At 40.8% G+C, this 144,179-nt stretch overlaps 2 protein-coding genes across 7 annotated transcripts; both read right to left on the bottom strand.

Annotated features, from left to right (window-relative positions):
* Positions 1-43,864: 43,864 nt before the first annotated feature.
* On the bottom strand, positions 43,865-68,106 carry TCAIM (T cell activation inhibitor, mitochondrial). 6 transcript variants are annotated; one of them, XM_067291451.1, is made up of 13 exons: positions 68,029-68,106; positions 65,097-65,173; positions 61,798-61,933; positions 61,075-61,228; positions 59,614-59,860; positions 57,945-58,067; positions 55,898-55,984; positions 55,696-55,793; positions 53,426-53,517; positions 52,225-52,457; positions 51,551-51,682; positions 47,509-47,771; positions 43,865-46,186 (listed from the first exon to the last, which is right to left on the bottom strand). In XM_067291451.1, exons 2-12 carry the CDS (start codon positions 65,123-65,125, stop codon positions 47,546-47,548), a joined length of 1,557 nt encoding a protein of 518 aa, XP_067147552.1. In that variant the 5' UTR covers positions 65,126-65,173; positions 68,029-68,106; the 3' UTR covers positions 43,865-46,186; positions 47,509-47,545. The 6 variants fall into 6 exon arrangements, with proteins under 6 accessions (XP_067147552.1, XP_067147550.1, XP_067147551.1 ...); XM_067291449.1 differs by lacking the exon at positions 43,865-46,186 and having other exon boundaries at positions 46,455-47,771; XM_067291450.1 differs by lacking the exons at positions 43,865-46,186; positions 68,029-68,106 and adding an exon at positions 67,728-67,804 and having other exon boundaries at positions 46,455-47,771.
* A 6,737-nt stretch (positions 68,107-74,843) lies between these two features.
* Positions 74,844-117,419, bottom strand: TOPAZ1 (testis and ovary specific TOPAZ 1). The gene is made up of 21 exons (XM_013950701.2): positions 116,642-117,419; positions 116,066-116,467; positions 111,967-114,442; positions 107,976-108,043; positions 105,324-105,454; positions 103,150-103,211; positions 100,704-100,816; positions 98,907-98,992; positions 98,098-98,235; positions 91,514-91,577; positions 90,231-90,382; positions 89,921-90,013; positions 89,524-89,639; positions 87,894-87,960; positions 84,698-84,872; positions 83,480-83,580; positions 79,839-80,004; positions 78,826-78,990; positions 77,539-77,742; positions 76,741-76,924; positions 74,844-75,057 (listed from the first exon to the last, which is right to left on the bottom strand). The coding sequence occupies exons 1-21, from the start codon at positions 117,417-117,419 to the stop codon at positions 74,844-74,846; spliced, it is 5,955 nt and encodes a 1,984-aa protein (XP_013806155.2).
* Positions 117,420-144,179: the final 26,760 nt, after the last annotated feature.

Here is a 144,179-nt window from a genome sequence, read left to right as displayed (position 1 = left end):
AGGTTTTCTTGTTTTTTAGCTCAGTGTTAGCAACTTATTCATGACACTCAGAGGAATATCCATCTTTTCTTTGGCTTTCAGCACGGTTAGACTACATGGACAACTGCACCAGTTAAGTCCAGCCACTTCAGCTCTGATTTGTGCCTCCCCCCCCCCCCTTTTCTCATTTTTCCTCTTGCAAGCACAAACTTCTAAATTTGCCTCAGATTCCAAATTTGCCATGCCTGCTCTTGCATACTGACTTTCGCTCAACCATATATCTGTCATTGGATCCATTAGTAAGTACAGTAGTAAGTTAAACTTTCTGCATGTGTTGCTGAGCTTTCTGTTGCTCCTATATGGTATGTTGGATCTGGAGCAGGGTGGAGGGCTAGGGAGCAAAGAAGCAGTAAGTGTTGTCCCTATGGTATAAATCATCAGGAACTAGCTTGCACAGCATATTAATTCAAGCTCTTGACACTGCCTCCTCCACCCATCCATCTCCCCTACAGCAGGGTCACCTTGAGTTTAAAGATGTGCTTGTTAGGATGTGATGGGATCCAGAGGGGAACAGAGGTAGCCTCCCCCTATACACATGTACAGCAAAATCTGTAGAGCTTGTTGGTGTGTATGTAACTTTGTAGCCTTATACCCCTAGAGGGCTGGCTTTGGGAAGCAGGGGTCTTGCACTCTAACAGCTGAAATTGTTTTTAAGGCCAGAGACAGGTTTAGGGATTGGTCTTCCACTCTTCATTCCCAGAGAGAAGCAAAACCCTACCCTCTTTCCCAGCTGCACAGAGCTCTACAGGCTGTTGATGCAGAGGTGTCATTTTTGGATGTGCAAAGGTGGCTTTTTTTTTTTTTTTCTGATGTGTTTTGGATTTTGGATGCGTAAAGGTTTTTTGTCTATAACTATAGAGTCTCCCAGGGCACCTCTTGTGCTTTAGTCTCCTTCTAGCTCTCCTACCACTTGGTATACACCTGAGAGGTAACTAAGTGATATTTTTTTTTTCCATGCATCATGACTCATTCTTATTCCTTTCAGAAATACTGGCTGAAAATTGTCCCGTTCTAACCATTTAGTGTTATTTCGCATAACAAGGACTTTTAACACCTTTACTCCTCAATAGCTCTAAAACTTCAGTTTCCTCTTCCAGACTTCTCAAATCTCTTCTGCATTCATCATCTGTTCAATCAAATCTCCCATTAGACTAAGTACCTGTGTTGGCTTTACTCTCTGATGAGAGTGCAACTATTGCCTTCCAGGATAGGCTCAAGGCCAGAAGATGCAAATGTCTTTTCTTCTCACCCTGACTCTTCCCTAACCCTGTCACAGCTCTCAAACCTGATGCCTACCCTTAAGCATGGTCTAAATCCAGGTTTTGGGACACAGGGAAGTGACTTCACTGACTGGATGTTGGACTTCATAAAACATGTAAAAACTGATGCTGGAGAAGTGTTAAAGGCTCTCAGACTCACCTTCAAAGAAATGTCCCATTAGATCACTTCTCCCTTCAGGAAAAGGCTTGGCAGAGTAAGTATGTCTTGTAAACATGCTCCACAGGTCAAGAAATGCAAGCTCTGAGCAGCTGGAGGTGGAAAGCAGGTGCCAGCATTATGGGCTAATAATTGCAAATGTTTTGTTATTAGTCTCCTGTTTCATGACATTGCTGCTCCTCTTATACCTCAGTTAGCATTTATCCTCTCCACACTGTTAACTCAGCTGTAACTCAAAAGTCATCCTTACCTTCATTCTTGTTCACATCCGCAAGATCCTTTTACTCAGTTGGGGGAGTGCTTTTAACTGCTAGAGGTGGTATATGCTAACGCTTAAGGGAGAATAACTTGTCAGCTGCTAACGCTTCCCCACAGCTGTGTAAACTCAGGGAGCGGGCAGCTGTTCCCCTCCAGATCTGGCTGCAGGAGCTGGAAGCCCTGGCACCCTCAGCTATTCATTACCAACCCCCAGTTCAGCCCCTAAAATGGGACGTGTGAGTGTCCCCTAATGCGCTGCGGCACGGCAATGGCTGACCTTGGGCGGGAAAGGATGAGGCGCTTGTATAGTCTGTCCAGAGGGACACTAATATCTTCAAGCCCTTCAGCTGTTTGTGAGGAGACATCATCTATATCTTAAGGCTGCGTTCATGCGCTGCGTTCATGCGCTGCCCAGCCCCTCATGCCTCCTTGTGACTGCCCTGTGGACCAAGTCAGACTGCTTCTCTCCCAGAGCTGTGCAACATTACTCCATGAGCGTTGGCAAACCGCAGCCTGGAGACAGTGGGACGTGCCTTCAGATGATTTTGTGTCACGTGTGAGTGAGTGTAGCACTAATCCTGACCTGCATTCAGGTGCTACTGTCTACCGCGGCTGCTCTGACCAAGGCAGGTTGGTTCCAGAGGTGTGACTTCAGTGCTGAGAGAGAAAACCAATGGTATTTCTGCAATGGCCTCAGGAGGAAACACTTTGAACTAATCTGGACCTGAAATGTGCAGGGTTTTATACATTGAAACAAATGCCGGCAGTGACGGTACATGCAGTGGTAATATGCTCCTTTATGAGAGTGAACAAACAAACAAGCAGGCATGCAGGGCGAGAACTGAAGCTTCTGGTTCACTTGAGTATTTATTATAGTTATAATTGCCTTTCCTGTAGGCAAAGCTGTAAGACGGACTCAGAGGAAGCTTTTGCTACCTTGTGCCATGGAGTTGCTCCAGACTCAGGTTACAGGATGAGGCATTTGTGCGCTTGCCAGAGATGCGAGAGGTCAGAGTCTCAGATCCCGGCTCCTCTGCGAGGTCTCTGGGAGCATGCCGTGACCCATGAAGGGGCCTTTCCCCTCCTCGCTGCTCCGTGAGGGAGCCGAGAAGCTCTTGCTTGGGCAGCTTCCCCCGGCAGTGGGAGCGGCCGGAGGTCCCTGGCGCTACGTGGGGGCTGTCATCTCTCCTACGTGGGACCCCGGCAGCACCCATGCAGCCCTTTGTAAAAGTGCACTTACAAAGGCAGCCAATTACTCATGTCACAACACAAAGCCCCTCTCACGCACCGCTGGGAAAACACACGGCTGCATCCCCCTGGGTTAGAGCCTCCTCCCAGAAAATGTGCCTCAAGGAACCTCACGTTTCTTGGAAGCTATTAAATGTCCCTTTGCAGCACGCCTCGCTTCTGCGCGCAGAAGTGCCATGCGCCTGTTGGTATCAATCCTTTCCAATACACCTCTGCCACAGGAGCTATAAACAGGCTGGGGAACAAGACAAAGGGAAGCTCTCTTAAAATGGAGGATACCATGGATGCTGTTTGCAAGAGCGAGAACTTTAAAGGGAAGGCAATGAGTCAGGGAAATTTTAAAACTGTCGGCCCCAGATGCCCAGATTTGCCTGACATTGTAGGTCTCAAGCAGGGGAACCCTGCGCCACTGAATATCTTACTAAAGCAGAGCGTCGTCTCTCCTTTCAAATGAAAAACACATACATTCACTATGATGGATGGCTACTGGGAAGAGAAGTTTGTGCGTCTCCTGCTTGCTAGCCCCAGAGCTGCGGCAGTGCGCCGAGCCTGACAGCCCCTTTTGTGAACTGCTGCTTCGCAGTACAGATGCGCATTTTTTTAAATAAAAGCATCTATGGGGGTGGTGCGGGGCTCGGCAGCGCAAACCCTACCCTTCCTCAGGGTTTCAGAGCTACCACCCTTTGGATGCGGCTGCAAACCAGTCGAGTAAAAATAAGGAAGGAGGGAGCGAGCCTCAGGAAGCCAAATCCAATGGCGGGAGCTGCATCGCAGGAAGCTCTCCCAAGATGGTGGGGTGTGGGCAGGTGAAGAAGATCAGAGGCGTAGGAAATCGGGGAAACAGATGTGGCTGTGCCAGGCTGAGGGGAGGGAGCTGCCGAGATGCGGGGACGGCATTCCCATGCCTTCCCATCTGGCGGTGAAGGAAATTATGTAAAGTGGAGGGGCGAGGGGCCCCCTTGCTTTCTCCTGCAATTCTTTTCTCCCCGCACTTCCCATGATGCAATTAAAGAGCGGCTGCTGACATCATCATGCATGCACGCTGAATGCAGCCATTGTGTCTAGCCTGCGGGGCTCGGCTATATATAGATTAGTTGCCAATCTCTGCTATGTATCAGCAGGGAAGACACCCAAGGAATTAAGTGAGCAGTTGCACTGTAGGACTCCTGGCTTTTGTCCCACAGCCTTGAGACATGACAGACTATGTGGTGGAACTAGAAATAATCAAAGGTAAGTGATTTGGATATCGGACCAGGGAACTTCTGAAGGATTGATTTGCTGCAGGTTTTTTCTAGTGGTAGGAAAGCAGCCTTCTAGGCTATGGTGCAAAAAGCAGAGACAATTTGACCTGCACATGCTGCTAGCTTCTTTCAGGTAAAAATAAATGGTTAGTCAGTAATCTCCCCTAGCCAGTCTGTATGCCAGGCTACATTATGTAGGATCTATTTCTCCTTGGCCTCAGGTAGATGGAGAAAAAACAGCTGTCTGGGGATTGTGTTTTGGCAGGAGGTGACAGGAGGTGGCTGAGCCAATCTAACAGCTCAGCATTTCAGAAAGGGGCAAGTCCCACTCCTTCCTCCAGCTCCAGCTCCTGCCCTTTGCTGCTCATTGCCAGACACCCCAGCAGCTGTCAGCAGGGCCTGATGAGTGCTCGCACGAAGGAGACGGTGGGACCAGGGAGCCAGGAGAGCAGGAGAGAGTTGGGGTCCTTGGAGTCAGGCAAACTCTCTCCTGTTTGGCAGATTGGCTCAGACAATTTGAGGGACTAAACTGGGCAGCACTGTTAGTTTTTTTTCCTTCTTATTGACTTCACTCAAGGCCAAATTCCAACTTGGCTGTGGCCACTAGCAGCTTTCTCAACCGTTTCATAAAGCCCATACCAAGGTGATGAGAGCACGTGCTGCCTCATCCCCAGGCATTGGCTTTCCTGGCCTTATGCTGCTCTCAGGCAGGTCACAGCTGCTCTGTTCCTAACGGGTGTTCAGGTCTTCACTCGGTAAATGGTACTTTTTGTTGCTCTGGCTTCTGTTTGGCATTTAAGAATGAGCCAGGTGAAAGTGTTTATCTCCTGTAGCCCCTGGAGGAATGGCTGTTGCATTTATAACAGACAGGGCAAAGGCTACCAGGAGAGTTTTGAAAATATCCATGAATGGAGGTTCCCCAGCCTCTCCGTGTCCCTGTTCCCATGCCTGACCCCCCCCTCTCACAGCGAAGAATTTTTTCCTTAGGTCCACGTAGGATTTCCCTTCCTGCAACTTGTGGCTGCTGCCTATTGGCCTTCCAATCTTCTCCAGGCTAAATAAACCCAGTTCCCTTAGCCTCTCTTCATACATCATGCTCCAGTCCTCTAACCATCTTAGTGATCCTCTGCTGGACTTGCTCCAGTCTGTCCCTATCTTCCTTGTCCTGGGAGCCCAGCACTGGACAGAGTACTCCAGGTGTGTCCACAGTACTCGACCTGCTTGCTATGCTCTTGCTAATCCAAACCAGCATGGAGTTAGCCTTCGTCCCAGCTGACTCACGTTCAGCTGGTTGCTCAGCATGACCCCAGGTCCTTTTTTGCATAGCTGCTGCCTAGTTAATTGGTCCCCTGCTGTTGCAAGGAGCTATGCCAGGCAGGATGCAGGACTTTGCCTGTGTCCCTGTTGAACTCCATGAGGTCTCCTCCTCATCCCATCTGGTCCCATGGATTGGTGTATGTCCAGCTATGCCATGTGGTCCCTAGCTTGACCCTCCTCCAGGGTGGGGAGTGCCTCTCTCCCCTAGCCTGTGGCACTGGGCTCAGTGAGCTGGGCACCCTGAGAGCAGGCATGGCCAGCAAGAAGGCAGTGGATGAGCCTTTTCCAAGTCTGTTGTCAGCAGGTCACTCCTCAGGTGCCAGCTGGCAGGAAGCTGTGTGCCAGAGCACATCACAGCTCAGAAAGATGGCACCACGTCCCCATACACAATCCAGGAAATGAGATGTCTTTTAAATACAAAGCAACTGTGTTACAGTTCTTGCCTGTTCAGGTGAAGTCTGCCTTTCTCTCAGATGATAGTTGCAGCTGCTGCTGTGGAGTGAAAACATCTCGGTTTATACGGACTGTGAGTGCTCACACAGCAAGTCAAGATGGCACCAGGTAATTCGTCACTGGGGTGTCCTGCAGCACCCAGCCTGCTCTTGCTGCATGCATCTGATGCTGGGGGCAGCAGAACCGTCCCCAGCGTAATTACACACTATTCAGCATGTTTCTAAGTCAGGATTTGGGAGACACTGACGTCCTTCACCAGCAGTGGTGTGAGTGCCTATGTATTGCATTTTCCGACAGGTCCGGGTGTGCTTTTCACTTATTCAAGCAGAGAACAGAAACAATATCATGGTTTTATGTCTCACCAGCCAAATCCAAACAGGGTAGTACCTGGAAAGATGCTAATGGCACACCTCAAGTCAGGTATCGATCAGCAGATCAAACACAAACCTAGTTGAAGTTGATGTGTGTATAAAGCAGCCTTCAAATAAAAAAAAAAAGGAGCAAGTGAATATCCCTGTGCAATGTGATAGCTACTACTGGACAAGCCGCCACTCACAGCATCACAACTAATGTCGTGCAGCTCAGAAAACGACAACCCGGCAGGCTCCAAATACTGCTTATAGGGGACAACACAGGACAGGGAGAATTAATGACTGCAATTAAAATTGCAGAACTTTGCAGGGAACTCTCCAAGATCAATCCATGGTGTTATAATCTATTTTTCAAACACCCACATTTGAGACTAACTAGACCAACTACTTACGGATGCTCCTCAAGCAGAAGGAAAAGACTTGTTATCCTACACCATTGCTAGAGTTAGCAGCCTGACGTGTTTCAGTTTCTATTGTACTGGATATTCTTTTTTTCTTGCACATATGTTGCAGAGTGAGTGAGAGAGACAATTTTGGATGAGAATCTAGTCTAATCTAAGCTTTTCTAGCATGGCTACCTTTGTCACTAAAAACAAAGGTGGTGACAGAGCAGATGGAGAATAGTGTGGTATTTATGGAGATACCAGGGAGTGTTTTGTATTTCCTGGATACAAATAATGTTTCTACTTCTATTACTTCTATTACTTGGTAATAGATGTACTGGAACCAATCTCCTTCCAGTCATTGTCTTGTTAAATCACAGATATGGCAAACCTTAATTTTTTGAACTGGTTTTGTATCAAGACTTGATATTACTTGACACAGCACCCTAAAAGCTTCCATCTACCCGGGGAATTACATTTTGTTTTTAAGATGGAAATGTTTTAAACTTCCTGGAATATTAAATACCTTCCAAAGATACTTTGAATATTGGTCAAAAGCATGGCTGGGGGATGATTAACTATGTGACTGTCGAAACAGAAGTCCCAGGACACTGATCACCTCCAGGAAACTGGGCATCTCAGGAAAATTAAAATACCTGGTCCTGACCTAGTACCTAGTAGCCGAGAGTTCAGGCAATATCTGCCTTGCCCCGACTGCCTTTAGGTACCTTGCTGTGATGACCCTGGCATGAAGCTGCTCTGAATTGAATTCACCTATTTGTCTTTTTATATGAAGTTTTATTGAACTTCTGTTTTCTCACTGTGCAGATCCAAATGGTGGGTGAAAAACTAGCAACAGTAGCTTCTCAGTAGCTAAACCGAAGAGCATTCCCTTTTAGCAAAGCCTGAAGTGCTGATTCTCTGCTGACCTGATAGGCTGAGGGTGTCTCCGAAAAACCATAAATAATTATCTGATCCCAACGACAGCAATCTGCAAAGCTATGAAGCCATCTCTGCTTTATGGGCTTCTGATAAAAGCGCATTGCGTAATACCTCAGGCTTTTGGGTATAGAAACTGTAGCTGGTACGTAAGGCTGAATACATACCTTATCCACCTTGAGGCCAAAATAGCCTGACCTTTGGATGATCTTCGGAAGATGATGAATAATGTATTGCGTCTCCCAGAAGGCTGAGTTCTGCCCATGCAATAACTGACAGTTTTCCTGACATCAACCGGGTGTGTGAACTTGTATCTTTTGGAAAAAGGCTCTGAGACTATTGAGGGAAAAAACCTGCAGGGAGGGGGAAGGGCCACTTAACAAGGAAGTCAAAAACTGTTGTAATTATAAAACAGGCCCGAGTCTTGGGACAGCCTTGCCATTTTGCAGTGTCTGCAGTGCTGGGATTCTCCTGAGCACAGTAAAATCTATCAAAGAAGAAACATCAGCAAGACTGGAGAGAGACAGCAGGAACCGAGGGCTACAAGAGCACTTCTGTGAAGTTAATTAGCATTACATTTGTGTTTGTGGGGGAGCAGATGTGTGAGCAAGAGCATACATTTATGAGATCACTCGGAAACTCCTGAAGAAGCTCTCCCTTTCCGTTGGCAAATGGCAGACGGAGCCCGCACTGGCAAATATACTCGCTGTTGTGAATTTAAGTGTCACCCGTTAACAGAAAATACAACGTTACAGGACAAAGTCCCAGTCCTTTGCTTCAAAGAAAGCTCCAGGCTGAAGCAGCCTGGCTGCCTACCATCTCCAGCTGTTTCCCGTGGGGGTCAGGCCTGGCACCCAGGGTGTCCTCAGGACTCTTACCCCAGACTGCAGCCTGGACGTCACGGTGGGGGTAACTGACTGTGCACCGGCACCAGCCCCAGGCTCTCAGCTACCCTGGGGGCATCTGCAACGTGTTTGGTAGCTGGGCGGCTGGCAGCGCCATCCGGCTTCTTCTCCGTGGGCATCGGCTGTGGTCGGAGCAGCGCGTGCCCGTGCCACAACCCCAGTGCGCAGTTCAACATTCACTTCTTAAATTACAATATGTGTTTATACGTGACAAATGTCTTAGCTGAAGGGCCTTTTGGGGAGCAGCAATGCTGTGGGGAAGCATGTGTTCTGCCAGTATAACTTTGCTGAAGCCAGTGCAACATCTTCTCCTGAAAAAGCCTGAGCGCAGGGGACTGTATCACTTAGCAGGATGGAACAACTTGCAGATAAGAGCACGATCGTATTTTAAATTGTAATAATAATAAAATCAGTGCTTCTCTATAACTTATTACATATTCCTTATGCCTAACATGACAGCCCTTGTGTTCCTTAAGTGCTTTGCTCAATTACAATCTTAAGTACTCGTGTGGTTTTAAGCACCTGGTGGGCTTGGCGTGGCTGACTTGGCTGGGGTGCTGTTGGTGGGTACGTGGTGCCAGGATTACGTTCCAGATCATCCCAGAGTCCAACCAAGTACAACCGCTGCTTTTGACTCAACTGTGTTTGGTCTCTCAGAGGTTTTATCTTCTGACACAGGTCTCTGAAGTAAGCATTGCTCCCAGGACTTCTCTGTGCCTTTAGCCGATAACATCCGTCCTGTTGAGACTTGCTGCGTGGGCTGCGGGGCAGGAGCGGCCCTTGGACTCACTGGCTGCCCGAGGCTGCCGCTGTCTTTTAGTGCCGCAGCTTGGACAGCGAGACGGGCTCCCCAGGACGGAGGGACCCGCGCTGCTCTGCAAGGAGGCCAGATCGGAGGAAAGCGGTGTTAGCGAGCTGGGCAGCCGGGGCCTCGTGGTGGAGGTCACCGCTCAGCGCGCGGGAGAGGGACCCACCGTCCTGGGTGTTTACGGGAGGAGATGGCTGACGGTGGCACGCTTCGGGGAGGGGAGGTTAGACACGAAACTGCTCTCAACCGTGCTTGAGCCAGCATCTCCTCTCACCAGGGAAGACGACAAATTGTTTGTTAAATTATTTAAGATATTACTGACTGGTTATGAATTATTCAGGGGGTTATTATTTACCACTGGGATGGCAACGTAGCATAGGAAATCCCAAGCCTTTCAAGGAAGCCGAGGCCAGCCATGGCTCACAGACACCCTGGTGGCTCGGCAGTGACTGAGGTGGTGGGCTCTGGCATGGTGCGAGCAAGGCGCGTTTTGAGAAAGCCTCCTGCTGCTCTGTCCAGCTCTGCGTTTATTTACTCTTTGCCTGATGGAAGGGCTAAGGACCCCTTCGTGCCAGGCGCCATATAAACTTATCACAAAGACCATCCCCATCCCAACAATTTGCTACCTATTACTATGATTTTCTTATTAAACTATTTTTAGGTAGGAGAGGATGCAGCTAAAGCAAGAATATGCTAGTTCTCATCAGCAAATGCATATGTTTGCTTTATGTTTTTGCTCTGTTGAAGATGTTTGAAGTTTTTTATCCTGGCCCTTTACCTGCCCCTTTCCAGCCTCCACCCTGTTTTGGGGTTTTTAGCTTTCTGTTTTAATTTTCCCATTCCTTGAAACTGTAATCATGTGCTGATCATTCGAACTTTTGTTCAATGCATACTTATCCTTTGTGGTCACCATTCAAGAAAAGGAGATTACTGATCAAAGAATGAGTATATAACCTTATCTTCCAATGTTACTTTGAGAAAGACAAAGCAAGGAGATAGAAGTGGCTCTTTTTGACATGCAGCTCTGCTTAACAATACCTTCACATCAGCTTCGAGACAGTAACGATTGAGCATGTGGTTAAAATAAGACTCTTTGAAACAAAAATTCTGCTAATGAGTCCTGACTACATAACATGGCTGCTAAATAATGAAAAGAGGTTCACAATTGCATTTTTGGATAAGCAACATGAATTTGATTTCCAGATGTACATTCATCGTGGCATCCAGCATCCATAAAATAGTCAATGATCACTGGGAGTCTCTGAAAGTGTTTGTGAATACAGTCAGCTTAATGTGTTTGTCCCTGAAATGCACTGTTTCTTATTTAGGATCCTGCTTTCATTTTTTCCCCCTTGCAAACATTTCAGTCATTCAGCCCAAGAACTGATTAAAGCACCCAATAAACACAGTACAGATGTCAAAGTGAAAAATTCACAAGCTATTCATAACAAGCCATCTGCTGAAAATAATTTGTCTAAACTATTTGGTGAAAATTTACAAAGTTACAAAATTACAAATGCTCAGAGATATTTGGGAAGATTCTAATTACCAAAAATCAATAGAAAGCCTAATTATATGTTTTGAATACAACTAAAATCGATACAGATAGTTCCTGGATTTTGGATAATAAATGCTCTTCAGCCTGCCTGGCTAAGTACTAGCTGCTCAGTATTAAAGCACATAAACCTGTTTCAGGTTCATGATGACCATACAAGAATGAGCAGTTTGGGGGTAGTCCATGGTCTGATTTATAGTCCCAGGGCAATAAATGGCAAAACTCCCCCTTGGGGTCTATATTTGAACTATATGCTAAATCCAGCTTTCCAGCTTCTCAAACTGAGTCCAAAACATTGCAGCCACTTGCTGCAAAGTTCTGATCTCCCACAAACTCAATCTGGCGGATCATTTTTCTTCAAAAGCTTTAAAAGAGGTTAATTTTGCACAGGTAGGCTCCATGCTGGATTTGTGTCTGTGACGCTAACTCTGTGCCAGTTCAGGCTAATTTCAACCATTGTGACTATACACCCACACCTGATCCAGATCAAATGCATAGTGCCAGGCGATGTCTTCAAGGAAAGGAGCACAGGGCCCGTGCTGGTGAGTGCTGGCTGCAGGGACATTGCTGCTGTGCACACGTGGGATGGGGCTCCCTTTGCGGGGGGAATCCGTGTAGCACAAGAAGAAATGCTGCCTCTGAAGTCTGCATGGAGAGGTGCTTAGTGGGGCTTTCGCTCTGGCATTAATGGGCCTGAGGTCAAACAGGTAGGTAGGTAGATACCTAATGAATTTTTCAGTAGCTGGTAAATTTGAAGCCTGTGTTTACTTAGTCAGGCCCATGTCTTGTTCATTCTTTTCTCTGGAAACTCTCAGTGTAAATGTACTATATAATCTGAAACTTCTACATGTATAGCTGAACGTCACCAATGACTAACACGTGAAACTCTGCTTGACACTTGTAGTGTGAATTCCTTTCCCATATTTCAGTGGATTCTAATACTGAAGTCCCAATTATGTATTTTTAAATAGAGATGAGCTAATACATTGCCCAAATGCTCCTGCCACTATCCTGTGTTTGCTAATAGTTGCCAAAGTCTGTTGTTTGTCAGCTTAAAAATAAACAACCACAGTAATATGGAAAGATGTTGTTATTCTGATGCTATGCAATTCAGTGTTTTACATTTTAAAGTTCATTCCATCCAATAAAAACATGAAAAAATGCAATAGCTACAGTTACCAGAGGAACAAAGTGAACTGAGTTTATGAAAGTATGCTATAAAATGATGCTGCCAAATTAAAAGTTTCAAAACCTGCATTAGTTGCCTTCACCTTCTCTTCTCCCTTTTTAAAATATAATCTAATACTTAGATCCACAAAGATACTTGAGTATCCAACTCCTATTGCAATCAGTGGAAGTAAAGCACCTAAATGCTATAAACAGAGCTTGGGCTAAGGGCTTTCAGCTTTGCCTTGTGCATAATTCTGGCAGGCCTTAGGCACATGGTTTGACTGTGACTCCTGATCAGCATTTCCCAGTGTCATAGCCTACATTTTTGATGGTGAAAAGATGTGAAAACCTGGACCACTGCAACAGATCCCTGGGCAGAGTCATGTACTTTCTCCAAGTCTCCCTTCCCATGGCTGAAGGGTTGAGGTAACATGTACCCCGTGGTGGTGGTGAAGGTCAGTGACTGCAGGGTGCTCAGATGTTTGTAAAAGGCAGAAGATGGACAGATGTGCAAATTGTTCCTCCTGCACGCAGAAAGTACGAGGTGTGAAGCTGATGGTGCTCTCATGGGTGCTGGCAGCGTCTGCCGTGGAGCAGCTGAATCTCTGCACAGCTGGAAGTCAAATGTGAATATCTACTTGCTCCGCAAATGCTAATCCGTGTATCCTAATGTGGTGAAGGGCTGTTTTTACACCATTTTGTAGATATGTCGCTAAGGCATTCAAGGGTTCGTAACTGACCCCCAGTCCCACCAGATGCCAGCGAAAAGGGTGGACCAGCAGAAGTCGCCTCGGCTGATATTTGCCTCCTCCCACAGTCCATACCATGCGCTGGTCCCTTTGGACAGTAACCGCATGTACAAATCTCTCTGTAAGGGAAACGTCGCCCCGCGGCCCTGCTTTGGCACCATGTGCCATGTGGCGGATGAGTGCCCTGGGGAGCTGTGTGGCCAAAATCATGTCCCCTCGTTTAGCTGTTTCCCCGGCTCCATGGGGAGAATTGACCATGTGGAGGCAAAGCGTTCGCAGACCCACAGAGAAAATTACATCGGGGTTAACTCTTAATGCAGGAACCTCCAGCATGTTCACTCGCGCAGTCCTCGAAGCCTGGAAAGCCAGGAAGGAGCTCCCGTCTGTCTGTCCGTCACGCCAATGCCGCTCAGCTGCGCAGCTGCTTTCTGGCACGCTCTTCGCTGCCGCGTGGTTCTCAGTTTTGGCAACGCCCAGGGGGACGTGTTTGTGTGAGAGTGAGGTCCCCGGCCTGGCTTGCCGAAAAGGCAGCGGGGACGCAGGGCAGCCTCTGCCCGGCAGAGAGGGGCTGCCTAGCATGGCAGTCCCCAAAACCTGCTTTTGGGTTTTTTTCCTTCTCAGCAGCTCCTTCGGGGTCAGCTGGGTTTAGGTAGGACAAGAGTGGCACCCAGTGGCTGGTTACTTCATCACACGGCCATTTCCTTCGTGCTTCTCCGGGCTGGGCGATGACAGGGGCGAGCGCTGCAGAGGCTTGGCCCCAGGCTGGGCCCACTTCTGCAGGGCCAGACCCTGCTCTGCTGTGGGCTGGGGGTGCGTTGGTTCGCTGGGGACTCTTGCTGGCCAGAGATACTCAAACTTGCTGGCAAACAGCCTGCGGTGAGGCCCCAGGAGGGTCAGTGGCACGAGCTTGGGAAGTACTTGCAAGCCGATTTTTTTAGAGTGATGGTGGTCCCTCACGCCAAGAGGTGGAGAAGGCACTAGGAAGCCAGAGGGAAGGTCTGGGCTCACTACTGCTGTGTTGGAGTGGGGGAAGAGCGCATCACACTTTTGGACCTTTCTTTTGTCACTACAAATATGGAAAAGCAGGATTTCTCTGCATTGCTTTATTCTGAGAGAGTCCTTGTAAGCCTGGGACAGCAGCTCTCTGGGGCTTGACCGTGAGAGAAACCAGCAAGAGAGAGGAGGAGGAGAGAGCTGCGAAGAAAGGCTGTACGGCTGAACACCGACTCCAGCACTTCAGAGGAGCATTTTGGAAGAGCCTTTTGGTGGAGCTGCCGATCCTGTCAGAGCATCCAGGTTGAGACTACTGCATCTGAGAACGGATTTTTGGCAAGGAATCATTTAATCCATCGCCTTATAGTCCTGAAGACCCTGTTAATGATGCCTAGCAAGCCATGGGCTGCACATTCCCGTAAATCGACCCCGAAGCCCACAGCAAGTGTTGGTGGTATCTGCTGGGCGAGCGCCTGAGACAGGAAAAGCAGCCCTGGGAGCCCACGGACTGCCCGGCCTCGCAAGGCGAGCCAAAACTGGAGAGTGGGAGCCAACCTGTCGCTCAGGATCCTCCTGCCAGTCTGATCCTGAAGACAAATCCAAAAGAAACAACGTCAGGCTTTGCATTTGTTACCCTGGCTGAACTAGGGCAAGAGGATCCCTAGCTTGTATTTAGAGCATTGAGCATTGCTGTCTTTGCAAGAAAAGAAAAGATAAGTTAGATGAGTATGATCCGACTGTGTTTTTGAAAACACGATAAATAAACAGTGTTCAAATGACTGTGTTTCAAAAGAAGTGGAGCTTGGTGGAAAAAGATTTTAAAAAGCCCCTATATTTATTATTGTTTCTAATCTTTTTAGCATGATTACAGACCAGCCAGACAATCTACTTTTCTTTGTGGTGTAAAATAATCCTCCTAAATGAATAAAATATGGGATACATTAGGACTCAGCTTAAAAATTAAAAAAAGAGAAAAGAAAAAAGAAAAGAAAGAGAGAATACAGTCAAGTTCCCTTCTCAACTCTCGTTGCCATCTGAGAATTCATGGTTGGGATCCTATGAAAGAACAACCCCTGGTGGGACAAGAATTAAAATTAGAGGAAGAAAAAAATACAAAAAGTGACCCATGAAACCTAGCACAGAAACATGGAGAGCCATCAGAGGAAATGAAGTTAAGGATATGTTTGGAGGGAGTTTGTTTTCTCAAAGCCTTCCATTTCACTGCAGCTGATTTAAAATGAGGGTTGTGTTTCAGCAAAACCAGTTGTAGGAGTGTGGAGGAGAGTCCGCAGTCTTGGTTGCTGCCAGCACGCTTTGCACGTAGCTGTTTCGGGGACCAGACCCGGAGTGAAAGTTGCCCTGTGGCTCCCACGGGCCGACTGAGGCTGCCCGGGAGCAGGCAGGTGATGGAAAGGTGTCCCTGCAGCCTTGGTGCACAAAAATGTGCAGGTTTATTGCTCCCCGCCCGGTGGGTTTCCCCACTTACAGAAGTACTCAGCAGTGGTGCTGCCCAGGGCTTATGAATGCAGCGATTTCATTTATTCTGAACCAAACCCCACCCCGATTTCATGTGCTTGAGGAGCTACTGCCATGACATTAAAAGCCCTTTCCAATGGTAATAACATGAAGAGCCATCTTGCCACTCGGCTCAGCTTCCCTCCCGCCCCGCCCCCCCCCACCCCAGATCCACTGTCTCACAAATGTGCCCGTTCACTTATTTTATTGACTTCTTGCCTTCTTTGTAAAGACAGCAAAGCAGCAAAGAGCCTGACTTTTTATGGGGAAGTTTCTTATTCAGCTCCCTTATTGTCATGAAAACTCATCTCTGCAGGTCACCTGAGAGAGTTTTCACAGAGCACAGCTGTCCCCGAGGCCGTGTGCTAAAAGAGTAGTGTTAAACACACCAATTCCCTCAAAGAGATTGGGCATGGATGCAGGAGCAGGAAAGGGATTTGCTCTAAGAGCCATGGGCTCCTAGGGCAAAACGCCAGGAAGGGTGCGTGCGTGGGGAGGACTGCTATACGCCTTGAATGCAGCTGAGGTTTCTGTGTTGTGGCTAAAGTTATTTCTACCTTGTGCCCAAGTGTTTGTTAAGCAACATCCCAGCTGTGCTGTGTCACCTGCCTCTCCGAGAGACACCGAGTGACAGGGGTGGGAAGGAAATTGAGCCAGGCTCAAAAAATGTGTTTTGGCAGCTTCAGGGAAAATTTCCCTACTGTTGCAAGCGTAACTGGCCATGCACTTAATTCCTCCAAGCTGGCTGTCTTCCAAACACAGGGAAGTCTCAAACCACTAATAGCAGCACTTAGCACTTCTCATCTCCAAGTGCTTATTATCGAAGCGGGCCACCTCTGGGCGGCTGTCCACCTCGGGGCACCGCTCTGGATACCCATCCTAGACCTGCTCTCCTCAGGGCAACCCCATTCCGGCCAGTTAAGCCCCTCTCACTCCCTGTGCACCCCCTTTTAGCTTCTTCTTAACCATGAAATGCTTCTCTTCCCCATCAAGAAACTGCAGGAGGCCATAGCAAAAACAAGCAACCCCGGGAGATTTCTGTAGGTCTCTGCTGGGTGAGGAGCCAGCCCAGATCTCCCTGCACCTTCCACTGCCTGGAGGTCCATCCTGCAGCCATGGGCATCCTGCTGGCTGGATGTGTCTTCTTGCCCTCCCAAGGCAGAGATCTCCTCAACTGGAGCGACATCAAGCAGCGATGCCAGGCCCCCGGGACACCAAATGCTGCTGGTGCTTTGCCGTTGCCAGTGCATGCTGTCTCTGCCCTCACAGGTCCACATGCGTGGGAGGGTGTCCCACAACAACAAGGACAGCAAGGTCTGCACCTGAAGAGCTTAGTTAGAAATGGCTACTGTAGAGCAGAAGGATGAGCCAGGGAGGATCTCCCAGAAAGGATGAACAACACTACATTGGTCTCAGCATTTCATTTGATTTTTCTTAAACAATGGCATTGCCACAGCTGCAGGCTCACAGTTAACCTGAAGCCCACAGGAGGCTCCACTGCTATCACCAGGTGAAGCCGAGCAAAGGCTCAGGCTCCTCAGTGCTACGCAGGATTAAACGCTGTTGCTCAGGTACGCCAGGTGCTGGCACGGCAAGGGGGCAGAGGAGGCTGGGACTTGGACGGGAGCCCTGGAGAGACAGTCCTGCCACCGCCATGCCACCAGGGCTGGATGAAGGCAGTGGTGGCACCTGCTGCCCCACATTTCTCTGTAAAGGGCAGGACCAAGCAGACTCTGCTCCTAGGGTACGTGATGCTGAATTTGCTAAATGGGGAGCCCAGTGCTGGAGGTTGCTAACACCATTAAGCAAACATATTTCAAGAGACGGTTTAAATAATAGATAAATTATGGGGAACTTTCTGCTTAACAAGGAACTTTACACTTGAAATACTGTGTGTCTGAAAAATAGCATTGTGTAAGGGGAAAAACCAAATTACACTGTCAAAAGCCAAGCTGAATAAATGCTGCAGTGGGGAAGTTTCAAGTTCATTAGCTCCTTACGAAACAATATTTATCTCAAATAAAGTAGAAAAATCTCTCCAGCAAAGGGGCACAATCCTGCCATGCTGGTGGAGGGGGTGCAGAGCCCACTTCTCTGGTGCTGCACCGCAGACGCCTGGGTGCTGAGCGTTATATCTGCCTCAGGGACACCACATCTAGCGGCACGTCACGGCTGAGGACACTTTATTGCGTTCTGTCAACACCCGAGCACTGAGTTAGGAAGTAATATGTACTTCTAGTGATGTGATCCCTCAGATGACATTTTAAAATCAAGCTTCTGTCTGCAGGGAGGGATGAAAGATCCCATGACACCGTTTTTATTTCAAGAAGAATAAAGGCGTTCATCTCCACAACATTGGCTGGATTCACTGCGTTATCCCAATAGGACATCTTCACATAAACGGTTGTATTAAGCTGCAGTCTGGAATAGCAGTCAGGGGTAGGAAGCTAGCTGTATCAGGCCAGCAACTCATGAACTAATTTAACTTCTTGACTAAAACTATCTGTGTTTTATTACTCTGAAACAGGGTAACCAGCAGTTTGTAGTACAGCTTCCAAATAACAGTTCCATTTTACCTCGGACTCCAGAGTTCTTTTTACTTGAATGTTCATGGCTGGTATTTGTGTTTTTAAATCCAGTCGTGGCTAGGAGGGTGAGAAGAAAATCAAATGCAAGCTCTAACCCATATTTTCAAGGAGTCTGGCCAAGCTGTGAAGGTCAAATTTCAGTTTAGAGCTTTAAAATGCAATTTTAGTTCTAAAAGGAGAAAGATTACACCAAGTCAGCCAAAAGACAAATGGCAATAACATTTAATACCAGTGGAGACAGCTGATTTTATTTAAGCCTTTTCTCTCAAGAGAGAGACAGCAGCCCTTATAAAGGCCACATCTCTGCAACGGTTGAGCTTCTCATGACCATTATTAGTCATTATCCTCCCAATAGCCATGAGAGCGTCAGAAACATTATCCCCATTTCACAGATGGGGAACTGTGGCCCAGGACTTTGTATGCGATCTCGCCAAGGACACTCAGCAACTCTGCACTCGAGCCAGGTATCAAAGCTTATGAGAGTCACGCTAAAACTCTGCTCGCGGCTCCTTGCCCTTCACAAGGGTCTTCTAGGCTGAAATGCCAACGCCTGCCCCTTGGACTGATCAAAGCCCCTGACTACATCTTCATGCACTAGGGAAGACTGGCCCAGCTGCCTTGTGCTAGGACAGAAGAACTAGAAAGCATGTTTGGGCTGCCTGGTTTCATTCTCCAAGCAGCAGAAAATAAAAATAGGAAAAAAAAGAAAAAAAGAAATCAATGCAAAAGGTAGAAAACAAAGTTGATGAAATATATAGATATATATACTAACCACAATCTATGGTGTACTTAAACAACATAGCAAGGATTTTAAAAATCCAGTCTTGATCCTAATATTTTAAAAAGTAAGCATTACCTGTGAATATACAGTTGGATGAGTCAATCATTTTGTGTTATTTGTAGTCCTTTGATTTGTTTAAGCACTTTGAAAGTTGCTTTAGCCTCAGTAGGTCTAACAACCCAAGAAGACAGGGAAATGCAAAGCACTTTATTATTATTATAACTTTTCTCCTTTGTAGGTTTGTATCAGTTTGATTTTTTTTCCCGATCAATTCATATTGGTTTGATTTTTTTTCCAATCAATTCATATTAGTGGTATTTTTGATCTGGGTATGTGTGTCCCCACATTACTGGGATCTAAAGCTAGAAAACAGTGACCCACAAATCATTTCTACTTTGTAATCACTCATTTAAAATTGACTTTGAGCTTCTTTATCTCATTGTTTCATGGTCTCAACAGTTTCCCTTGCCATTGGCAGAAACCAGGGAAAGAATCTCCGGATTAACTGCTGAAAATACGCCCCGCTCCAGGTCCCGCGTGGGACAGGACTTACCTGCCTCCTTCCATGGGTGTTTCTCCTGACCCCTAGCATAGGGGCTGTGCCCCCTATAACCACTTCTGCCTCCTCCCAAGCAAAGCTAGCGGAGGGAAACAGATTTAGAGTCTCCCACCTGGCACGAAGGAGGGATATTTATTCAAAATATCGCCCTTCTTTTTGCCCAGAAGGCTGTATCCCTCCCTTCATCTGGGGTGGCTCCCGAGGAGACGAAATCCAGCCCGGCGGGGCCCGTCACACACAAGCGGTACCTCGCCAGGGACGACGACGGCCGATCCCCGCAGCTGTTGGAGCCAACTGGGAGCGCAGCCGCCGGCCCCCGTGCGCCCGCCCCGCGTCTCAGGTGTCCGCAGGAAGTGGAGAATTAGCGAGGACTTTAATGTGGGATTAGGCTGCCCTGACTTCGCCCTTTCTCTCCTGCCACCAGCTCCGCAAGCTGAAGCGAGCAGGCGGTCGCCGGTGTGGCTTACAGCCCCCGGCCCCGCGGGGCAGCCGCCTCCTGCCCTTGACCCGCGGACGGGGCGCGGGAGCAGGCGGCCGACGCGGAGGGGCGCCCGCGGCGTCCTGAGGGCACTGCGACCGTTCCCAAGGATGGGGCCGAAACGGAGCATTTTTTGCAAAGTGGTCACCCCCCGCTTGTGCGGGAGAGCACTGACAGGCTGCCCGAAGACCATTTTATACAAAACCAGTCCACCAAATAGCGGGTACAACCCCCATGCTGACAGCAGCAAGAGTCACTTGGTCTCCCTACCTGCCTGTATATCACTGAAGGGGGGAACTTAAAAAAAAAAAAAGTACATCATGGCCCAACCTCTGCTCCTGCCAAAGCTGAAGCTTCCCGGGGTTTCCTGGGGATCGCAGCACCCCTCCGGCACCACTGGCCAAGGTCCAGTGTAACCAGACTTTCACACCACAGAGGAAGATGTGCCGTTCACCCTGTGGTCAATGTTGCAACCATTAATGTAACCACTAGGAAACTAGAGTTAGTGCGACTTCTCGAGTGGTAATTCGTAGGCTTCCTGGCTGGATTCAGGTGGCTGGCAGGCTGCCCTTTTGTAGCAGGCACATGGAAAACCCCGTAGAAGATCTGGCTACTGTGATAATGCCATCTTGCTGAAAAAGCCCATTTAGCGGCTAAATAAGTCATGGATTTGAGACAAAAAAAAAAAAAATCTCATTCATGCATCACAAAAATAAGAATTAGAACAGATCTCATATGATTTCCCCCCCCTGCAGCTTACAGATTTGCTGAAACACAAGACCACCTTATAGTTATGCAGTTTCTCAACTATCTTTAAAGATCTGCAACTTGCTGTTGCTAGGGAGAGGTTTGGAATGAGGAGACACATCAGATCTGTCCCACCACGGCCATTTTTCTTCCCTCCCCTGGTTCACTTTGAACAGCTCAGGAAGGCAGATGTCTGCCATCTTCCTTGGAAGATATTCTGCACTTTCTGAGAATGCCCAGACAATAAGTTTTCCTGATAATTCAGCAGCATACACCAAAGTGTAATTAAAAGTGTTAGGTCTGTGTTGCTGGATTGAACACATCTTGGAGGCATCAGTTTGCTGCATTGTGAATTACAAACATGTCCGTGTCAAAAAGACACAGCATGACTGACCCTGCTCTTGCTGGCAATTTTAGCAAAATTTGCAAGTCCTGATGAATCCTATCTGGAAAGAGCAGATTCCTCCACTGCTTATAGGGTCTCAGGTAACTAGTGCTGTTCTGTAGGTGCCCAACGTTAGGGGAGATAATTCCACTTCTGCAGACTGGAAGAGAGTCCCTCATATCTAAGTGAAATGGCAAAGCAGCAGAAACAAGAGCTGCAGATTTCAGAGGTATCACTTCTCCATCAAGTGTTGGAAAGAGTCACTCTGATACAAAGTGTTTATTTCTCTTTGGTTTCTCCCTTCCTCTTAAACACAGTTCACTGTGTAACCTTTGCCCAATTCCTCTGTTCCAACGAGAGGAACAAACTGTCACCAAGCCACATTTAATTTGCTAAGCAAGGGTGTGTGTACATGAGAAGGCTGAATTGCCTTCAGGAGGGTACGGAGACATGGGCAGACTGGGTATGCAGGTATCGCTGTTTCATCACTGCCCATAGACATGCTTCAAACACCCCTCCGGGAGAAAAGCAATCTAGCCAGGGACTGGGAATAACCAAACTTCATCTTTACTATAGGTAAAGCCACACACACAGAGGCATCAGCACTCACCTAAGTGGAGTGATTACAAAACCAGGAGGAATTCAGCTGGCATATGTTCTTAGTGCAGACGCAACCTAGGAAGACAAGCCTCTGGCCCCAGGGCATTGCTTTTAATCTGCTGTTCTACAATTGCAAACAGTTCAGTAGGAAAATGGCACCCCGGCTGATAGCTCCTGACCCAAGCCCCAGCTTGAAGTGTTGGAGGTAGTAAGAGTCTGAAAATCACGGTTACGACAGACCAACTACTTAACTCCATCTGCCACAGCAACTGCCACACTGTGCAGCACCACTCAGCTGCTGAAATATGAAGTTTCTCAAGGACAGCTGATGCAAAACTAATAGTTTGGGAAGCTGCTGGAGCTTAAGGAGTTTGTGCCAAAATGCCATGAGGAATCAGTGTTTTTCACAACAATCCAGTCTTTCCAAGTGCACCCGATTCTCCTTTAGCCAGTGCAATTTATCCCTTAAACTGCACCATCAGCTTTTTCAGTCTTATCTAAACCAGGCTTCTCCTGGAAAGTTTTCATTTCCAGCACTCACGTGGTTTCACTGGAAGAATAAGGGGAGGTAGGAAAACCTCTTGGTAGAGGCCCTGGGCTGAGCGACAGGATACGCTGAGTCAATTTGTCGCTCAGGCCACAGACCCTCTCTGTGTGCAATTGTGCTACTCAGAGCACAAATTTGAAGCAGATGGGCCAGAGGCATGGGGAACTTCTGCTGGATTTGTCAGCAGCCCTGACACAGGGTTTATATCAGCGTGTGCCACAGACCTCTGCTTTGTACACTCGAATCCACCACACCACACTGCCATTTTCTTATTCCCTTGCCATATGCTGTGCAAGGCTATTGCTGCTGCCTGTAGGTAGCCTCAAGGGTCTGCACAAGGCCAGCCAATGCTGTGGAAAAACCTTGAGAAAAACATCCAGCATTCGGCTCACCCATATGGCTCTTTGTCTGCCAGGAAGATCACACCAAGCGCCACAAGGTTAGGTCTGGACTCCTCACATCGGCTCAGTATCTGCAGCCAAGCTAGGCAAGATGCTCCATTCAGTAGGACATAGAGCGAGGTTTTAATTTCATAAGCAAACAGACTATTGGGAAAAGTCCTTAGTAACTTTTAGGAGAAGTCACGATTTATGCTTGTATCCATTCACAGCTTAAGACCAGACACTTGATAATCCCATGACTCCTGGTGCCAACCCAGCCCCATGGGCTTGGCAGTCATGCAGCCAACAAGACACCGCCTTGCTGATGGCCCTGGCACTGGTCTGAAGGAGAGTTTGTGATAACTCCCCGCTCGCTCCATAGGAGTCACAAAAACATCATTTCCCACTAAGCAGTGTCATGGGGCTGCTATCACAGGACATGCTAAGCCAGCAAACCATCATGACACTGGGAATGAGCAAGTTTGTTCAAGGATGCATGAAAAATTGGTCTGGGCACCTGAGACATGGGTCCTGCAGCCCTGAGGTCTCGCCCTTCCTGACAAGGAGATTCGGCTCAGCACAACCATGATCCTCAGATGCAGCAGCCCGCATTTCCCAGCACTTCTTACCGCTGCCTCTGGGTGCATGGAGTGCTTAGGGGCGCATGTGGTCTGTCACTGAATGGTTTTATTTCTGATTTGCCAGAAGTTGAAATAAAAAAAAATGCATTAACATTTATAGTTCTAGCAGGCATTGATCAGGATGGATGAAGAATCAACAGGTCCCCTTTCACAAAGCTCAGGTCAATGGGGCATGGACGCATGAAACCTGCAGTCTCATAACTTTGCCCCACATTTCCTCCTTTAGGTGAAATAGGATGTTTTGGAGAAGATGGTCAAGCAAAACTTGTCTCCATCTTCCAGTTATCCCACTGAGGACTAAAGAGAGCAAGAAAGGGGGTGAACAGGAATATATAAATTATTTTACTAGCATTGTGCAACAGGCTACCTACTTACAGGCTTCAGAAGGTAGAAACCTAATAGTATCATGAACAACCTTTCAGAAATAATCACAAGAACTGGAAGAACAGCACAGCATTTCTGACATTGCAGGAAAAGTAAAAATGGCCATCCTTTCACTCCAAACAAGTGTTTTCCCCCTTAACCAGGTAATTATACACTGACACACTTTCGACAGGCTCTTTGCTTTAGGAGCCAGTTATCCTCAGAGCCAGGGCTGTGCTGATATGACTCCTGCTAGCCTGAAATCAGGAGAGCCAAGAGCGGCAGGCTGGATGCATGCACACACATATGCACACACACAAGCACCAAATTTAAGGACATGCTGAGTAAGGGCCTTCAAAGAAAGGCTAAGGGAAAAACATCTCCAATGCACTTATCACCCACCAACCCCCCAATGTCCCCAGCCCATACACAGCCACGAAAGGCCTGGGTGCTCCCTGTGGGATTTTACCAGCCCCAAAGGAGGAGCTCCCTGCACCATACATCCCCCCCGGGCTCAGGCGCCCTCACCCAGCACTGCCTCCCTCCAGGGCCCCAGGCACCAGCAAGGATTTTACAGTTACTGCTGACAGCTGGTCCCTGTGGCCCTATAGAACTTCACCCCAAGCATTTTCCCCTCCAGCCCCTTGCAGGCATCACACCACCACCACCAGCTCCCCCATATACAGGCTCAGGGAGAGGAAGCATAGGGAAATCAATGCTTAATTGAGGCTACCTGGGACTTAATTACATCCTGATGTCCTTTGCTGAATCAGGCATCTCACAAGTCCCCACTCACCCCCAGGCCTGGACAAATGTTAAATCAGCCCTAGTCTGCTATTTTGATGAGTGCTACAGAAGTGCCGATGACAAAAAATACAGCTCAGGAAAAGGCTCCCTTTTTTGTAGTCTGTTGATCTGTTGCATCTTTTCGGGCAAACGCCTTACTAAACGTGGAGGAGGGCCCCTGCCCCAGAGGTTTGCCATGATTTTGGACGTGGGGCAGGAGGAGCTGCTGCCTGGGGAGGTGTCACAGATTTGAAGGCACCCATGGCCCAGAAGCATGTCGCGCTTGATGAGCCCGGTCTCAGGGCACCACAGCAGGCTGTCTGCTGCACTGACACAGCCTCCCTCTGAAAACTGTCTGTCCATGCTCACAGCAAATCCCAGCGGAGCCAGGGAAGCTTTCTCGTGCAAGGGCTCGGCTGTAATTTTTAAGACTCCTCTTTGACTCATTTGCTACGCTAGTGTCTTTAAAGCAGCCTGAGGAAACTCCCACCTCGGATGGTGGATCCTGGTTTCAGGGATGAAGCAAATATGCAGCAAAGTGACATGCACTGAGTTTTCCACGTGTCATTATAGAAGAAGGCACATGCCCACGATAGATTTTAAATGTATGGAAGCAGAAAAACGCAGAACTAAGGCTTTTAGACAGTCAACATTTTAAGCAGAGAATACTCCTGTTTAGTAGATATTTCCTCTTGTGTAAAAAAAAAGGGGGTATTATTTGGAATACACTCTCTTTCAGAAGGACTTGGTAGTATTAACATTTTGGATTTTAAACAAATACCAACTACATATTATTTTTTAAAAAGTGTTCAGCTGAAAAGCAGAACAAGCCAATCCTATGCTCCTCAGCCACAAATTCAGTTCGAGCTTCCCAGCTTCTTTGTTGCTTTTCATTCTTGCTTTTCCACCTCCTCCTCTTATAGGCAATACCATTTACATTTACTCCTTTTCATTATAAACATCATATGCAGAACTCCGTTCAGCTTTAGCATAAATGGTGGAAGAAGAAGGGGGCAACTCTGTGGAATTAGGTTGAATTCGGAATGCAGTTTCTGTGATGCAGCTCACACTGCACCTCTTCGGATACAGCCTGAGGATGCCGTGACGAGCGGCCGCAGCAGTAGAGAGGCCGGCTATGCTGAGCACAGTGTCAGGCCTCTGCAGCGCACACGAAGCACACTGCGTGCATGTCCCTTGGGGCAGGCACACGCGTTAATTGGTGTTAACATGTTGGTTATTTATTTATTTCTCACATTTCCTCTCCTTTCCCCTAGAAGGTGCCAGTGCTACCAAGAAACACGAGCTTTTCTACAGGTGTGAGTATGGCTTGGTGTCCAGGTCTTAAAATACAGACGGTGCGATGTAATCTCCAGACTGAGCAAAGTAAGTTTTTTTCCCCTTTCAGCAGACTCTGCCTTTACACCCAGCACCGTTTCCCTCCTGGTGGTATGGGGCTGCCGTTTCTGCATGTTTTTCCCCAGAAGAGGAGGGCTGTGGTGGGCCACTGCGGCTGGGCTCTGGCTATTGCGCTATCGCAGCCACTGTAACCTTTCTTGGTAACTCTCCTGGCAGCTCTCGCTGGTCTGCAGTGAAAGCCAGAAGCAGAGGGCTGCCTTTCCGTGGGCATGAGAGCGGGGACGAGGCCTCCGGGGGAAAAGGCGGCTCCGTGGGGACCTCAGCCACGGCCGGACCCAGCAGAAGGGGGAAATCAGTGGGAGCCCTTGGCCCACGGCTGGTGCACTCACTGCGGGCAGGAGCAGGCTCCTTGTGGTCCGGGAGGACGGCCCTTCCTCTACGATGGCCACCCTCTCTACATGCCTCAGTTATTTTGGGCAAGAATGGGTGGACTGGTATGGAGATGTCCATCTTTGAAATCCTCTGCTGCATTTTATAAGCTATGGTCCCAGTTTGCAGGACGCAAGAGGAGGTTTTCAGCACCAGCAAGCAAGAGTGAAGCACTGGGTATGTGGAGGCTGGAGCTTTCTAGGATAAAAGCAGGAGACTAGGACAAAGCAGCGAGGGACAGCAAAGCACTGAAGACAGAGCATTACACTGATGGCTGTATCAAGCAGTCAGAACTTGGGCCTCCAAAATATTTAGGTTTATTTAATATGTCATGTTTTGCCCTTAGAACATATGTATATATTCACAAGCAGCAATTAATGCAATTAAAATGCATTTTATTTTCAGTAGAAAAGCAGAGGGCCATCTTTGCCTTCCAATTTTGGGAGGAGAGTAGGACATTTCATCTGGCTAGAAATGTAAAAAAAAAGAGCCCAAGCACACAAAAAGAAACCATTCCCATATAATATCTGACTCCAGAGGCTGGCTTTTTAAGACACAAGACCAGGTATTAATGAGATGACATGGGAGAAACATGAAAAGTCAGAGGAAGCAGCACAAGAACAGTCAGATCACAGAATCACAGAAGGGTTGAGGTTGAAAGGGACCTCTGGAGATCATCTAGTCCAACCCCCCTGCTCAAGCAGGGTCACCTAGAGCATGTTGCACAGGATCGTGTCCAGGTGGGTTTTGAATATCTCCAGAGATGGAGGGAGAGTAAAGAGAAGAGCTGGATTTACAGATGCATCAAACTCGCTAAACTTGTGGTGTGATTTTGGAAACTCTACCATCCAATTTGCATTATTGGAGACACAGCCATGGCAGAGAGCTTCTCTCCTATGTTTTCTTTGGCTCCAGTGGATTTTCCACATCTTTGAGATCGATTCCCATACTTCCCAAATTACATTGCTGGGGTCTTTGTATCACCAAACATTATCGCAGCTTCAGCAGTGGTGTGGGAGCTTCACCGATCCCTATCGGCGAGCACTGGGGGTCTTCAGTCTCCAGGCAGCGGTCGGGATGCGGCGGAGGTTTTATCTGATCCTCAGCCCTGCACTGAACTGCTGGTGCCCGAGGAATTTTCTTGTCACACTATTATGTTCTCCTACTGCAGCAAAATCAAATCAATGAGTGAGATGCTTTCAAAAGGAAACATGAAGATCTGCAAATGGAAAACACAGAGCACGTTTTTGTTGTCACGCCAGCCCGCCGCAAACTGATTAATGGTGAAATATGCTATCTTCTCTTGCCGCTTTTACGAGCCACAGACTGCGGGAGGCTGGAGTCTATTCCGGGGCCGTATAACCGTATCCTCGCCCTGCTCCTGTCACCGTCTCTGGCCATCTGAGACTGGCTGCGGGTGGAGGCAGAGAATGGGTCTGAGCGGCTTTTTGGTTGGACCCAGCTGGCTGATTTTATGCTCTTCACAGTGCCACTTCAAAAAGAAACCCAAGGCAAAGCATGAATTATATAATTCATGCCTGCACAGAGCACATATAAGGAAAAAAAAAATCCCAAAATTTTAAAAGTTATCTGAGCAGGGAAAAAAAGGAGGAGGATGGAAGCATTTTTCAACAGCTGGGAAAAATGAAATTGTAATTCCAAAGACACTGTATCCTCTACACCCCCAGCTCTGGGTCTTGAGTTCCCCGCGTGAAGCACGCTGCTTTATCGCCTTGTGATTTGCACAGGACAAGATGGAGCAGCGTGGCTGCAGGGGCCCGCTCAGCCGTCTGGCACTGAGGGCTCACGGGCCACCCGTGGAAACCAAACCCCTGTGGGCTTGCGACAGAAAATCGCCTTGCGCCTCCCCGTCTGGCACAAAGAACAAAAAACTCCAGTGCCCCGAAACCAAGCCGGCTCTGGGGAGAGCCAGAGCAAGCGGGGTCAGCCCTGAAAGGCGCCCGACCGCCTTGGCGGGGACGGGCGGACGGACAGATGGACGGATGCTCATTGCTAAAGGCTGGGGATGGAGAGGCTGTGCAGACCTTGGCAGCTTTCTCTGCAGCGAGGAAGGAGTCGGTCGCGGGTGGCAGGAAGACAGACGGGGAGAGGGGAAGTAAAAAGAAACAAAACCCCCGGCGAGAGACTGGCTGCTCACGGCCAAGACCGAGGGCGCGCGGCCGAGCCACTCCTGGAGCGGAAACGGCTGCTGGAGGCCCAGCAAAGGAAAGCCAAGCCGGGGAGAAAAGCAGCCACAGAATACGTCTAAGGTCATGACACTCGACCTCTTCATTTCTTGTCCTCTTTGAAACCTGACTATGTCTATTTTTAGGCCGTGCTTGGGGAAGAAGCGGGGCCAGGGGCGGCTTGACCTTGCACAACAGTACGACTCCTGTTTTCCATCCCCTTGCATATACCGCCCTGGGTACTTAGCAGAGAGCAGCTTGCAAGGCGACTTGATCAGGACGGCGCGGGGGAAAGGCCCAAAGGTCCGGCTGGAAATGAGCGTGGTAACTCCTGGGCCTTCGTTCCCCATTTAGATAATTCTGTGTAAACCTTCGCTTAATGCTGGACTACGTGGAAGGTACCAAAGCAGAGGAGTGGCTTGGGGATGTCAGAGGTGGCACAGAGAAATGATCAATTTAAAGAACGATTATTTCAAAATAATCTAAGCTGTGTTTTCCTTCAATTTAGGACGGACAAAATCATGCTTGTAGAAACAATGAAAAGGGACTGAAATAATCATAGGCAGTGATGACAAAGCTGGCTCCCAAATCTGGCCTGATATCGCCTCCCATGTGCATAGGTCTGTTTTCTTTTACCATTTCAGTTTAGCTGAGCAATAGAAGAAGCAAAAGGAAAAAAGCTAGCATCCAGGCTGACTCTTTTGATGAGCAAACTCTGTTTTTCTTACACTCCAGCAACCCAACTGTCAAGAGAGCCGGGGGGGGGGGGGGAAGAGCAGAGCTACAGCAAGACGTTTCGGTGCTGGGGGTGTTCTTTCCCCCCGGCTCCCTCCCCGGCTCCCCCGCTCGGCCTCCAGCCCCTCGCAGGGCGGCGCGTTCTCCCCCACGACGGCAGCAGCTGGTGCTGGCAAGACTTGGGCATGTTCTGCTTTACCCAGGGAGTTTTGTGTCCTGCCTTTCCCACAGCTCTGGGAAGAAGAAAGCTGGGAGTTGTGTCGGCAGGAATTTGGCATGTGGGGTCTCCAGTCCTTTGGGCTGTTTTGCAAATCGGCATTTCGACAAAACACTCGAAAGCACTTCAGTTTCTCTGGCTGGGAGAGGAACGAATCAGTTCTCCCAGGAAATCAATCTCCTGTGACCATCAGCACAGAAGTTTTCAGGGCCTGGATGGGGAATGCAGGATCAAGTCCTAAAGGGACCCTTGAAAACCAAGAAAGAGTTGTTTGACTTTGCTGACATGACAGAATCTCTCTCTCTCTTTTGTCTCACTCTCTTCCTGTTTTAAAGCAGAGGTTATTCTGTCCATCCAAGACCGACTTGATTCTTACACTCACATAGTAACACCTCACAAACACATTCATCAAAAAAAAAAAAAAAAAAAATTGAGGCTCTGTATCCTAATACAATATATACACATTATTTCATTTACTTCTAAAACACACACACACACACACACACACACACACACACACACACAGAGCTTTCTGCTTCACTTAAAAAAAAAGAAAAAAAAAACCCAAGGACCAGAGTACGGTCAACCAATTCTCTTGGCTGCTTAGCAACAGGCAATTGAGAATGCCTATCAATTCTCAGTTTATAATAACCAGAGGCAGACCTAGATTTTTGTTTTCCCTTGAGCTTATGTCTTCCCTTCCCTCTATAATAAGTACCAGAAATCTATGGCCAGCGTGTGTCAGAAATCCCCCAGTGGAATATCTTTCAGCACACTTGCTGGGCTGCTTCTCCAGGAGGACAGAGCTTCAGCTCTCAACCATGTTTTCCTTTGTTAAAAGGTTTTAGAGATTCATTCTGAATTAGACCACACCTCTAAATAGATTTACCTTTAAAATAAATTAAAAAAAATAAAAATAGGCATTTTCTATTATGTATTTAAAAAAAGCCCTAGGAGTTCATCAGGACAGACAGACTAAATGCAAACCTCAATCATCAGCATATGCAGATAACCCAGATATTTCTCTCTTCGAATGCACCACAGAAAAATGACAGAATATAATTTATTTTACTGGCAAATGGAGCCACAGTGGTCCCTAAACACCAAGTCCTGAACTGCGACTTAGCACACTGAAGCCCACCAGCCTGATCCAACATGGTCCTAAGGGGAAAGCCCCAGTGAAGGTGCATACAAACATTACAAACGCCTTGCTCTGCCGGGGTTACTGAAGGGGAACGACCATGTGTTTGGACCATGGGAACAGTCCTGCTGCATCTGCCCTGCTCAAATTTGATGAAAGCAACACATCGGGATGATGGTAATGTGGGATATTCACACTGTCCCACACCACGTGCCTGCAGAGCAGAGGCCGCCCTTCCAGCACGGCCCTTTCAGAGGACGTGTCTTCACCGGCGACATGTGGGCGCCTCCGCACCAAACAGCCCTGTCTCCCCTGCGCTCCCTGTAGGACCACTGAAAGGCGTTAAAAGTGCCCAAAGGGAAAAGGAGGAAAATGCTGGTTCTGGCAAAATGAAGAGTTGCACCTTGCTATGCCAGCTGGTCCTGGCAGGCCCCTAGAAGGTGCGAGCTGAAAGATAAAAACATATAAAGAAGTCAAAAACCTACAAAAGGGAAGAAGGAGCCAACTTGTCCAAAGCTGTCTGCAGAAAGGATGCCAGAAAGTGATAGTGGAGAGAATATACTAAACTGGGCTTTCTCAGAGAGTGATAAGTATTAAGGAAAAGCCAGGTCTCTGCAATCAGCTTCACTGCTTGCTGCGACACATTTTCTTTGAAATCCTTTTGTCCTCCACCAATAATACCGCATTTTAGCGATGCTGTTTCATGAATACCACTGCTGTTACTTGGTAGGAGAAAGTGAATTGTAAGACCTGGAGAGACTGCAAACCTACAGAGACAAAGTGTGCATGAACACAGGGGACGGTAATGGCCAGGGCTGTCCAGTGGGAAACAGCACTTCCCCTCGCCGGCACTGCTGGCCCGTGCCTGAGGGGGAGAGACCAGCAGCTGCATGTACCAGACAAACTGGCTCAAGGAGCAGAGTGTGAGGAGAAACTACGCTGTGGTTTCGGTCAGGCCAGCTGGGGTGAGCAGCCTGTGTGGGCTTTGGTTAGGAGAGCTGGTGCTGGGCAGTAAAGACAGCACTGGGAAAAAGACACACGTTGCTCCTGTTCCTGTCTCTGCAGCTGACCCGCTGTGTGGCCTTGATGAGTTGCCTCACCTCCAATGCCTATGTGCTGCCCCTGCACATGGGACAGACTTTCTGGGTAAATTGTTTATAATATGCCTGGGGCCAGGATTAGCTAATAGCAGAGCTGAGAACAGACTGTGGCCCTCTTGATGTCCATCCATGAAATACTAGTCCCTCTACCTGGGCAAGGAGCCCTTTCGCCAAAGCTTCAGGTAGTTTCAGGCTGGCAGGGATTGTATGATCTTCTCAGGTGTGATGCCCTGTATTGGGATGACAGCACTTCTCTTGGTTATCCCTGTATCAAACCCAAATATTTCAGATAAAAAGCATTTCCAGGAGACTGACGTGTGTTTTTTACAAGCAGCAAGCAGGAGAAACCTGGCCACCGCTGTGTGCTCCAGGTGAGCCTAGCACTGATTCACAACTATCCCATTCACACAGAGCACAGTGCAAGCCAGCTGCCCAGGGCACGGCCATGGCTGGGCTGCCTCCAGATGTCATTTGTGGAGGGCAAGCCCCTCCCAGTTGGGTTGGCATCCCCATTCAGGCCAGGCATGCCATCTGTGGGGCCCTGCCTTGGCCTGGGGCCATTTCTTGTTCCTAGAGCCAGGAGAGGAAGGGGGAGCTCCCCAAGCATCCCCAAAGCAAGGATCTGGCTCTGCAAGCCCAAGGAGAAGGGAGCTGCTAGGCTTGGCTCGTGGTGTTTGCTGGCTTGTCCCTTGCTGCAAAAGGTCTAAAGTCCCCAAGCGCACGGTGCCTGCCTTCACCCTGAGCTCAACTGCCATGCCCCAGGGGATGTGGTGTGCAGGGCAGGGAAGGACCATGTCTCCCTGGGCTCTGCTCATCTCCTTCTGTGGGCAGCGAGCTACGGCAGTGCTGTGCTTTCTGCCCATGGAGGCCCTCGCCACGCTTCCAGGCAGCCTCCAGCTCTGCTGGCTGGGCTCCCCAATGAGGACGAGCATTTTCCAGGTGTGCTGAGTGTGACAGAGCCCTCTCCTGGCCCCGGTTCTAGGCGATGGGTTACACGCCAGCCAGCCCTCACCCCACTGAGAGATACCTGCTCATTGCAGATCCCACGCTCCCCTGGCCCAGGTGGCCAGCCACCCTCAGGAGCAGCAGATGTAACATCACGCATGTTCTGCCACTGTGAAGGGCTGAGCTGAGCAGTAGATTGATTGAAAGTTGCAAGATTGCTCAGTAATTTGGCCATAAGAAGCAACTGCCTCTGATGAGGCTATCAGAACCATTTCTTTCTAATTCATTTTTCCTGGGCAATCTTAGCCAAAAAACACTGGAAGTTAGAACCTGAGCCCCAGCCTTGAGGAGTTTCCAGCAGTGACAATTCACCCTTTGTTGGAGCTGACTTCAAATGAGTTTTTGAATTTTATTGCATGCTTATGTTGGAGTCTGTTGTTCTTTTGGCATCATGAAAATAGTAAGTGCTGCTACACAGAACAGCTCCAGAGACATTAACAGGTCTGCATCTGCCCCAAACTGAGCTGAACTTGGCCCTGAATCTTTACTAACATGTAGAAATGAAAAGACCAAATAATAAAATAAAAGTCTTGCAATTCAAACCTTAAGTCAATGCTTATGGAGATGGTTAAAACCTGTAACATATCCAGTGTGCTGGCCTAGAAATCTTGTTTTTCATCCTCAACCAAGGCCTGCAATGTGTCCAGCCCCAAGCTTTGGTGTGCCAGGATGCAGCATCCAGGGCAGGTAAAATAACCTCAGCTCTGGTCTTTAAGCAAGCGTGCCAGAATGAGTCTCTCTCTCACATGAGGCAGTATCATAACTCGATCTGGACCAAAGTAACTTTTTGGCTAGATAAAGACAGCTCTGCTGGGTAAGAGGCAACAAAAATAAGAGATTATAGAGAAGTTTGCTGTCAGAGCAGAAAACGACACTGCTAGGCTGAGGTCGAGCAGCCTCCATCTGGTCCCTTGGGGTCCCCAGAAAAATCTCTTTCCTTCCATGCCCTCCAGGGCTTGGCTGCGTATCTGCTCCCTGCTTCTCTCAGGGCTTTCCCAGGCTCTTTCTCTCCCCCAGCTACGTATGTGCAGTAACCCACAGCAAATGAACAATATACAAATAAATTGCAGATGACCAAGTACTGTCCTTCACAGCCAAGCTGTTTGAAGTGGATCTGCAAATAAGTTGCTGCCGGGATGACTGAAATGCTTTCCTCTTGCTTTCTGATGTCTCCAGAAGTCCTGTAGACAGACTGATAATTATCTGGCCTCTACAGTAAACCAAAGGATCAAGCACTGTTTACTCCCCAGAACTCATGAGCTGAATGGTGGTCAGAAACAGCTGGCAATGCCTTTGCTTTCCTGATATTTTTGTATGGATCAATGGGTACTTCAAATGCTGGGTTATGCTTTCCCTTGAGGTGGTGGAGATGAGAGATGAGGGAGACTGGGAAATCCAATAATACGCATGAATTTCCTCCCACAAGGACTGGACTTAAGGATCATTAAAACCTTCCCCTTGCAGAGAGAATGGAGGTGACCCTGGGGAAAGACCACAGTCTCAAGCCACATGTAGCTGTGGGCTCTGGTGCAGCCTGTGTATTCACAGCCCTTCCCTCCAGCTTGGCGCCAGTTCTGCAACCGGAGCTGGCCAAAATCTTTTGAGCTGCCATATCCCATAAGACCATCACTGATTGTTGGCTTGCAGAAAATTTAGCAGAGGAAATTCTGTACACCCGAGTGAAGGTCCAGCTACTTAAAAAGTGAAAGGCCTGGAACTTACATATTAAAAATAAATCATAAACATGGTAAACACAATGATCAGCCCATGTGTTCACTTAACCCAAAAGTTTTGCTGCCCCCCCACAATGATTGGTAATCATCTTTCCTCAGCTTGAATGAAAGGGATATACTGCATGCATTACCCAGTTGCATGACTTTATAAGGTATGATTAGCAAATACATATACACACATACATGCATGCATGGAATATAAAGGCATATCTGGAAAATGTGTGTGTGAAAAAGCTGTACTTCAGATGTCCCCCTTGGTCAAAAAATGACATTTTTGTCTCAAAATGAGTTAATGAATTAATCACACATAAGGCAAGTACAAGAACAATCATTAGTAGGATACTTACTATCTGGGCAGGTGGTAAGTACCCCTGCCCGAAAGGTAGGAGCATTTCCAAATCTGAAGAGGACAGAGTATGGTCCATTAGCAGCAAGATTAAAAACTCCTTCCCAGTTTAAAAAGATGTACATGGGAGAGGGAGACTGAGCCAGAAATCATCCAGCCAGACAGCAGAAAGGGCACTGAAGCCCTGAGGGTCCTGGGGAGTGTGTAATGATGCCCTATGACTCTCCATGCGAGAGAGAATTCTACGAGCTCTTCTAGTTACCAGGTCTTTCAATTTAAAAATTGGAGCATAGCAAGGTGTTTGTGATACTGGGCATAAGTTTTAGGGGTTTGCCCCTACTGCTGCTTTCCCTCAGTGAGCTTTGGGCCACAAGCACAATTTACTTGTACATGATTCTTTGGAGAGAACTGTGATATAAACCTAATGAGGAGCTGTTCTCTCTTGCAGAGAGCGAGCTTCTGGTTTTGTTCCCTTTGGTTAAAAGGCTTGTGCTTTGTTACCTTGTTGATGTCTATTGATCTGCAGATGCTATAAAGGACACTGATAAAAGAAAATCTACATAAATAAATTAAACGTTAAATGTATCACCCTCCACACTACCCTCTAGTGGCTTGATACATATCCCAGCTAGTTGGGGCCAGAAGAGCTTCTGTACTATGCTATTGATCTGTCCCTCCTATTTTCTCTCTGATGAAGACAGCAGTTGATCTACTCCCCTCAGGCCTGCAATAAAATGTCACTAGTCAATCACCTTTCAAGTCATACATATGCCACTGGGAAAGAAGCAAGCGTTGGCAAGTACCAGTAGAGCTGTAGTTAATCTGGTTTTGGATGTATTAGCTCTCTGCTAATCAGCAAACAAATACCCAGAGCAGACATAAAGGGAAATGGCTCAGTTGAGTGTTCTGGTATTGCAGCAGGCTGAGCTGCTCTTTTATGAAAGTAGCATATCACTGGGAATATGAATGGAAAATACTTTTGTCTAATAGAAATACTGCAGGAAAATCGCATTTTTTGCACTAAATGCCAGTGAAGAAAATACAGGGTTAAGTGGTAGCAGGTATTTCTCATATCAATAATCTGCCTTTGTAGAGGGAGTTCACATCACCAGTGTGAAGTCTGGGATCCGATATTCTCTTTCGAACCTTGTTAAATGAAGGGAAAATTCACACAAATTGTGTTGAAAGTTCAGCAATAACTGTGTTGAAAATTGTGCCTATGCCCTTAGTTGGGGCTGTAAAATTACAGGAGAAAGAGAAAGCTTCAGAATAAGGTTACAAAAAAACCCTATCCATTTTTCACGAAATTCATGCATTATACCTGTTCATAGCAGGAATTAAAAATCTAATTAAAAAAATATCCAGGACATTTGATGCACTATTGTTTGAACAGTATTACAAACACTAAACTGTAACTAATGCAATGCTTTAGGAATGGGGAAGTCTTATAAAAGGTATCAGCAGAGTCCAGCTGTGTTTTACAGGTGTAAGTCAGAAACAGCTTCACTGAAGCCAAACAAGGGCTTGCCCACACAAAAGTTACAGCATTATAAGAAGTGTACATTTAAACTGTTGTGATAATTCCGGTGTAATTCTCCATTGGGAACTCAGTTCTGCAACAGTTAACATACTTTTTTTTTAGTTTAGTTATGGCTAAGAATATATGGTTAAAGAAATAAAATAGAACAAACAAACAACAAAAAAAAGAAAATGAAATACTGACTGGAGCAAGTATCCACGCAAGAAATTACTCAAACTTAACTATTCTGAATTTAACTATGGCTCTCAAACGGGTGACATTTTTACAGACACACAATCCTTATGCATTTCTGCATATCTATATCTGGTGCACAAGATAGAATGTGGACCCTTTTACAAAGTGAGGCTGCAGCACAGGCAACTCCATAATTAAGCACATTCTTTGAGGAAAACAGCTTTGCTTTTTAAAGAATCAGAAACAACAACAACAAAGTCCAAACCAGAATAATAATGAAGATATAAGAAATGTAACTGGGAGCGCAAAGAGCTGAGAAGATGGCTCTACTGTACATGAAAACTATCCATAATGATACTGTGTAATCTGCGTGTTAAACTATTTATTATGCTCACACACACAATGATATATTAGAATTCTTGTTTGCAAAATGTTCATTCAAAATTAAATGATGCTTTACCCTCACCACCAGGATTTTTCTTGTACCAAGTCACGTTTGTAATAAACTTTATTAAATGCGATAAAATATTACACAGTTCAAACAGGGAAACCCAACAGGGAAATCATGTCCATTTCTGTTAAACTAAGTAGCAGAGCTTTGTTGCTGGCGTTAGGAGAACAGCTTTGAGCTTTGCTGGAGATGTGTTCTAGAAAATCCCCATAGCTCTTAATGAATAATTGAAGACAATATATAACCGAGATGCTTGTTTGCTACCTCCAGAGTTGGATCCTAGAGGACTATTAAATTAATTTTTAATAACATATGCTATGGTTAAAGTTATGGGACACAAAATTTGACTCCAAATACACTCATCATAAAAAAAATCCCAAGGTTATAACCTAGGTAGCAGAAGGTTTACAATGACTAATAAAGCAGAAAGGGAAGAATTAGGAGAGCTTACAGTTACTCCAATTTGCTTTTCACATATCATTTGTTCATGCCTCCTTACCTAAAGACATATTCCATAACTTTAACAGTGCATCATGATGATAACACTTATTCTCCAGTGCAGCTCTCTTAACTCACGTGGTCACTTGTATTTCAGAAGCTAGAAATGTGCAGGCCTTTCAGGTTTGCAGGGTACATGTAATATCCCAGCCATTTTAGTTATCTGTCATACATGCTGGGTGAGGAGGTAATTTCTGCTATTGCCTCAGGGTGATGCTGAAAATGTTTCAAAAATTCATTATCCAAGAAGAATTCAGTATAGTAAGTTGTCTGCAAAATAAATTTATATGGAACAAAATAATCATTATGAATTCTAGCCCATTTTAGGTTATGGCTAACTGCACCTAGGCTTCCATTAATTGTTGTATAATAGTATTTCACCTTATATTAAATCTATCCTCAAGAAAGGCTGGCTTGTCATTGGAATAAACAAACATAATAAAACAAGGCAACAATGAAGAACCACAAAACCAGCATAAAATTTAGAACAAAAAAGCACAGAGAAGTGATCCTGTGCCATGAATAACTCAGTAAGCATCAAATTTCTCTAGAACACTGCTAAGATGAGAAAAATGCTAGGATGTATTTAAATACAAGTACAGCAGAATACATTTTGTAATGCTATGACAGAGTTTTCTGACATTTTGAGCTTGAGATTTTAAGATATGCAGTGGTAGCCTGCATTCAGAGAAGTTATTTCATCAGAAGCAGAAAGCAGTTTTGAAAACCCTATTTTGTAATTTTCTTGACAACCTATCTTTGCCAAGAAAGAACAGGAAAGGAGGATCTGGGGAACTACAGGCTGGTCAGCCTCACCTCAATCCCTGGGAAGGTGATGGAGAAACTAATCCTGCATACTATTTCCAAACACATGAAGGACAAGATGGTGACTGGGAGTAGTCAGCACGGATTTACAAAGGTGAAATCGCGTCTGACCAACCTGATAAACTTCTATGATGAGATGACTGGCTTGGTGGACGGGGGGAGAGCAGTGGATGTTGTTCACCTTGACTTTACTAAGGCTTTGGACACTGTCTCCCATAACATCATCATAGACAACCTGATGAAGGATGGGCTGGACAGGTAGTCAGTAAGGCAGATTGAAAACCAGCTAACTGCTGGGCTCAGAGGGTTGTGATCAGTGGCACAAAGTCCAGCTGGAGGCAAGTCACTAGTGAGGTCTCCCAGGAGTTGATACTAGCTCTGATATTATTTAACATCTTCATTAATGACCTGGATTATGGGACCAAATGCACCTTCAGCAAATTCGCAGATGATACAAAACTGACAGGACTGGCTGATACACCAGAGGGTTGCACTGCTATTCAGAGGGACCTCAAGAGGCTGGAGAAATAGGCAGTGAGGAACCTCACGAGGTTCAACAAAGGGAAGTGCAGGGTCCTGCACTTGGGAAGGAATAATCCCATGCACCAGTACATGCTGGGGGCTGACTAGCTGGAGAGCAGCTTTGCAGAGAAGGACCTGGGGGTCCTGGTAGACAAGTTGAACATGGGCTAGCAATGTACGCTCATGGCAAAGAAGGCCAACAGCATCCCGGGTTGCATTAGGAAAAGCATTGCCAGAAGATAGAGGGAGGTAATCCTCCTCCTCTACTCCGCACTGAGAGGCCACAGCTGGAGTACTGGATCCAGTTCTGGGCTTGCCAGTACAAGACAGACATGAATTTATTGGAGTGAGTCCAGTGAAGGGCCACAAAGATCATTAAGGGACTGGAGCATCTCTCATATGAGATGAAGCTGAGAGGTGAGACTGTTTAGCCTGGAGAAGGGAAGGTTCAGGGAGGATTTTATCAGTGTTTATAAATACCTGATGGGAAGGTGTGAAGAGGACAGGGCCAGACTCTTCTCAGTGGTGCCCAGTAACAGGATGAGAAGCACTGGGCACAAACTGAAACAGGAAGGTCCGTCTGAACACAAGAAAACACTTTTTCACTGTGAGGGTGACTGAGCACTGTACCAGGTTGCCCAGAAAGGTTGTGGAGTCTCCTTCTCTGGAGATATTCAAAACCCAGTTGGACATGGTCTTGGACAACCTGCTCTAGCTGACCCTGCTTGAGAAGGAGGGTTGGATGAGGTGATCTACAGAGCTCCCTTCCAACCCCAACTATTCTGTTATTCTGCGCTACCATAGCAGCGAAGGGTCCATGTTCACTTCAGATGGAGAAGCCTTTGCCCAACAGAACTAGTACTTAAGAATGCAAATGGAAGAGAAGGAAGAAGGAATACAGAGACATGCTCAACATCTAATCCATTTCACTCTTCTTGAACACTGTTCTGTTCTTGCTGGACACAGACATTTAAAATAAACTGGTCTATTAATAGTAGCTACCAAGAACTATTTGATGAGGGAGAAATTCAGGACACAAGTACCTAGTCAGAATAGTGGTCATTGTCTTTGAAAGGAATTTTTAGTGCCAAACAGCTATGCAGACATACTAAGCTCATTATACAGCCTATTGCTTTATTTGGATAAGACAGTATCCTTCAAAAGCGATTTTTGAAATTGAAATCAAGACATAATTAAATTTCAGGGCTTTTAAGAGAGAACTGTGAGCAGAGAAGGTCTGCTAGGATTTGCTGAAGACATCTGAAGATATCTACAAAGGCAATAAAGTCTCCAGGGTTTTCAAAGGGCTAGACATGCAATTCATATAACATATAGTGTTTGGCCCCATGGCCAATCAAGGATAAGATGAATGGATATTACCAAGCAAGCAGAAGGAACTCCTAGGGTGAGTTATTAGCAACATCAAAAGCACTAACTTGACTGATAAAGTACAGAGAAACTTTAACAGAAGTCAAAGACCTCTAAAATGTAGAAAGTCAGGGTAGAGAATAAAGAGTAGTAGTATCTTACTAAATTATATGAGAGATCTAAGCTGGAACCTGCTATCAAAATCCGCCATTCTTTCCTGGTCATGACAAATTGCATTAGGATGGAGGTGGGCAAAAAAAATAAGTGCCAAGCTGCAGCAACCCTAAACCTTGCTGTTCCCTTTTCTCATTTTTAGACTGGAGCATAAAGTGGAGATGAAATGTGGCTCTTGCCAGGAGGTTAGAGCAATGGTTTCCATACCCAGCAAAGATGGAATGAAACATTCAATACAGAGTTTAGACATAATTATATTAGTCACAAAGGCAGAGAGACTCTTGCTGTATCACAGCTATTAGAACATAGACAGAAAAAGAAAATTTCACATTATGAATAACTATTTCCAAGTTTTTCTTTTTCAAAGCAGATATTTTTAAAGTGGATGAATAATGGATTTACAAAGAAATTTGTATGTAACTGTCTCAGTATATGCAAAATTAAAATCTGAACAACAAAATCACAAGCAAGAATGCACCAGCATTTTTGTGACAGAGAAAAAAATTGTTCAGTTTATAAGTAAAACTGCTAAAATAGCTAATCTTTTTTGGTTATCAATTATATGCATTATTGCTAACTAATATTTTAATAGTTGTGTTCCATCCCAGAGATGTAGCATGTTTATGCTATGTGTATATGTGTGTGTGTATATATATATATGTAAATGTATATATATGGAAACACACAGATGACAGCTTGACTCAATTATCATTAGATATAATATGCAATAAATTCATCCTCATATTTATTATTGATGCTCCTCACAACTTTTCTAGTTCCCATTTATTTTCACGCCATATCTTTCTCACCTTTTTTATGTACCTGCATTTTTAATTTGAAGAATGCCACATACCAACACTCTCAGTAGAAGCTTATGTTTTACAAAGTCTCCCAGACAGATTTGTATTAGCTCTAATCTGAACTGAATTATAGGCTGATGAATTTACACAATGTGTTGGTATGATTTATTGGAGATGCATCAGGTCTCATTCAAAAGTGAAGAAAATCAGGAACTACCAGCCATAACAAAAAACAAACTTAATGTATTAGCTGTCATTTCCCATACACAAGCCTTTGAATATTAACGTGTATTAAATACAGGCTAGCAACAGGGTACCCTGTATTTGCTGACTGAGATCTCTCTTGACAAATATTTTATTTCTTTAAGTCCTGATCTAGGCCAGGAGGGGTTCAGACCTGCAGGGCCTTTTGGCCCACACACTTTTCACTATCTCATAACTGAGATAGGGGATCTCGGGCTTCTGCACAGATTTCTGGCTAGAACTACATTGCATGTTCATCTTGATTTACAGCACAACTTGTTTTCCCTCCAAAGTCTCTTTGTCATATTGGCACAGCAAAGATCTGAGCAGTAAAGAACCATCTGCAACCATACAGGCTTTTAAATTCCGATTCATTAATTTGATTTTATTGTGGTAGCACAGAGTCTAAGATACCCAGATCTTATGTACGGCCTCACTATTCCAGGCATCATATCAGACCAAGACAAGATTCCCTGTCGCTAAAAGCTTTCTAAACTGGTTAGTTACATTTAGATTAAAGCTTTGTGACCTTTGGAGAAAGGTCTCACAAGCTCAAAGAATAAACAGAGAGGAATGTGCATCTGATCACGTAACACACTAACTGTCCTGTGTTTAAGTATCATGTGGTTAGAAGTATTGCCCATTTTGATGGCCACATCATCCAGGAATCTTTCCTTGTTTGAAATCTGCAAAACCGCACCAGAGAATTGTCTCCACAACTCTATGGGCTGTTATTCTCTCAACACTGCTAACAAACCAGATACCAGTTTCAGAAAGGCCATTCCTTCCTTACTTTTTATGAGCAAGGTTCTTCAGACCACCCCACCAGGGAGGCCACCACTATCGAATCTCCTCCCCTGGGGTTGTGTAGGCAGTCCTGATGAAGGAAGCATTAACTCACCCTTAGAAGCTCTGCTTCCCTGAGCCAATGTCGCCTTCGCAGATCTCTAGTAGCAGGGTGAGGTCTAACTCATGCAGATTCCATACAATGCCACCTTGGCTTAAAATCAGTGAGAGAAATCAAATTAAAACTAGCTGTAGTACTCCCCGTAAGTACTTCCTAGTAATTTTAGTAAGCGTGGGACTGAAGGATTTGCAGATACTCTTAAAACATTAAATATTTTTTTGAGCATTCTGTGATTGTGTAGAAGTTACAGCTAGATAGACTGTTTGAAATCAAACACAAGACTGAAAACAAGAGTTACCCATGCCCTTGGAACATAACACAAACATGATTCAAAAACTCAGCATACATCCATGACCCAGTGACTTAATGAACTTGAAACATCACATTAAAAAAAAACCAAAAACCCACCCAGAATGAGAGGTTCCCAGGAGTATGACAAACTGATGGGTATAATTATGCGTGGGTTGGACAAAGTACGATCAAGAAAATGCCTTGATCTTGAACTGTAGCTGCCAGATCACAGAGCAGTCTTGAGGGAAGACATCGGGTTCTCATCCAATTGCTGCTATTAGTAAATGGTCTCAGAATATCCTATTACAGACAGAGAGTACACACAGCTACTACAGGCATTAGCTGACTGCCCAACTATGCCGCTACAACATATAAAATCAAATGACAAAGCAGATGATTAAAGAGAAATAATCAAAAAGAAATTAAAGTTGACCAACTGTGATCTTAAGCTAAATCAAATTGCCCTTTGTTCTCCTGAGCAGCTACGTAGGGATGTTGGGACTAAATTAACAAGAAAATTATAACTGTGCTTTTTTTTTTTTTTTTAATCTAACCTTGATGTTAATCATAATTTCATGTTGTTTTTGCAGCCACTACCTTTGGCACATACTTAGACCACTATCATGGTTCCAAGATCTTACTCGTTTCTCCAGTTAAAATACAAAAGAGGTTTATAAGGGGGTTAGCATCTCAATTTAAAGCACATTTGGAAGGTTGTAGTTAGCACTGTCTACAGAATAGACTGAGCCAATTTAAACCGGTTTTCTTTTAGTAAACATTTTAGGAAAAGCAAGTGTTACAAAAATCTGCATATAGCATAGACTCAAAAAATTCTGACTTGCTAAAAATATGGAGTCACACAATAGCCAAAAGCTATGGAAACAGAAGATCACTACAAGGACACTTTCAGAATGTAAAAGCAAGCAAGAAAATATATTTCAGCTCTACTAAATAAAATATCTTCTGAAGCTTTTTTGCTTGAAACACATTGCTGAGATCGTAATCAATCAGTCTGGCTACTTAGACATACAGTACCCCATCTGAAAATTTAGCAAAAATGAAGTACTAAATTATTCAATACTTAAGCAATCATGTAAAGAATATGTAGCTGTAAAGGATAAACTGCACAACAAGAACATTTTTCTTTTACTTCAGTATATAGTATAGTTTTAACAAGACCTTCCAGGTAAAAAGCTAAACATTTTTTTCCATGTGCAAAATTGAGATCCCAGCTTTTAATCTCAACATTTTAAAGTCAAATTCTCCTAGTATTTATATGCAACAGTATTTATATCCATGACCTATATCTCTGGGTTTTTTTTAATTAACTTTTTACTATATTCACAGCCATGCTTTCTCCTTCTCAGCTGAGTTGCACTGCATTTTTTTACTGGTCTGTTCTGTTACAACCCATACACTTATTATTACCCAAGCTTATAAAGAAAAACATTAGAAAAGTCTCATCTTTGGGGACATATACTACCCACACATAGCATATGCATATGCCCAAGGAATCACAGAGATAATGTGTTCACAGACAAATGCTGTACTTTCAGAAGGGGAAGTTTAAATTAATAAGCTCTAAAATTTCATCTTTTCATCAAAAAGTTTATTTTAACTATAATGTACACAAACTAGATGAAAACCATTTATTTTCTCCAAGAAAAGTTCTGATGAATTTTGGATGTTTTAAGTAAACAAGATCCAATCTTTTGGAATGTTTTCTAAGTCTTTCCCAAGATTTGTAATCAACATTTTGAATATCTTACAGAACATGAGTACAAACCTATTAGTCCCTGAGGCTGCATCACAACAGTTAAAAAGCCAAAAGAACAATGACAAGACAGGCATTATTTCACAAAATTTCACACTATCTTCATATACAGCACAAAGAATGAAAGTTGCATATCAAGATGTTAAACCACAAGAGAGAACACTTAACATGGAAATTCACACAGAACTGGTACTATAAAACATTATGCAAACACCTGACAGACTGAAAAGTGCTGTTTGTCAATGCATGCATCTCTCACAGTCACAGTATTGCACAGCACCAAAATAACAGCTTAAGCTGATAAACTTTGTCCTAAGTCCCTATCTCTTTTATTCTTGTATTGAATCTTTTTATTTCCTTCTGACAGCTGCACTAAAATACTAAACCATTCTCAAAGGTTGAATGACATGATCTGGGTATCACAGCTCAGTAACTCATCATGGATGACAGGAAACATTTCAGTCTTTGATTACCGGTAAGAATTTTACTTGTCTTTCAAATGTTTATTGCAAGTTTCTAAGCAGGAGGAGGAAAACTGAAAGCTCAGGCAAATATTAATGATTAAAAACAGCGAGACATCAACTCCACCTAATCTAATATTAGCATTTGTTTTTAAAGCAAACACTTTTTGAAACTTCATACCCAGTGTATTTTCATTTGTTGGCCACAGAGCAAGCTGGAATTCTGTACTGAAAAATCTACAGCAGACGTTAATAGCTGTTTAAAGCTATTCCCACAACGAGGTGATAATCCAGTCTGTTCAGCAGAATTTGAGGTGTTCTGCCCCATTTAAAAGCACAAAGTTTCCAGTGGTTCTCCATTTTCACCTTAGCATGGTGATAAAAGGAGTGGGCCTTCACAGATTTCAGAATTCTAAACCCTTTTCTGTTTTGCCTCATTAAAATGCTGGAAAGTAAAACATAATTCTAATGGATTTGTAAGTAATACAGCTACCTAAATGGACAATTTTCCATTACTTTCAGGACAGTGTTCATACAGTACTTATCAAAATGAATACCTATAAAGTGCACATTAAGTTTATGCATTTGTTTCTTCCATTCCTCCTCTAAATACGTTAAAAGAAAGTGTTAGGAGGACTGTGTTTATAAAGTCAGCTGTTCCAGCTGCTCTGCAGTTAAACTGATTTACAGAGAGAGAATTACAAATATAAAAACAACTCCATTAAGACCCAGTCCTTACAGTACTGAATTATATTATATAGACAACCTTAATTTTGATACTGTTCAACTTCTGAGCAGTCTTAGAGATTTTAACCTGCAACTCCTTAGGAACTCAGGAAAACAAAATCCAAAACCTTTTTTTAAAAAAAGGGGGGGGGGAATATTCCCCACATGGCACCTGGCTGACAACCTCTCTGGTGGGACAGCAGCAAGGCTGGAGCTCTTTGGCTTATTGCACAGACCCAAGACCTGAGCCAGGCAGTAACTGTCAGAAGAGCAGGCTGTCAGCCTTCTGCAGGGGAGTGGGGGTGGGTGACACATCTTGCCCGAGTTTTTTTGGCTACTTCCCGATTAGGGCATGGCAAGTATCTCCAGGTCCATGCCAGACGAAGTGTCTAATACCAATTATTTCCACAACTCCCACATGTAAGCCCTGTCCCATTCTCATTTGCCTGTCCTTGCCTACTCCCATTACTATTTCAGGACTGGGTCCCCACTGCTCCTTTTTGTGTCCAACCTCTCCAGGCTCTATTTCATAAGGGCTCTTTACAGCTAAGTCTCCTCCTCCAGCTAGTCCTAGTTTTCTTATCTAGTATTCAAAGAGAAGGTCCAATCTCAACAAATCTTAGCCCCTCCCTATGTCTAGTCACAGTATTTCTGTGACATTAGTCTCAGTCTTCACTTGTTCCCTAGGGGGATACCTGTCACAGTCATATCAGGCTCTTGGCCCACTCTACTCACCCTCCTTCATCAGATTTTTGTCCTCTCTACATTCAACAGGGCAGTAGCTTCTTGCCTGGATGCCAGTAAGGAGTCATTTAGTTCAAGGAAGAGAAATTGCTATGCTCAGCTCCTATTCTGGAAGATACTCCATTTCTGAAGAGCTGTTACAGAGAATATTGCTGGGCTACAACCGGACTGGCTCAGCTGGGGCCATGGACAGTATCGTCAACACTAGATGGAAGAAAGGGAAGTAATGCTCAATAGAGGATAACTACTTAAAGATTTTAGTCAGAACTAACTAACAAACCAAAACTGCATTAGCTGATCTTTAGAAGTCTCAACATTTTAAAACAGACATAAGTGTCTGAGATCACAGTGGAGATTTTTTTGTTTTAAGTTTGGCAACACAATAAACAACTTGAAATTGAGCCTTCTGACAGGAAGAATCAGACAACTACAACAACTTCCCTACTAAAGACAAATGTAAATACAAGGCATGTAAACATTAGGCAATTCCTTATTTTTATTTTTTCTGACAGTTTTCATAGGTGAATTCAAGTCCAGAAGTGTTAAGCAGCTGATTTTGCTCAAACGATTTTTTGCAAAGTACTAACCCAAATACAACAACCCTTTTGGCATGTATTACAATGAAGAAATATCAACATAAATTTACACCTTCATTTCATATTATTCAAGGAACGGAGTACCAGTAAAGGTCTATGTGTTTACTCTGTAGAGCCTTACTGTGAACTCCTGTCTCTCACTGAGAAGTACTCACTCCTGCAAACAATCCCACACAAATCAATGCTTCCTTTCCTTAGATGTCACATTAAATCACTCAGGCAGTAAGTGCTGTGGATGGGATTTGCAATCTGTTAGTAGTGTACATAAAAAGGATGGTCTGTATTTATGGAACAAATGACGAAAAACAAAAATAAACTGGCATTTCCTCTAAGGTAACTGCAGACAGCACAGGAGGCATATTTGGGAATTCTAAGGCAACAACATTGGATCAGTATATGAAACTACTGAAACCAAGTTCAAGGTACTGCTTTTTTCTGCAAAGTAAAAATATTCTGATGTAGGTTTTCTTTTTTATTCAGTAGGAGGTAGCAATATGAAATGCCAATATTGCCACCAGCAGTATTATGTACTCAACTTCTGCATTCAATTAATCCCTTAAGATATGTAGTGCCTGGTAGGAGTGGAACACTCTTCCCTATATTTAAGAAAAATCTATCTGGCAATACTTATATATATTAAAAATCCACATGTACATTTTCTGCAGACTTGCAGTGTAATAGTTTTTCATAATTCACTACAAAAATGTGATTCCACAACTGCTACCCTACACTTGGACTACTACAGGCATATGGAAACTGTACAGACATCTTTCCTAGAACTGGGAATACTGCATATCCTGCAAATTGTCTAGGACTCCAATCCTGTTTGAGAAGCAGTTAAAAGTAAATGTTTGGGTTGAATACTGATATCAAAATACAGATTTTAATAATTTACTCTTAAAAAAACCATTCATATTTATAGCGTCTTACAGAAAATAAACAATTCATCTGATTATCAGATATGTTCTCAGCTTTTCCAGTTCCAAGGTATACAGAGGTCTCCATCCTGCAGCACAGAGTAGAAATGTGAAATGCAAAGATGCATGCCTTGTAGGTATGGTAATGATTCTTCTAGCAGTCGCTTACAACAATCTATCATCTGCACACTGGAAACACTGGGTTCCTTATACAGCCGATCCAAAGAAAATTTTTCAGTGGAAGTATTGATTAGCTCCTTTTCGGTAATCATCATCCTAGTAAATGAAGATGACATAGTGACAAAATTAGGATGTGCTCTTTTCAAAAAAAGAAACACCCTTGAAATAAGTATATTTATAGATTATATGCATACAAAGGTATCACTTCATGTACAGTTATGGCACAGTTGAGATTTTTGTGCAAGTCAGTACCTGTGTATACTTCAGAGGTTAGACTGGACATGCTTTCATGACTACATGCAATAGCATGCTTACAAAGAGTCATGTTTGAAAACACACGTGACCAAATTTTTGTGTGGCCAGATAATGGTAATATACCAAAATAAAAATCCTCTGAGGCTTCATTTTTAAGATGAGGGATGGAAGTTTTTAACCTTCAAAGTTTAAACTTTGAGAATAAAACCAGGTTAATGAGTCAGCTGAGCAATGACTACTCTATCTTCTTAACTAAGACCCCACATGTCATCTACAACAATGGATGTCAGGTACAGTCAACTAATGTATATTAAGAATATTAATATCTTATCAACTGCAGGAAGTACAGAGAATATTGTAAGCATAACTTACAGATGAATTTTTTCCACTCAGCCCAGACAAAAAGTAGTAAGAGGACAGACCACATGGCAAATTCAGGCTCCTCAGAAATAAAGTTAATCTGGAGAATTAATCAAGAGTCACTGGAACTGTGGACCATCTGACGCAGAGACAGTTCAGGTTGAGCAAGACACACTAGCTCAGGCACTGTGCCACATTATAGCTGTATTTATTCTGGAGCCAGCTTGGTTGTAGAAACACCACAGTCACTGCCCTACAAGATGCAATCTGAGCCAAAAGGCCTCCATGCCTCCAATCTGACTGTGTGGAACTAGCGTGGGTATGCTCAGCACCTGGAGATGCAGCGTGCTTAGAGTGCAGCACAGTTGTGCATGGGGTCAGCTTGGATACAGCTAGGTGGGTGAGCATCAGCTGCACCGGAGCTGAGACAACTCTGCCCGCATTCGGTAATCCTCCAGATTCCAGAAGAGATGAAGTTGGACACCGTACCACACAAACACCCAGAGCTGGTGCTATGTCTCATCCAGTAAGTGCTACTGTGAGAGCACCTGGAAACAAGAGGCAGATTTGTAGAGCCAGTGAGATATGAGTCAGCCCAAGCTGAGCATGGACCCAGCTACTGAAACTATTTGACCTCAGGATGACTCATGTAAAGTCACTACTGAAGGGGCTCAACACCACTCTCTCCAGACCTCAGGATGAGATGTCAGTGCATTTGCACAGCACCGCACTGCACGGAGGCACTCAGATTGCTTTACAAGAACTCAGCCCAGTTCTGGCATGGTCAGGGCTGAACTGGAGTTAACAAGCTAACCTGGAGAAAGCCTGCTCTGCACCAAATGCATCCGCTCCACTCTCCTGAGTGCATTCTCTAATACCTTTGATCCAAGTTTGCCTGTTATGTGAAATCTCAAGTTGCCGTTCCCTTGAAGGATAGAAAGTCAGCTGTACATAGTGAGAACCGCAGGTTCTAGTCACTTCCACAAAGAGGCTTACACCTTTATCACAATACAAAAGTGGTACTTTACAAAAGGAAAGTAGATTCATGCTAAATCTTGTATTACTAAAACACTGACATTTGCCAGACAGATAACACAATTCTCTCTAACAGTAGTATTTGAACTCTTCACTGCAGCAGGTCATACAGAATTCCAGCTATGCTATTTACTGCGTATAAAACACATTCATCTGCAAGTGCAAAGTAAATCCTGTATGTCAAACTATTTTCCTGTACTCGGAGCCCCTGTAACAACCACTGCTGTGAGCTGCACTGGTTACTCAAAGTGAGTATGTAAGAATTAAATGGGTACGCAGGAAGATAAGAACAATCAATCAGAACTGCTAAATGGGTTCTGTTCACACAAACATTAAATGGAAAGGAATTTCCAGCTTCAATAAAAAAGATAATTAAGGGGAAATATGACATATCGATGAAATAAAAAAGCAGAGGTGATAAATACAGAGGACTCTTCGTATTTTCAACGGCACAAGAGCAAGAGAATGCCATCAGGCCGCAGGTCTATAAAAAAAGAACACCTCTCTCTCCTTCACATACACATGCTACACTTAAACTGTATAATTTGCTGCCACAGGATATTTTAGAGCCACAAAATGTAAATTGGTTCAAAATGTAATTAGACAATTAAGAGAAAAAAAGATTACTGAATGCTCTTAACACGAGATGACATTTTATCTTCAAGTATTTTTCTCAAGCATAGATTGTTAAAAACTGGGAAGGAGGACAGAGTTAAAGAAAGGAAAAAAACCCCCCACCATATTTTGGCCCCATTCATATAGCCTTTCCCTAAGCTAACGAATGATAGGGTTTAGACAGATCTTTGGTCTGACACAGTATAGCTATTCTTAACTATTTTATACAAAGCAGCAATCATCTAACACACAAAGAAGCTGAAATATTTAGCTTAGCTCTTACTTAAAACACAGACACTTAGAGTATAAGGAGAGCATCACAACTCTTCCATTGCTAATCTGAAAATGACTTTTTCCTGGGATAGGTGTCTTTGATGGGTAACTTTTTTTTGGGGGGCGGGGGGAGGGAGGAGGGGAAGTGAGTTACCCAGAAAAAAAAAATGCATAATTTGCTACAGCATCCCCCCAAATCCCTACACGGACAATACTTTTCTAGCTATCACGTACCAAAAGGAAGGTATTCTATAAAAAGCTATTCAACAATTATAACCTATACTGCAATAACAACATATCTTCAAAGCTGGGTATGGGTTCAAACCCATACAGGTGATGGGAAAACCCCAGCAATCCTCAATGTTCTAGCAAAATCCATCTCCCAGATCAAGCATCCCAAGGAACAAGATCTAAAACCATAAAGTCTTCAGTAAGCTTTATGCCCACAATAACCCTCACAAAACCATCAAGGTCTGTACATGATACATACGCTCATGACAAAAGCGTTTCAACAATTCATTAAAAGCTATCCAAAAAAGCAAAACAAGGTTTCACTAACAACCTCTAGAGGACAGTAACATCCAATTACCCATGACAATGTTTTATTCAAAATAATCACAATATCTCTACTTCATGCTCTTGAGCCTCAAAGGCACATACAATGTCCAAGCCTGAGAAAAAAAATTTACAATTCTGCTGGATACTAAAAGTCATGAACTTAATATTATATGCTGATACTATGGCACATTATAGTCATCTCTCATCTTGCTACCATCTATGATAGTAGCAGAGTACAAGGAAGTATTTCCCTCCTCATTCTACCCCAAGTTTGTTCTCCTCCCCTTGTAAGGTCCTAACTAATCCTTTTCTCATTTAACTGTCATCTAACAACTAGTAATAATTCTCTGGTTGGCTTCAATTGTTTTTAGTTTTGATTATATTGTTTTCTTGCCACAATGTAAGTAACATTAGTAGAAGTTTGTTGCTTTTCTTTCTCAATAAAAAGGTCTCTTCCTTAAAAAAAAATAAACAAAACTCTCCTCTTGCAAAGTCACTGTAAAAAAAGTGTTTTGCAAGCAAATATCTTTTATTTCTGAATAAAGTACAACTATTTCTACAAGCTGAAGGATGGGTCCTGTCTAGCAACTGTTCATGTTCACTCAACACTTAAAGTTTTAACTCAGCAAAGCTGATAGGTAAAGTTAATTTTATAAACAGAAGTTTTGAAAGAGCAGGAATACATTCTTCAAACTTCTCTTATTACTACAAATAAAAAATATCACCTACAACAAGAAGATTTTCATGAGCTAAATGTACTGAATTACATGAACACTTACTCTTCCTTTCTTTTCAAATTCTGTCTTGCTTCTTGGGCTTTGGCGATAATAAACCATTGAAGAGTTGCTGGATCACAAGCTGTTGGGATCGTAAAGTGTCCTAATTCATGCAAGCTTGGTGCATATCTATCGCTGTAACAAAACATGGTGGAAATTAAAACCAAAATATCATTTTTGCACTAAAATATTTACATGAATTACTTTCAGAATGAAATCTGAAGACAGAGGTAAGAATATCAATTAATCATAATCAGAATAATTGATAAAAGATCAAATTTGGTTCATAAGAATACAGAAATGTCATACATTTTAAGTTTTTTTTTAATGTTTCAGAAGCAACTCTGCCAACATTACTCAAAAAAATATATACACCATCACCACAGCTGACTGATGACCTGAGAGCACAAAATCTTTGATTTAGCCCTGCACAGCACATTAAGACAGAATTTTGACACTAACTTCACCGAAATATGCATGATTCCCTTCTATGTGACCCCTTCCAAACCCAATAAAAGTCACTTAAAACCTTTAGAAACAAAAAAATTCCTGAAATATGAAAGTTTATGGTAAGATTACTTTTCTTATTAGTGAAAGCAATAACTAATGTAACCACAAAAAAGAAAAGAGAGCCTGAAAACAAAAAACAAAAAACCCACTTTCCTGCAAATACGTACCTTTCTAGAATCATTTGCAAGCCTCGCAGACTGCGAGGATGAAAAGGTAGTCTACTGTCAAGTAATTTACTATAGAAGCAGTCCAGAGTGTCATAGTACTCCTCCAGTGTCAACAGGGGTTGCAGCTCTTCAATATATATTACTTGTATGCCTCCCAGAAGCTGGCTTATCCGATCCTCCAAGAACAGCATCCTTTTTTGAAGTTTATAATAATTTGGCAATCTCTCAAAAATCTGTGCACATACACAAAAACACTTCCTATGTTACACAGCATATAACTTAAAACTAAGAAATGAAAAAATTCACAAGAAACTATAAAAAAAACCCAGACTCTTAACAGTGCAAACATGGAACCCAAGGGAAAAAAAATTCCAAAGAATTCCTCAAAATGGAATGGAATGGAATTCCAAAATGGGAATTCTTTGGGCAAGATATAATGGAATGAGCTTATAAGCATTTTCAGTGTTTATACTACAAAGGAACTGAAAGTCTGTAACAAGATTGACAGATGTCCTTTATCTCTGTATATATAGAAATTAATAGTCCCAGATCCAAAGAGTTTCTAAGTTGAGGTCTACATAAAATGTTTACCACCACAGTTATAGCGGTTGAGGTATACCACATACAGTCAAGGAAAGGTTTTTTTGCCAGCCTAATTTATACCAACTTTCAAAAATGCAAAGAGTCTCTGTTGCTGAAACTAGTTACTTCCAAGGATTTGGTTGATAACTAGTTTTGTCTCAAGTCTGAAGGGAGGGGAAACAGGAGGAAGATACCCGATCTCTAGTTTACAAACCTAAGCCCAGAAAGATTAAGAAGCGTTCAGATTTCTCAGTCAAGACACAGAAGGTAGGTACTAAGGAGAAGGCTGGAACAAGTGCAACAGTGGCAACTGGGCAGGAGCCCTGGAACAGGGCAACAAGTGAAAAGGGACAGTCTGTATTAGCAGTCACTCCTTATCCTCTACCCAGTTATTACTAGAATGCAGTTATGTATACAAAAATATTCTTGCTTGAACAATTCAAATGATTTCAGAATAATCTATTGAGAAATCTGACAGAATAGTGGAACCAGAGCAGCTTCTGGCACAATAAAATTTAAAAAATATTTTGGTTATAGTTTTTTTTTTAATTTTTATTTTTATTAAAAGGATGTCCCAACTTAACAAGAGACTTAAGAATCATTCACTTTGAAATCTTACTTTGGTCCAGTGATGGTGAACATCCATGGTTCCCAGCATTATGTGGCCTGCTGCACTCATACCTGAACGGTCTGTAAATATCAATGTGCGTCCTAATGATTGAATAAAGCTCTTTAGTAATTTTGGTTATTGTAATTATTCCCATACTTATTTAAAATTTAACCATGCTCCTAATATGTCACAAACAAAACATTTTTTCAGTGCAAACAAAAATGAGTGGGTGCTTTCGTTATTCTCAAAATTTGAAGAAGTGATTCTTGAAAACTCCAGTTCAAGGATTTTTTCATACAAACCTGAATTAGCATTTGCCTTCTCCCTGTTTAAATTTGGTATATTTTTAGGTTAACTGGATTTTTTTTTTTTATTACAAAGGCTAATTTTAAATTAAGAGCAAATCTTAGCAGATAGCTTCTTTAAAGAATCTGTACAAGATGCATACCCTAAGAAACATATGCTACAGACCTGAAGTGATTTTATACAAAGAACCAATATGTAAAAAGTTGATCAAAGAACTATAAAAACACCCATTCAAAACCATTTCCAAAAAGCTCTCTACAACTCAATAAAATCAGAAATGCCTCCGTATTAGATTTTGTTTAAGAAAGAATAGAGATAACATAAAAGACTTATACTAGGTCTGTTTTTAGGTGAAATCAGTTTTGAGTTTAATTTTTGTTTGTTAAAAGTATAGAACAAAGATTCAAGAATGTTTTCAAAATTGTTTTGGGTAAAAGCACAGGTAACTGTTTACCAAAATAAGCTTCCAAAAGGCCTTCAGTGTGAAGTATTAATCTACAAGACAAGGCTTAAATGGATGACTGGAATGTAACAAGGACCAAAACCAACAAAGAGTTAAAAAAAAGAAAGAAAGAAAAAAGTATGAATCCTTAACTTTGTCCCCATAAAACGGATAGATGACAATTGGTTAAATTAGGCAGCACGAACATCGCATGGTCATAACCATTTGAGCTAGAAAATAAATGCTGCACGCTGAACAAATCATAAGTTAAAGCAATGTTACCAGTAGCTCCACAATAACTAAAATCTCAAGATAAAAGGGCAGGTGTTGCCTTTGTAAAGAATATTATTAGACCACTGTAAGAACGGAATACCATTCCACCTTTGGAGTTAAGCTTTGCAAGAATTACATAGTTGAGATTGAAATGACTAATTAGGAAGCTCTAAGACAGAAATAAAAAAGAAATAAAATGGAATATAATGGCTTCCAGCTACAAGACCAATTACTTCTCTTCAAGAGTCTAGAAGGTGAAGGCAGCTGATATTTTAAAAATGTATCTAGGACAGAAGTCAAGCCTCTGACCTGTCAGGGTTGAACACATCCCTCTACATCAACATACCGACATTTTACCCTGCCCTCAGAAATCAGTTTTCCAATATCCTTGTGACAGAACAACACTGACTTTAAAGCATCTAGTGTATTCCCTTACCTCAGTGTAAGATTAATTGTACCTATATAATTCCTGACAGGTGTTTGTCCAATATATTATTAAAGATCTTCAAAGATAGAGACCCACTTCTCTAGCACTTTACATCCTTAGCACACTTCAGTAAAAAACTAATCTGAAACCTGATACAATTTAAACCTATTGCTTATTGTCCTAACCTCCCTGCCTTTTGACAAAGGATTAAATGAACCCTCAAATTAAAGCCACTCAAAACTGAGTATCTGAAGAGAGGCATAAATGTGGAGTTACAGTTAAAGCCAACAGCTATTGCCATAGGTCAAACAGGTACAAGAGAAAAATGATCAGGTTTATAGAATATTTTAGTTTTTCCTGAGATGATACAGACTTCAGTATAAGTATTTTATGGAACATGCATGATAACAGAACATAACACCACCATTTTAAAGAGATTTTAATAAGTCCCCCTTACAGATTATTGGCTCTTTGGAGAACTACTAGCATTTTTGTGCTGGCTCTACCACAGGTAAAAATCTATCACTACCTTCCACCCTTTCAGACAAACAGTCTGAATTTTTTGCTTTCATTGTTAGTACTTAGGCTTGCAGGTAATAAGAAATAAAGCAGAAGTTGAGTGTAGTGAGTACACGGTCAGGAAAAGTCACTTAAAAAAATACGCTGTAGTTTAAAATGCAAGTTCTCATCAGCATTTCAGTAAGCCCAGCAGGTTTTTACTGTTATCAAGAGCACTCGTGAAAAGCAGCACAGCACCCTGGCCACTGAAGACTCATATGCATCTTTGAATCAATACTATATTAGGATAGATGAGACAAGTAACAAATATACCTTTAACATTTTTTAATACTTCAGGTCTTTGTTGGACTAAGCGACCTAGACTGTGTAGTTGGCTACAGCGATGTGCAATACCCCAGCTTCTCTGCCACCTAAGTAAAAACACAATTGAGAGTACTTAATTCTCAACATTACATAAACAAAATTGCAGAAGTTGAGATACAGCTGAGAGCCTTAAACACAGACAATAACTCACATAGAATAACACTTCTTGGACAGTAATAAAAGCGAAGACCCTACTGAAAAGCTGTTCATGTCATATGCTACTTGAAGAAATAAAAGCCTAAAAAAAAAAAAAAATTTAGAATCTCTCAAAGTGGGTGCCAACAACAATATGGAATAAAAACAGATAAAGTAAATGCATCTAGGAAAAATAAATACAAAAGCTAGTAGATGGAACAGAACTTGAAAAGCAAATCTCTCCCCTACTAAGAAGGGGTAGGGTAAGTAAATAGCAATATGCAAGCCAGTATTTGTTCCAGTCATGTGACATGCAGTTTGTTTGCACACTGTGTAATGTGTGTCTAGAGGAGCAAATACCGTATACAAGTTGTCTGTTTTTTTTCCTTCCCCAAGACATTACTATGATTCTGATGGTAAGCTGTTTTTTTTTTTTTTAAACAGTATTTAACAGTGGAATAATTTTTGTTTCTATAATAGTAACTCCGTTAAACTATGCAGGACACAGGAGTTACATTACATTGGTGACTTTAAATATACATTGTTTTGATATTTCTTTCATCATAGACAGAAAAGATGAACTAATAATTAAATTTCAAAAAGTGTTTAAATTGTAAAGTTGTCCCAATATATCAAAAAATTACGTTCTTGATCTTTAGCCAAACTTCAGGCTGATTTAAAACTGCCTCAAAGTGGGAAATTATCATTCCTCTTGTTTAGAGAAATTTGTAACTGGCAAAAAGCCATCTTTGGGACACTGAGAATGGCACTATGCCACGGCACTCATAAGGCAACTCAGTCTATTATAATGTAAGTCATTTTAATAACTATTTACTATTACCTAGCAATATCACTTTGGCCTTCACTAGTACAGATCAGAACATAAAAATGTGGTTTTCAGACTCTGTCCTCTCTTCAGCTGTCCTAAACTTCTACATAGCATAAAGCTAATGATCCCACTCTATTTTTCAAACCTCCGCAAAAACTAGCATTAGGCTGCATGATAAAAGTAGCAGTTTCCTATTAATATAGTTACTTGTCAGATTTCTGACAACTTGCACTGATTTCTAAATTATGGAAGGTTAATATTTAGCTCTTCACAGAATGTAATAGTCTTACAGTTTGTGCTTTTAAAATGCGCTAAGAAAATTGAACATAAGCCATGAATAAAACCAAACCCATGCATTTAATACTGAACATTGTTCCAGAAACTTAAACCTCCCCCCAAAACAAACAAAACCCCCCCCCAAAAGCCCACCACAGCACAGTTGCAGAAGATTAGAAATTTTGTTCAGAAAGACTGGCTTCAGTCTGAGGAAGCCAAGGTCCTCTACACAGTGAAAGGAAAAGAAGCATGACTTCAGAAGCTCCAATTCTCTCTGGAGAATCTTATTCTTCCCTGGTTAAAAGGAGAACTTAACAGACTAGCCTTTGATATAGTCCCCCAAAGTTTGTTCTCCCATTGCTGAATAGACTTTGGAATATTCTTTCTTTAACTTTGTCCCTCAAATGAGGATTATGAAGTATTTTCTGAAAAATATTCTGAAGAAACAAGAGCACAAACTGTACTCTGCCCTTTAAAGAAAACAAATTTCTTCCTCCTCTAGAACGTGGGAAACAAAATACCAGAGAGAAGAGCATTTTTATTAAGTCTTCACAGGATGTCAGTAAATACCACGTGCAAAGCTGCATTTCACTGCTAATGTAGTTATCTTAGTAGACATGAACTTGAACTTGGGAAAAGAAATTTCATCCAGCAAAATACCCAAATTAAAGCAAATGCACAGGTCCTATTTGCTTATGTGTTTGCTTCAACTGCAGCTTGTGTTATTAGTCAAAACAGTCTCTTGCCTTACAAATGCTACATTTCGAGCAGATTGTAACTGGAAACTTTTGTCCCCATAGACTTCTGGGAAAATCTTATTCAGTGCAACAACACTTTAATATATATGAAATATAGCTGCTTTGCTGGAAAAGGTTTCAAACCCAACGGCACTACATTACACAACACTTCCTTGCTGTGACAAGTTTTTAATACAAGTTCATCTGATTTAACTTATTACCTGATATCAGAGAGCTGGAGATGATGAGAGAGTTCAAATTTTAAGCGTTCTAGTTCTTTTCGAAGCGGTAAACTCTTCTTCAGCTTTTTTACTGCACCTGCTTCATTATCGTCTAACCAGGATCTTAGAAAGGGAAAAATAAAGTAGGGCATGCCATATTATCTGTCATGCAAACAGTACAACTAACTGAACTCCTTATGTTAATTTGAAATAAAACATTAATGTTATCAGGTAAAGATAAGTTTTAAAAGCAGAGAACAGAAACTGAAACTGCTAAATACTTCCCCTTGAGATATCTATAAATGAAAACCTGGTGCTTAATGTTTGATGGGGAACTAAGCAATCAAGTTGAACAGAAGTACTTTGACAGTGTTAAAACCGTAAGACTTTTCTGAGAGGTGTGAAAGGTGTAGAGCAGCAGATCAGTTTGATTTAGGGGAAGAGCTTCAGAGCATAGTGCTTTAATGAAAACTGAAGTACTATACTTCTGTCTTACAAAATAATAATAAAAAAATCAAGGTGATCATAATAGATTATCAAATAAGGGAGAAAGTACAGAAGGGCCAACTTAGGTAACTCTTACAGTGCTGGGATGAACACAGATATATGGGTCAAAGTTTTACAATTCTTTTGTCAGTAATCACAGTCAGGGAAGCACAACTCATGGAGCACATCTGAGACTTTCAACGAGTGGATTGTTCTGTTTCTAGAAGAACTCTAAGACATTTAGCATTTGCTCACAGCATGACCTTGGAAGCTAAATCTCGCTCTTATTTTTACAAAAATAAATACTGCAATTCTTACACTATACTCTGAAGTAAGGGGAAAAAAAAAAAATCAAACTCAAAAATAAGAAGAGAGGCCAAAAGCCAAATCACCAAGTTTTAAAAACAGACTCTTAATATAGGTCTTCTATAAGATTGTCTAATAGGTTAAATATGTTTTGCAGTACCACATAATATGGTGGTTTTATCTGTGAGATGCTAGGTAGGATAATGGGTATCCTTTGCTCCGAAGATATTATCACTTCAATTCTGTAATTTTTTCTAAATGGCACATAATTCTCATTGTTATAAAAAAGGGTTTGAGGTCAGTATTTCCCATCTTGCCCCCAAATTAGCAGATACAGTTTATAAACAACCAACTTCTAAATCATAACATGCTGCATTAAATGCAAGTTTATTTGCCTAGGTCTAAATATTAAGATTGGTATACTATCTCTTTTTTTGCAGGCTGTGATAATGAAATACTAATGATAAAGACTACAGGCTTATAATGCTGTGTTACTGAAGTCCTGTAAGATGTGAGGAGCTATTTATAAGAAGTGAAATGTCCTGCCTCCTTCTGAATTGTCAGTAATATTCCACAAAACTGAAAAACTAGATTAACCAAACATGAATGCTGGGCAAAGAGACAGGAATGCCTTGGCTTAGCTGGCACTATAGTTATCCCGGGAGATCATCTGAACTCTTTTTAATTATACCAGTAGAAATGTGAGGAAATTACATATTGGATGATAGTATTTTGTATGGTTTAGAAAGACTACTGATTGCCTTCAAAAAACAAAAAAACAAAAAAACCCCCAATCAACCCACCAACAACCCCAAAACAATATTAAATAAGACTGATTTATTCTACAAATTATCAATTAAATAAAAGCTTTACATACATTAAAGTTGTTTCCACTCTCTGGGCTTGTTCTAGTTCTTCCTCGGGATCTTTGAATCCGGTAAATGAATAATAAGTCTTATCCCATTTGATAGGCCTGTTCAGCACCGTTTTTGCTTCCTTGCGGGACTGAGAGTTCACATTCAAACTTTGAACATGCTCTGTAGATAAACTGCAGGAGTTGAGAATATCTAATACTGTGCTCAGTAGGTCCCTGGTACGTAATGTAAAACTGACTGCTCGAAACCCTATAAAATACAAGTCCCACAAAATTAGCATTATTTAATTAAAAATATTTTTAAATGCATTCACGCTTTTCTCATCTTACAAGAGTTCAAAAAGGTGTGCATAGGTATGCATGTGGAAATTAAGATGAAACTGTTATTGAAATATTCACTGCAAAATTCAAAGCGCAGTTTAAAACTGTATAGGTCCAAAAATATAAACAGAGAGCTATTTCAACTATCTGAATCATTGGACAAGTTGGAAGCTTACCACAGCTGAAGCAAAAGCAAAAAAGGATGATTTTGATTTAGCAGTGGCAGTTTTGTCCAACAGCTCTACACACAATTTATATTATTACTAATCATCAATTTGGATACAATCCAATATAGAAATGCAGTATTGTAACAGTTCTTAACAAACTCTGAACAAAAGCTTCAAAAAATACTTACACACTCACTAAAACTAAAGCCCAGTAGTTAAGTGACTGGACTAACTGGCTCATTATAAAGCAAGCCAGTTTTACAGTCAAAAGCAGAACACAGCTGCCAGTTCAAGTCTTATTTTAAATAGAAGTGAACATACCACTAGTATTTTCTTGAAAAACAGTGTATTTTTTTGTTCTGGCAGTAGGATCCCTCAAAATTTGCTCAAGGTTTTGGACCAGCAGGATACAGAACATAATGAAAATGCATGTGATGAGTAAGGCAAACCAGTTCATTTATAGACAAATTTGTAAAATAAAATTAATCAAGTATTCCAAACTCTGCAATATTTTCTATAGTCTCAAAACTAAAAGAGTATATGGTAAATTAAAGCTTCATATATTATACAATTTCTGCTCTCAGAATAAATTCATATTGATCCTACAGCACATTGATATTGCATTACTACACATTGTCTGCAACGAGAAAAAGGACCTAACTTTTGCTCCAGTTAAACACAAACAATGATACTAAAAGCAGTAAAATTATCATTTACTTCAACATGTTTTTTACTTCACCATACTGTAACTTGACCTCAATGTCACCATAAACTCTCATTCTTGCAATATTTTATTTAAATCTTAAAGATGTCTAGTTACTTGGGATAGTCTTAGCTGTGTGGTCTAATGCATATTTTCATGGTTTGACAGAATTTTACTCAACTGAAAAGTCAGTATGACTGTGTAAGACTAAGAAATGGCCTTTTTTAAAGAATTTTAATACAGGAAGATACATTCTACACAACATAAAAGCACCTGAAGCACTGAAGGATTCTGGAACATTAGAAGAGTTTGGTTCACTTTCTCTTACGTAAAAAGTAAGACGAGTTGGCTTAAAAGAGCGAAATCCTGGTTTCTGCAGATTCTCCAAGTAGCCATTTAACCTCTTCAGAGAATTTTCATTTACCTCCTATTTAAAAAAAAGAAAAAAATTAACATTATAAATGATAAACTTGGCCAGAGTTTTCATCTTACCTTTTTAATCTAACATGCAGACTTAGTTTTTACAAACGGCCAGCTGCTCTTAATGAACAGTCATATAGTTCATGTTCTCAATACAACTGAATAATTACCTTGCCCAAATACATTGCAATGATGTACATACTGGTACATTCCTATAACAGATTCCAAAAACATCATTTTCAAGGTTTTCAAGCTTAACCCCCCCCCCCCCCCCCCAGAGTTTTCAACTATAATGCACATTTCAAAGTGGTAAAGAAAATATGTATTATAATCAGATTAGAAGGACCCAGGATTTTCTTTATACAAATTACACAGAAAATATGACTAATAAATGTTTAAGGGATATATCCTTGTTAAAAATAAATTTAAAAAATATCTTTTTGTTCTTTGGTAATAATAACATTCAATTCTAAAGTTAGCTAATGATCTTCTAACAGTAGTAAAAACAGCTAAAAACACTTCCATCCTCGATATATGCCATATTTACCAAAAAAAGCATCACTGAAAGATTTTTACCCTCTCTTTGGGATGCTGGCCAAAGAAATCTGGATGCACAGCAAAATAGAAAGGTCTGAGAGCATTGATGGCATCAGCTCCTGACAAGGATCTTGACTGAAGAATGCATTGTGGCAATATCTTCTCCAGGCATAACCTAACAAAATAATAAAAAATGTTTACGTATGATGCAACTAATCAAGTGACAAACTGATATAAGTTACATTAGAATATGGGAATGGAGTAAACACTGAACTGAAAGTACAATCATTTAAAAGCAGTATTTTAAGTCCGAGTGCTGGATTTTTTTCCTGTGTGACCCACAAAGCCATGTTTGTATGGAGCAAAGCTAACAGGTTTCAGAAATGGATGCTAATGGCTGATTTACAACATTTAGATAAGTAGAATAACATTTCCCTCTACCTTCTCAAAGTATGATCAAATGAAAATTCCCCAGTCAAGTAGTTCTTTTAGAATGACAAAGACTGGTTTTGGTGGTAGATTTTTGTAGCAATTCCTGAAGCTGCTCCTGAAAGCCAAAGCTTACATGCTTTTGAACCTCCAAATTAAAAAGCAAATTGCCAATATTTCTCAAGCAGTGTCAAAAGAGCATTATTTTTTACCCAGACATAATATCAGTATTTCAATCAGAAGTAGTCCTACATTTGTTTCTGAGGTTCATGTACTTATGCTAAACAAATTCAACCTAACTTTCCAAGCATATGCTTTTACAGAAGACATTATCAACTAAGAAAACAGTTTTATTTTCTTTTACCTTCATTGAAAGAGAAGAAAACAAGGACAAAAGGAATTTCAGGAGTAGAAAAAGATCATTTAAAGTAAGAGTAGAAGGAAAGGTTAATGTTGAAGAAATTCTAGGAAGTTCAGAAAGTACAAAAGATTGAATAACTCCAATTATGTACAAATTAAACAACAGTTTAAAGAGCACATTTGTGTAAGAGAAGACTGAAATGGAAGGAATAACAAGTTCTGGAAAGAAGATCTTGAAGATTTTCTCCCATAGCTCAAAGTCGATATTCAGGTTAGCATCCTAATTACCAAAAGATGATATATATATTAAAATGTCAAATATATGGTATAAGTGGTAAATACTTAATAATAGTTTTTGCCTTTTAACTGATCTCCCGGGCTAAGAAACTCATCTGGTCAATTATTTTCTCTCTGATCTACATTTGTTCTAGTTTACAACTCAAAGGAGTAGGGCTTCTCACAGTACCATTCATTCAAACTGCAAGCCCCAACCAGGAACATGTATGGCAGGTAAGAGGCAAAACTGCTTCCCATTCACATAAAAAGAACAGCTACATTAAGTACTAGTAAGAAAGACTTTTACAAAGAGCTATTCACTCAGCATCCTAGGCCAAGTAATCATCCCAGACACAGAAACGTGTGATCATTTTCTGCCAGCTTTCATTAAAAAAGGAGAAACAAAAATTGTGCTCGGAAAATAAACAGTATTTTTTGTATTAGCAAATGGTAAATGACAACAGTTGAGTTGTCAAGCAGATGTGATGACCCTTACTTTACCTTTTTCTGTCAACCTTTCTAGTCCTTCAATTAGAAATGTGAAAACAGATAAAGCTAACTGTTTCTGTCCATAAGAGGAAGGCAAATTATTTAACAGGTCTTTAAAGTCAGCTTACTGATAACAGGAAAGGTTTTCGTAGAAAGGGGGGAAGGAAGACCTGTAATTTAAGATGACTGATGAAATTTCAAGCTGTTATGACCAAAGACAATTTTCAGAAGTGTGGACTAAATGGAAGAAAAAAATTCTTTGGCAAACACCTCTACTTCTTTGCTGGCTGCATCTGAGAGAGATTCCAGGACTAGCCAGCATTATAGCTCATGATCCTAATCTGAATAGCAGGAGATGGCGAAGTATCACACTAACATCATGCTTTCACGAAGAGCAAAACCTCTCAATAAGAACATGTCAGAGTTACTCAGTGACAGAGGAAAAAACTCTACCTGCCCTGGCAAGAAAGGAAGCAAAGCAGACTAGATAGTAATGCATATGACTGAGTGGATTTTTATTTTAGATCTAGAAGGACCAAAAAACCCTTGTCTTCCTGAGGGAAAAAAAAAGCACAAGTTCTCTTCATATTTTTCTTCTGCAACAAGTGGATGGAAACAGTAAAAAGGAAAAAAAATATATTTCCAGGAAAAAAAAAGAAAATTAACCAGTTACGTATTTAACAGCCACACAAGAAACCCACATTCTACTTCCTTCTAGCTGCTGGGTCTAGTAAGGGGCTCAGTTCTCTTTTTGCCTTGTTTTACATCATTTCCCATATCCACACTCTGACTATACTGCAAGCTGTTTCCAGTAGTTTGGAAAAAAAATTCCAACATACCTGTAAACTATTAATCACTTCCATCTGGTATTCTTCAAGAAAAATGGCCAAGTATGGATAACTTCAGTCCCCTTGCTTTGTATCTAAACAACACTGTCATGGCAGTAGGAAGGCTCAGGACTCCAGCCAAAAGTCTATTTTGAACTTGCTTAAAAGAGAAATGCTCAAAGGCCAAAATTAGTCTGTGTGACAGAAGGAAGAATTCATTCAGTGAAGGTGAAAGACAACTCTGAGGCATCCTTCGACTGAAGTGACAAAAATAAATGAATTAAAATGAATTTAGAGGGAGAAAATGCACAGAAGATGCTTCTCTCACAAGGAGCAATAGATTGTTCTAAGAGCCTTATTCAGATTGGAAGAGAAGAGAAAGGATTCATGTTAAAATCAAGGTCATAACCACTTTGAGAAGAGCTGTCTTCACTTTATGAAAGCTATGAAATACAATCTCTACTTGAACACATTATGCAATTGTAATCTAGGAGAGATTTAATTTATTGATTAAGTAATTCCCTTTTTTTTTTTTCCACAACTCTCCAATGTTTAACATTTTTGTTTATATCTTTGGCACTGAAAAGCTTTGTTAAAATTAAGCTCATTATTACAGATATATTCCTCTCCTTTTGAAACACTGAATTTTAATAACTCAGTAATGCAATAATATATCAGATATCATATTCAGCTTTAGAATACCATTTTCTCATAATTAAGCCATTTTAAAACCTTTGTTTTGTTTAGAGCCTTTTTGATATCTCACTGGAGCACAAGCTAGCTTTGGGAATTTTCAGCTGTGGATACTATGTTGAAAACTTCAAGATGTATAGATGAAAAAGCCAAAGAAATAAACATTAATCAAAAAACCACAATCAGTTTCACATATATTTAAGCCATAAGCAAACAACATTTATACACATGCTAAAAGTAAATTAGGTCAGCAACACGCCCTACCTTTTCACGGTTCTCAAACAGCAAAACATTTCACCAACTCAACGCTCAAGCCAACTTTCAGCTGTCCACTAAATTCACTTAAAAACAAAACAAAACAAAAAACTGTTTAGTAATGGCCACAAGTATTTTTCCCTATTACTTATCAGTGTGTTCTCCAAACCCTAAGTGATAGCTTTTAAAGTCACAATAATAATAAAAAATTGAGAAATTATACAAAGATACTGTTTTGCATAAGAATATTTTCATTTTCTCTACAGTTAATCTTGCAAATATTAAGTTCCTACTGTATTATGGCTTGAAGATGAACATTTAAGGATGTTCCATTTTAGAAACAAAAAAAACACTTAGAAAAATCTTTATTGAAAATATTTCCCACTCCTCCTGATGTTTAGTTTTTGTCTTAAATTTTTTGTCGAAGAAAAAAAAAAGAAAGAGAGAAGCTTCTTTTAGTATTAACACATACTAGTTAGTGTAATTCTATGTTATTTTTCACTTCTCTGGGTTCAAAATTTCCAGACAAACGATAATATTTTAAAATTTACATACCAACTATTTTTATGGGAGCACAATATGGACCAACAAAGGGAAAGACTGTGTCACACAATAAAGCCTGGGAATCTTTGTCAAAAATTTACTGTGATTCAGCAAAATAAACCAGCAATTTCTACCAGAGATATAGTAGTAATTTCTGCACTATACAACTGTAATCTAGTGTTTTGAAAAAGGAGATAAACCACCTAGTGCATCAGACTGCAGACATGTATCTAATTATTAGGGATTAGGAGGGAATTTCCCTGTCCTCAGTGTTTTCTAACATGTTTTCAGTGCACTTTTCTTACTTTTCTTTGCACTTTTCAAAACAGGGTGCACCCACTAAGTTTGTTCCTTTGAAGCACTGCAGGTGAGCCATTATCAGAGAAATGCCATTCCTGTTCCATTGTAGCATGATAGTTACTATGACTATTTTGCAAAATACATGGAATTTTAGAAGTGCATCTTAGTAAGATAATAATACTGAATTAAGAATAGAAATTGTTTACCACATATTTCACTAGAGAAAAATAAAACAGGCTGAGAAAAAACATGAAGCGCTAAAACACCCCCAAAATAGTTTACAAATTTTATGTTTTCTGATTTTCAACATGGTGGCACGATGATAACCATTTTATTTTTAGTGTCCCTAACAAATTGTCTTAAATCATAAACTAAATTAAGTTCATTAAAAAACTCTCTGGTAAGAAAATAGTTTCTCTCTCTCTCTGTAATCTTAGCTTCAGGGATTTGGACAGATGATGGAAAAAACACAAGAATCTCACTAATCTCTGATGACACTTTATATAACCAGACAAAAGCATTATTGTTTCTTGTTTCAAATATTCTATTAATGGCTTATAAGTTGTTACATTTCTTAGTTAAATAAAATTCCATGCTTTTGAATAAAGTCAACCTACATTACACCTCAAAGATATGCTTACTAACACAAACCTAAACATAAATTATATTGTACTCTACCTGCCAAAGCCTTTAGAAACAAGACATCGCATGTTACCACTTTATAACTCAAATCAAGATTATCTGGTTTCAAGTATTAACCTGCACTTGGTTCTTAAGACAACATGAAAACAGTATGCAAATACACAAAACAGCTATGTTCAGAAAATGAGCTTCAGTAAAAGTATTTAAAATTAACCTGTTTGCTGCTTAAAAGAACAGAAGCTTTTGTAATCCAATCACTAGTATTTTAACAATTTAAAATACAGTTCTGACACAATTGATCACTTCAAAATTCACTAAAGACTTTTTTTTTTGTGCTACAGTTACTTAGCTCAACTGTAAAACTCTCACTAAGATGTTTCTTAGGCCTGCCTCCCTCCCCATTAAAAAGGCACCAAATAAACAGTACAGTTCCTGCATATGCATAATTAAAGCAGATCTCGACAAAGGCCACGTTGAGGATTCGGGGTTGTACGCCGAACCCGGACAGGTAGACCAAAACTCTACTAACGAAGAACAACAGCAACAAGAAAACGTGAAGTTGAACAAGCGGAAGCGTGCCAGAAAGTGTCTGCCTGCTGCGCAGAGAAGCGGAAGTAGTCAACCAGCTACAGGAGGAACCTCATCACTTCTCTAAGGAAATTCATGAAATGCTTTATGACAAAATCATTTTTGGATTCTTGACTTATGATGCTGCCCATTTTCTTAAATGGTATCAGAGTGGCTATCATAAGTGAGAGACAGTAAAGAGCATCAATATAAACAACCTACTGACAGATGAAGGCTATGGGGGGGGGGGGCGGAGTAGAGTATCACAGCGGAGTAACATGCCAAGTTTTTTGCTACCCCGGGCCGAGCCAAGAGGCGTCAAAACCACGAAAACGTGAGAAAAAAAGGGAAGCGAGATGCTTTGGCCCGCTCTGTTTGTTTTCCAGCCACCTCGCAACAGCGGCAGGCGAGCGGCCCCCGGGGACGCCCCGCTGCCCCAACCGCCGCCGCCGCGCGCCCCCGCCCCTCCCCTCGCCGGCGGCCGTTGCGCCGCCCGGCGCGGCCACTTGCCGGGCCCGCAGCCGGCGCCGCGGCCCCCGGCGCACCCGCGCACACATGTACGCACGTATATACGCGCGCGCGCTTTACCTATGTACACTCGCATCAGCGCACGCTCTTTGTGCAGAGAGCTGCCCCCCTGCCCCCAAGCCGCCACAGCCCCAGGCGGAGGCCCTGCTGCAGGGGGAGGCCGTGCTAGAGCCCGGCCGAATTTTACCCCACAGCCGAGGAGCCCCCGCCCAGCAGGGGGCTTCGCCTCGCCCCTTCCTCCGGCAGCCGACGCTGGCGGTTTGCAACGACCGTAACGACCTTTCCGCGCGGGGGGGCGGGGGGGGGGGCTGCCCACCCGCCTCCCTTCCCTTACGGAAGGGCCCGCCCAGGCCCCGCTTACCACCACGGCCGGGCAGCGCCCCCTCCCTCGGCCGCCCGCCGGGGCTCGGCCCCCATCGCCCGGCGCAGCCGTCCCCGCCGACGGCCCCACAGGGGAGGGGGCGGGGCGAGGCGAGAGCCGTTGCGGGGGGGGGAGGCGGGAGAGGGAATTCCCGCCGGGGGCGGGGCCAGCAGCACCCATCAGGGCGCGCGCGCGCTCCCAGCCCCGCCGGCGTCTCCTCGGGCGGCCGCTGCGCCGCGTCACCCCGCGCCCCGCCCCTGGGCTCCCCGGGGCGGGGCCGCGCGCGCTGCCTCTCTGCGCAGGCGCAGCGCAGCGAGCCGCTGCCTTCCCGCAGAGCCGTTGGGGCGGTGGCGTGCGGTCCCTCCGCTGTGAGGCTGGGGGGAGGGTTGCGGCGGCGGAGCTCCCTCTGCTTCCCCGTGTTAAATGCTGCGGGACGGCTGCCGGCCTGCTGCCCATCCCCACAGGGACAACGAGCGGACCAGTTGGTGCCCTCCCAGGCAGCGAGCGGACGGGGCCTCCTCGTCCCGGCAGCGAGAGCCCGCCGAGCATGGAGGGCGAAAAATGATATTTTGGGCCGCTCTGGTGCCCTTCGCCTCTCCCTTCTCAGCCTCCGTGAAAACAGGCGGGAGTTTGCCCCCTCCCGGAAACCCCCAGCGACTTTATTGAAAGCCTACGGTGCGGGAAATGCACTTACCTTAGAGGCCTCATGGTGCTTTCTCCAGCTTAGAAATAACTGCTTTTCAGTGCCTGTGATTCCAACTGTAGAGGCAAACAATCTCTTAAATGTATTCAATGTGTAAATTACAATAATTGAAAATCTTTTGGCCAACATAAATGCACAACTATTTCACTCTGCCTTTTTTTAAGTAAACACACTAAAAGACTCCTTCATTTTTGGAAAAAAAAGAGAGGACTCAGCAGGAATCTGGAGGATTTAGAGCCAGTATCGAGTGCTTGCACAAAACAAATAGATGTTATACATCTGGTACTCGAGGATTAGGTAAAATACAAATAAACAATAAACAGTCACTGATTTGTGCTTCACCTATTACTGGCGTCCCTGGTTATGTACTGCATCCCATTTTGTAAATCTGAATGCAAATATTGCAAGCATATTACAAGAGCATGTAGCTGCGAAGTAGGAGAAAAGTTATCCCTTTTAATTTCTACTTTTAATAGTAGAATATTTCTACAGTTTTTACTCTGGGACACTGAAGGGAAATCCCTGAAATGAGAAATCTCTACTCTTTTCAAAGAGAATCACAGAATGGTTGAGGTTGGAAGGGATCTCTGGAGATCATCTAGTCCAAAAATGAATGGAAAGGAGTTATCAAAGTACTCACATGTACTTCAAAATTTCCTTGATTCTGCAGAAGGAGAATACCAGATACACAACCCCCCCCACCTGTAGTCAAATACAGAAAAATCAAAAACTATTTTCCTGCAGTTACCAATGCTAGATATATGAAATATGTGTATTTTTCTTTCAAGGTAGTTCATGTCAACAAGAAGCTGATGCAGTGACACTCAACCTCAGAGCAAGAATATTACCTATTGCTGATGAGTTTAAGAACAAAGAGAGATTAATTTAGGGATTGGAGTTATTTGCATGCAATCTATTAAGTTTCTGGGCAGAAAAGTTAAGAAACAGGACTGACAAGGTTTAGAAACTATCTGTAGTTCAGTGAAGCTTTAAATCAAGTTAACACTCTCACAACCCTTTGGGGATTTGCATAATTTTCATAATATGCAGCATGTTTTTGCCTCCCGATAGAAGCTATCAGTTAGGTAAGCAATTTGCCTGCATAATTATGCAGATGGGATAATAAATTTAATTGATTCAACAGAAAAGTGTGCCATTCATTTCACCTGAGATTTCTGTGAATTCTATGAGCAATAAAATAAATTAGGAGAGAGAATCAGCAGGTGACACTGTCAGATACCAGCTCCTTTGCATAAGGTACCTATTTTCAAATAGAGCCAGAAAAAACTTTTTTTCCCCCCACAAGCACAGGAATGTAGCTGAAATTCTAAACACTTACTGTTTATGAGTATTGCTGCAATACTCCCTGGGAGTAGTACTGTGGCTTTATCTGATCTCATTCTCCTTTATAGGTTAGGTTGGGCTCCCCATCAGTTCCCATGATAAATTCCACTGGCTCAGCAAGAATGGACCTCATGTTGATGGGTGTCTCAGTGAAAAGGCCTAGAGGTCCATAAAAAAGAATGGGCGCTCTAGACATTCAAATAATTTCTATAAAGTGGCACAAAAACATTTCTGAGTAGAAAGTTTATTTTACACCAGATAAAAATAACATCTAAAAAACTTTGTATTTTGACTACCTCTTGTCCCCAAACACAGGGAAACTTTAAAATATGACAATAAACTTGCTACAAGTGGCAACAGAGCCAGTTTCTGCTGTCTCCTTTATTTCTGTTCTGTTCCTGAGTTTGCAGATGGTCAAAAACAGGTATCAGAGGGATCAGTTTCTCCAGTCCCATTACACATAATGGCACAGCAACACTGAAGCCTATAGTGTCAATACTAATTTTTGAAATACCAGTCATTTTAGAAATGAGTTATATAGAAGTGGTAAGACTGAAAAATTTAGACCTCGGATTTGCCAAAAAGGAAGCAAAGATGCAAGATAAACCCAGAGAACTTTAAAGGACAAAAATGTGAAATATTCATTGTTCTTAATGTGGTCATATTTTACTAAGCCAAGGAGCATGGTATTTAGATAGTGGTAATTAAAAGTTTGATTATTACACCAGGGATATTTAATTTTACTATTTCTCCTCAGGTAGAAGTCTCACTAGTAGCCACATGAGTTCTGCAGTGAACTGAGCACAATACGTAGGCATAACTTTATACTCCAGCCCAGTTTGTACTTAAAACTGGAAGCTGGCCATGTCCACAGCTGGGAGTTTCAGCCCAATTTATTCATGAGTATTTGCTACGTTATGTGCTGTCTCTTGGTGAAAAACTGCATAATCTGACTGATTTCACATCATTCTTAACCTCTTCATGCACTTTATCATATTCTAGATCCTTGTGGTAGTTACTAGATATTAAACATTCCATGTCTACTTTGCCATTAGCCTATCTTTCAGCATACCTATTAATATTAATTATAGGGATCTGAATAGAATTAAATAATTTAATGACAATACAAATTCACAGATATTTTGGATGTATCATACAAAGAATAAACAGCAACATTTATTAACATCTTAACAATTCCTCCAAAATAATCCCTTTAATTGCTCTTTTACTACTTTATAATAGCCATATACTGTCAAGCCTCTATTGCCAGCTTCTCACCTTCATCCTCAGCCTGGGTTAAAAACCCCCAAACTATCAATGCTTCATAATAAATTTTGATAAATCTTCCAAACTACAGTATTCTGTTTCAGTTATAAGAAACTATCCAGAACTAACAAAAGTCTAATCTTTCGAAGGGCATGTCATGTAATCAGTGAAAACTGAACAAAGATTTCCACAGAGAGAGAGCGAGCATTTCTTATATGTCATATCTAACAACATATTGAAAGAACTTGGTCTAGCTAGGCTTTGCTATTGCGTGCAGCACAGGAAATTTTTTTGCACATTTTTTGTCTGTCTGCAAAGAGGAAGGTATAAGTTCTACTTCCTCTAAGAAAAATTAAATCTATCAAACGAGGCATTTGATCTCAAATGCAGAAGCTTTTTCAGCAATTAAGGAAAAGTAACTTATATCTTGGGAAAAGCAATAAGATAGATATTGTCTACTGAGTGGCTGGCACTGCAAAACTGCATCATCTCTATTGTACTGAACTTTACTCTCTGTAACATTTATTCATAACATTTATTCCAAGCTTGTTTCCATTCTACACTGGAGTTTTGTTCACTTGTTATGTCCTGTTTAGCCCAGGGAATTTTTGTTACCAAAATGGTACTGAGAGCGTTGCTCAAGAAACTTTTCTAAAGTTTTGGTACATATCAAAATGCCCAGATTTGTAAGGTATTTCAAGTAGACCCAGAAAGTATAAAGATGTGAAGTACAGGACTTAAAGTTGTTCAGACTGCCTACTCATTTGTCATGGTGGTAGAGAGACAGATTATACTGATAGATACAGCTAGATCCTGGTACAGCAGGTATAACATCTTTGCAACAATGTGGGGAGCTTGCTTTGCTTGTTAATATAAAACATAACTGAGATAGCATTGTATCAGGTGGAGATGATACTCAGGAGATGGAGCCAGAACATTGCACAAATTTTACACAGTTCCAAGCTACACTGGAAGGTAAATGCCAAACCTCTGACTGAAAAATAAAGCAACGTTTGGATTTTTATTTTTTAGGGCATGATCTATGTAAAAATTCAAGACTACTTAAAATGGATAAATAATGCTGTCTTAGAACATCCCAAGCTTTGAAGTTTTAAGGATTATTAACAATTTTGTTCCTCTGCATCTCTAAAATACCCTATTAGCCACATCCGGTACTGCTTATAGAAATTTGGGATTTAGCTGGGGTTCAAATAGTTTCTGTTTAATTCCAAGGAAGATTAAGCTACAAAGGATCTTACAAAAAGTAATTAGCAAAAATGATCTAGCTTCTCACTGTTGACTACATTGCCACTTTCAGCTTGTTGAAGCCTTCCAAAACTGCTGTTGCAGTTAATGCTGGAGTGGGTGGAAGAACATCAGTTTGGATCCTTCATTTGAAATCTGATTATTTCGTATCCAGTCTTTCAACTACTCAGAAAAAAAGCAGCTGAATACTAGTGGACTTGACAAAGTGGATAGCCTTGCAAGCAGTAGCGCTGTCTTCGTGAATATCAAGTAGTGGAATCCAAAGCCTGTTTGAACGACTACCACCTGTTCAAGAGAAATTTGGAGGTAAGGAGCTTTTCTTTTAAAAGCAATGCTATCTGTTAGCACTGAACCTGTCATTTTTTAGAAAGAAGATGAAATCCCTACAGAAGAATTATACCCTCAGAAAAGACAAGACGGGCTTCTTCTGTGTCTGTATTTATCTATAGAGGTGGGGCAGGAGGAAGGCAGTGATCTTGATGGTCATCAGTTTCCAAACCCTTCCTCCTCAGGAGCAACTCCCAGACAGGCTGGAAGAGCAGTGGTATCAACTGAAGAGGTAAGGGATCTAATAGCTGCAGACCTGCTGATCTTAAGTTGAAGGTGAGCCTGAAGAAGGCATCAAGATCTGTATTAAAGTATCTTCCCTTTAAGATCCTTTATGTTTAAAGTGTGGCAGCTTTGCACATCCTCCTAAGAGACTGAAATTATTCTCTGTCAGCTTAATCTTATGAACAAGGAGAGTAGGAACACAGAAGAAAGCTCCCCGATTCCACACAGTGATCTCCAGTAGCACAACAGTGCAGTGCCACATACAAGAGAACACTGGTTAGAATTGGGCCGGCTGGAATCAGACTAATGACATGGACCCAAAGACTACAGTGGCAAAAACGAGCAAACCAAGCAGCAAACCCCTCAAATCCCCCCTCAACCATCTAGCACTAATCATGATGGCTTTCAGATTCAGAGAGGCCACCCACAATAATGCTGCTAGAACTGAGAAAACAGACCCGTGCTGCCTCAAAGGAGGGAAAGATTTTTCAAGCACTGAGGGCTGAGGCCACCATCTTCTGGGTCACTACCAAAGGAACAAGCCTGAAAGACCCACAAGTTTCCACACCCAAGAGAGCAGAAATTCTCAGCACAAAAAACTCTGGTGGGGACAGACAGGTCCAAAAGAGCTCTATCATCAGCATGTTTGTGAAGATTGGTACTGGAGATGTTAACTAGCATTAGAGAAATGCAGAGCTTGGGCAAATATCAACTTTGATTGAGTTCCCACTGATTTTCCCTGAGAATTTTCTGGTATGAAAAACCTAACTCAGGCTGCAGCTCAGTAGATGAAGTGTGACTTAAGAAATTAATGTCCCAAATATGATTACGGACTTACTAGAAGAGAGGAATTCATGAAGACACAGGCAAAAAATAAGTTGCTAGAAGTTTCCATCTCATCATGCAGTTGACCGAAACTAAATAATGGTAATGTCAATTACAACACACGGATGCAAAGGTAGAAGCAATCCCTCCAAGAGCACTTTGAAGAGGGAGAGAAAATTTTCCTTTTCAGTGGAAGGGGACATATATACAAAAACGTGAAGCAATACCTGCACTCACATCAGCTACACCTTCCACCGTGAACTCTGTGTAGAGACTCTCTCAGCTCTGTGAAGGAAGGTATCCTGTTAGCTAAGTCAGGCATGTCTCATGTGGTAAGTGACTTTTGAAGTTATTTTGTTCTCAGTGTTTTTTTTTGAGTAAGGAAATGAAGGCCTAAGAAGGGGTTCACAGATGGGACAATATCCTCACAATACACTGTGAGGAAAACAAAAGGAAACATGTATTACTTCTACAGGTTCTTGGAGCAATGTGGAAAACCTCTCACTCAAGAACACTAGATATACCCAATCAATTGCTGGGACAGGAGTAACAGTTAGTGCTATATTCTCCATAAAAAGGGAAAAGTAGCTGAGGCTAATGATACCATTATAAATATCTATGTAAGCTGGTGTGACAGTCTGTATAGGGATACTTGCATGTACGAAAAAAGATGTTCTATTTTTGTGCTACTATCTGCATTATCATCAGCATAAATATTTAAAAACAACTTGAGATTTGAAGCCTTGCTGTTAATCAGTAAGGCACAGTCTGAATACAGTGGGAACTGTCTTTATTGATTTATATTATTTTCAGCAATGATTACTTTAACCATAAAAAAAAAGTCTTTACTAATTAATAACTACTGAAACAGCCAGACCCTTCCAGCCCATTTCATATTCTCCTGCAGCCATTTTAGAGCAGATGTAAGATCCAAGCTGTAAACTTCTTCCATATTAACATTCATTGTCATGTGCTTAAGAAAAAGCTTTGGATCTGATATACGAGCAGCTAGGATCAGTCTCTCCACTGCTGTTTGATAGTCATCTTTATTCTGCCCTTTTGGATCTTCACATCTGTAAGAGATTTTTCACAAATACAAAATTATGTAACATACAGGCCCTGTGTCACTTGCATGATGCTTTATAATGGCAAGAAGATTATAAAAAAATTTAAAATAATGCCTCATCTTCACTTCACTTTCGATAGATTATGTTAATTTCTAGACAATTTTTAGCTGATTATTCTGAAGAATTAAAAAGTTAAAAAAGTGATCTCTTAAACATATTTCACAGTACTGGAAAATAATAGGATTTAATGCCAATACAAAGGAGGTCTGCAATACTCACTGCAGTGCATTTCATCAAGAAATGCTCAACTCTGGTCTGGAAAATTCAGTAAAGGCATATAAAACATTTTATGAACTGGATATTGCAATAATTTATGTACATGCTTGAATCCAAAATGATTACTCATTTTTGGCACGTATTCACTTTTGGAGTAAGGGTGTGCTAAGTGATATGCCTATGTTTTTGCATGATCAGGATCATATTCTCTAAGCAGACCAGCAGAGGTACAACAGCATACACCTGAAACTGCTATCTAGTGTTGGCTAGAACTTTTATATCAACAAATAGTCTTAATAAGAAGAAAAAAAATTCTCACAATGGAGTTAAATTTCCTATGTGTCAAATCAGCTGAAGAACGTATCATGTCTCATCACAACAAATTTTCTGATGACAAAATTTTTTTAAATTATACTGTTCTTCTGGACAGCACTATTTTCTAAATAAATTCAGTCATATTTTGAGTTCACTATGATTTTTCTTTTCTCCTGCAAGCAAGATGCATGCTTCTTATTTTATAGGATATAATGATTATTTTGACCTGAAGTAATCAAACAGCATTCCAAATGTAACTTCGATATTCCCCTAAATGACAGCAGAAAAACTTAGAGAAAACAAATCAGGCATCTTTGAGGTAAGATGTTCCAAAAAGACACAGAGATAAAAAGCTTCTTGTTTGTCAAAAAGCAAAACTAAGAGATGTATTCCTTGGGAAGGGTGGGGGGAAGGAAGACACAGAGTATTCGAGTTCGAGGTGCCCCTGTTCACACTACTTAACAAATCCAGCTTTTCTATGCAGTTTCACATTCTGATGCTGAGCCACCAAATCTCAGACAAAATGGGGTCTTGAAAAATGAATTATTGGTATAATCTAGTGACAGTGGTTGGTAGTTTATGAACAAGACAGGAAAAAAGAAATAAACTTTTATCTGAAGGTATTCTGTCTCATAGTGAGGGAAAAATCACACTAGGAAATTTAATATTGAAGTATCCCCTACAAATAGAATCAAATAAAATAGCTTCATGCACTCCCCAAAGAACAGCCAAGAAATGTTAGATTTGCCTTTTGAAAGGCCTAACATTTTGACTCTGCCCTTCTACTCCACTGCTTAATCACAACACAAGAATCTATACATTGAAATATCAAGCTATCCTGGTTTAGAAAATACAGTATGTTCTTAATATGCTAGACACATTCAGTTAGGGAAACCAGTCCAGTATCAGTCTGGAACAACTATTTTTCTGCTGGTAACTGTTATATACATATAAGAATTTAAAAAAGAATATGTTTACTGCTCTATAACCAGATTAAAGTTTAAAAACAAGGATTCTCTTTCCCAGCCAACAGAAAACAAGGTCTCTCATGATCACATTGATAAATACAGTCAAAGTGGTATGTATTTGTCAACAAACCTTTTGAGTATTATTTGAAGAGTCTGACTGGTAGCACCTGGACTTTGAACATCACTGGCATTTGAAACAAGGAATATTTCAATGGCCAACAGCATCTCTACCTCAGAGAGGTAAGAAGGAATTGGCAGAAGTTTGTGATACAAATTTCCCTGCAGCAGTGGGTAGCAACCCAATGATAAAGCACCTGACAGTAAATGCAGAAATGTAAGAAATTAGGGATATCAATACTGAACATAGATCTATTTTCATCTGTACGTGGCTTAGAATGCAGAAAAAAATAGGTTAAAAAAAAACCCTAAAAAAGTAAGAATTCTTAACAGACTTTATTATTTCATGTGTGAAATGGCCTGATTCAAGAACACAACAAATACTCCATCCGCATAATAATCTCTGTTGTAAAATGTTATTTTTGTCAACAAATATTATCAGTGACGATTATAGCTCTAAACAGGAGTATAAGGAAGTATAGTTTGCCTAGATAAAAGTGTGAAGATGATGCACTTTTAAATCTTTTCAGCATTCACATTTTGGAAATTCTGAAATTGAACATGAAAAATTAATTTTACGAGAATTGTATTTCTTTCATGCCACGTAGTCTTCACTGACAGTTATTTTCAATTGTAGCTATTTCCTAATAAATATTGTGGTTACAAATGAATAGCTTACAGTGACACAGAAAGTATGGTTTTCTCCTTATAAAGTATACTCTTATCTATTTCTCCCCAATATACCGAGCTTTTATGAGTGTATGCTGTCCAAAGAGCATAAGCAAAGGATATTGTTTAAAAAGCAACTTACTCTTGTAATAGGTCCTAGCTTTACTCCACAAACAACTTCTTCCCAAACTTGTGATTAATCCTCTAAGCAGAAAAAAATCAATAGGTATATTTTTTGAAAGCATGAAGTCTATTGCAGAAGATGAGATCCCAAGGTTCTTGCTCTCAAAACAGGCATTTATCAGCTTGTTAAAAAGACGGCTGTACCAGGGAACATCTACAGTATCTGAAATGAAATGAAGAATGTTAATTACTGAATTCAAATCAAAAGCAAGTCTAATTGAAGAGTGGCTTCCCAATGTTGGCATCAGTACCTAAATAAGGATTCTTGCTTCCATTAGCAAAATGGCACAAGGTTGAGATAACTTACGATAATGACGCTTTATTCAGGTCTTTTCACATAGTTATACACATTTCACTTACGTTGTTAAAGATGAATTGTTAAAGTCCACATCATAACTTCCTGCTAAAAACAGTATGATCAGATAAAAATATATTCCCTGCCCAAGTCTAAGAATACAATCTTTACCTGGTGTCTCAGACTCCCAAAATTTGCACCAATAAAGTCATCTTGGTGCCACAAGTTCTGCTTCTGCCCATGCTCTGAACTGCCCACTTCTTGGCAGGACTCAGCAGCCTACTATCCACATCACGGCAAAACATGTTTTAGGATCCTCAAAGCAGACAGTGTTCCAACTAAGTTCTCCTAATATACCTAAGAATACGCACTGACAATAGGACTGAGCCCTATACAAGTGAGTCAAGTGAGGTTTCTACAGTGGAGACTAAGGAACTACCCATCTCAAAGTACACATCCCAAATTTGTCAGATAAACCGAACCTGAAAAAGTACTCATTTCTTCACATGGTGTGTTTAAAAAGCCTAGTATGGCTAGCTCAGCTTTAGAAATCAACAATGTAGATTTCTACACTGAAGTTAGAGAAAATGAATCTCCCTGATGACATCCCTGTTCTCTCCTATTGTAGAGACTGTATGGTCCTTAAAAAAATTAGTGGACCTTTCCTATAGTTCTATGTAACTGGGACAATTAGAAAAAGAGGACAGCTGTATAAAGAGCGTGTGCGTGTGTGTGTGTGTGTGTGTGTGTGTGTGTGTGTGTTACTGACGTAATTAGTAAGAGTTGCAGAGTACAGTAGGTACTTTAACTGACATCTACACTCTGCAAGAAAATGGGCATGTCAAAAATCCATCTTCAATAAATTGTAGCAGGAAATGGGGAAAAAAAAGGAACAGTACAGAATCACCTGTTAAATTTTTAGCTCTTAACACAGTACCTTTTTTTACTTACCAGAACAATTTTGGAAACCCGGTAAGTTCTGCAGAACCTCAAATGCCTGCCTGTATAAACTCTTACTCAAGTATTCATGTACCAGTGAACGTAACAGATTATGTCGATTGAGGATGTCCATTTTATCACAGGGCCACACTGGTGCATTTGTGATCCATCCTGACTCTACAGCAAAGAATAGTGTGGTGTTATTTCTATTAACTGAAACAGCTGGTCACAATGGACTTTTGGCTGTTAAAAGTATATTATAAAATGTAATAGAAAACAAATTTCAAAGCTTCACATAAAATGCAATTCTAGTTATTAATAATTTGTTCCTTATCACAAATACTTCTCAGATAGACCCCCCCAAACCTTCATATTTAAATCTTTAAATATCATGGTAGTGACTCTCATTCAGTGGCTTGCCCTCTACAGTTTTATATATAAATGTTTTATAAAGCCAAATAGCAAAATTTAGATCCTCAATATTACTTTATAGAACACTTTTTATTCTTGTGCATACTTCTGAGTTTCCTCTCTTCTTTTCATCATGTCAGCAGAATTCCAAAAAGCAAGTAATTATGGGTTATTTTATGATAGAAATATTTTAATATTCCAAAGTTAGCTTCATTATGTGTGGCTACTGTGAGGAGTAAAGAAACACTGCACTGACCCCAGCTGGAAGATTTGTTGACACTGAATTTCACCTGGGCTCAAAGGAAATCTGCATGGGGCAGGCTCACTTTCCCAGCAGCACCCTTCCCCTATTATGGTAGGTTTTTGAATAGAACAGTGGATGGTAGTCAACTGAAAACAGTGTTTCTGAAAAAGGTCTGGTATTAGTCATAGTATTTCTTATACATATCAAGAAGAATGCTAACTGATAAGATGGATCACATTTTTGCTGTCTCAGTATCAATAAATTTATTTAATAACATAGACCAGCTTTTAACTTTTAGCTCAAGTCTTTCATAAGAGGGGACAGTGCGAATTTAAATATCAAAACTCAGTTCTTTACAAGACACACTTACCTCTCAATACCCATGTTGCTCCATCCAAACTTCCAGTTTTAAGAAAAAATTCTGCAGCAGTATTAACAATTTGACATCTCGATGCTGACTTTTCTGGACCAGTAAGTCCTTTCAAGACTGTAAAGTATATCTTTAGCTCATGCAATTTATCCAAAACCTTCCTTCCCTAGCAGGAGAAGGGGAAAGGAAAGGGGTAAGGTCAGAGGAAAGAATGACATTGGTGAACACAAAGTATATTTACATAAAATACAGCAGATTTAATCAGGTGATATAGATTTATATGGATCAGTTTAGCTACATTATCCAAGCTGAGGGGGGGGGAAAGGAAAAAGACTTGAGTAGTAAGAATTCTAATGAATAAATAACAGATTTTTAATTTTTGACTCTGTAGGTAAAAAAAAAAAAAAAAAAAAAATCCATTGTTTAATAGTTCCCAGCACAGTATTTTCCATAATACTATTTCCACAGTAAGATGTTCCTATACAGTATTTCTTATATACTTTGTAATTTATTTGTATTTGCTTACTCTAGTGTATTAACATTTTTACTGCTTTTGATTCCATTTAGCACTACAGAGCCTATAAAATTCTGAAAAGATCATACAGATATTTCATATTGTAGCAGAGACATAACTGTTAAGCTGAAATAATTATCTTGGCATAAACCAAACAAAACACTAACTTATGTACTCAGCAGAAAAAAAGTTGGAAAAATTAGAGGCTATCTGGCCAGCAGTAAAACAACCAATAATTTTATCATCAGATTCCAAGTTGAATTTTAGTCTGGTTTCCTTCCTCTAAACAACTTTCTGGTTTGTTGGCTTTTTCAATCACAGAAAGTAGTCTAAGGTTGCTTGGAGAGCTGTCTCCATGGAATTCTATTCACGTCTCACATCTGCATTGTTTTTCCAAGTGCATGTGTTCTGTGCCCTTTCTCAGCTCTTAAAAAGGATATTCTCTTCATGAACATGGAGCATACATACTTTACCCCTGGCAGACACCAAGCATCAAAGCTATGAGTTCAAGGGGTTTGATGTTTGTGAAGGGAAAATGATCTGAATGTCTCAAAAGCACATCCAGAGCTTGAGGCAGTCCAAAATATTCATTAAAAAGGCACAGAGCATGTCCTAAAACCAAAATTATTTCGGTCACAGCAGGAAGCTCAGTCCTTCACCTTATCTTTAATCCTGTGGTTATGGGCTAGTATCTGCTTGATCCCCTATCTTGCTGCTTCCAAAAAGTGGTACAGAAAATAAGATAAGGTGAAGGATTGAGCTTCCTGCTTTTCAGACTTATCTGAAACAGGTTATGGAGTGAAACTGGTTGGAGATAGGTAGGAATGACAGTTCTAGTTCATCCCTGAGACAGAGATCAATTTGGGGATTGTCGGTTCCAATAAAAATCATGCAGAGCACTGCCTCATTCATGCTCCAGTATTCTGAACACAGGTTGTCTGCAAGGCTATTTGAGGATCTTGGTGAACAGTTTGTTGAGAGGTGGATTTGACACTGAACACAACATTCCCAATGGAGGGATGACTTTTTTTCGCTCTATGCATGAAAAACAAAGTAATATAAGCACTGTCTGCTTTTAATAACTCCTTTTATACAAGAGAAACAACACATTCTTGACAGCTTGCATCTCTAACACGAGGACATGAAGACGAACCTCCTTGGGCTATCAGAGGTCTGGCAACCCACATACCAGGATGCCCATTGTAACAGACCTGGAAAACAGACAAGTGTGCAACAGCATTTCCCTGCAAACACTGAATATACTCTCTCTGCTGAAGAGAGCCAAAACCCAAGCCAAACTAAGCTCTTAGATGGGCACATGAGCACTAACCACTCAATGCCAAGAACTTGGCCTACCTCTTCCGTGACCAGGAATCTCCTAACTGTTTTAACAGGTGAGTAGAGCAGAACAAAAACGCTTTAAAATTTTCTAACTGCAAAAGTGTTAATGCAAAGACCTTTCCTTCCCTCTATTGCTAAACAGTGCCACACTGTGCTGTGACAATCTGTTGTGACAGGTGGAACAAGTGTGCTGCAGGCTAGTGGGGACTTGCTAAAAAGCTATTTAACTCAACAAGATGATGCTCCAAAATTACCGATTCATCAAAATGGGTGTATTGCCTCTAAAATAAGCAGCTTTATCAGATATCCTCTGGGGCTTGGGTTGATCCTGGAAACAGACTGAGCAGTGCACAAGTTTTATGTAACAAAAGTCCTGAAGGGCATCCCTTATAGACAGTTATATTAAAAAGACTACCTTAATCCCTTGATACAAATCAGAAAGAGTTCCCCTCCAATAATTCACAAGGAAAACAAGAGTCAAAAGGGGACAAGAGTGTCTTCGCTTGTGTTCATAATAATATATGCTGGAAACCATGTTGTATGGGGTGAGGAACCCCCCAGTACAGCATAATTATTAATCATGAGGATTAGGCCCACTGCGAGGAAGGTAAATTCAGAGTGGGATCACTGGCCAAAATACAGCTCCAAAAACATAAACAAGCTAAATTAAACCACTGATGTTTTTTCGTCGTGTTGCATTGTATAGGGGATTCAAGCCAGTAAACACTAGACTGCTTCCTTCCAGGAAGAAAAAATTATCAGTGAAACAGTGCTTGCTGCAGTGAACTTGTTATGAACTTCTGAACCTATGATGAGGACTAAAGAGTATAAATATCCAGTGGAAGGTCTAGTGTCTTAACCCGGGCCCTTTACATTATTTGATAGCAAGGGAAGGATTGTAAATGGTACTTCTTTGTGATACTTAAATCTTTGCAAGAGTCACAAGACTCCTAGGTCCAAATCTGGCAAGAGGTGTGAAATGAGAAAGAGCCCGAGATTCTAAAGAGGAAAAACACTTTCAGTGATGCTCTGGGGAATAAACTGTTCACCAGCTACAGAAGCACCCTGCTTTGCCTCCCCTTTTGTCTTCCTTGCCTTAGCCATTCTACTTGACATCAGGTTCAGAGCCATTGGTGCAGGAAAGGGCCCACTCAAACTTCCTCAAATATTCCTTGAGTTGGGAGGTCTCTGGATACAACAGTATTGCCAGAGGAAAGTGACATTTCTGGGAAACAACCCCATCAGCACCTGGCCCCAGAATCTCAGGAAGATCTGTCTGTTAAGCCAGATTCATCCTTGGATCAGAAGAATTATGGCTGAACCTAAATAATTAAGTTTCTAGGTTGCAAGACAAAGTCATGATGGGCTCCATCCAGACAGAAGTACACTCCCTAATGTGCTTTGTCTTGAAGCCTTTGTTCTACCAGGCAGCATGAATGTCTGGTATGCCCACCACTATAGGGAAAACAACTACCACAAACTGTGTGTATTTTGGTCCCAGGAAAGCCATAATTACACAAGATATGAAAAATAAATTAAAAGCATATTCATTGTCACAAGCAACTCCCTCCACCCTAGTTAACAAAGAAAGCAAGCAAGAGATGCATGTAGAAAACTACTGTTCAGAAAGGCACAACAAAATGCTTTAATCCAGCTGGATAGTTGAGAAGGGCTAAGGCTGGGTGAGACAGATGGCACAGCCAGCCATTCAACCAGAGAAATATAGTTTAACATTTAGAAAAGAACTGACTCAGTCTTCCAAACAGATTGCTATAGCCCAGAATACCTTTATCCACTGCAGTACTTTGTGATAAGAATACATTACACTTATCCCAGTTCTTCCAATGAAAATTCTGTCTGCTTCATTACAGTGTGAATTTTTTATTACTAGAAGGGAAAAAAATATATTACTTTGTGTAAATGTAGTTTTAAAGAAATTGCACACTTTAGAAATAAGGTCACTGTGAAAATCTTAAATATATATTCTAGAATATTTGGCATTAAATTACAATTTATTAAGTTTTAACACAAAGTACAATAAATAACTATAATTTATTCAGAGAACATTTTGCATTATTCTATTTCATCCATAACAATAAGATGCTTGAACATATAATGGCATAACATAATAACATAACATAATAACATAATTATTTGTAAAGTGAACTTCTTATTTTTTGGCACCATGAAGCAATGATAGCAATTACATACCTGTTTTGAATTACAAGTTTTTCCAAACCAGAGTACCATATTTTACAATATATCCTACCACTTTGGAAGCACTGTTACTATACTAGAAACTACACACTAAGTTTCAGGCCCCACCAGAACCTTGTGTGTGTTCCATGACTGGAAGCTGTGATAGTCGTTTTATAATATCAAAGTCTGAGGTCAGAAAGGTCACGTCACATAACTGGAATAAAATATTTTTTATTATAAAATTTTTGTGTGTGCAGCCCTTGCAGAAATTCTTATTTTTTTTACAGGATTAAATAATTCTGAAAATCCAGATTACTAAAAGAAAGCACCAATGAAATGTACAAGATGTGATTCCATTCAATGTGTTTTTATCTGTACAAATATATCTAGTTGTATTTACAACCCTAAACTTCATTTATGCTATTAAGAATGTGGCACTTCCAATGACAATACTTAAATATGCTTGTCTTTGTCCTGAGAGCAGGACATTCTCATTAATAAATCATCAATCTTGACTTCTGTTCTTGATCTGACAAAGCTCAAGTGTCCATCTTTTGGAGCAGGTGGTGAAACCCATTTAGTATCTCTGACTTTTAATTATGAGCACAGGGAATTTTACTTCAACTAGAAAATGGCATCTATTAAGCATTTCAGTTGATTGCATTTGTACCCAGAGGAATTCTGAACATTGTATCACATAAAATTGACTAATGTCAAGAAAACAGTCAGCATAGATTTTTGTTTTTTCTTCTTTCAAAAACTCTACAAAGAATAAAGGTGAATATTTATTGCATCTTAATTTTACCTGCATCAGCAAAATCACAAAAAGGAACTCCTGGTCTTTCTTCCTCAGAATCTCTGGTTAGTATTTCAGCAATAAATAATGACAGTTTCTGAAGATCGCCAAATTGTTCATGTCCAGTTCTCAAACTGATATACAAATTTCCCAACTTGGTCCAATCGCTTTTTTCCTTGCAGTGCTGTGAAGAAGGCAATGGATAAATATAAGCAAACCTTCTTCCAGAACACCAAACAGAAAATGTATTGGAATTCAAGAGATATACCTGGAATAGACTTAAAGCAGTAAAGAAAATGCAGCTAGTATATAATCTGTCTCCTACAACAGTACTGAATGCATTCTGATTTCTGACGTTTCCCTCAATGGATTATCCCCTGTCTCTTAAAGGAACAGATCACAGCATCTAGATCAGTTAATCCAAAGAGACTATAACCAAATAAAGACATTTCTTATAATTCTATGATTAAATCTCAGTGTTTTATATTCTTTTCTCTCACTGTTCATATTGTTATGACACTTTTTCTCTAGCTTGTTAAAATTTTATTAGCATCATCAACACCCCACTGTGTTTCATTAGGATTAAGTTAACTTGAATCTTCCTATTAATACAGGCTAAGAACACGGTCCTGGTCAGATACTTGTTACTCTGGTGCAACTTTTCTGGGAGTTTCAGGACTAAGCCCATGTTTGTGCGCTGTAATCTAGAGACATGTGCTGGAGATGCATACACACACTGAAATGTTAAATTTAAACCAACTGGCTCAGAATACTGATAGCAGTACAGGGTTGTTGTGCAGCATTTGCAGGTAAGCCAACTGAGCATTTATGCCAAGACCGGTGAAGGATAACTGCAGACAAAAAATTAAAGAGGTTTTCAAGAACTGACTGGACAAAGTCTTGAACGGCCTGCTCTGAATTCAGTGTTGACCCAGCTTTAAGCAGAAATTTGGAATAGAGACCTCCTGAGGTCCCTTCCAACCCAAATTATTACATGGTTCAGCATGGACTACAGAATCTAGAATTTATTCTTGAGTATTAAGTTAAGAACTAGTTTAGATCAATTATCTCTCTGAAATGAAATGGAGATCTAGCCTTTTCTGACATGTGAATCTTTATGTTTTATCCATCTGAACATGAGGAATAAATCAGTCTCAATAGTACTTAGCTTACTCCTTAATTTATAACCAGAATAAAACTCATGTTGCATTGATAACCCATGAAAACTGGAGCACTCTGATTTCCAACAACAACATACTAAAGTCACATGTAACATTCAACTACATATGTTCAACTAAAATCCTGTACAAGATCTTTCTTCTGAGTTCACACTGAACAAAGAATATTAAAAGAAATGTTATTGTGGCACATCTGTTACCTAATAATTCATATCCATCCAAGGAGAACTACAGAAAAAAAAAATCACCACAGTGCTTTTTATGGTTAAGTCACTATTGAAAAGTGAAGACATCATAGCATTTGTATAATATACACCTATTTCTGCATATGTGCCATGAGGTGCTAAATGCTAGTACTTAGAGCATAGTTCTCCGGTCTAGGTACAAGATAAACCTTCCCCTTATAATCTTTAAAGCTGTTCTCTATAAACTCACTTTTTTTTTTTTTTAAACTACTTCTTTCATGAGAAATAAAGCTTATTTTATCAGGTTGTGAAAAACCTGAATGGGCTCATTATATACTTAACCTAATTTGACTTTATGATTTAATCTTGATATCTGACAGCAGGTACTTCACTGTGCTTTCTAGATGAAGAGTTTTACTAGTCAGACTCCATAGACTGGCCATATGAAAGGCTGAAGCACGATTAAAAGCTTGAGGGGTAAGACCAGGCTATTAAAATGGACTAAATCCCAGTTTAACTTCTATATGTTGGCATGGGTGTTTAAGGATGACCAAAAGATATGACTGACTCTTAAGCAAATGTATCCGACAGTGTTAAGGTAGGGAGCTCCTGTGCTGATCGCTGTGTACATGGCAGCACAGGATTTGGTGTTGGCTGTTGTAACTCTTGCACTGTTTCTACAGCTCATGCTAAGATGCTGTGACCAGACTACTATCCACACATGACCTAGTCAGCTAAAAAAAACTTATTCATATCCTCATCTGCAGCTATACCTCTGACTTCAGTGCACACAGAGGAATACTTTCAAAGGCTACTTGCACCCAAATGAAACAAGCCTCCCAGGGGGTTCCTGGCGTAGTCAGGGAGATTCACACCCTGCAACTAGCTTGGCCTCTCGAGTTCCAGTGATGGGGGCACGGAAAGTCCAACGTGAGAGGACTGCAAGGTTTTGATAAGCAGGACTTAGACATGGTCATCAGTAGTAGGAGCTGATGTGCTATGTTACTCCCATTAATAAAAAGGGCCAATATTTGCAAATATTTTGCAGGCTCTTGGAAAGCTAATGAAGGAACTTTTTTACAGCTATTTTTTGTAATCAGTCTCTGAGTGGGGTTTTTTTTGGTTATCTTTTTTGCAGGATGCACATCAAATTGATGGTTGTTTCCTCTATACTTGCCAGCTGGCTTGAAGATGACTTTCATATTAAAAAAAGAAAATGAATCAAAACTAGTCCTGGTTCTTACAGACCTTGAGACCTAAATTTAAGAAGCTATGACAGTAAGTGTGTGATAATTTACAAACAGTACTACAATTGTACATACAGAAAGCAATTTGCCCTTAAATATGAAAAATTCAAGTGTACCATTAAAGAAATTATGTTATAATATTTACTTATTCTTTGAAATACCAGTTTACCATTACCAGTTACAGCCTTTTACAACTGTGTCTTTCTATACTAGATATGAATTCTGTAAAATAAAATATTAAATATATTTTTGGTAAGGAAGGCTGTACCACTACTGATTAAAAGAACAATAAACGTACGGCATACAAAATGTTTAAAATTATAAAATCTTTGAGTCAAAACTAAGATAAAAGCCTCAAGTATGTAAATTAAAATAAATACTGATACACCACAGAAAAGCCAAAGACAGTTTTCCCTGGATGTTAACCTTTCTCAAATATGGCTTCACTAACAATGTATTATTGTAAACTCAATATACTTCATAATAAAAATTTAAAATAACATAGAAATTGCTATTTTCTGTAGATTTAAAAAAGTCATGAGATTTAACTGGTTTAAGGATCACAAAAGGCTTAAAGAATACACACACACAGTACCTGAATTTCAGTCATTACCAAATTGAAGTCAAAATGCCAGTTCTTTTTAAAGTGTTTTTCCTGAAATCTTCAATAAGAAAAAAATATTAATATGTTATTTTAACATCAAATGAAGCTATTTCTATTCAAACCATTCACTTTTCTAACCCTGTTGAACTAAACAACACACTATCAGGAGGTGATCAACAAAACATCATGTTTGTATTAAAAACGGATGCAATTTTTGACTTGGTTTACTACACACACTATACAAACTGGACACTGAAAACATATTTATAATGATATCAAAGAAAGTCAGTACATGTATTTCATGTATTATGCAAATTATTGAACAAAACTGTTTTCAGAGAAAATACTCCCTTTTCTTAGGATAAGTGTAATTGAAAAGATAAGAATAAGACTTGCAATCCATTAAATAAATGTAGAGCTGTACTGTACGTGTTTCTGATATGAAGACAAAAAGAAAAAAAAGTCCTGGTTACATGAGACGGCGCAATTCAGCTTCAAATAGCTAGTAGCATAATGTTTTATTCTGCTGCTGCCACTGGAACAATGAATGCAGCTACCAGTGCGATGCAATCATGTAGAGATACTTAACCTACATATGGATGAGCTACTACATGTAGTGGAAGTAGCAGAGCTGCTCTATCTGCACACAGACTGCTTCTCAGTTTATGATAAAAGCACATATATACTGGAAACTTGGAAAGGGCCATTCCTTGGTGAATCAGATTCCTGATCTGAAAAGTGATAAAAATTACCTCCAACAGGTGTGTTAAGTTGCATTTGTAAAACACTGATATCCATGGATGACAGGTGTTCTCATTATGGGACCAGTATGAAGAGCAGCAAATTTGATTTCTATAGTGTTTTCTCTTGAAACAGTGATACCTTGTATTTATGCAGTACATGTTACCCGTTTTGATTCCTCTAAGAATCAAAACTTGCTTTATGAACAGCAAACTTAGTTTCTCAATTTTTTGATACAGGTGATGCATGAGGGCGATCCATTTTCTTGTAAGTGATAGGAAGATATCAACAGTTTGGAACAGATTCAGGTTGTAGTTTCACACTGTGACCAGCATCATCCAGCAACACTGGGAAAAAAAAAAAACTCCCACCCTCCTCTCTGCTTGTGTTGGCACAAGCATTTATGCAGTTTCACAGTAAATGAAACTAGAAAACTACTTCAGATTATAACTAGTCATCCTATTGCCTGCAAGGGCTATTTATTGCAAAAGTACTGCTTGCTTATGCTGGGCTAAGATATGTATTAAACCATAACATCTCTGATTTGACTAGAGTTATACAAACTTGCAGCACACCTGGGAACAGCACTGCATCAGATTGTATTTTAAAGTGATATCAGTTTAATGTATTTCAAAGACAAAGGATTTCAAAGATAAAAGATCCAAGATTTGGATTCTGACTGCAGTTATAATTAGCTTTTTTCATACTGATCATCAGAGAACAATTAGGCATGCTATGATAGAATCACATGCATTTCCATCCAAGACACTAAGTTTGCATTTTCTAACTGGCTTTTAAAGTCTGCCCATAAACTTATGATATAGAACCTGAAGAAAGAACTAGATAAATTTAGGTATAAAATAGCTCCTTAAAGACATACCTGGATTTTATGTTCAGAATAGTATTTATTTCCTGACTGGAAACTTGCAATTGGTGAAGGAACTTAATAATGAAGTTGAAATGTTCAAACTCAAGAAACATACCAGCATCAACAAGCTGTAATATCAAATAGGGGGAAGAAAAGTAAACACACAAAAGATTGGCATCACTTAAATATTTCCAGAGGCAAGAGGCAAACATCAGTGGGAAAAATATGTCACAAGGAATCTCAGTCAAAAACTAAGGGATAAATGGAAGCCTGTACCACAAATGCAGCTAACCACAATGCAACTTTTAAAAAATTCTATTTAAAGAATCATAAAGTGATACATTTGAGTTTAAAACAAAGCAAGGCATTTTAGAAATGTCAACAAATAGTAGTACAATTAATCTCATACCTTACAAAATATACTGATTAATGTAGGCACAGCATCTTTTACATTCAAAGAAGCCATGTACTCAAAAATTTTCAGAAGAACATCAACAGCCGGCTAATTTAGAAAAAAAAGCAAAATTAGTCTTACAACTTTGTTCAACTAGAAAGCTTAGAGTTTTTATTATAGAATTGATGAATTGCTTTGTGGTTTTTTTTCTTATAAAAAATGGGTACCAAAGTAAAAAACAAATATTACTGCAAATGGCATAGTACTAGAAAGGCTAAGATACTATGGAGCAAAGAGGTTTTCAAAATATTCCAAGGTCACTTACCAGCATATTAATCAGTACAGTAACATTCAATATCTGAAATACTTCTTGAAACAAACAGTTCTTGAGCAAAGAAACGAGAAGATCATTCAGGACTTGTGAAGCAAAATCCACACCAGGCGTAACTTCTCTGTAAAACTTTATAAATATTTGTGCTGAAAAAGCAATTAAAATAATTTCACTTCAGGGTAACTGATATTAACCATTTAAACAAGTTATTTCCTTAAATTTTAAAAGCAGTATACCAATTCTTAATTAACCAGGATATTATAGGACTGGGATATTGAGAAAAATGGGTAAAAGGAACCTGTCTGAGTACAATGCCAACCCTACTAGACTCAGACTAACTATTCTGAAATATCTCATGACATTGAGCTGAACTCCATAAACCATGCAGGTTTCGAGAAAGCTTAGTTGATTTGTTGCAGCACAAAAAAGAATTCAAAAAACCAGTTTAGATTTGGTAGTGCATTAAGCCAGTGAGGCCTTTCCAGCTGTGAAGCATTAGGCAGCGCAGTGCAGTTATATCCAAGCGGATGATCTTACTAGCTGTTCCAGTGCTAGCCTTGATAGACATGTACTGGAGCCTGCAGGTACTCGCTGCTGTCTGCATTATAGCGCTCAGTACTTCAGCAAGGGAACATTACTAAATAGGGTGCAACTGAATCCCATGTTGGCATGGTAGTACACCTGTTCTAATAAGCTTTCAAAAACCCAGACCACTCGGACAGGTACAAAAGGAATGACTGTACAGAGTCAGATTTAGCCCTTTTTGGCTGGACTCAAGAGGCTCAGACAGATCTGAATCAACTACGATCCCTAAAATGTGTTAAATCATAGTAGTACGGCTATATGGTATATATTAAAGCTGTTTGGGGTGCTTTAGCAGCGCTTCTTTGGAACAACTTAATCCTAAACTTTTTGGACTTACAGTGTTTTGGACTTATAGTCAGGGCGTTTAAAAGTGTCTTACAAAATTTTGGTTTCATTAAAAAGCCCCACTCAAGTTACTGATCTCTAGTCTCAAACCTAGTTCCATTCTGGCTCAGTTCATTTTGATTGGAAATAAGATTTATGACAACCTCCTGAAATAACTGCATCATTAAACTCCCAAACTCAATAGGAAGTTGCACCATGAAAACATGTGGATTGGACATATTCCTCCTAAATCAGAACTTCTTATTCACTGTCGAAGTTTCACCATTACTCTCCAGACTGCTTCTGTATTTAATGTTTTAAATAAGCTATATATCAGAGATGCACCAAGAGCTACCGCTATATCATACTTGCACGCTGTAGAAGGCCTAATTCATTAATAGTAATGTATGTCCGAAGTATTGCCATGCAAATCTAGAAAAAGAGGGAAAAAAAACAGTAAAACATTACCTCAGTTTATGCTATATTCAAACAAAAGAGCAATCCACAAACACAAGTTCTGTAAGGAAATAAGGTTTACACTGCTTCTAATTATTTAACTCATACATAATTGGGTCAATAGGCAAAAGCACTGTTAAAGCACAGCAAATTTATAAAGTATAAAAATAATATAGATGGCATTTTTGGGGAAGGAACTGCTGGGATCACAGCTTCCTGCATGTTTAAGTATACACTCATAACAAACAAAAAAGGAAACTGAAAATACAATTACTTGGAATTAGTATAAATGTGACAGATTGTAAGCAAACATTCAGAGAAAGGGAAGCATAAGGGTACAAGTGAAAACATGATGAAAAAAATTTACATAAATGCTTCAACTTAGAGTCAGATAATCACCTAGAAATAAAGTTGCTAACACTGTATCTTCCCCCAAAGCCACTCATAACGGCATACAAGAAAAATCTCAGAACTAACTTGAGTTAATGAACAATTTCACCCCAGATCCACTTGATTAGAAAAAAATAAATCTATATTTACGTATTTTAATATGAAATTTTGTACTGGAACATTTTTATCTTAACATCTTGCCTAACAATGCCCTAAAAAACATATTAACCTCAGTTTGTGATACTTATGCATTTTGCTTCAGCTCTACAGATGAAGAATAGAGTGATGAGATTAAATCTTAGAATTCTTAGCTGGAAGAAAGAAATTTCTGATAACTGTTGTCACTTCTGGAACATTGACAACCTTTTTGCACAGCTACTTAAATGGGTCTTATATTTAATACTATTTTGTGAAATAATCAAAAATCAAGAGACAAACCACCCTGAATTTGTAATCGTGTTATTACAGAACTAAGTTGGGTTTATATTTAAACTCAAATACAGAATTAGACAGGATCCAATCACGGATTTAGTTACACAGTGAATGGATTATCATCAAAGCCCAAGATGCTGGCTTGCGGCCAAGACATTTTTCCTTAAGACCAATAGCCTGTTCAGATCACCAAGTCAAACAAGAAGACAATTCTACATCTGTGTATGTTGATTATAAATAAAAGTTGTTCTTGTTTTTAAAGAGCACCATAGTGGCACTGGACAATGGTCTAAGACATCCCTTTCAGAATCATGTAGAATCTCTGATCACTAATATAAATGCAGTGTCATTTGGCAAAGGGTGGACTCATTTAATCCAAATCTACAACCCCAGGTGGCTGAGGGCATTTCCAAAACAAACTCCAGCACATGCTTACACTATGCAAATTAATTTGCTTTCTTTTGGAATCTGTTTTCCTCCTTCTTTGGACTGACTCCCAAAAAAGCCAAGATTGCATCTGGAGCTATGACTGTTCCAAGTATTAGCGAAATTGCTTGGAAAATCCAGTTGTAGAATGATTTGGGACAAGTTACATTGCATGCATAAAAGAACCTAACTGTGTGCTTCATTTCCGGCTTCTAGGAGGCTTAAGTTGATTCAATTGTCTCAATTCATAAAAGTTGTAATTAAACCTATGGACCATGTAAAAACACGAGTCTCTAAATTCTGAGTTAATCATAATAGATTTTGGATGAGGGTACATGTATAATAATTAAAAAATAAACTTTCAAGGGGAAATTTTGCCCAAGTCTGCCTCTGAACTGTGACAGGAAAGAATCTTCTAGTAAGCAAAACCACAATGAATGTGAAGATAATGTTTCCTGTGGGGAATTACTCCAAAATAGACATTAACTGTCAGAAAGCAGCTGATCAAAAAAAAGCAGTACTTAGAACTACTTTGGAAAAAAAAAGTTAGTATATCTTTTTTCATTGGTGAGTACTTTCCAAGAGATTGGCACAGAAACTTAACGACAACATTTAATGCCAGAGAAGAATCAATTAGGTTAATTTATCTGCAGAAGAGCTCAATATTCCCTCCATGTAAATAAAATAAAGTGGCAATTTTCCCATTTTCAAAAGGTAGCAAAGACCACGCTGCTCTGTGAACCTAACCAGTTGATTTCACAAATCATTTAACATGACAAGTTAATGAAAATGGTAACAAAATGGGTATGTATTTTATACAAGCAACTGACTATCTGGTATACCACAGTTTTACCACAGTAAAATAACGAGGTGCTGAATTTATAAGAAAAAGCACCAAAATTTATGAATTCTTTCAGAACAGACTGTGATATTTAATAAGGGGAAAACCCCATGCTGCAGCCCTTCACTCCATGAGATCAAAGGAGGAGTTGCAAGGAGGAGTTCCCAGGGCACTGAACCTGTTCTGCAGTTGCAGATCTGCAGGTGGAGCAGGAGCTGTCTTCCTGTTCCTTAAAGTCACAAGCTTCCAGTCTTTGCCATTATGGAAGTCTCCATTTCCCAATCTGATAAGCACAGGCTCTGGCTGCACCTCCCTTGGTATAGTTGGGGGTTCAGCCTCGTGTCTGCAGGGCCTCAGAGGAGATCTGGTCAACCTCTTTGTCATTTCTGACATTGCTGTACAGTCTATTGACTTCTTCCCACCGCTCCTTTACTTGCTGGCACAAGTCCTCAACCAATGGACACCTGCACTTGACCTGCAGAAAAGGACAACATCTCCCCCTGCCCAAGCTTCAGTGAGAAGCTGCAGGTGTACTCTACAGCCAGAGACCTGGAGAGCTGCATCCTCCTTCTGGAATATGGTTTGAGTTGAGGCCTCTAAATGTACATGAAGATAAAATCATTGATTTGTTACACTCTCAAAACAGATTTTTTTCACTGGTTGGACCAGTCACACCAGAAAGACTAGAAGAAGGTTTGCACTAAAGATCTCAACTGTCAAATTTAAGACATCTCATCGGAAAGTGATATGCATCTACTATACCTACAGGCAAATGTTTAATCCCTTTTATAAAATGAAGGGGAATGAAATTTAAGAAAGAAGTCCATGCCACTTCAAAGAATTAGGTTAGAAAGAAGTGTGCTGGGTGCCTTTCTTCCTTCAAAAAAGATCATTTTCCCTCCACTAAGTGTTAGTAATGAATACACCTGTACTGCAAAACAACACACTACTGATACATGAAGGAGAAATACTTCTATATATTAGTAACTGATTTTTCTAATCAACTAGCTTTGCATTCCTGCATAGTAATTTTAACCATAACTGATGACAATATTGCTGAGTAGATCAGGCCAAATCAGTACTCCTGACTTACCATTTTGCCATTTTAAGCTTACAGTCAAAAACATTATTCTTCTACTAACAAAATTTTAAACTGCAGTGAGACCCCTCTAGGTATCTGGACAACATACAAACTTTTTTATTTTATTTTATTTTTATAGACAGCAACTCCAGTTAACAGCTTTCTGCAAATGCCTACAACTACTGAAGTTGTTAGAGCTAGAGAGACACTGACAGTCCAGTCATTTGAAAATCTCAGAAGCAGCATACCATTATTCTACACTTAAAGACTCTCCAAGATCCTTAAGACTTCAGATACCTGAATCAATAATTTTTCAGTTAATAGGGCCTTTTTAATATTAAGTGATCAAGATTTTCCAGCCTTATTTCCTATAAATGCTGAATGGACAGGATGAACACAGCTGTAAGCACTCTGAAAGACAGCCATTCTTGGAAAGATAACAGATGTCTATACCTAGTTAACAACATTCCTTTCTCTTTGGGGAATTATTTAAAACATAGTCTTAATAGTTTTGTTTACTACTGCCTAATACAAAAGTGATGCCACTGAGTGAAATTAAAGACAACTTTTTTTAAAATAAATAAAACTGGTAGCCTGTAGAATTTGCTGAGCTCAAGTGTATGCTGATTTCAAAGTGTATGATGTTTTTATTAATTAAATCACTGTTGTGTTGTATGATTAACCACAACTGTGAAGAGTATTAAATCCCAGTAGCTTAGGCTATAAAGCATCCAGCAGTTACTTAACAAAAAGGAAGAAATTTCCATTATGGGGAAAGATACTTCTCCAAAAATTCTGGTAATGATCATCACTGAAAAAATAGTACTGAGCAAGTGGACTACCAGTCTGTATAACAGTTCCTAAAGAGATTAATTTCCTCATAATTTGACTAGATGACTTCTTTGTTGCTCCTTTACATATCTTCCATTTATGTACTTTGGTGCCACCATGAGGTACTTGGCCTATTATCAGTTTTAAATGGACAGTTTTAAAAAATAAACAAACAAAACCAAACCCAAAATAGTGTCAGGCTAGGCTCTGTGGGCAGAACAGTAAGTGTGCTGGAGTGCTGCATCCCAAGAAAAATCAGAGGGAAGGGCCTTTTAACAGTTTTAGGCAGAGAATTTAGTTCTTCACCTTCAGCTGATGTGAAAGCATGCTTTCCTACAGTCAATTAGAGAATTAGTTCTCAAGAAATTATATTAGTTTTTAAGATAAGTTATATAAGATTTCAAAGGGGTTGCAAAGCATTAGAAAAAAAAAATCAGCTCTTTTCCAAAACATAAAAAGGAAAAGAGAAACATTAAGAAAAACATATTATACTGATTTATTTTTAAAATTCTGGCAAAGTACATTTAAGTCATCAGGGAGATGGATGAGCTCATTTAGATGCTAATTTCTTTTAAAATATTTGACTCTATCAGTTTCAGCTAGTAATATACCAAAGTTATTCTTTGCTTTGTGATTCTGTAATTCCTTACTTATTGACACTAATGATAAAATCATAACTCATACATAAGATAATAGCTAAGAAATAAACTTTAAGACCTGATAAAGCCAAGTTTGGGTACTGCTTGCTTTTAAGTGGCTTATGTAACCACCTACATCTCAGAGAGACAATTCCAAAATCTTATTACATGACAAGACAATTAGTTTGCCTAGCGCTGTTCTTGGAAGTATTACAGATCCTTAATTTCTTTGTTAAATGGTTGAAAATACGTCTACTTTGCCCATCACTAGAAAAGTAATTTTGTAGCTGATTTGAAAACTGTTGTACGCAGTCGGTCATCAGATTTCCAGAGTCACTAGAGCAGTTGTCAATTGCAATGATAAAAAAAACCCTCACAAAATGAAGACCATGACTTGGAATTGTCACATGGGGGAAACAAACTTTCCTACGAAAAACCCTATTAAAGCTGAGAATGCGTAACCACTAGTATGCAGTGAAGCTGTTGATGAAAAGAGGTGTTTTTGGTTTCTAGATAAGCGTTTTGTGGTTAACTTCTGATATATCTGACATTTGCAGCTTAATTCAGAATCTGACATACTTTAAGCAACTTTTCAGCAGCAACAGCTTGGGAGCTGTAAAATAGTACGACTACAAAACACTTGCGGCAATGTTTCAGAATCAAGCGTTGAAAACACTGTTTTTAATGGTCATGGACTTGGCATCACCAATGCAAACAGCACATTTCTTTCAGTTAATACTAGCTTCTGCTGTAGACACGTTACTTTAGCAAAAATTTCAAGAAGATATTCTTTCAGTGATCTATTCTAGCAAAAGTGTCCAAAATATGCTTTCGCTAACAGAATAATCAGAAAGTTATAAACTTCACCACAAATACAGCAGGTTCATTCACTTGTACAGCAGTGAGATGTACTTTTCCTTTTTGAAATTAGTCCCTCTACACACATCACCTACCATATTATGCAGAGACGTTATGCAGATGCTGCAAGGGCGTTTCTACTTAGATGGCCTCTTAAAAATATACAAGTTCGATGTCTGTTCAAAGTTTTCTTTTTACAAAACAGTTCACTGACATGTCCTTCAACAACATGCATTTCTTTGCAAACATTAAGGTTTTAATGATTCCATGCTTTCAGCTGGCAAAACTGAAATACCTTTCAAAGTAGTAAGAATGCTTTTCATAAAGAACTCTGGTTAACCATGGGTACCATCTCAATTTTAAATGAATTACTTTCAAAGAGGTTTGTGTTCACACCTTTCACATACCCTAATTTTATTGGGGCCAAATAACTCTATTGCCTCACTTGTATTTGAATGAGTTAACATGCACTATGTGATGAACTGTCAAAGAAACTTGATCAGGAGATTGCACAACGATAGATGAAGCAGAGTTGCATGCAAATATGATGAGAATAGCCAGCATAATAAGAGATTAGAGCACCTTTGAATAGAAAATCCCTCATTACACAAAACTTGCAATAAGTAATATATTGTAAATGGCTCTTGACTTTAAGAATACATACAAAGCCTGAGTTTGCTTAGAGGTCTCTGATGCTTGGGATGGAAATGTCTCAGTCTCCCAATTCTACTACTCTATAACCTAATTCTTGCCCTTTTGCTGATATCTGCTCTCTTAAAAACTCTCCAAATTCAAAATTCTACCATCTTCCTTGGATAAGAGTTTTAAAGAACTGTTAAAAGACCTTGATAGGAAAACTTTCTGGGGGTTTTCTGATCCATCAGTCTCTGAAATTAACTCACTCTCAATATATAAATGAATACAGAAGATTCTGTTTTGCATTTTAAAAAAAATGTGTTCTCACTTACAATTTTTCCTTTCTTCAACAGATCTCTTTACCTTTTCATCCCCTTGTTCAGGAACATGCCAAAACCAACATTTTGCTCTTTCACAGCCACGCAAAGTCGTGAAATAAAGTCTGCAATATTTACGAGGCAATTCAATCATCTCCAGGAGCTGATGGATTGAATGGGAAGCCTAAAAAAACCAAAATATAACAAACAAAAAAATCCCACAGAAAAAAAAGCAATTTTTTTTTTTTAAGAAATTCAAAACACATAGGTATTATAAATAAAAGCAAACAATATGTGAAGTGATCTACAATCAAACCTTTGGAACAACCCTCACCTCTACACTATATCTGCAACATTTCAAACCAGACCAAGATTAATCCCTCATTATATGCCTGTTTATTGCCTAACACAACGAAAATCTGTCTTGAAGACCACATTAGACAAGACAACATAAGAAGAGCTACATAAGACTGACAAAAAATAGAAAGGAGGAATAAAGGTGACAAACTGCTATATGGCTCTGGATAACAATCCGAGAATGTTTTGGGTTAATTTCCTTTACCCTTCTCAGTGCCCACTATAATCATGCATCTCTCCTGAACATATGAAACCTTCTCTGCTTTTCAGTTCTACAAAAACAATAAATTAAACAGCCTTATTTGATTTTGTTTAACCTGGAAGTAGAAATCAATGAACTTCCACAGTGAATAGCTCTCCCCTCATCATTGATTTTGTTCTTAAATGTAAGCCCACGTAGGCTGGTAATTTCTGAACAGACACATGGACAACAGTTTGAATATCCATAACAAAATTAGCGCCAAAGTGTCAGAAATCATTAAGGATTTAGCAACTCACTTTTACATTTCTGTCCATCTTCCATGGCTCAGAATCTCCGTAATTTTGCAATGGCAGTAGAGAACTTTGTCCTGAAAATCTGAAATCTAAAAATTAGGATAAAGACAATAAATGGATCATGTAATAAAATAAATCATACCAAACACACTCACTTATCTTGTTTTCCTTTATATTTAGAAATCCTTCAATTCAAGGCAATGATTAATGAAAATTTGACTAATACAATCTAAAACCAGTAATGTAAGTCACAGTTTCTTAATTATCCTTAAAGTGAATTTTTAAACAAACTTCGGGAGTAAGTGCTTAACAGTAAATATTTAAATTAAAAAATTTACAACTTTATCCAAGGTCTCTGATCTGATTTATAGAGATGAGGAAAGAAATTGAATGGAAATAGCCAGAGTTTTAATTTCAAAAGGGTAAAAAGCACCACTTTATCAGTAATCCTTGCATTCCCAAATCACTAAGAATGAATCTGAACTATTGTTTTCAGAATCAAAATAAACCTTTCATAATCCATACCTTTTAGGCAGTGTAGCATCTAGCTCAAGCCCAATGCAAGTTACTGGCTTTTAAACAAAAACTTAGTTTTAGAAGTTTAATTATTCTTGATACCTGAGATTCCTTTTTTTCCCTGAAGAATTAATAATGCGAATGGAGGTTATGAGTTCTATTTTTCAAATCCAGTTTTAAAGAGAAGTAAGAGCTTTTGAATACCTTGTTTTCTGGGGTGCCCATCTGGTACCTTGAAAGAACTGGCTATTCAAAAGGCAGGGTGCCTAGCATTTTCTGACAAACTATAGTTAATAAAGAACATCCAATAACGAGGCATGCTCTGCTAGACACTTATACTAGGTATATAGTTCTTATTCTGTAGAGTTTACTAAACATGGAATGGAGACTGGGATGGGAAGGAGAAATATAAAGTAGAATAATTAAATATGTGAATGGTAGCTAGTGGCATAGCTGCACGTTTTTGGGCAGTGATGGTGGTGGGGAATTTGGTAAATTTAGAGTGGGATAAATCTAGAGACAGGAAAAAATACTGAGGAAAATCATCCACCACAGGCAGAAAAATGCTAGCAAGATCTTGTGGAGCTCAGAAGTCTTTGCTCCGGCCACTTCCTGTTGTCCCCACTGCCCAGAGCTTCTGGTCAGGTCCATTCAACAGTCTGCACTCTCCCTTCTCACCGTATGACAAATCATAGGGGCGCAGACACTACAGTGACACAGCCCATCCTGGCGGCACAGTTCTTGAGAAGAGCAGGCTCTATTTTACTCTCTCCTAATACAGAAGGTTGAAACAAAGCACTGCTTATTAAACGTAGATCATTTCCTTGATCCAGCTTAGTGAATGCCTCACAAACATTTGAGCTGGCATAAACAAGGAAGCTCCAAACTTTGGCAAAGCAGGCAAATCCCTTTATGAAGCTTTGCTGACAGAAAACAAAACCCCAGTTACATTCTCTGATTAAAAAAGTTACTTGGCCATAATGCGGCTCAAATACAGCACGTCAAAATACTAAGAATAGGAGCAGTACTGTACTGTTGAAGTATCTGAAAACTATAAATACCAAGATAAAATGACTGCTATTTGACATTAGCAGATGGGAACCTGCTAAAACAAAACAAAAACTAACTTTACTATATGATAGCTTCCATTTTTGCTTCTTTATAAACAAACTAAAATAAACTCAAGCCAATGTCTTCAGAAACTCAAGAAATCCTTTAAGATTTTATGGAGAAATAAAACACAAGTAAAAAACTCTGGGGGGTTTACTAATACAGGATACGAACCATTTGTCCATGGTTTCAGCACTGTGCCTTCACTGGGAACATTTACTTTCAGGGCAGGCAATGTCAGTCCTGATTGAAGTTCGCAGTTCAAAAGATCTTTAAATTTACAGTCACTGCTGAGTGTTAAAACAAACACACACACATTTGTTTAATCAAATTAAACGGTTGCTTCTCCCATATACTAAATATCTAAAATGTGGGATTAAGTGTATAAAAGATAAGAATTTCTCCAACAGTTAAAGTAACACTTAAACACTCTCTGTAAATTTAAATGGCTAGCAATCCCAACAATTTTACTTTCATTTCTCTCATAGCCTAGTCACACCGGATTATGATCAGCTGAGATTATTCTGTCCTAAAGTGCAACTATATCAAATTCAGTAAATAAGTAGAAAAGGCACCCGCGAACCACTTAGTTTTTTTCACTCCACTGAGAGGAAGGTTGAGATGATTTCTGCTGTCTTTGAAGCATCTCCTTTTCAATAAACTGCTATGTAATCTCTGCCAAAAACATCCACAAAGCTTTTTAAATTACACTTGAGGAGCCAACTGTTTTCTTTTCTAATAACCTGTTATACTCAGCAGATTTAGAAAATTTCGAAGGGAATCTCAATTAAAAAATGTTCTGCCTTTATCTATTCCCAAATATATATGTTACAGACAATTAAATTACTGAAATGTGATGTTTTCCAAAATAAGATACAAATATTGCTAGCAAAATACTTAAATGATATCTTTATTTGTAATTGAAGCCATAGAAAAAAAAATCCCCATTTATGAGATCTGTTTTTCCCCATCAATTAAGTACCTAGATTCAGTACAAAGGACGTTTCAGCCTGCTTGCTGTTTAGAGAGACAAACAGACTTGCTATCCCTTATGAGGGAAATGTTCTAGCTTCTAAACCACTACTTATTTAATACTTTCCCTAGCCAGGATAATTCAAGTCTTTCCTAAAATGTGGGCTGTTTCTAATATAGTTTGAAGCAAAAAATGCTACTGCAGAGAAGAATAAATTCCATCTAATAATAAGCGCAAATCCCTTCAATATCCATTTTTATTTTTAGTCTAGCTGGTATATTAGTCTCCCGAGGAACAAATTTGTGAATCTAGTTGCCCAAAGTTTTCAGCTTACAATGTAACAGGATTTTCATAGCAGCTTACCTTCAGGATAACAACCTCAGCTCTCTTTTTCATCTAAACAGCAAACTACACACTATTTTCCCAAGAACTGTAAACTATATAGCTATACAATCAATTTCTAACTACATCACCACTAGAAGCAGAGTTTGCTAAATAGGAACAGTTTTTTCTAGATGAAACTTTGCAATGGTAGTATTTTTGAATAAACTAGAAAAAATAGTTTGATTCCAAATGATGAATAAATGCTTCTTCTATAACCGCAGAGATGGCTACACTTCAACTAAGGAAGTGAATCTTTGCTCGGATGCTGTGTTAGGGAAAAGATGCAAAGTAATGTGGTATCACTTGCACATACATTTTTATCTAGCATAATCTACCTATGCTACAGCATAAAGAGCTATTTATGCTACTAAAATAAATTCATATGGATATTTTACCAGGAGAAGTTTGAAGCTCTCTGGCTGGTTAATGAACAGATGCAATATTCTCTACTTAATGGACATCTGTTAAATTTGAATTCTGTCACATAAATGTGACTGGTGCTGGAAAAAAAGCAATGCCCTCTTCTGTGCAAGCTGAAGTCTTTTAATTACTGTGAAAATAACTCTGGAATGTCTGTTACTCTGTTTCTTCTTATCACTTACCTATTCCATCAGCTAGGTATATTTTTTCTACAAAGTCTTACTCTGCTTCTTTTTGGGGCTTGATATCAGAGGGGGGTATTTTACTCTCACAGTTCAAGTCACACATACAACAAACAGCATAAGCACAGCCTGAAGTTAGCAGAACAGTTACGCATATGTTTAACTCCATGTCACATTTTTAAGCACCTTCTTCTACTGCTGTTCAAAGATTTGTCAGCCTGAATTTGAATGAGAGTCTTTCAATCCTTCCATCAATTTTAGAAAAGTCCCAAGAGACAGCAAAGAAAGCTTAAAGTTTCATTAAGGGCTAGTGAATTTTTTAAGAGTTCTGGTAAGTGCTATTGTGGCTGGAAATATAACTTAAACACTATAATCCTTTTGAGATGCCAGAATAGGTAAGACACTGGCATAAAGTGGATGTATTCAGTCACCAGTCAGAGGACAAAATACCTTCTATTAATGCACCAGGCTACAACTGTAATTTCCTTTTTGTACTTAGCATAATGAGATATTTCACATATTTATTTTCTTTCACACCTTGTTGCAGTATAACAGAAAAACTGAATCAAAAGTCTGATGGTGTTCTGATAAAAACATCACCTTTCACTTGTACAGTGACTGGGGAACATCACAGGTTACTCAAAGGCCAAAATATACATACCTTTTTCCAGCTTCACCTGTTTTTTCTTGTTTAGTACCAGCCATCCCATCCGCAAACCTGAACTGTGAGGATATTTAAAATATACGTTCAGATTGCTTATATACAGCACAGCACTAACAAGCCTGCTATGTTTTACACTACAGATGTAAAACTAGAAGTCTTTTGTTGAAAAGTCTGATAATAGTCTTGACTATAAAAACAGTATTTGGACTGTGGTGTTATTCTTGCAGTCTTTTTAATTGGCATATTACTTTTACAAATTGTGATCTTTAATATAGTCATTTTTAATGGGAAAAAGGATGACATGATTGAATGGGTGTTTCCTCATTTCTCTTTCCTCCCCATAATTTTGAGGCCCACTACCTAATTTTAGCTGTAGCCAACAGATGTGTAGAAAACCCACAAACAACATTCCTACAAAGTTCAGTGAAAATTTAAAGCTGCATAGAGGAAAAATCCAAGGCTCTTACTCAGCTGCATGTCAGAGAATATAGGAAAAAAATCCTCCAAAATGCAGAAGAAAGAGCACCTAAGATATCTGGGGGTAGGGGGAGAATCTGAAGGGACTGATATAGAGCAAACTCATGGAATTCTGGCTTTTTTTCCCCACTATTCATGAAATAAGTTGCTTAACTTCATATTGTATCATAAATTTATGACAGCCAAAGAATTAGAGAAGGATATGCTCTCATCAGATTTCCAAATTTCATTTCACCAGTTCCCCCATACTTTAAGGATTTTCTCCACGGTTAGCTTCTGTCCTTTTCACAGCACTAGAAGATTGAAAAGCCATTAAAAAAACAACAAACAAAAAACCCCATGAAACTGTTAGAGTACTTGTAAGAAGTGTTCTGCCCTTCTAACCCCTCCCCAAGTCCGCACAGCTAGTTTTTCATCCACATATGGCGGTAGGTTTAGGGTTGCAACGTGTACGTTGTGGTGCAAGTCTGTGGAGTTAAGTTCGAGGTTTAGGTGAGAGTAGAAGTAGATATCTACTGTTGTTCAAGACAGCACAGAAAAGCAAATATGTCAGGACACTGATTTTATAAAGCCAGAAGTAGCCTATCTGGGAGTGTCTTGGCAACAATTACAGTTTTTGCAACAAGTACTACTCCTCCAGTAACCAGTCCATACCATAGAGAGCTACTATTGACGTCTCCCATGCTATTAACCTTCCTCTAGCCCACTGCTGGACTCCTTTATTCTCTCTTATTGTGAGGTCAGGGGACAAAATTGTCCTGTTTGCTTTCTGAATCAGATGTTAAGAGCCCTAATTTCACTCACTGTAGGAATGTTTCTACTCTGCTTTTAAATAATAATTCTAGCAGGGAAACTGATTCCTTATCATCTGATTACTTACTCCACACACCTACCAATTTTTAGCCATGTGAGTTTTACAGTTTAGCTTAACCAGTTAAATCCATTGTCCACTCATGAGGGAGTGGAAAAACAGTGAACACTATCAGCACTTATGTCTGACTGGTAGCGAGATGCAAATTCCCATCCATGATCAAAGAAGGAAATAGCAAAAAATTTCAGCAAGTCTTAAAATTCCTAGACTTAAATTATGTAGGGGAAGGGAGAGAGGGGAAAACAGAAAGGTCAGATAATGTCACTGAGCATGAAAATGGCTTAACATTCTCTCTGAATTGCCAGGAAGTCGGTACGTTTATGCTGTGACACTTCTGCCTGCGTTACCAGCCTCAGAACATTCCCCCTCTGAGGTGCCAGCTGTGCAGCTCCCCCAGCCTTCCAGCACCACCCCACCCTTCTGAGACTGTGGGGTGAGAAGGGCTTAGCACCAAGTTTTTAAAATTATGTTATGTAAAAATATTACAGATGCATAGAAGTGCTCTTGGATATCTATTGGAACAGTACTTTTTATACAATTGTTAATACAGAATTACTACAGTAACTGATATGACAATATATTGCTTGAGTTCAAATTTGAAGATCAATTTGAATGACAGATAAGAAAATCACAAGTTCTGTCAAACAAGGCTCTCAGCCTGTCAGCAGCACACAGTAATCTGTGCAACTATGAAAGCAGTATTCTCTTTACTATAAGAAGTTAAAAATTTCATTGATGAAACAACCTTAGTAATTAGTTATCCAATTACATGGACTATCATTTCTTAAATTATTCATTGACAGAAAGCATGACTTCTCAGTACCTCTTCATCCATGTCAGAACCCTTTAAAAGTTCATCTAGTTCGCTCAGTTGCCCATCTTCAAAAGAGTCCTCAGTAACACCTCCCAAAGGACTACTTCCACTCAATGAATTGTGGGTTTTAATTTCATTAGCTGAAAATTTATAAACATATTACTTTATGCATTTTCCATACCACAAGACAAAGTTTTTATTTCCTAGCTATTTCAAAGACTTAATAGCAATGACATTTAAGATCTCCTAGGACTTCCTAAATGTGAAATTTTTATGTAAAATTATTTCACCTTTAAAGCATAAACCATTTCAAAGTAAGTATTACACTGAATCTGCAATTAAAAATTTACCCATACTGCATGGGTAACCGTCCCTGTAGAACCCCGTAACCGTCCCTGTAGAACAGTACAACAGGTTTATTTACACAATATTGAATTCAATATTTTAAGAATAAAATCAGTGGAGTTTTATTATTAAAGCACAGCCAAAGATATGCATGGTAATTTGCTATGCAAATAAAGACTTAGACTTTGCTGGAGAAGGAGATTAGCTAATTGTAATGACACGATGCAACTCAGAACTAAATAAAGATAACTGAGAAACTCCAAATTCCCATAATACAGCAAACTCAGTGAGAATTCAGTGTTAGGAAATTTCAACACCTTTTGGAGATGCCACAGGAAATGAACAAAACACCTGTCTACAGCATTCTGAAGAAGCCCTTACATACAAAAATGAAGAGCTTTGCACAGAAAAGAAATCCACAACTTCACTGGATCATATGAATGAATTTTGACTGCACTGTGTTGTCTAGAGACTGGAGGAAAGAATCAGATTATTATTGGAAAAGCTTTTATCTTAGTTAGTGGTCTCTACATCTTCATCAGTAGAAGTCACATCTGCATGAAGGCTATGTATATAATATTTCTACTTGAAAGATGAAGAGGGTTGATGTCATCCAAAATGCTCAGCCTTAATTGTAGCATTTGTTACCCTTTTTACACTCTGTGAAGCCACTGAGACAAGAAGCAATGATCTCACTATGCAATACAAGGCACCAAAGCAGTAACGCATATTTCTAAATAAATACATAAATCCTCAGTAATTACCAAGAATAGTCATCCTTCATTTGTTCTATACAGGTCATTTCTATTTTTGAAAGGCATACACCAAGCATAGATCAGTATACACATGGTAACTTCAGAGTGTGATTGGTTCCTAAGTTATTCAGACCTGGGAAGCACAACTTGCCTAAACCTTTTTCCTTATTGTAAACACTGCAAAAATATCCATAGACTTACCAGCCTCAAGATTTTATTAGAATATGAAATACAATGACACACTAGTTAAGAAAATGCAGATGCAATTAAATAATACAAAACAGAAGTAAAAGGCAGTATAAACAAAACATCATGAAGCTTCCAGGTGCTCTTGCTTCCAGGTTTGGTTTCAAACACCTCCGTACTGCAGATACCACAGCATAGTCCCCTCTGGCCCTGTCTCTTTACATCCCCAAAGGCCTAGCTGTGTATCTGCTCCCTATTCTTCCTCAATGGTCTCCCTACCTGCTTCAACTTCTTCAGGAGCTCTTAAATCCTCACTACCTTTTATCTTGTCTTCTACTCACTGAAGTTTTAAAACTTCTCTCCCCCAAACACACTCACTATAATGAAGGGAAAATTCAGTCTCTCCCTTTTCTTCAGAAGGCTGTATCTGTCCATAACACTCATTCCTTCTGCAGGAGAATAACACATTAATATGAAAAAAAAAAAACAACCCCAAAACCCCAGAAGAGGTACTGTCCATCACAGACACCTTTCAAGCCTGCAGCAAAACTGAACATAACAACACACTGCTAGATTAACAGCAACTTGACAACTGACACCAGAAACACCAAGAATCTTCAAAATCAGTCTCTGCACTCTGTGCCTCCTCCAGTAGGTCAGAAATAAGCTTCTGTTCAAAGTCAAAATTCTGTACCTCCAACCTAAGAGAAACTTCCACATCAGACGCACTTTGCATAGTAGGTCTATATGCAAGCTGCAGAAGACAAAACAGACCACGTTCAGATACTGCCTCATTGGAGAGTTCTGTTTACAACATGAAGAAAAAGAAATATGTCCAAGTATCCTACTTTAAAAAAAGTGTCCCTAAAAAGAAAGAGTTTGTCTGAGGAACAGGGATGGCATCTGCAAACAACAGAAGTATAACCTAGAAAAAAAGCTATTATAAAATTCTGTCTGACGATGGAGACAAGAGAACAACCAAGTGAGATCACGAGTCAAACTCCAAAGCAGTATGGCAGTACTCAGTGTCCTCCTATTGTCTCATCAACTAAGAGAGGAAGCTGTTTCTCGCCCCTAGTGTCAGAGATGTCAGATAAGAGGGGAAGAAAGAAAGAAAGAAAGAAAAAAAAGACTACCAATAGACAAGTACTACAGAACAGTAGATGTTCTCCATAAAATTCAAGTTTGTTTCAAAAGGCATTTGTTTTATATACGTTTTGGAAATAAATCCTCATCATGATAAAAGATATTAATGAACTGACAGGTTCTCATTTTATTTGGGAAGTGTAAATTCTAGGCTTTGCTATTGAACATCCTTGTTGTTACTTTCTTCTCCTGAGTATGCATTCAAAAATGTCCATTCAAAATCTCTTACCTTTTAGCACCAAATGACAGAAATTTTCAGTATCATTCAACATTCCAGATTCTTGTACCATACTGTCTCTGTTTTGAAAAAAAGTTATATTTTAAATTTCTAGCAGAAAAGCAAAATAATCTAAACAGTTCCACACAAAGTTCTCAGTAATAAATATTTTTAGCTATGGACAGAATCCTTACTTACAACACACTGCCCTCATTAGACTGTTTTTAAATCTCTCTCTTTTGTCTATCCTATGTCCATCTCTATAGATCTACACTTAAGTAAAGACAAGGCATTTCAAACGTGGAAATTTCTAGTAATAGCTTATCGTCTCATTTCACCCTTGCCTAAAATACTGGAAGAGAATCTTCACTATATAGCAAATTATGGAAATATTGTGCTAAAGAGCCAATTTACGCGTTTCTAAAAATGTGATTTATAATAATTTTGTATTCAAGACAATTCATAGTAATGAACCCCAAAGACAGTAACAAAAACATTTATAGAAAGATTCTTACTTCACCCATTTTTAAGATAATTTGGAAAAAATCTTGTATTTCTCCTTAGAAAAGCTCAAAAGGTAAAATATATACATACATATATATATATATGTGCGCACGTGGGTATGTATGTGGCATCATTAGAGACTTTGGAAGCCCATGCCTGGTGAATTAGACCAACCATAACGGCAGCAAGCTGCCTATTAAAATGGAACAACAATGATTTGTGGCAATTTAGTGGAAATCAAGAAGTTTCCCAGTAAGCGTAATTCTAAGCTACACAAACATTCAGGCACAGATATGTATGTAGAGCTACAAGATATATTAAGAAACAGAGTTTCATGCCAAGTTAAAGCAAGTTTGCAGAGAAGAGAGGGCTTTCTGGTAGAGGCAGGCTTTCTGTAGGCTTATTTCCTCTCTCTCCCTACTGCCCACCCACATGACCATACATTTTAAGTGAAATGCAAAAATTGAGTCATTTTGCCTACAACAATTGACTTTTTCTGTAAAGTTGCAGCACACACAGATCCAGAAAGCTGTCACCTTCATAAACATTGCTTAAAACTGAAAGTACAGAACTGTCAAAAGACTGAAAAAGAGACTTCATGTTCACATCAAAAACCACTCCCAAATCTTTATCAAATTCTATTAACTGTGTAGTGTGAAATATTTATGGAAACAATTAATTATAAGTTCTTGCAAAGAACTTTCACTGCCCCATTCCGGGTGCAGGTCCCGAGTCCTTTCCTGATGACAGGCAACTAATGACTGGAAGTGAGCAGCGCTCACTCTTCTCTTAAAATTCGACCATGAGAGGAATAACCAGTCCTACATAACCTAGAGGTCAGAGTGTGCTAACTGAATCAAACCACTCAGGACACACAGACACACACACAGACACAGCTTTTCCTGAATCTTAGTGGGTCACAGATAGGGGCTAAACACCTACTCACTCACAGACATCAGCTGAAAAGAAAGACATCTAGCAAGGTTAGGTGCCTCCTCATTTGGTTGTAAGGTGCCTTGTTAGTTCAAAAGAGCTTTATCTGAATATGGACCTTAATCACTGTTGTGACCAATGTGTTCTAATTTACAAGATGTGCTCTCCATTATCTGAAATTCAGCATCTGAAAATTATTATCCTTGAATTTTCAGAACTTCAAAACCCCTCTGACTTAAGATCACAAACAGTCAAAGGTGAAAAGCATCAATGGATAAAAATGTCTTGGTGTTTAGACTCAAAGCGGGGGGGGGGGGGGCGGGGGGGGAGGAATTGGAGTGGAGGGATCCACACTGCTAACAGTTGCCGCTGAACACTTGCAGTTATTAAACCAACCTGTTACATCCTTCACATAGTTCCAGTGCTTTGGTTTTCACAAGAAAACTTGAATGAAAAGTGTTACTTCATTATACCAACTGTCATTTTGACAAGTTCCTCGATCCCAGAATTTGAGGTTGGAGGAATAGTACAGATTAATGCACCAATGGTTTTCTTTACAATTCGAATTTAAGCACAATTAAATCATCGATGACGTGGAACACATTTTAAAAGCTTTTAACGACCAAGCTATGCACTTTCACAATAACTTGCTGCTAGCAGAAGTTTAGGTCTCACTGTTCTGTACCAATGCCAGCATAAAATATCAGTACATCAAAATTAACATACCAAAGTTGGTCCCCAGGCATACACGTACTAACACAGAGTTTTAGCAAAGATCCAGGCAACCTGTATATAGATTCTTTCTATCATCATCTGCTGTTCCTATTAGTCTGAAGGGAAATCATAACAAAAACTATGTATTGATACAGCTAAAGAAAATGTTCAGCAACAACCACCTCTGCAGCCATTAAGCGTTTGTACTGCTGTCCTACGTGAGAAGATCTAGTTTTCCAACCAAATGTTATGGAAGACAGGCATATATACTAGAATTTATACAAGTTTGAGATGGCTAACAATACTACAATTTGACTCACTGTTCTATGCTGACAGGTGGAAGTGGCATTCCAAATTAATATTGCAATGGAGCAGAATTGTATGTGCATGAGATAAGAAGTCAAAGGAGTTCAGTATTCATATATCTAATGCTTTGACAATGTTAGTCTAACTCAGTCTCATTGCTAATTAAAGGGAGTATGTATCCTCCTTACAAACTACTTAAAAGCCCCCCCCCCCCCCAAATTTTTCTGTTGGTATTATATAAACAGCAAACTTTATATGTGTCTATTGGCCATGGTAGGAAAGGGTTCAGGAGTTCTGGTCTTTCACTCTGTGCAAGGGCTGTCTGGGCACAGGCAGTTGAAAAACGTGTCCATCTCTGAACAGCCATTATTAGCCTGGGGTAACATACAGTGAACATTCATTCTAATATATAGCATATATAAAATATAATATACACTGTATATAAATACAAAGTGAATACTCATTTTAATAGATTTACTATAATGTACTTCCTTTCCTTTAATTCCTTTCCTCTTTTGCATATGATTTTAATGAAGGGGAAAGGAAAAAGAGAGCAAAGAGTCAAATAAAATCATGCAGTTAAAAAATAGTGCAATGCTGAAAATAATTATTTAAAATAAAGATAGCATAAAGCCAGCTAGAAAGAGCACAGAAGAAAATTAAAACAAAACAAAACCAAAAAAGTCTCATGAGATTCATCTTTAGAGAAAATTCTGTAAAAGTCTTACATTTTTCCCTATAAGATGAAGAATTTAATCTTAAAACTCATTTATCAAATGCAAAGATCAGAATTTAGAGAGAAAATAGACTGCAGAGTTGACAAGTTAATCTATCCCACAAAGAACCACTGCTTCTTTTGTAAAAGCTTAGTGGTACTTTTAAATTCTTCCCCCTCCTTCACTGACTTTTATCATCTCCTCAAAACCTAGAAAAACATGAATGCTGAATTATTTGTAACACAAACTTTGTGAATGAAGATTCAGAAGCATAATATCTATAATCTGTTAGCCAAATTACAGAATTCAAAACTGTTCACACATTTGGGGATAGGATAAAAGCAGGGAAGAAGAGCAAACAATGCAATTGTAGAAACAACCATTTACTCACATAGATCCAACAAGAGAATAAACTACCATTAGAAAGTAAGAAATATTTCAAAGCAGTATACCACTTTACAACTAAAAATCTACCCTCAAAGGGACACTGCTAAAGAAAGATATTTAAAAATATTAAGTTATTTATTAAGAATACTACTCTTAATAATTAGCATTGTTTATACTTTCATATTTCACTTCACTTAGTCTAGACCAATTCTTCTAGACTAAGTTTTCCTTGGATTCATTTTTATCCTAGTTTTTATGAAAATACCATAAAATACTGTACTTACATTCAGAATACTGTCATACCTCAACCCAATTCTGACACTTAAAAGTAACACAGAAATTGGTGAAATTGCGTAAGGAAGCCTAACCACTACAACCAAAGTATACTGATATGAGATCAAAGTACTTAAGAGTATTGCGATCCTAAAGAATGATATGCATACCTAAACTGATCTACCAAATCTTTATTTTCTGAAATGACAGGATACTGAGGCTTAAACTCTGGCTTTTCTTCTGTAATGAAGATGCTACTACAGGACTTCTTCGCAGGACAATTTTCAGAGTCCGTGAGTGAAGGGTCCTCATCATCACTGGTTCCAAAAAGGTCAGGGTCATCCTGGATCACATCAATCACAAGAATATCTTCTTTGTAAGCTTCAAGAACATCTGGAAATTTTTCACTTCTGTGCTGTGAAAGATTCCCTCTTGATTTGCTATCATTATGTACTTCTAATGCAACAGGGTGGTTAATTGCATTCCAAGAATGATCAGAAAGATTAGATTTTGGTACATGTTCAGTAGCCCGAGAGTCAGAAGCAGATGACTCCAGCTGTCTCTCAACAACAGCATGTGGATAGAAAGAAACACGTTCAGGGAGTGTGGATATCTCATTCGAAAGGTCTTCAGAGCCATCATGCTCAAAGTCCTTATTGTGGATATCATCAGCTTTTTTCTTCATGGAAGCTGTAGATGAGACATCATTCACTACAGAAAGAGGCTGCTGCTCAGAAATTACCAAAAAAGTCTCTTGGTCTCTCTTCTGCCTTTTTGAAACACTAGCATTGTCCAGAACTTCTAGTGGACTACAGGATTTTCTTCCAAATGAAAGAACAGCGTCCAACTTTCTGGATTCAGGTTTGTTTTTGCGTAAAGGAATTTTGAAATTTGACAGGTTTCCAGTGTTCAACACTTTCATTAGTTTTAAATCAGAAAGTGTTTGCTTCACAACTGATGCTTTATGGCTGAGGTTTATTCTGCTGTTGTTACCTGTAGATGTACCATTCTGGACCATCATAGAGGGGTTTCTCTTTGCTACGGCTCCTTTACTTTTATCTTTTTGTTTTGTTGTAGAATTCAAGGTTGCTTTAACTCCTTGCACATCATCAAGGTTAAAAGCTATGGAACTTCTACCTGTGTTAACTGATGATTCCAGATTTTCATTGCTACTTATTCTCAAAGTCCCATAAATATCCAAGGAAGAGGATTCTGGCGTTCCAAGTGAAGTCAAGCATTCAGTATTCAGATCCATTATTTTATGTGCAGATTGTCTGTTAATTTCTGCTGGTGATATATGAAGATCCAACTGCCTCAAACTGCCTGTCAGAGCATTGTCTCCTACAGCTTCAATACTGCTTTTATCAGTGGATTCCTCAAAGCCAGAACTTAGAAGTTTTTCTCCTTTTGAGATGGACCTGTGATCTTTATGAAACCATTCAGAGGTCCTTGCACATGATTCCAGAGGCCACACATTTTTACCACTCATTGGTATTGTTCTTTGACAGGTAGAGTGTTCCAATTTCTTAATAGCTTTATTCAGATTTTCATCTGGCAGGCATTCCTGACAATTAGAAACATCACAGACCTGAGTCAGCATTCTCAGACTACCTGAGTTAGCAAAATAATCTTGTGGTGCCACACTGTTTGAATTTTCTCCTTTTGCAACCACAGAGCGCTCAGATGTCTCCTTAAAGCAATCTTCAAGTGCAAGAAATTTGATGCTATTTTTTCTGCTGACTGATGTATTTTGTGCTTCATGAGTATTTTTTCCAATATTAAGATCTGATGTATGATCATATGAAGCTGACAGGGTCATTTCCTTGTGATTTAGTCCAAAGACTGCTAAGGAGTCTGATGTGGCAACTGGATCTTCTGTTTTTAACCCACACTCACTGCATTTGTTAGCCATGTCCGTGAGAACATTCTGGACTGCTGCTTTCTCAACAATCTGCAACTTTTTTCTAGGCTGTCTGCCAATCCACTTTCTTTCCTGTGAACACTTACTGTTTTCACTCTGAAGGCATGAAAAATACCCTCCTCTATTTTGATGTTTTTCTTCTTTACTAAACAAGGAACCTCTTTTTAGGGGTGATCTCTCATTTTGCATTCCATTAGTGCTGCAGTTCATATCCCTCTCTTCTACAGTACCATCAGGACAAACAGGCTTCCCCTTACCTTGGGCTACATGGAAGAATCCACTGATTTTACAGCTGCTGGCACTTCCGTTAACCGAAGACTTCACAAGTGTATTTATGTAACTGCAGGCCTCTAATCTCACAACTGGATTCTTTTCTGTTACAAATGGCAAGCAGTTACAATGGGTTAGGGTGTTTCCACAATGTTCAGCCTCACACTTTGCTGATATATTTTTTGCTTTTTCAGCTGTACTTACACTAAAGCTTTGTAAACACTTTATTTGATCAATCCCGTTTTTTCTTTTTTTACACTGTACACCAGACCTTTTTGCCAAGGAATGGCATAGAAATCTCTTGCTTTGAGTCCCATCCAATGTGGCAATTTTAGGAGATTCAGAGGAATAAGGTTTCTTCTCATTGGAATCTTCCGATCTATTTAAATTTGTCTTGAGCTCCTTCACAGCCTGTGTACCTGAGTCTTGCTCAATTTCTTTCCACTTTTCCTTTACTGGTTAAAAACAAAGGAAATGGTCTCATTAAAGAATACTCTAAGGAAAAAAAAAAAGACGTATTGCAGTATTTTATAAGAAGGGCAAAGAACATTCAAGATTACCTAAAACCATTATGCTGTATAATGTAAAAACAATCATTGTTACATTTTACTAGTGAACTAGTGAAGTGAGCACTATTAGCAAACTCACAATATCAATTTATGTCTTGTCTTCTGAAAATGCACAGATAAAGAACAGAACCCGAAGGATATCACAAGGAAATCAGAAGTACCAAGTAATTTAAAATATAGGTGGAAACCAAATTAGAGCAAGTCTTGCAAGAAACGCAGATGCTGTTTGCACAACCAGCCTTTCACATTTTTGTTAAAACCTTTTGTTTACATATTGGATTCTATATTGTATGAAAGCTTGTTTATAAGAATATAGACCTTATTTTAGGTATATAGTCTAGTCAAATGCACCAGACAGTTCAAGATGAATCAGAAAAACTGCAGGATTTGCATTTTTATAAAACACTTTTTATTTAAGAGCAAATACTGATTACCTAAAACAACTGTACATTTGAGAATTTCATCTGAAGAATGGACTCAAAAATGTACTGGTAAAATTTTAAGATGTCAGTTTTCAAAGTAACATACAGTTTTAGTATCTCAATTTTTCAGAATATGGTATCTATATTAAGTATTTATTAATAATAACCTAAAGCAAATACCTGCCATTTGAATGTACTCATTTTGAAGATACATCTTCCTCAAAAAGAATGTCTTTTAGGACAATTGTCTTGAGAAAAATAGGAGTACATTTTTTTTTTTTTTTAAGCTTCTTTCAAAATTGTCAGTTTGATACAATACTCTCTTAATACACTAAAATACAACCATTGTTTCTACAGGTTTTAAGATTCTACAGAGAATAGCAATTAAAAAGCAGCAACAAGGTCTGAAAATAAAGAATAGCAGCCTATAAGGGTGAGCAAAACCCCAAGACAACATGATATACATAAGAAAATAATCCAGTAATATACAAATAAATGAAAAATTAACTATCTTTTATTTTAGCTCAGCTGAAACTACTGCCTCTTCTTTCCCTGCTTGTGTCTGACCTTCTACATGTAAATGAACTGATCATTTTTGAGTACAAACCCAATTCTTGCTCAGGGGCCTGTTGCTGCTGACACCCCTTCCCTTTTCTATTTCTAGTCTCAAGGAAGGAAAATAAAATAAAAAGGCTACATGGCCTCCTCTCTTTTCTACTAAAGACTTTTTTTCTGCTCCCAATTTCAGAGGTTTCCATTCTCTTCAAAAAAAGCCTCGCCTCCCGTTTTCTTCTAAGGCCAGTATTTAGTTATGCAAAGCAGTCCCTCGGTCTTTTCACTATGCTTCTTGAGCTAAGTGAGCAGCCCTACACAGGTCACTTTGAGACAGGGGACTGGCCACTCTATCCTGTGCTCATGATGTTGCCCCACACAGACACCTGTATCTGCAATAGAAAAATTATCTCCCTTGACTTTGTCCTTTCTCACGGCACCCTGCTCCAGCACCAGTCCCTCGCCCTCAAGCTCCCCGTATTCTGGAAACCCACACTCTGCACCTGTATTTCTGCAATGGAGCACAGGTGCTTACCCCTTTCCCCCAGACTACCTGCTTCTTCCTGAGGGTCTGAGCTCTGCTGCTCTTCCATAATGGCATGCTTTTGCGTCTTTCCTCGGTTTCTTGGTTGTTCCTGGCTGCTCAGACTCTGTAGCTGTGGTAGCGCCACAGAGCGTCTGTCCCTCTTATTCAGAATCACTGTTCCTTTCTTGGACGCTGGATGCTGCGCATGCAGCTCTACTAAGGAAGAGCTACCCGTCTTTCTCGGGCTTTGTAGCTTTGGTTTCACCAAAGACGCCCCACCATTTCTGCTTAAACATCTCTTCTTTTTCTCCAGAGTCCCTGGCTCCCTTGATCCTGTCAAAGGACACCCATCCCTCTTCCTTGGGGCCACTACTTTTTCTTGAGGTTTCAGTTCAGACAAGGAGGATCTCTCTCCCTTGTCAGTTCTTTTTACTTTTCCTTGGGGCTCAGTTTCCAAAGACCTATTTCTGCCTTTGTTTGGGGGGCTTTCAGAGCTTTCCTCAAGCATCAGCACTCTTGGCTGCATGCAGGAATGCCATTCCTTGTTCTCCATCCTCCCTACTTGTGCCAAGGCGCTTCCCTTACTCCGAGTCCCCAAACTCTCCTCAAGCTCTGAGATTTGCAGATTTGGTATTATTAAAGAGCAATGACTTTCCTTTTCAGTACTACACGTCCCCTCTGCGGGTCGCAGCGCCTCTGGTTCTGGCGAACAGCAAACACTTTGCCTCTCTGTGCTCTCACGCTCCTCGTCAGAGGATGAGATCTGCAACTTCAGGTCCATAAAGGCGCATTCGCCCTTTACTCCTGAGCTCCCTGAACTCTCCTGGAAACCCAAAGGGTTCAGTCCTTGTGGGCTATGCTCTTTCCTCCCAAACTCTGCTGAGAGTTCCTTCTGCAAGCTGGTTTCAGTGAAAAACGGCTGCCGGCCCTGCTCTATCCCTCTGCTTATCGCCTCTCCCCAGAGCGTTCCCACAGGCATTGCCGCTGCCTGACCCTCTTCAGAGCCAGCGGTGCCTGACACCCACCGAGTTACATCCTTCGGGCCTCCAGCAGCCCTGCGGCCCCGCCTCCCCTTGCCTGTGTTACCTGGGAGCCTCTGCCTACTCCCGCCTCGCTCCCGCGCCGAGGCGAGCGGAGCGCAGCGCTCGGGGGCGGCTGCGGGGGACCAGGCAGGGGGCAGGCAGGGCGCCAAGGGCCACTCGGCCCTCCTCTTCGGCGCCGGGCGGGCGCCGCGCTTGGCCCCCGGCCTCCGCCGGGGCTTGCCCGCTGCCGCGCCGCCCGGCGAGCCGGGGCCGCCGCCGGGCCCTTCCGCCAGCCCGGCCCTGGCGGCGGCTATCGCCTTCCCCGACCTGAGCTGCGGCATGGCGGGGCGGGGGGGGAGGAGAGGCAGGGCCGAGCGCAGCCCCGCGCCTCAGCGGAGGGAAGGCCGCGCCGCGCCCGACGAGGCGGGGAGGAAAGCGGCACCGCGCCCGCGCCCGCGCCCGCGCCCGCGCCCGCCTCGCCTCGCCTCGCTCCCGCCGCACCGTCCCTCGACGCCGCTCGCAGCGCAGCGCAGGGCGAGGCGGGCGCTGCGCGGCGCCTGCGCAGGCGCAGGGCGGGAGGCGCCAGCGGAGGGAAGTGTCGCCTCAGGCGTCGCCTCCTGCCGCGCCCGTCCCCTCTCAGGGCCAGAGGTGCCCCCTCTTACCCTTAACTCCCTCTTCGCTGCCCCGGGGGCCGAGCGGGCGGCGCGTTAACCGCCCGGCGCGCGGCGGCGTTTCCGTTAGGAGCCTCGCTGCGAGGGCGGTGGGCGCTATGGCGGGCCTGGGCCTGGGCCTGGGCCTGGGCCTGGGCCGGCAGCGGCGGCGCCCTGCGCTGCTCGGCACCTTCCTGCTGAATTAACGCCTCCCCCCCCCGAAATGCCACGCAGTGAAAAAATTTCAAACTCAGCTTCCCCTCACACCCCACCTGAGAGGTAGAAAAAATATATATAGTTGCTTTATGTCGCATTTCTTAGGTGATTCACCCACTGAAATGAGGCGGCGTTGCTGCTTTTTTCCACAGCCCTTCAGAGTTGCTCTGGAGTTGAGGGATGATTAGGCTCGTTTTGGGGTTTGTGGTTTGCGTAAGATTTGTGTTTCAGGCAAGACAGATAGAATTGTTTCTCAGCAAATACTGGAGTAAGGTAAAAATAACCCCAGCAGTTAGACTCTACAGTTAGAATAAGAGCCAAAGCTGGGTTTGGGGCTTCAAATGTAGTAAGACTTGAAACACAAACGGCGGGTGTAAAAGTTGCAAGATTGCTCACGCAGTGCTAACATGAACAGGCAGAAATTAGCTTACAAAAACAATGCTGTACAAATACTGAATCTAAATGATCGATCCTATAAACATCACAAATAATTAAACTTAGTAAGATGACATTTTAAGACTAAAACTGGTGATACAATCACCAAAATGGTACATGCTCCTATAAATGACTTTATCCTAATAAACTGTCCTTTTCTGTGCTTAGATCGTCTCTGAGAGATGAAGTGCCTTATTCAAATTTATTTCAACCTGACTTAGTGCTTGATGGTGTTCACATTTCATGCTTCCTAGTGTAAGGCCTGGGACCAGAAATAAAGCTTTTTGTGTCACTGCTTCCTAGAAATACGGTGCTATGGATGTAAAAGCATAGTTAGAGTGAAAGATAAGAGTACGAATACTTGGAATCTGAACCAACTGACATTGACCTATTTTGTGACTTCACTAAATCACTCTTTTTACTTTACCTCCATTTTTCCATCTATAAATAGAAATAATATGCCACTATTCAAGTTAGACAGAGAACATTGGCTCCTCAGCAAAAGGTCTCCATAAATAAAGAAAAACCAGGCAGCCTGGGAAGCAGTTAACTTTCTTTTGCTTATGACCGCCTCAGGTTCCACATGCATGCTTAAGTACAGGGAAAATGTAAGTGAGTGGTTAAATAAAGATAATCAAAGCACGAAATACAGAAAATCTCTTAGGCAGTTTTTATGTCAGCTCTGTATGATGCTTCAGGTCCTCAGGATGAAAAAAAGATGCAATAAAAGGGAGTTAACTATATAGCACTTGCCACCTTCAACATTCTGCAAGACTACTATTACTTAAAACATTCACCTCTGGCAAAATTCAGCCTTCTCCAGTTCAAATGTGTGTAGCATAGGCTTTTAAGTTAGATAAAAAAGCCAAGAAAGGAAAAGATATGCCAAAAAGCAGTAGTAAAAGGAATTTGGAACAATAGGATATGAATTATTTTATTGTTCTCCAGTATCCTTTTCAAGATTTTGTTGGTTGGTTACAATAATAAAAACTAGTCAGACCAGATTTTTATGAATTGAATCAAAAAAGTACTTGAAATGAATGCTAATTAAAGGGATTCTTTGTGAAAGTCCTTGTAAAGAAGCCTAGAACCTCAGAAGGGATGTTTTGAAGCAGCTATGGATTATGGTGAAAAACAGATTGCCTTCAGTTTAAAAAGCTGCTAAAAAGAGGTAGTATGGAACATGGTCTTGCAAAGTGCATCATTTTAACAATGCTTTGTTTTAAAACTGCTTGAAAGAAGAGTCAGAGATTTAATACATAGAGTTTTTAAAGAAATTCTGTGTCAGAGTTTTATTAAAACTGTAGGTTATTGAAGTGGAAATAACTTTAAAAATCAAACAGATAAGGAAAAAAGGAGTTAATTTCATATTCCAACATTTGGAGGAGTAACACTACAAAGAAATGTTTAAGCTTTATTTGAAAATGTTATTTGGAATTAAAGATAAATGCTTGCCTTTTTCCTTAAGTCTTGTAAATGCTGTATGTCAATACAGTATCTAAATTTTAGACCTAGTTCAGCTTTTGCTGATGATCTTTTTCTTTGTGTCACTGGTTTCTTGTTCATCTTAGACACTAACTCAGTAATAAGAATATTAGGTGCTGAGTGTTTTGTCAAAAACTAAAGGCTTGCCTGTCAAGTTAAAAGGTGGACTTTCTATTTAGTTTATCTATCTCCTGATATACTGTAGGAAGCTGAATTATCTCATATACTGAATTGCAGGTTAAGAATAACCTCCAGATTATATACCTTTAAGCAGAAGAAATAAAAATGAATTTGGCAAAAATAATCTTAGCTTCGAAAACTGAATCCACAAAAAGAGGGATTTTATCTGGAAAAAGTAAAGAGGAAACCTAGAAAGTAAGGTGGAAAACTAAGACTTATTTCTGAAAGTAAAAAGAGATGTCTTAAAACATTTTTTCCAGAATAAATGGTGCACTCAGATAGGACTGGCAATTAACAAGAGGGAAAAAGAAACGTATGTGAGTACATGTATGTAAACTCCATGAAATTATTCTTTGTTTCTTCCCTCAGAGGAATAAATGTGTGTGGTTAGTCTCCCAAATAATGTCCTTTATGTTACCAGTGTGGGGAAATTGTGACAATTTCAGGGCAAAATATCTAACTATGGTACATTTTAATAACCTTCCAAAAGTTGTGGAGGGACTTAAATTTGTGAACACATAAATGACAGCTACAAAAATGAGTAAATCATATACAAATTTTACTGGACTGTATTTTAGACATTGCTAATGCACTCACCTAGTAAAAGGAATTAAGTCGTCTTTTTTAGCTAGGGAACCAAAAAGAATTAACTTGGAAATGAATTGTCTTTTTTTGTGAGGCAATGTGAAAAATGTCCCTCTGGACTACTTCTGTTTGCTTTGCTTACATCTTCATTTTTGGCTGGGGGATAGATTTGTTACTTCTAGCAAACCTTAGTGGAAAGGCTTTGGCTGTGCTACGATAATTGAGACTGAGCTCTAAAGAATATGCATAGACTATTACATTCTTACAACATGCCAAATTAGTCCCTGAAGTAATGCAACTGAAACCAAACAGGGAAGAGTTTTAGTTCATAATGTCTATAGAAGTTTCCTTCTATAACCCCAAAGATTTGTTTCTTAACACTTCAGATGTATCAGTTTTGCGAAGTTAGCACCCAAGGGTAGTAAATATAGATGTGATTTTTAAATAACTTCTTTTCCCCCTGCCTTCTGTTCAAATATATGGGTGTTTTGGAAATGAGTTTATTGCTAGTCTGTTGAACTGAGGAGTTTTGTCTCAAGTCATATCTGTATATCTCTGTAAAACTACCTTTCCTTTCTATTCCCAAGTCCCTAATGTAGGAACCGCCTTTGACATGATATCTAATAAGAATCTTGCTAACTGACGTTGTTACGCTTGAAGTATAACATACACATCCTACTCATGTCCTTGGTTGTTCAACTGTATAGATGTTGATCCAGCTTATACGAATAGCTGTTAGTCTACTAGTCTACCTTGAGACTACAAACTGAGACAGAGGTCGTGTTTGGAAACCAGTAGACATGCTTGGAAACCAAATGAGCATGCTGCTGACATTGCTAGGAATAAATATAATACAACAACTGTTGATTGATGTACAAACAGCATAGCATTGAGAGCAGAGATACATCAGTGGAAATATGTGATTTGCTTTGCAAAGTAGGTGAGTGATTACACTACATGACATTATGATGGTAGACTAGGTGAATCCAGTGAGTATCTAGATATTTCGACCTTTATTTTGGTGGCAGTTTTTATTGTAGGGCCATGCAGAGTAGATTAAAGTGACTCCATTTCCTACCAGTTTAGAGTGAGACACTGGAGGAAAAAGGACAGCTGGTGTATTTCATAATGAACCATCTGGCATTTTTTAGTTCTCTGATTCCTAATTTATTAGTGAATTGCAACAGCATGAAAATCAAAATTATTGATTGTGTGGAATCAGTGTTTCCCTCTGGCACATTTTGTATTCCTTCAGTTTCTATCAAAGGATAGTCATAGGAAGGGTAAGAACCTTTCACACAGAGCTTTGCAAAGCTTGAAAGTCATCTGTACCGCTTGCCTTTTTTTGATAATCATGCTGCTTGACATTTATTCTCAAAACCTACTTTCCAGATGATCACATCTGATCTGAACCTTACAGAATGTGGCACAGATCAGTTTTAAGATTCCACAAGGGAACTCCTGCATTAGATTCATATTCCATTTTACTCGCTTTCATTTAAGGCTATTTTTTAACTTCTGCTTCTAGGAGTTTAAGGAATAAGCTAACTAGCTAGCTGGAATTTGAGATTCAAAAAATACAGATGCTGTAGGGGAATTAACTAGTGAAATAGGAGCCTATATGTTCAGGCTCAATTTATTTTAAATATCTCTAAATAAAGCATATCTTTGTCTTATCTAAATAGTACATAAGAATGTACCCTCTGCTAAATCCAGCTTCAGAATCAGTTTCCCCTAGTGGCTGGATGCAAAAGGTGCTGGACTTATTAGGAAAACATCTGCAACCCAGCAAGTACATGACACACACCCCCCAACTGATCACCAAAAAGGATCTTGAAATGTGATTTATAAATGAGAAGATTAAAAAAGAAAGGAAAAGAGGAAATAGAAGTCCAGTAAATCAGAGCTAGAAAAGGCATAGATTTAGAAATAGTAGGAGATGAATAAGGTATAGACAGAATGCTGTAAAACAGTATATAAACATGAGGAAGTGTACTAGAGAGAAATCAGACAAAAAGGTGGGAAAATTGCCTCCAAAAACCACCCTTAAACAAAAGAAAGGAGAAATGAAGATGAAACACCGTCATGGGGAACTTTTCTGCAGTTAAGACTTGCTGAAGAAACAACGGAAGATTGTGTCATGTCGTCTTCAGTGTTACTCATAAAGTAGAGGGAGACTTGGGCTTTGAATAGTGTCGATCAAGTGCAAACTAGAATCAGAATCCAGATTAATCTTGCCAGTGAGCATTGAACTCACCTCAGTGACTGGTTCCTAGGTTCAATTCCTTGTGCTGTCCTCATCCTTTAACGCATTGTATCTATGTCTATTTAATGATGTCAAGGTGATTGACACAAAAATATGAAGCCTTATAGTCAGAATAACTTGCTGTGTTTTGTTTTCCTTTGATGATTCATCCAAGAGCATCAGATGCTACATCCCCCAATATATTATACAGCTCGTATTGGTTTTGAACCCAAGGAGTATATTTGCAGTTATGGTATGTTTTCCGAATGTGAATGTGACTGTTTTATAGTTCCAGATCTAGGAAATGGCTGCTGCTCACCTTTTTTTTCCTTTGAGACAATATTACTCTGTAATGATGAAAGTACCCTTATACAGTTGATGAAGCATAATTGTTTCAGCTGCATCTACTGTACTGAGCAACTAATTGACTACGAAGCTTCCTCCAGCAAAAGCAGCATACAACCATTTTAAAACATATGCTGACTTCACCACTGAACATTTTCTTACTGGCATATGCAGGATAATCTATGGAAAGAGTTGTGTGAAAGTTGACATTGACTTGTGTGCAACAAATTGATGTGTAGCAAAGGAGAGAGGAGACCAGAGAGTTACCTATAGTTTTGATTTCATGCTTACTTGCTCATAGTAGTTAATTATGCTGCTCAAAAATGACAGAAAATGATCTTCAGATAAAACAGCCACATACAAGGTGCTGTAGTGAAGGCCTGTGATAAAATTAATTGATGTTGAATCAAAGCAAGGCACTCATTGAATAGGGAGTTGGATCCAGCATGAATTCTTCAGTTAATATCAGCTTCACTTGCATGTCTACATATTTTGATGTGTTGAGTGACCAAGTCATAAACTCTAAGTAGTATCTCAGCTATTTGTATTTTTCACATGAGAAGATAGGTTTATTTAAAATCTAAATACTCCTTGCCTGTATGCTCTGCTGTTTAATCAGCATTTGGGGATGGATAATTTCTTTTTCATCTCTTCATTCAGATAAATATTTTTCTAAACAGCAAGAGGATTGTAGATGTATTTGTGATGGTCCAACTTCCACACTATGTTAAATGCAAGATTGTCCAGTATTCTGCTTGGCTGTAATCCAGTGGGTATATCTGAGCATGCATGTAATTATGGAGAGCCTTATTCCTGGAGTAAGTGTCCCACAAACAGCAACTCTGTGACTACACAGAGCTGATCAGAATGTCACCATAACTGTCAGGATTAGAGAAGTGTATAAAATCAGTAGGAAATTAAATGTTTCTCTATTAAAGGAGGAATTATTTGTTGGACTGTCCTTTAGCCTTACTGCTCTCTAGAGCAATTCCTTTAGACTTTCAGTAAAGAAAACCACCTTTGGTTATGTAATATGACAGTGCCAAAACCAATAATCAGTCATAACTCCACTGTAGACTTTCTGCATACTATTACTATTACTATGACAAGTCAGAACAGCAAGGCAGTTTATTTCCTTCTTGGTTACAGAGATGTTGGAAGTTTGGTTTGTTTCCTAAAGAACCAAAGCTATGGAATTGCCCTTTGTGTATGTGTGCCTGTTTATATCAGTCATTTCTTCCTGACCTCTCAGTAAATATTGAACACTGGGCAATTGCATCTGAATTTGACAGAGATGGAGTAGAGATCTCAGAGCTATTAAGTTCCTGCATATTTCATGAAGACAAACATCCAGGTAGATGAGAGATTGTCCATGGAGAGAAAGGCTAGTAAGCTCACCCTTTATTAAGCATCAGAGAATCCACAGAAAAAAAAGAGGTCAGAAATCAGGCCTTACTAGTTCTGAGCTTTCAGAACTACTGGTTGTTATCTCTTGAACAGGGTTTCATGCAGAACTTGCTGTCTGGGGACATCTTGCTTATGAGAAGATCTGCTGGAGGAGAGAGAGCTTTCATGGGAATTGCACTTGATAGCAGAGCCTTCTGATCAGGAGGTCCCGCAGCTTGTTCTTGAGGGTTTCGCAACGTAGGGACACACAGTCTGGTAGCTTCAAAGCAGTATTAATCTTTGCAACCTGCATACACATCACATCTTGTTTTCCTGGCTTTTTGAGGAAGAGGTAGGGATTTTAAGGTGTCTCCCCTTCTGGTGGTACTCTTAGAGTTCAGACTGCCCGTATCTCTCATTTTGCTCCTGAGATTTGGCATCAATGCTTTGTTGAAAGAAGTTAAATGAACTGGCTGATACTGTTTTGCTCAGCATATTGCTGAAAGCTTCCAGGATGCTGAAGAAAGGAGGGGATAGGGGACGGTGGTTCTTGTGAACTCTCAGTGAAGCTGTTTTTTTCTTTTTTTAAGTGCCTTTCTTTGCTTTTTCCCCACTTCTCTCATTTTAATTGCAATTTCTTGTTTATACCCACCACCGTCAAAAAATAACTGTGTGTACTTCAAGTGCGGAAAAGTTGCCTTGATTAATTAACAAATACTTGAGTATTACACTGAGTTCCTCTGTTTATCCAGATCTGATATGAAGAAATGCCTGGCTTTTGTAGCTGGAAACTTCTTAAAAAGACTCACAGTGGGGGATTGGTATTGATCACAAAAAGCCTAAAATCAAGTCTAGCTTGGAGTTTGGCTCCTAAATTTTCATTTAAGGAAGAACAAATATAGTTTTACCTGAGGCAGTAATGGTCAGTGCTAGTTTTATGTACTTTTTATATTTAGCAAGCAACAGTGGCATTCTGTCCTCTGTTTCCTTCTGGGCATCATGGGGAGGCATCTCTTATTCTGGCTACACTTCTTCATCCTTTCTATCTAGTGGTACCTCCTAGTAAAATTGCTCCTTTCAGTCCATGCTGATTTCTGTTGGCCTTTCCTGTTCACTGGGCTGGAGTAAGGATACTTTCTGCTTTCTTACAGCATCTTGTTCCTCATCATCTTTCTGTGTGCAGCAGAGGAGGACACCATGAGAGACACTGATACAGCACTGAATATTTTTGTATGTCTTATTGTGTTCTTACTACCAACGCGCATTGTGCATTAAGAATGTGGTACTCTGTCATTGTATCTTTCTGGAGTCACACCAAAATGTTAATAAAAGTAATATCTATTGACCATTTTTGATAGTCAAATCTTATTAACTATAGCTAGGCTATAAGGTAGGAGGGATATAAAGTTTCTTTTCCAGGAAAATGGAATTAGGATATGAGGTACAGGACATAAATTCTTGTAAACTAGAAGAACTGTCAAGTTTAGAAAAGAAACTTGACCTGTAGTTTTTATTGTTTTTTAAGCTAATAAAGTATCTCTGTGCTAAAGAGAAGATGAGGTTCGTTACAGAATTGATTCACTTGGAAAATATTTCAGGACTTGATATCCATACAAATTTACCGTAAAAATTGCTTAAATGAAAAGCCTGCTAGCAAAAGCCACATTCCTTACAGAAGCTTTAAAAAGGGGTAAGCCTAAAAGTCTGCTAACTTCAGCTGTACTAGAGTACTATAGGTAAACCTATTAAAGCGTCAAGAGTCCTCTACTGACCACAAGTCACATGTCATTAATCCTGTGGACTCGTCGCTCAAATTCTTACCTAAGCCCAGTCTGTCTGAAAGCATGGCCTGCCAAAGAGACAGGACCAAGGAATTCTATAAATTGAAGTCAAGACCCTGAGTTACATCTGCAAGCAAAAGAGGAAGGCAACACAGCTCTCAAAGATGAGCATTAACAAACATGTTAATTCTGTGGTTATTCATATAAAAATACATGTAAGTTGCTCTTGTAAATATAAGATGCCATTGAATACCTATTTATGTTTGCAGCAATGAGTTTCACACTCATTTTTCAACCTTAAAAAGAACCAGGTAGTAATTTGTGTTCATTTTGTATACTCAGCAGTTTGAAAAGATACAAGTGAGATCATTTAGTTGCCTGATTTAGCTAAGAATGATGCCTCAGATGATCAGGGCTAGGCAAATGATGAATTGAAACTCCTACCCATGGGGCAAGATATACTTTTGTTACTGCTACCTTGTCTCTTCTCCCCACCATCCCATAACCTTTACATTTCATCTTCAGGTAGCTGTTTATCACATAAATCTTCACTGTGATCTTCCTAGTGGTCTCCCCACTCTTGTCAGTGGTGGCTACTGAGCAAATTCCAAGGTGTAACCAAAGACAGATAATTATTGCTAATCATGAATCTGTTTGGATATGTCTAACTAACCTCTTTACTTTCATCTAATTGTAGACTTCTGCGAGTACAATATGTCCCATCACTTTATAGGCCGTATTTATTAAAACGGGAAGGTGGATTAACACGTCACTGCCTCATTTACAAAGTTGGACACCACATACAGTGTTTATTTTTGACACTTTTTTAGAGTCCTGTTTTGTGATACTCTTATCCTTTTCTTCTCTTTGCCTGCCATTTTTACAAAAATTTTTCAGTGGAGTCAGATGGAAAGGAGGTTATTGTAAATAGTTCAGTGACTGAGCTGAGTCCTTATGTTCCTTTTGGAATTTTTTAATGCAGTTGGATGTACTGCACTGTTGAAAGAAGTAACTTAGAGCTGTATTATAAATGTTTTTTTCTGGTAGTGCTTAACACTAACAATCAAAAGATCTCATTTATATAATAGCTGCCTGATCTCATAGTGTAATACTCTTGCACTCAGATACACCCTTTTGTCCCCATGAGTTCTGAGCAAAGAATGCTAGGCAGAGAGACAGCAATTTTAGTTGGATTCAACTAGATATTAGCAGGACGAAAACCAACATGCCAGTATTGCTAAAAATGTAAAAATGAGGCAGAACCCTGAGACATCTGTTTCTTACAGGCACACTCCTTCTGTGCTAGCCAGAGGGCTATTGCAAAGCTCTGTTCTCACTTCTGAGTAGCAGTAGCCTTGGTCTTTGAAACCTGGGATGACTTTTTAAGCTGACCCTTCATTTCTGAATGAACACCCACATTCCTCATATTTGACTGCATTTTTCTCTCAACAAAGTGATGTAGGGATGTAAAAATGTCCCAAAAGCTGCATGAAATCAATGGCTTGCCAGCAATTTCCATGACACCTATTTCTTCCTCTTTTATGTGTGACTAGATGCTAAAGGCATACCCCAGTGTGAATGAAAACTATTATTTATACAACAAATCCCTCCATGCCAAAGCTTGTAGGGATGAACCCTCACCTCAGGTTTTGTGTCCATTGTTCTCTTTCAAAGAGACAGCTAACCCTCTCGACCAACACATGTTGATGACTCCCATGAAATGCAGTTTGTATTCTACCACCAAGGCCAGAATTCATGTGCATACAAACCTCTGCGTTTTGGGAGAACAAGAAAAAGGAGAAGGAATAAGCTTTTGAGAGGCAGACATTGACATGCTCTGTAAGGAGTACTGCCCTTTCTTCTCCCTTTTCTGCTTTCTGCTCCACCATTTGCAAAGGCTTCAAGCTCTCTAATATTAATTAGTACAGAACCTATGTGAAATAAAACCAAAATGAAACAGCACACCTCATTAGTCAGGTAGAGACACAAAGATGTTGCTCAGAAAAATAATTATATTCACTGCAATAGTATTTACTAGAATGCACAACCTATACATTTTTATTATCCCCTCTCATATATCCTCACATTTATTTTACCCTTTTGGTCAGGCTTGCCTTTTAAACTGCATGGTTTTTTGGGTCTTGAACTGTTATTCTAATTATCTTTGACTAGCACAATGAGGTACCATGTGGTGGAGGCTGCAAGTTGCTACTGTGCACTGTAGAAGTGAAATAACAGCACTAGTCTTTGGAGGGGCAACTGATCAAAGTATTTTATCATATATGGTCTTTAAATATTGATTAATTGATTTAGCACTTGAAAAATATTTGGAGCTTGTAGATTTGTCTTCTTAAACAGTAAATAGCTACTGCTAGCAGTCTCCAGCTGGATTTGGAGAACACTGTTGGTCACAGTGACCTCCCCTCCTGTTCATTTTTTCTTACTAAAAGTAGATGGAAAAATAATTAATCAAAAATGTCATTCAGATTATTCAAGTTATAGTAATCTTTATGTTAAACTGTACCTTCTGTGAAATGAAACCATTTTTATGAGGAGAAAACTAAACTATGTTGAATTAAAGTGCCAGAGGTTGTTACAGTTAGGTGTTTATGTGCACTTTTATGCTCAGTTTTCCTTGCTATTTTATGAAATTCTCCTAATAGAAATTATTTTCCAGAATCATAAAATGTTTTAGGAGACATATAGGTTGTGGATTGGCTGCTCCGCTTGCAAATCCCTTTGTGGGGAAAAAGACACAGTGGCATAGCAAATTTGCAAAGCTGTAGACAAATAGTGATGAGAATACAGTAATATTTTGACATGTTAATAACTGTAGGTAGATAACATTTGTTTGAAAACATCATGGATGACCCTTTCTTAACTGTTCATCTGTGATGATATTCTCAGTGAGTACCTGTAGTTAGTTCTCGCTGAAAATCTGGACACACAAGTACATTTGTCTGTTCTTACTCAGCCCACTGGGATCACCAGTAATAGCGGAAAAGAGTTTCTCTAACAAAATACATGAACTGGCTCTACTAAATGCACCTGTTTCTAAGTCTCTGACATATTGTGTCATATTGAGCTGCTTCACCACGTGCACAGCTGGTTAGCTGATACTGAATAATGCCTACAACTCAGTCTGGTGTTCCTGGGTGTCTTTCCTAGATCTTCCAGTCAGTGTAAAATTTGTATCATAAGATAATACTGTTAAGTTCAACTCACTCTTACTTGCATCTTGTTAAGGGATCCTAGCTCTTGGAGGTTTTGTTTTGTTTTTAAAGGAGATCCAACAATTAAAGGTTTGTCAAAAAAACCCAAACTCTTTTGGGAGTATCACTAAATGTAATATTTCTTTCTGCAAGCAACACGTTTGCCCATTTTTCAGTAATGTCTTTCTGGCTCTGCCTGTGCCACATAATGGGATGCAGCAAGGGGATCCTTGAGGCAGAGCAAACAGATATTTCCCGCAGCAGAAGCAGTGTGGTTGCCTCAGCACATTGCCCATATCTCTAAACAGCCCTTCTGAAGATTCAGAAGTTCTGCTCTGGAGTACGCTTTCAAGATGAGAGTTTTTCAGGTTTCCATTAAAAGGTTCAGTTTCCCCAATGGAGGTTTTTCTGCCCAGAAAAAATAATCTGTCAAAAAAAACCAGAAAAATTTTCCAGCTGGCTCTCACTGTTAATGTGGGGAGGAGGCATGATGTTTTTCATAGCTAATCACAGAATCACAGAATCACAGAATCACTGAGGTTGGAAGGGACCTCTGGAGATCATCTAGTCCAACCCCCCTGCTCAAGCAGGGTCACCTAGAGCACATTGCACAGGATTGCATCCAGGCGCATTTTGAATATCTCCAGAGAAGGAGACTCCACCACCTCTCGGGGCAACCTGTTCCAGTGCTCTGTCACCCTCACAGTGAAAAAGTTTTTCCTCATGTTAAGATGGAAGTGTCTGTGTTTCAGTTTGTGCCCATTGCCTCGCGTCCTGTCGCTCGTCACCACTGAAAAGAGTCTGGCCCCATCCTCTCGACACCCTCCCTTCAGATACTTGTACACATTGATAAGATCTCCTCTCAGCCTTCTCTTCTCCAAGCTAAACAGGCCCAGCTCTCTCAGCCTTTCCTCATAAGAGAGATGCTCCAGTCCCCTAATCATCTTTGTGGCCCTTCGCTGGACTTGCTCCAGTAGTGCCACATCCCTCTTGTACTGGGGAGCCCAGAACTGGACGCAGTACTCTAGATGTGGCCTCACCAGGGCTGAGTAGAGGGGGAGAATCACCTCCCTCGACCTGCTGGCAACACTCTTTCTGATGCAGCCCAGGATACCATTGGCCTTCTTGGCCACAAGGGCACATTGCTGCCTCATGCTTAACTTGGTGTCCACCAGCACTCCCAGGTCCTTCTCAGCAGAGCTGCTTTCCAGCAGGTCCACCCCCAACCTGTACTGGTGCATGGGGTTATTCCTCCCCAGGTGCAGGACCCTGCACTTCCCTTTGTTGAATTTCATGAGGTTCCTCTCTGCCCACCTCTCCAGCCTGTCCAAGTCTCTTTGAATGGCAGCACAGCCCTCTGGCGTATCGGCCACTCCTCCCAGTTTTGTATCATCAGCAAACTTGCTGAGGGTGCACTCTGTGCCTTCATCCAGGTCATTGATGAAGAAGTTGAACAAGACTGGACCCAGGACTGACCCCTGGGGGACACCGCTAGCTACAGGCCTCCAACTAGACTCTGTGCCACTGAGCACAACTCTCTGAGCTCTGCCATTCAGCCAGTTCTCAATCCACCTCACTGTCCACTCATCTAACCCGCACTTCCTGAGCTTGTCTATGAGGATGCTATGGGAGACAGTGTCAAAAGCCTTGCTGAAGTCTAGGTAGACAACATCCACTGCTCTCCCCTCATCTACCCAGCCAGTCATTCCATCATAGAAGGCTATCAGATTGGTTAGGCATGATTTCCCCTTGGTGAAGCCATGCTGACTACTCCTGGTCACCTTCTTTTCCTCCACATGCGTGGAGATGGCTTCCAGGATGAGCTGCTCCATCACCTTTCCAGGGATGGAGGTGAGGCTGACTGGCCTGTAGTTCCCTGGGTCCTCCTTCTTGCCCTTTTTAAAGACTGGGGTGACATTGGCTTTCTTCCAGTCCTCGGGCACCTCTCCTGTTCTCCATGACCTTTCAAAGATGATGGAGAGTGGCTTAGCAATAATGTCCGCCAGCTCCCTCAGCACTCGTGGGTGCATCCCATCAGGGCCCATGGATTTGTGGGTGTCAAGTTTGCTTAAATGATCTCTAACCCACTCCTCCTCCACCAAGGGAAAGACTTCCTCTCTCCAGACTTTCTCTCTTGCCACCAGGGTCTGGGGTTCCTGAGGGCTGGCCTGACCAGTAAAGACTGAAGCAAAGAAGGCATTCAGTAACTCTGCCTTCTCTGCATCCTTCGTCACCAGGACACCCACCCCATTCAGCAAAGGGCCCACATTTTCCCTAGTCTTCCTCTTGCTGCTGATGTATTTGAAGAAGCCCTTCTTGTTGTCCTTGACATCTCTAGCCAGATTTAATTCCAAACGGGCCTTAGCCTTCCTCGTCGCATCCCTGCATACTCTGACAACATTCCTATATTCATCCCAAGTGGCCTGTCCCCCTTTCCACTTTCTGTAGACTTCCTTCTTCTGGTTGAGTTTTGCCAGGAGCTCCTTGCTCATCCATGCAGGTCTCCTACCTCCTTTGCTTGACTTCCTACTCATAGGGATGCACCGCTCTTGAGCCTGGAGGAGGTGATGTTTGAATATTAACCAACTCTCTTGAACACTCCTTCCTTCCAGGGCCCTCACCCATGGGATTCCTCCAAGTAGGTCCCTGAAGAGGACAAAGTTTGCTCTCCTGAAGTCCAGGGTTGCGATCCTACTTGGTGCCCTGCTGCCTCCTCGCAGGATCCTGAACTCCACCATCTCATGGTCACTGCAGCCAAGGCAGCCCCCAACCTTCACATCTTCCACCAGTCCTTCTTTGTTTGTTAGTACGAGGTCCAGCAGCACACCTCTCCTTGTTGGCTCCTCCACCACCTGTGTCAAGAAGTTGTCACCAATGCTCTGCAGGAATCTCCAGGACTGTTTGTGCCTAGCTGTGTTGTCTTTCCAGCAGATATCGGGGTGGTTGAAGTCCCCCATGAGAACCAGGGCCTGGGATCGTGAGGCTACTTCCAGCTGTCTGTAGAAGGCCTCATCAACTTCCTCATCCTGATCAGGTGGCCTGTAGTAAACACCCACAACAGTGTCACCTCTATTAGCCTGCCCTTTGATCCTTACCCATAAGCTCTCGACTCGCTCTTCATCCACCCCTAGGCACAGCTCAATACATTCCAGTTGCTCTCTCACATAAAGAGCAACTCCACCACCTCGCTTTCCTGGCCTGTCTTTCCTAAAAAGCACGTAGCCATCCATGACAGCACTCCAGTCATGCGAGCTATCCCACCATGTCTCCGTAATGGCAATGAGATCATGGCCCTGCGACCGCACAGATATCTCTAGTTCTTCCTGTTTGTTCCCCAAGCTGCGTGCATTGGTGTACAGGCATTTCAGGGAGGTGATCGAGCATGCAGGTTTCCCAGGAGGGCTAAAAGAGGGTCCTCCATAGCCACATCCCATGCGCACTTCCCTGGCTGCATTCACCTGTTGGAGGCATCCTGACTTGGATGATAAAGATGTTGATGTCCTACTTTATAATGAAGCTTAGTTTTGACTGTGGAAATGTGACTAATTCTTCCACAGATTTAACACTGACAAAGTAACACAGTCACTGTTATGATCACTAGCTTAGATCTCTCACCTAGCACCACCACCTGCTGAATTAACACTTGCTTTTTGTGTTTTTTTTTCCTTTATATCCAAACCAGTCTTCTTGCAAGGAGTGAAAACCCCAAAACATTGCTCAGTCCAAGTCAGCTAACATAACACTAGTCATGCAGATGTCAGGCCTCTGACTTAGCTGTCTAAATATGAATTAGGGGCCCTGCTTCAGGTTCCCAAGTTCTTCTTGGCTTCAGTAGCTCATACTGGTCTCTTGAAAATTTCTGCCTGTGAAGTCAGCCCACAGAAATTAGAAACCACTCTATCAAAATGCCTTCTTAGATAGGACTTTCTACACACCATATTGTGCTTTTTGCCAAGTCCTGCTAGCTGCCAATTGCTAAATTAACAGTCTCTCTGATTAACTTGATTAATCATTTTATCTTTGCTGGAAAAAAAAAGAAGAATCAGAGATACAATATTTTTTATTGCGTCTGTGTGTAGGAAGACAGGTGGTGACAAACACTCATGCTGGAAAGATTTGTCCAAAGAGTGTTTGTTCCCAGCAGATGGTGCTGTGCTGGCGGTCATTTGCGAAGGATGTGGCAGAAAAAATGAACTGTTTGTCTTCATCTTATCAGTATTTGTCCAGCAGTTTTTGAAAAGCAAGTTCTAGGCCACTGACATATATGCACATTATCAAGGGAAAGTGTTAGGGATCCCAAACTGAAACTATTTAGCTGTGCACATGTAGTATGTGGGTGGTCTATTTACATATATACATAGGCACTGTGCAATCTGAATTTCCCCTTATGGCATTTCATTATGTTTGCCTTAATCTTTAGTTCATTTGTGCTCCTGACTGTCTATTGTATTGTCTCAAGGTTTACATAACTGTGTATAAATATACAGCATACCTTTGGTTCTAGAAATAATGTGCTTCCTAGTTTCATTAGCTTTGTTAGATGGACTGGGGCAGTGTTCCTCTTCCATTCTTCATTAAAGAATTATTGAGCCTTTTGGTAAAAAAAGAAAAAAATCTTTGTTTCACCATACTCTGCTGTTTTGGGGTGACTTGCAGATGTGGAAAGCACTTAGCATTGAGGTAAAGAAAACTGCAATTTTTTACATTTGTTTTATAAAAACATATTTTTACTATTGTAATCACAAGCTTTGTACATAAAAATAACTGACAATAAAAATGTGATTGTTGAATAAGTTGGCTTGCATTTCTTGAAGAGGAGGACACTGGCAGCAGTTAGAAATTATTCTGCTGACTTCATCCTGTCTTGTGGAGGACCAGTTGCTGTTGACCCATCAGTTGACTAGTAGTGGGCTAAGGCTTCAGAGAAATGGGAGAGGAATTGGGTGGTAAGTGACCTTATGATTAGACCAGCACTAGCACTAGAAACTTTTTAATGTTATTAACTTCTTCTTATATAATTTGTCTAATCATCTGAACAGACAAACTTTTTAGGGCAGCCTTCATGTTATTGGCATATCTTGTGCCTCATCTAAACACATTTCATAGTGCTTAAGTACTGTATTTTAAATGTGTGGGAGGCACATGAAGTTATGCAAAATGCTTTGGATTATTTTATGCTTTGAAATACTACCCTTTTTTTTAGTATTTTAAAGACCATGTTAGAGGTCACAGTAACAATATATTAGAGCCCTTAAAATTACTTAGTAGGAATTGTTTAACCTCAGAGTCACAGGGGATGGATCTGATTATCAGTACTGAGGGTAATAAAATAGAATGAGCATATAAGAAAGCACAAGCAATACAACAAAGAAAGTCAATGGTGTTTTCCTTTCAGGGCCATGGCCTTTTCATCACATTGACTGCAAAGATATAGCTGGGTTTGCAGTGCTGTTCTTCCCTAAGTAGCAGTACATGGGCCTCTGTGATTACTGCTAAGCAACTGGCCCTTTGCTATTGCTCTGCTCAGAACTGTTTTATAGAGATTTGCATCATCTCTAAGTTTTTCTTTTTTAGAAACTGTATCACAAATTAATGGGCTAAAAGCAAAGTGCCTTTGATGAGTGACATTTCTTTGTTGAAGGATTATGGATTATGTTAACTTTTTCTTTCTCTACTTCTTCTTGTAGGTTAGTTCCTAGGAGAGAGAGCAGCTCTCTGTAATCACATTGGTTGAACTGGGCTAGTGTGTAACAAATATACCTTACTGGCCCACTTCCAATATGTTGCAGACATGGGAACATCACACATTAGCTACAGGAGGAATCGTTTTCATATGGATGTCTAGTTTTTCATTCTAACCACTGGGCATAAAAATGAGTGTAACAAGCAGTGTTTACCTGAACAGTAGCTGTATCCCATGCTCACTGAATCTGCATAAAAAGATTGGCAGCTTTTTCCAGATGTGCTAACTCTTAAAAACTACATCACAGATTATTTAGGATATCATCTGTATAAAGCCTTTTCTTAGTCTCAATTTAGTACCAACAAGTACAGACAAGAGAAAACTACTTCCTGTAGATTTTCTTTATGAGCAAGAGATAGACAGGGTATTCTCGGAGACTGTGCAGCTTCGGGAGTCCCAACCCCCCACAGCAGTGGAGTTGCCGGAGGGCTCTGTGCCGTGTGAAACGGTACATCATAACACCGTAGAAGAAGGCTGGAAACTGGTCACTGCGTGTGGGAGGAGAAAGGCTCCTACTCCTCCCGCAGACTTGCAGCTGAAGAACAGGTTTAGCGCCCTCCAGGATGAGGAGATGGGGATGGCTGCAAGGGAAGTAACTGGGACAACAGACCCTGTGCCCTGCCGGAACGCCCGGGAGAAGCAGCGGGTGACTGTTGTGGGGGACTCCCTGCTGCAGGGGATGGAGGCATCTATCTGCCGACCTGACCTCATGTCTAGAGAGGTTTGTGGCCTGCCAGGGGCTCGCGTGAGAGATGTCATGGAAAGACTGCCAAGGCTTGTCCACGCTTTGGACTGTTACCCACTGCTGCTCTTCCATGTGGGCGCTAATGACACCAAGGGCAAACTGGAGACCATCAAGCAGGATTTCAGAGCTCTGGGGATGGTGGTCAAGGGTCTGGGAGCCCAGGTCATCATCTCCTCAATCCTGCCAGTGAGGGGGATGGATGAGAGGAGGAGATGGACTTTCCAAGTTAACGACTGGCTGTGCCACTGGTGTTGGCAACAGGGTTTTGGTTTCTACGACCATGGGACCCTGTTTGAAGATCGACAACTGCTGGGGAGAGATGGGATCCACCTCACGAAGCAGGGCACGCGTGTCTTTGCCAACAGGTTGGCCAACCTGGTAAGGAGGGCTTTAAACTAGGAAAGACGGGGAAGGGGAGAGTTATAGTGCCAGGGTAGTTGGCAAAAGACAGCTCAAGTCAGGATGCCTCCAGCAGGTGAATGCAGCCAGGGAAGTGCGCATGGGATGTGGCTATGGAGGATCCTCTTATATCTCTCCTGGGAAACCTGCATGCTCGATCACCTCCCTGAAATGCCTGTACACCAATGCACGCAGCTTGGGGAACAAACAGGAAGAACTAGAGATCTGTGTGCGGTCGCAGGGCCATGATCTCATTGCCATTACAGAGACATGGTGGGATAGCTCGCATGACTGGAGTGCTGTCATGGATGGCTACGTGCTTTTTAGGAAAGACAGGCCAGGAAAGCGAGGTGGTGGAGTTGCTCTTTATGTGAGAGAGCAACTGGAAAGTATTGAGCTGTGCCTAGGGGTGGATGAAGAGCGAGTCGAGAGCTTATGGATAAGGATCAAAGGGCAGGCTAATAGAGGTGACACTGTTGTGGGTGTTTACTACAGGCCACCTGATCAAGAAGAGGAAGTGGATGAGGTCTTCTACAGACAGCTGGAAGTAGCCTCATGATCCCAGGCCCTGGTTCTCATGGGGGACTTCAACCACCCTGATATCTGCTGGAAAGACAACACAGCTAGGCACAAACAGTCCTGGAGGTTCCTGCAGAGCATTGGTGACAGCTTCTTGACACAGGTGGTGGAGGAGCCAACAAGGAGAGGTGTGCTGCTGGACCTCGTACTAACAAACAAAGAAGGACTGGTGGAAGATGTGAAGGTCGGGGGCAGCCTTGGCTGCAGTGACCATGAGATGGTGGAGTTCAGGATCCTGTGAGGAGGCAGCAGGGTACTAAGTAGGATCGCAACCCTGGACTTCAGGAGAGCAAACTTTGGCCTCTTCAGGGACCTACTTGGAGGAATCCCATGGGTGAGGGCCCTAGAAGGAAGGGGCGTTCAAGAGAGCTGGTTAATATTCAAACATCACTTCCTCCAGGCTCAAGAGCGGTGCATCCCTATGAGTAGGAAGTCAAGCAAAGGAGGCAGGAGACCTGCATGGATGAGCAAGGAGCTCCTGGCAAAACTCAACCAGAAGAAGGAAGTCTACAGAAAGTGGAAAGGGGGACAGGCCACTTGGGAGGAATATAGGAACGTTGTCAGAGTATGCAGGGATGCGACGAGGAAGGCTAAGGCCCGTTTGGAATTAAATCTGGTGAGAGATGTCAAGGACAGCAAGAAGGGCTTCTTCAAATACATCAGTAGCAAGAGGAAGACTAGGGAAAATGTGGGCCCTTTGCTGGACGGGGTGGGTGCCCTGGTGACGAAGGATGCAGGGAAGGCAGAGTTACTGAATGCTGCCTTTGCTTCAGTCTTTACTGCTCAGGCCAGCCCTCAGGAACCCCAGACCCTGGAGGCAAGAGAGAAAGTCTGGAGAAAGGAAGACTTTCCCTTGGTCGAGGAGGATTGGGTTAGAGATCATTTAAGCAAACCTGACACCCACAAATCCATGGGACCTGATGGGATGCACCCACGAGTGCTGAGGGAGCTGGCGGACGTTATTGCTAAGCCACTCTCCATCCTCTTGGAAAGCTCATGGAGATCAGGAGAGGTGCCTGAAGACTGGAAGAAAGCCAGTGTCACCCCCGTCTTCAAAAAGGGCAAGAAGGAGGACCCAGGGAACTACAGGCCAGTCAGCCTCACCTCCATCCCTGGAAAGGTGATGGAGCAGCTCATCCTGGAGGCCATCTCCAAGCATGTGGAGGAAAAGAAGGTGATCAGGAGTAGTCAGCATGGCTTCACCAAGGGGAAATCATGCTTAACCAATCTGATAGCCTTCTATGATGGGATGACTGGCTGGGTAGATGAGGGGAGAGCAGTGGATGTTATCTACCTTGACCTCAGCAAGGCTTTTGACACTGTCTCCCATAATATCCTCACAGGCAAGCTCAGGAAGTGTGGGCTGGATGAGTGGACAGTGAGGTGGACTGAGAACTGGCTGAATGGCAGAGCTCAGAGAGTTGTGATCAGCGGCACAGAGTCTAGTTGGAGGCCTGTAGCTAGCGGTGTCCCTCAGGGGTCAGGACTGGGTCCAGTCTTGTTCAACTTCTTCATCAATGACCTGGATGAAGGGACAGAGTGCCCCCTCAGCAAGTTTGCCGACGATACAAAACTGGGAGGAGTGACCGATACACCAGAGGGCTGTGCTGCCATTCAGAGAGACCTGGACAGGCTGGAGAGCTGGGTGGAAAGGAACCTCATGAAGTTCAACAAAGGCAAGTGCAGAGTCCTGCACCTGGGGAGGAATAACCCCCTGCACCGGTACAGGTTGGGGGTTGACCTGCTGGAAAGCAGCTCTGCAGAGAAGGACCTGGGAGTGCTGGTGGACACCAAGTTAAGCATGAGGCAGCAATGTGCCCTTGTGGCCAAGAAGGCCAATGGTATCCTGGGGTGCATCAGGAAGAGTGTTGCCAGCAGGTCGAGGGAGGTGATTCTCCCCCTCTACTCAGCCCTGGTGAGGCCCCATCTGGAGTTCTGCGTCCAGTTCTGGGCTCCCCAGTACAAGAGGGATGTGGCACTACTGGAGCAAGTCCAGCGAAGGGCTACAAAGATGGTTAGGGGACTGGAGCATCTCTCTTATGAGGAAAGACTGAGAGAGCTGGGCCTGTTTAGCCTGGAGAAGAGAAGGCTGAGAGGGGATCTTATCAATGTGTACAAGTATCTTAAGGGAGGGTGTCAAGAGGATGGGGCCAGACTCTTTTCAGTGGTGCCCAGCGACAGGACGCGAGGCAACGGGCACAAACTGAAACACAGACAATTCCATCTGAACATGAGGAAATACTTTTTCACTGTGAGGGTGACAGAGCACTGGAACAGGTTGCCCGGAGAGGTTGTGGAGTCTCCTTCTCTGGAGATATTCAAAACCCGCCTGGACGCGATCCTGTGCAACGTGCTCTAGGTGACCCTGCTTGAGCAGGGGGGTTGGACTAGATGATCTCCAGGGGTCCCTTCCAACCTCAGCAATTCTGTGATTCTGTGATTCTGTGATTTTCCAGTGTAGGCTTTGCCCCCTTTTATTCCACCATGAAATTAGGAGACCTCCCTGGAGGTATCACACAATTCTGATACAGGAAGCATTGAAATGCTTTATAGTAAAGCAGCAAGATAAAAAAAGAGATGTGCAACCCTACAGTTTGCCAATGATCTACACACTGCGTTTATAAAGTAGCTGTTGCTGACCTGAATTATTTGGTTAGTTCCTGGGTGAAGCTGACCCCTTTAATGTCATATGTCTCCAAGGAACAAAGGAGAATCAAGTGAGTCTCAGTTTCCCCTGTCTGTGTTTTAATCCATTTATGAATATCATGGAGCTATGGGCTGGTGTGTTCATTTAATGAACAGGACAGAATCCCTAGCAGAAGTCAGTATTTTTAATTCAGTTTTTAATTCTGTAAATGATAAGGATTTTCAGTTCTTCCTAACAGCAGATTTTCATTAATAAGTAGTTAGAAATTGATCCCAAACCCCATTGCTTGATACAGATGATCATGGAGAGTTAATGGTTGGTTCAAAATCCATCTCCTGTGATTAAACTTTCAGAGAATCTGTGATGATGCAGTTATGGGACACTGCTTTTTTCAAGATTAGTCATCTTTCATTAAAAAACTAGTTTTACGACTTTTGGTATTGGATATTTCATTTGGAGACACCTCATTTTTCCACTCGGGTAGGAAACACTCTGCTCTCTCTGCTGAGATTGTATGGAAGGGGGAACATAGTGTCTTGCTAAGATGATATGAAAAATTCCATTTCTGGACTACAGGCATGATAGGAAATGCCATTCCACATTCTGCAGAAACATCAGGGAAAGTTATTGCTCCAGGCAATCAAACCTTTAATCATAAGGCTAATGATGATTTTTTGCAACCTACAATGTGATTTTTCCATGGCACTTACTCAGAATACCCAGGTCTTTCTCCTTTCCCTCTTGCCATTCTCAGTCCATGGCATATGCAGTGGACTAAGGTAGTTGCGCTCGTGCCTGGAGTTGCAAAACTCCCCCTTACAGCAGCGCAGCAAGCTACCATTTATTTTTAATTGCTCCCCACCGTGTAGGACAATTAAGGATGAAGTCAGCAGGGCAAGGATCACTCACAAACCCTTTGAAGGGAGCAGAACCAGCATTTGCTTCGCCGGAAGGCTGTCGTTCACACATTTGTGCAAGAATGCAAACAATTGGGCTCACTCAGTGGGATCAAGTGCTATCTAGTTCAGTTTGAACTACTTTCTAGTGCAGATGGCGGTGAGAGTGGCAGCACTACTGAATATTAACCCTGGGGTTAGAAAAATTCAAAATGAGATTTACATTCATGACCCTCCCCATTTCAGCAGGAAACACCTGCTAAAGCAGCTTTAGGAAATGCCTCTCATAATGAGCTTCTGTTTGAGCTCAGGCTTTCATAGCTGTTGTAGTTCAGCAGGCTTAAAAACTTGATGTTTTGATAATATGAAAGGGAAGATATTAGAGGATAGTAGGTACAGGTTCCATTTTTGCCTCATATTTCATGCTGCCTTAATTATTCCTTTAAAATGATCATTTGACACATTTATTGAGCTTTTGAACCTTAAAGAAAAGGGAGTTGCTGGGTATTCTAAATAGACTGGTCAAATGCAGGAAATCCTGGATGGAAGGTTTGCCAGTTAGATTTGAATTAGCAACCAAATGTTTTAGATGCTATTGGAATGGAGTGAGTCTGCAAATTTGGTTAGCAGTGTTCTGAGATATCTGTTCTTTCTTGTTTCTGTGGAAGAGATCTTGCATTTATTTACAGTTTTACTCAGAACTAGGAAATAGCAATGTATGTAAAACCAAAAATAATGTAGAAAAGTAGTAAAACAAAATGTTTTGAAACCCAGTTATATCCCCAGAAAAGTTTTGTGTGTCGTGATTCCAGGATGTCTTATGGTTTCATAAACTGGGTTTATATACTGACTGTAGCTCAAACATCAGTTTCATAATCAGTGTTGTGGACACACATACACTTGGCTCAGGAGAGGTGTGGTGTCTCCTGTCTGAATGGACATTGTGTAGATAAATTACAGTTAAAATAAACCCCAGTCCCGGCTTTGTTCTTCTTCTATATATTGCATTACAAACCTGCTGATGTCTCCGTGAGTCAGTCCCCCAGTGAAACTTGCTGTTTAGATACAAATCTGCATGGTGAAGGCAACTGGTGCAGCCAATCTTTTGTAAAGTGACACTGTCCTTCTCTGCTGTTTGTCTGCTTATCTCAGTGATGCCAATTCTACAGTTGTCAGCCTTTTTTTTTTTTAATTTGTAAATCCCTCAGTTTTTCCAGTGGAGATGAAGACTCTATATGAGAAATCTTAGTTTATTAAAAACAGGCCATTTGTGAATCACTTAAAATGAGTCCATTGACCACAGGTCCAAAAGATACTTCTTTACAGCATTTTTCAAGAATGCAGGGAAGTCAACACTACACAGATCTATTTTTAAGGCATAAACAGCTTCTGCAAATCTGTTGTCTGAACACCAAGATTCTGGCCACAGCTCATATCTGGGCACAGGGGTCCTTTCTAGACGAAGACATTCTCAAAAAATATTCTTTACATCTCTTACCTGGGGCGTTTGTTTAGTTATCTAGCTGGGGAATGCCTGTATGTCTAAAAGGGTTGATCTCAGTTTTTAAATGCAATTCTTCATACAGCAGTAGTGTAAAACGTGTAGTTCAACTGAGACTGTAATTCCATTGCTTTTAGGTAGGTTTATTTTTATTTGTATGCAATGTGGCCTCATTCACACTCATTATAGAAAAAAGGCACAATCTGACTTGCGTGTAAGTTGGAATTTTTCTTCAGAAACTCCTCTAAGCCCCAGTGAGGTAGGAGCCCAGCGTGGCCAGGTTTCTTCCCAGGTGTTCCTCAGGTCCATAGGCACCTGTAATGCACCTGCCTCCTCTCCTCCCTGAGCTGGACTGACAGCGCAGTAAGTAACTGCAGTCTAGTGAGCGGAAAAGATGAGGAATTTCCTGATACATACCGAGCCCGAGCTCTGATCCTGGTTTATTTCTCACTATGCAACAATTTTTTTTTTTTAATTTCCCTACATATAGACTTATGGAGATACTGCAGCTTTCTATACCTGATAAAATCATTGAGAGGATCGGTTAGTTAAGAGCTGTTAAAACAAGCTAGTTGTTAATGTTAATAAGGGTATCTTTTTGTTACATTAATATACTTCAGCCTTAATGTAAAATTTTAAACAGTTCCTCATGATTTATGTCACCAAACCCCCCCTGTTATTTTACAAAATATTCACATTTCTGATGGGTGTTGCTTTGTCCTGATTTTTAAGAAACACTGATCATTCTGTACAAAATATGTATAAAATGAATTACTGCATTTGTGTTTTTTTTTCTTTGGGTACCTATCACATTACAATAGTGTAAAAATGTAAATTCCTAAACAGTCTTTTCTGGAAAGAAATGCAGCATCTTAAAACTAAATAATATCTGAAAAGAGGCAAATATGTATTTGTGCTCTCCTGATAATGGTATAATATGATGCTTGTGTATATTTTAATCTGCCATTTGGTGAATATACAGCATAGTGATATAACAGTGTTCAGAATTCAGAGCCTGGATTCAGCAGTAGATGCAAAATTGTTTTCAACATGGTGGAGAATTGTAGCTAGGAAAGAGACAAAGCTGTTCATTGTTCGACAAGGGTTTATCTCTCTGATTGCCTGTAGTGTATGTTCTGTAAGTTAGGATATGACTGAGTATCAATTTATATGGCTTTTATAGAAATATATGCGTGTGTGTTTGTAATGCAATTTTTTCAAGAGAAAGCTGGATATGCACTCCTGTATGTAGTTAATCATTTTATTATGGGGCTTATATCATGAAAGCTCAACTATTGTGTTACAAAACAAAACAAATCAAAACAATATTATGATCGTTTGTCTTGTTTTCCTCATGATTGATAAATTCTTGGTATGTCAATGCATCAAAAGCAAGTTTATATAGTAAACCAGCAGCCTGTCAAATCAGAGGAAAACAAAAACATTAGATAAAGGGAAACTGCTAACTTATATTCATGAGTACCTATCAGCATTTAATAAGATAGCATCCAATTCAGACCAAGAACCATATCCTGCCTCATATCAACTAAGTTATCTCAGGCTGGAGATTTGGCTTGTTATATTTGCTTTCCGTGCTTTTGCAGTCAGAAATGTGCTAAGCAAGTGTTACAGTGTGTTCTCTGTGTTTATGTCAGCCTAGCTTTGTTTGAAAGAAAAGTTTTGTTCTGCTTTTCTTAATAAGATTAGAATCACATTTCAGTACACAGAGAGTGTCTAGGTCTGAAGTTCTTACAGTGATCTGGGTATCATTAGTGAGACAAAAAAGCATTTGCTTACGGTCTAGACAGTGCTCTCTTGCTCCTCCTGAGCCCAAAAGTTTGTTAAAGCAGCTGGAATGAGAAGGCACAAGAGCCAGGCTGCTATGACTGCCCATAGTGCTAAAACAGAGTGGAGAAAACCCAAGAAAGATACTAGGAATTAGAGCCACCCATAGCAGTTGAGTCAGCACTCACCAGGGAGAGAGGATGATCTCAGGAATACAGGCAGAGGTCAGCTGGGAAGCAAATGCAGGGAGAGAAGATAATCAAGCTGCAGGAATGCAGGTGCAGAT

The sequence above is a fragment of the Apteryx mantelli genome, chromosome 2 (genome assembly GCF_036417845.1).
Source record: "Apteryx mantelli isolate bAptMan1 chromosome 2, bAptMan1.hap1, whole genome shotgun sequence".
NCBI classification, from domain to species: domain Eukaryota; kingdom Metazoa; phylum Chordata; class Aves; order Apterygiformes; family Apterygidae; genus Apteryx; species Apteryx mantelli.
This window is presented reverse-complemented; position numbering and strand designations above follow the sequence as displayed.

Bases quoted from the DNA above. Each gene is read 5' to 3' on its own strand.
- TCAIM (XM_067291451.1), bottom strand. From the start codon at position 65,125: ATGTTTTGCTGTTTGAGAACCGTGAAAAG. The intron at 58,068-59,613 runs GTATGTAAAGCT...TCCCTTTCTAAG, and splicing joins AGAGTGGAAACAACTTTAAT to ATCCTGGTTAGACGATAATG. The intron at 53,518-55,695 runs GTATATTTGTTA...TTCAATCATTAG, and splicing joins AGTATTAAAAAATGTTAAAG to GACGCACATTGATATTTACA.
- TOPAZ1 (XM_013950701.2), bottom strand. From the start codon at position 117,419: ATGCCGCAGCTCAGGTCGGGGAAGGCGATAGCCGCCGCCAGGGCCGGG. The intron at 100,817-103,149 runs GTATGTATATTT...AACACTCAGCAG, and splicing joins ACAGGTGAAGCTGGAAAAAG to TGACTGTAAATTTAAAGATC. The intron at 78,991-79,838 runs GTAAGTGTGTCT...TCTTTGCTGTAG, and splicing joins AGCAACATGGGTATTGAGAG to AGTCAGGATGGATCACAAAT.